The sequence below is a fragment of the Thamnophis sirtalis genome, unplaced genomic scaffold (assembly GCF_051295495.1).
Source record: "Thamnophis sirtalis isolate CommonGarterSnake01/CBP01778 unplaced genomic scaffold, rThaSir2_p1.2 scaffold_12, whole genome shotgun sequence".
Taxonomy (NCBI): domain Eukaryota; kingdom Metazoa; phylum Chordata; class Lepidosauria; order Squamata; family Natricidae; genus Thamnophis; species Thamnophis sirtalis.
The window spans coordinates 48668609-48808882 of record NW_028261392.1 but is presented as its reverse complement, the minus strand read 5'-3'; the positions used below and the strand labels follow the sequence as shown (position 1 = coordinate 48808882).

Sequence of the window (140274 nt, the reverse complement as noted above, 5' to 3'; positions counted from 1 at the left end):
AATGGCTTAAGGATTCTGCAGATCGATGGGATTGTTCATGCAACTGGAACTGCAAAGATTGCCATTGCTAAGTGATGTAGCACTTTATAATTGCATTGCTTAGCGATGGAAATTTTGGTCACAATTGCAGTTGTCTGTCAAGGACAACCTGTAATATATTAATGGGATATAAACTGACAGTGATTGATCAGGAAAGGGATCTTGGAGTCACAGTAGATGGCTCAATGAAGATGTCAATCCTATGTTGACTATAAAATTGCTAGTGCTATATAATAATTTTGTTATACACATCTTGAGACTATACCACAGTATTTTTATGTGGTCGCACATCTTAAAAGATAATATCAAGTTGAAAGAGACCAAATTATTTTCACTATAAGGCAGCATACATTATAGTTAAATTGTTATAAATAGAAAAGGATAGATCATCAGTGGTTCCTAACCTTTTTTGGGCCCACCTAAGCATTTCTAAAACCCTGATGCCCCCTCCCACACTGCTGATATAGCTGTTTGAATCTATTTCTTCTGTGATTGAAAAAAAGGAAGCCAGTTTCCAAATGAAATTGAAGAACAATGATCATTATCTCCATCTGTGATTAAGTTAAAATCCTTCAGCTTCAGGAGATAAGACATGCACACTTGATGTTCTGTTTGAAATCAGTAATGGGCTAACATCCATAACTCAGTTGTATATCAGCTCAGTAATGATATCGCGGAGGTATCGCAGGAGGTAAAGACTCATGCGCGTGCTGCGTGCATGCATTGCACACGTTCATGTGGTGGACGCCGGGCCCCGTTGCAACTGTATCGGTTGCAACAGGATCCAGAACCCACCACTATCGGCAAGACACTTCCACTGAAGTCCCACTGATGATGTTACCTAGTCGGATAACAAAACATTTGACAAGCTCAGTGAGCAAACCACTGCCAAAAATTAAACAAGCATTTTAGGGAATAAAAATGACTATAAATATATCAATAAATATATACAACTGTGTGAACACAAATGTATTCTAGTATGTATGACTACAAAATATAGATTTGCATCCAATTACAATTCCTTTATCAAGAAGGCAAAACACACACACACACACACACACCCAATTAGGAACAATTATCCTGATCAGGTCCAATTTCTACTGTTGTTTAGTCTTTCTTAATCCAAACATGTTGCTTGTTACCAAAGCATCAGGTAGAAACAGACTTCTAATAAATGCATTGTAGTAAATGTTTCTAGGTTTCTTCAGGTTCCCTATTGTAGTTCCTTATATGAAAGAGAAAGAAGGGGAGTGTGTGTATCTATCAGAGATGTAAGACACTAAAGGCAGACATTATTTGTAGCATACGGTTGTGGAACCATAATGAACAAGATACTGAGTTTATGTAGGCTGACCTCGGGAACCCTGAAAGATAATCCCTCAAATCACAAAAAAACCAGAAATGAGATTATTTTATAGAGAATACAATAAAGAAGCAATGGAGGCCCAATCCTCACTGCCTCCTCAAACATGCAAAAAGTCAGTGTTGCTGTGTTGGATGTATGCAAAGGGATGGTGTTTTGCCTGGTCTTGCTTTGCAAAGCCTGGTATGTGTTTTTACAGGATTGCAAGGCAGTCTGTATCTGCCTTTTGAACTTGATGCTATGTTCCATCAAGGAGTCAAGTTCAAACTCTGTCCACCAAGGTGTTCCTCAGTACAGGCTGTCAGAGAACTCTTCTTGCTTAGGGTCACTACTGCGGAAACCACTACACACTTGTTCACGGTGTAGAAGAAATTACATGCAGGAAAAAGATGCTCATACAAGGTCAGTTTAGTGGGAATTGCAAGAGTGGAGGCTAGATGTGTATTTGTACACATGCACAAAATGACGAATCAGAATGATACACTAGAAACTCCTGTGTGCAAAAAAATGTGTATCAACTGCATATTTTTGAAATTGCAGACAAGATCTACTACAGCGTATACTAGAGAAAGCAACAAATTCTATGTTCTACTTGATTTATCACTTTTCTTTAGCTAAACACATTAGACCACAGCACAGCCACAAGAATGTGTTTTTGGCAGTATTCTTCCCTGAAGCATAAGGCAAAAGAGTAGTAAAAACAGGTTTTTACAGCATAATGCCTTTAGCTGCTTTAAATACTGAGATACTTAAATACTGAGATACTCAGTATTTTGCATGGTATCTTATTAGTTATCTAATCAATCTCAAATAGTGTTTTGGATTTTAATTTTGCATACTGAGAATAGCACACACATACATAAAACCCGAAAAATAATATGAAATCATTTTAATCAAATAACTCTATTTAGGCACCTTATTTAGCATGGGTGTGAAAGATACAGTGTTTTAAGGAAAATAGTTATTGTGTCTTGTAAAATTATTCTTTAATGCATGAAATCTATGGAAGCATTATCTGAATTAAAACAGCAGGACTTTGCATAGAACATTTCTAAACTATTCATTATTCATTCTTGTTGTGAGTGAATTTCATATGCATATAAGGATTTCAGTTCCTTAACATAAAAGGGAAAAAAGTGCTGCTTTTATATTCTGTGGTACAGAGTACCTAACTTACAAAGAATATAGCGTTCAATTAAAAGTGAATATTGTTAAAGGTAATAATAATAATAATAATACAGTAGTCTTTGACTTATGGCCATTCATGTGACTTATGACGATGCTGAAAAAAGTGACTTCTAACCAATCCTTATACTTATGATCATTACAGCATTGCCATGGTGATGTGAACATGTTGCATATGTTATGTCTTTATGTGGACACACAAATGTCTAGTCATTTTAAAATTGTTTTACTATCCTTCTTGTGTTAATTTTTTGGTTGTAGAAACTTTTCATAAGTGATTCAATAAAAAAAAGTATTTTAGTTCTCTATTGTTTTAAAATGGTAAATCTGGCCACTAACAATATGAATTCAGTTAATTTTTTCTTATCATAATCCCAAGGCATGATTGGTAGCAAATAAATTTAACAAATAAATAAAATAAATAAATGCCTTAGGGAATAAGAACATTAAAACCCAAAGCAGGATTCATTGTGAAATATTATTGGGTGACTTTTTTCCATTTTTTTTCAGAACCTTCAACCTAAAGAATGGACAGATAAGGCATTTTGGGGGCAATGATAAATAATTATGTCTTGCTCTTTATAATACCAAACTTTTGTAACATATAAATTGAAGATTTACCTTCACAGTGAACATTTATAATTTTACTTTGTTGTGAAAACAACAATTTTTTATTATGTTGACTAAAAAGATCAATCAAAATTTCAATCTGTAGCTAAATAGAAATGAAAATATTTAATTATAGAACTAGAGAGGCTCCTAACCAAAGTTAAAAATAATGACATGGTGAAACAAAATAAGGTACCAAGAAAGTAGTGAAATTGAATTTCAATTTAAAAAATTTAAATTTGATGCTGTTTGCGATAAAGCCTAATGAAAAGTGGATGGCTTATTCTTTGCCCATTCTACTCCATTCTACTCTACCCTCTACTTGGAGGAAATTTGATATCAATATTTGCTAATTTTCTCAAATTTACGGAACATACAAGTCACTACAATTTTCATGAGTTTTTAATGTTGGAATTCTTAACCTAATTTTTTTTCTAAAAATTTATAATTATGCATCATTTTAAAATCATGGTTTAGATTATATTGACCTTTATTTGTTTCATTTAAGTCTTATTTATAAAATGTACCAGGTTAGCTACAATTAAGTTCCATTAAAATAGGCAAACTTATTTTATATTGTAAAATAGCAAGAAACATTTGGCTATAAAAACAGACTTTTAGCTTGACAAAATTCAGAACTTAGGTTTACACTATTTTTCTTTAACTTGACTGTAGTATTTACAAGCTAGCTTGTGTTACACTGACATCTGCTGAATGAAAAGAGGAGATGTAGCTCTAATGACATGCTATTTATCTTTTCATTAAAATATGTCATTAAAATATGTCCACTTTTGTGACTTAAGAATTACATTTGCAATTTTATACAAAGAAATTGTTACATAATAAAACTATAATAAATATTTGATAGCATTGTTTTAACCTATATTTCAGCTTCTGCATGTCCTGCTGACTTTCTTAAAAAGTTTTTAGCCACATTGGTATTATTTACACTAGTTAATAATTTTATTAAAAATATGTTTAGTGTAAATAGTGTAAATTTAAATAATTTAGATTATAGCTCCATATATGTTTTCCAAGGTAAGTATCATTGATCTTAACGCGATTGCTGGCCTGAGCTGTCAGCCCAGCAACAAACATTTAAGCAATTTCGCTCAGTTTTATTATTTTATTATATAATTCACTTTTTAGTGCTTTTACTGGACATTTTTACTTAACTAGCTGTCAGGCCTGCAGCGGTTCCTTTAAGAATCTTTGGCTTGCCACACTCTTATTAAGGGGGGGATTTAGCAAAGGGTAGAATGTGTTGTTTTCAAAATAAAAAATTCCTTCCTAGAAGCTCAAGGTCATCTTTTGTCTCCCAAATCTTTACACCTGACTGGAAGCAGTTAGGTGTAGACGCCAGTGTGGAAGAAGAAGATTGGACCATGTGATGGACTGTGGGTGTGGGGGCAAGATCATGAACTTTTAACTGGGTGGGATTCTGATGTAACTTCCAGAGTTGGAATCCCCATAGGATGATGCCAACATTCCTGCCTTATTAAATTGGAACTTTAAGCATAGTTTTGCCTTCGACTCTGATTTAATTCTGCATGGCATTTGGAACGCTAACATCATTCCAACTCTCCACTAAGATAAGTTATCAGCATCCCAAGCTGGGAAGCTTTCGGGATACTGAATCCCAGTTCTTACCCAACCCTGGGCAGTACGAAAATTCAGTGAAGATGGAGGAGAAAAAACATGCTGCAGAGAAAGCTAATTTTGATGGCTCAATTAATTTGGCCAAGACTCAAGAGGTGCCTCTTAAGGAATTAATAGAAGCTGCAGAGATTAGAGAATTGGGGGCCCGGCGAAAGAAATTCCATGAGGAGACATCAAGATTTATGACATCTAAGGAATGCCTGCTAGAAGAAGACGGGGTTGCCAGGAAAACTTTGACAGATGACTGGATGATTACCAGAAGATCTGATGAATGGAGAACTCAGCCACCCCCACGCAGCCCTTCTCTAATGGGCCTCCCAGAACCATTTCCTATGGCTAAACGTGACTGAAATAAAAACCCACCCCTCTTCAGAGACCCCTCAGTGAAACGTGGTACCCCCCACATTCTCCTTTCCTTGCAGGGAAATTTCTGCCAAGTGGAGTGGAGACGTGGGCTCCTTCCATACAGTAACTAATGAATCAACCCACACCCTTGTGGCTGGATTGATGCCTAGAGCAGTCACATCAGCACCCCTCCCTCCTACAGGAGTGCAACCAGACCCCCCTCTAAATTAGGGGAGGTCAATCCAGCTGGCAGGAAGAGGCCTGCATGCACCTCCCCACAGTTGCAAAGGGGTGACTCCGAACCCATGAATCAAGAAAACCAAGGGTGGGCATTCATCGCGGGTCATGGATGGGCTCAATGTCAATGTACGCCTACCCTCTTCCAGCAGATGGCCCCTTCCCAGATAACTGCTCCTGGGCAAACCCAGAGAATGGGACCGCCACCAGGTCCACCCCCCCAGCAATGCCTCCCCAGGCTTTTGCCCAACTGATGGGTCTGGGTCAGCGGAGGGGCTTACCACCCCCAGTAGCAAACCAACAAGCTGCCCCTGTTCAACCACCATCGCCCCCTCCTCCCACACCTCCACGGTTCCATGCAACATTTGATGGGTCCCCAGATAAGCTGGCTTATTTCCTGAATCGAGTATGGGCGTACGTTGATCAAGTGGGCCCTCAATATCCATCTGATCAAGAGTTGATCCAAGAGTTAGCAGAGGGGATGAATGAAAAGGAGGCGGAGCAATGGATAGCAGAGCTCCACGAGGAAGTGGCTCCTGAGCTAGATGATATAAATGGGTTCATCCAACTGATGCGTGCCAGGTTTAGCGATGTGGTCCAAAATGTGGATGCTGAAGACCAAATCCACAAATTGCGACAGGCTGATCATCCCGTGAAGGAATTAATTTGGGAGTTCCGGAGAATAGCTGGGAGATTACGCTATTGGCCAGAAAAACTCTTGGTCTACACATTCAAAAAAGCCTTATATCTCAAACTGAAAGAAGCTTGTGCCATAAGGGGGATCCCGGAACGTCTCCAAGATTGGTATACCACTGCAATCATACTAGACCACGAGATTAACACCTATTGAAAGCCTGATACCGGAATCCCTGCCAAAAAGTCTTTGGGCCAACGTACGCAGAGGCAGCGAGCTGAGAGGCCTCTACCAACCCCCCATGGGGCCTTCATAAAGTGCTACCGATGCGGTCAGATGGGGTACAGAGCAACAGAATGCCTGGCTCCAGCTCCTCTTCCACAACAGCGCCAACCACCTGCCAGCGCAATGAAGAAAAAAGCCACCCGAAAAGAGCCGTTTACTACAGCAGCCAATGGAGGTAGAGAACCCGGCTATTCAAGTCCCTGGGGCCTTGGAGGAGGAGGATGAAAATGCCAAAGATGACCCAATGGTGAGTGCATCTATTCCCTCCTTTACCATAAAATCCCAACTCCAAGTGCCCAGAACGGGGGTAGAAGGGGAAGTTGGGGCGATCATAGACACCGGCTGCACCAGATGTTTAATCAGCATGTCAATAGTGGAACAGTTAGGTATACGCACACGACCCCTAACCCACCCTATTCAGTTTGGGCAAGTAGATGGAACCCTAATTGGGGGCGCCTCGGCCACAAAGATCACTGAATTAGTAAAGTTGAAGATAGGTTGACACTATGAGTTTATCAGATTCATTGTAGCCCCCAAAATGCAGGAGTCAATTATCTTGGGACTTGCATGGTTGGACAAGTGGGCACCTACTATGAAGTGGGAGGACGGTGTTAGAAAATTGATCATTGATTTTGGGCCGTTACCAACCGTGGAGCCTAAAGGCCACCCAGGAGCAATTAGAACCAACAGCCCAAACAATCCAGAACCTGCAACCCCCGCAGCAGACACCAAACCTCTGGGGATCCAACGAGTGCCAAAGGTCTAGTGGGACTTGGCGGGAGTGTTCAGTGAGGAAGACAGAGACCACCTTCCACCTTACCGCCCCACAGACTGTGCGATAGACTTCAAACCGGGGTAGCCTTACCAAAACCAAAAATATACTCTATGACTCCTAAGGAGATGAGTGAATTGAGGAAGTACATCGACACCAATTTAAAAGGGGTTTTATTGAACCAGCCAAGTCAAAGGTAGCGACCCCAGTGCTCTTCAGAGAAAAGAAAGATGGCGGAGTTCGCCTCTGTGTAGATCTGCGAGTTTTGAATGCAGTATGCAAAAAGAACACCTATCCACTCGCGCCCATATGAAGGATATGTTGAACCACTTGGCCAAAGGCAAAATCTTCACCAAGCTGGACTTGAGAGAGGCATATTACCCACATACGAATCCGAAAGGAGGATGAGTGGAAAACTGCATTTAACACTCCCCTGGGAAGCTTCCAGTACAAAGTCATGCCTTTTGGACTACAAGGAGCACCCACAGTCTTTATGCAGTACATAAATGAGGTGTTACATGACCACCTGTACCGTGGAGTACTCATTTATTTGGATGACATCTTGATTTTCTCTGAGACCTTAGAAAAACATGTAAAACTGGTGCGTGAAAAAAACTGAAAAAACTTCTAGATGCCAAACTGTATGCCAAGTTGTCAAAGTGTGAGTTCCACACAGTGGGGTATCGTATGTCCAACAAAGGAGTAGAAATGGATCCAGGAAAAGTAAAAGCAGTGTTGGATTGGAAACCTCCCAGTACTCGCAAACAACTACAAAGCTTTCTTGGATTTGCGAATTTTTATAGGCAGTTCATCCCAACTTTCGCTGAAATTGCCCTACCATTAACTGAGCTACTAAAGATGGGTCCTTCCCCAACAAAGCCAAAAGCTAACCATCCACTAAGGTGGACGATGGACTGTCAAAAAGCCTTTGAGAAATTAAAATGGCTCTTTGCCCAAGAGCACATCTTGCAGCATCCCGACCCAGAACGACCATTTATAATCCAGACGGATGCCAGTGATCTAGCGATAGCTGCAGTACTACTACAAAAAAGTAAAGAAGGCCACCTCTTGCCTTGCACTTATATCTCCAAAAAACTCACCCCTACTGAAAGAAGGTGGCCCATTTGGGAGAAAGAGGCATTCGCAATCAGGTGGAGCATGCTCACCTGGAGATATCTCCTAGAAGGGGGGGGGGACATACGATTCGAGGTCTGGACTGATCATAAAAACCTCAAAGCACTTTTAGCTCCTCGCAAGTTCGCTGGGCACAATACTTCCTAAGGTTCAAATTTGAAATTAAACACATCCCAGCAGGAAAGAACTTGTTAGCAGATGCTCTTTCAAGAAAACCGTAATATGACAGTAAAAAGGAAGACGTCGCCCACCCCATCATATCTCCCTCTCACCAAAAAGCAGCTCAAGTCACCACTCGGAGCCAAGATAAGTTGACGACCGAGCTGAAGGCAGCTCTCCGGACGGACCCATGGTTCAACAACAACAAGGACATCCTAACAGTGAGTGATGGATTAGCCTGGAAAGGGTCCCCCTGGGGGAGGAAGGGGTGGATGTATGTATGTGTGTGTGTGTGTGTGTGTATTATATGTATGTATGTATGTGCAGTTCCTTTAAGAATCTTTGGCCTGTGACACTCTTATTAAGGGGGGGGATTTAGCAAAGGTTAGAATGTGTTGTTTTCAAAATAAAAAATTCCTTCCTAGAAGCTCAAGGTCATTTTTTGTCTCTCAAATCTTTACACCTGACCGGGAGCAGTTAGGCATAGATGCCAGCGTGGAAGAAGATTGGACCATGTGATGGACTGTGGGTGTGGGGGCAAGATCATGAACTTTTAACTGGGTGAGATTCTGATGTAACTTCCAGAGTTGGAATCCCCACAGCTTGATGCCAACATTCCTGCCTTATTAAATTGGAACTTCATAGTTTTGCCTTCGACTCTGATTTAATTCTGCATGACATTTGGAATGCTAACACTAGCTTTGTTTGGATGAGATGATAGTGAAGTCAAATACACAAATAATGGATTTTGCCTGGAGCTGGTAGTTATGGAGAAAAGAAAGAAACACCATAGTGTTTCTCCCTCCTTTAAACACTTCACACAAAAGAGAAGTGTAAGTAAAACAAATTCTCTGCCTCACCTCTAATAAATTTGAAGCACTAGAACGGAACCTCCAAACAGAGCTGGCAAAACAACAATCAAACGTTTCCTCATTTCTTGGGAAGAGCAAAATGATAGCCAGTCACCATTACAAGTAACCAACCCGGGTATCTGTTGCATGAGAGTCCAAAGGAATCCCAAAAATAATAAAGATCAGAACATGGACTACCATGGGAAAAATTCAACTGAGTTTATGGCAAAACAGTGCCTCCTCACAGCACAAACTGTTATGTCAATAGTTGAGTAGCTTAATGTTAGATATCCCCCCCCCCCGCTGACAGGCTGCAAAAGGTTTCCACCAAGGTCCTCTGTTCCAACAGGAACAGAGATTGAATATCATTGGCTAAGAGGTCTGACAGATGCCTTTAAAAGGGTATGCCGCCCGACCATTCCTCAGCCGTATGTTTACTTGACTTGCAATAAAGAGCTGTTGTTTACTGAAGCCTTTTGTGCCTCCTTTACCCGATCTAACACTGGCGACGAGGGTGGGATTGGAAGGCAACTAGGCAAACAGAGAGCAAAGCTTTGCAAACAAAGAGAGCAAAGCTTTGCAAGTACATCCAGCCTGCAGCATCCCATGAGGCATCAAGCTAGCCATCGCTGAATACCCAGAGAGAACCAGCATGGCTATGCATGCTGCACCAACTCCATATAGTCCAGCTACAGAACAGTGGGAATCGTACATGCTACAATTTGAGTGTTTCCTGGAAGCGAACGATCTCAAGGGCATTCCAGAGCCCCGGAAAAAGAACTTGTTCTTAGGATACTGCGGCCGGGAAGTATTTGAGATGGCAAAAAACCTTTCAGAGCCGACCCCTCTACAAGCAGTATCCTGGTCTGCACTACAACAAATGCTGAAGACCCACTATGCGCCAAAGCTATCTAAATACGTTCGCCGGTACCAGTTCAATATACGGAACCAGAAGGAGGGCGAATCGATCAACGAATGTGTGGCAGTTCTCCGAAAAGCCACAGCCCATTGTGCGTTCCGTGAACTGGACGACTTAATTCTAGATCGCATAATTTTGGTGGTGCAAGATCTCAGTCTGCGGAGAAGGCTCCTGGCAAGATCCAACCTCTCTCTGCAGATTGCATTAGATGAAGCGAGAACATCTGAGCCGGCAACTCAATCAGTGGAGACCCTCCAGTGCCATTGCACACCTCCAGACACGCAGAAAAGTACCCACGTCCACCACGAGACCATAGAGCCCGAGAGTTCTGAGAGCGAGGACGAAAACAGCTACCACATGCGCAGTAGCCGAAGAAAGCCGGTGCGGAGATTCAATTCCTAAAATTCGCCATGCGCCAGCTGTGGAGGAGACCATGTCCATTCATCCACCGTTTCCGCAACGCCATTTGCCAGCGATGCAAGTGGGAAGGACACATCGCCAAGGTGTGCCGCAGTCATTATCCTGCAACCACAGGATAACTCAAAGGGGGCCAACCCCGCAAACAGCGACTCAAGTCAGGGGCTTGGCAAAAGTACCCACGGGGTTCAGAGGGAGACAATAGAATTACCAACCTCACTTCTGCCAATACAAAGCTGCCCTCCGTTCACAAAAAGGCTGAATGTCACTGTTCCAGTCAGACATATCTGGACCATTCGCCCAAAAAAGCTGAAAGTCACTGTCCTCATCAAGGACTCTTCATGCGAAATGGAGATCGACACTGGATCGTCACTGACCATAATCTCATGGTCAATCCTGAAGCAAATGATCCCCAAGATACAAAAGAGACATCTGAGATGCCCCGACGTCCGCCTATGCGACTACCAGGGGAACCAGGTCCCCATCGTGGGCCAAGGCACCTTCCGGGTAAGCCACAAGAAATTCTGCAAAAAACTCCATGTGACCGTGGTCAGAGATGACCTTTAGAGCCTGCTGGGGCTTGATTGGTTCCAAGCTCTGGGAATGGAAGTGACCGGGGTCAACTCCGTGGGGGAGGATGATGTGAAGCTGCTGCTGAAGCCATTTTTAAGGAGTTCAAGGACGTCTTTGGCACTGGTCTGGGTGAGTATAAAGGAACCCCCATGCACGCTGGGAGACGCCAATTGTGACACCTGTCAAAACTGATGGGTCTGTATGCATCTGCATAGACTATAAATGCACAATTAATAAAGCGCTACAACAAAGTGCTTATCCTGTACTTGTTGTACAACACCTATTCCATTTCCTCGGTCTGGGAAAAAATCTTTGCAAAATTAGATATGGTACAGGCATACCAACAATTGTAAATAGATGGTGCTACCACAGAGGCCAAAACCATTGTGACACACAGGGGTGCATTCAACTGCCTGCAATTCGGTGTTAGTATCGCCCCCCCCCCCCGGACTGTTCCAAAGCATAATGGAACGACATTTGCAGGGGATTCCAGGAGTCGTCCCCTGAAACATTGGTCCTCCTCATTGACTGCCTGGAAACTGGAGCCGTTTCTTCCAGTGATGTTGCATGCCACTCCACAAAGGACCCCATAATAAAGCAAATTTTGAACTGGGTGTGGAGGGGGTGGCCCAAGGGGTCTGTTGGGGTTGAATTCAAAATGTATTTTTCCAAGTGGGATGAATTGTCGGTTATTAACAGTTGTTTGTTGTGGGGGGACAGGGTAGTCATTCCCAAAAAATTGCACATAGCAGTCCTAGAAGCACTGCACATAGGGCACCCGGGGATTGTTAAAATAAAGTCTCTAGCAAGGAGTTATGTTTGGTGGCCAAACATGGACAGGGACATACAAGAATGAGTAGCCACATGCACACCTTGTCAGGAGTCGCAGACCAGCTCCCCTGGAAGCACCCGCCAAGGAATGGGAGCGCCCGCAAGCACCATGGTCCAGAATACACATTGATTTCGCTGGACCAGTCCATGGCCAAACCTTTTTCATAGTTCTGGATGCATTTTCTAAATGGTTAGAAGTAGTCCTGATGAGTTCCACTACAGCAGAAGCGGTCATCAAGGTACTACGGAAACTATTCACCATGCATGGTTTCCCTGATGTATTAGCCTCCAACAACGGGCCCCAATTCATGGCCATGACATTCGAAACATTCTTAGCAGCTCAGGGAATCAGACATGCTCTGGTCACGCCATTCCATCCAGCCTCCAATGGCCAGGCCGAACGGATGGTAAGATCTGCGAAGGAAGCCCTCAATAGGATGGGCCCAGGCGATTGGCAGACACGAATTGATCATTACTTACTCATACAACACATCACACTCAGTGCTACCACAGGGAGAAGCCCAGCTGAATTCCTCATGGACCACTGCCTTAGGTCTCACCTAGACCAGCTACACCGAAATTATTCCATCTCAACACCCCCTGACTCCACTAGCAAAGCCAGGTCCTTCAACATAGGAGATTTGGTATATGCACACAATTACACCAGGGGAACGTTATGGATTCCCGTAACTATAATTGGCATTACTGGTCCTCGATCATACACAGTAAAACTCAAGGACCGTAGAAACTGGAGAAGGCATATTGACCAACTCCGTAGCCGCCTGTCTAACTCAACGCTTAGACAGCCAAACATAACTCCTGCACAAACTGAAAGAAGCTACACACAAAATAACAGTCCTGAGGAAAACCCGAGAATGTTGGATGAGTTATCTGACTTCGATGCAGGCCCGCAGCGAGCTCTTAGTGATTCAACACCAGAAGCTCCAGCCGTGGCCTGTGAAAAGTTCCAGGAGGTTCCACCAGGTGGATCTGCAGGAACAACAGGTCTGTCCGACTTGCGCAAAGGAAACACCAGGACTGAACTGGGCAGGTCAGGTAGAACTACGCAAAAGTCCACCTACCTGCATGACTATGTCACTAATTAGTTTGTTCCATCCTAGAGGGGAGGGGTGTTAGATACCCCCCCCCCCCCCGCTGACAGGCTTCAAGAGGTTTCCACCAAGGTTCTCTATTCCGGCGGGAACAGAGATTGAATCTCATTGGCTAAGAGGTCTGACAGACCCCTTTAAAAGGGGATGCCGCCCGACCATTCCTCAGCCGGATGTTTACTTGACTTGCTATAAAGAGCTGTTGTTTACTGAAGCCTTTTGGGTCTCCTTTACCTGATCTAACACTTACAGCCATAAAACATGAATAGGAGACATTGAAAAGAGATATAGCTGTTTTTCTTCAAAAGCAGGGACCCTCTACTCCCACTAAAGTTTCTGTAATAGACACAATCATATCTCCCACTCTGGGCGAAAGATTTATACGATCTGAAGAGAAACCAGAGTATTGAGGAGCTCTTTGTTGGCAAAAGATTTGTAAGTAAAACTAATCCCCCCCCCCCATCTCCAACAATCGAGAGAATAGAACAGGACCGGAAAAAGATATGGCAAATCAGCATTTACTAGATTTTTCCGATCTGTTGTGGAGGGGGGGGGGGACAAAATGAAAGCCAGCTCTCCTCACAAACAATTAGTCCAATAACTTCCTTTATGGAGTCTAAGTTAAAGACTAAAAAGGCAAAGAGCAACCAGATAATTCAGAGTACGGAGAATTTACCCAGGGAAAATTCAACCGAGCTTATGGCAAAGCAATGCCTTCTCACAGCGCAAATGGTGGTTTCAATATTTGAACAATTAATTGCCATCCAACATGATGTAGAGTCATTGAAAAAAGATTTAGCTGTTTTTCTTCAAATACAATATCGGGCCCCAAGTACTCCCACTAAAGTTTTGGCAGAAGATTTGATTAACTCCCATTCGCAGGATAAGGAAAAGGAAATAGAGCAAAGAGCCAGAGAAACAGTTAAAGAGATGGATAAAAGGTGGCAGTCCTCTCAGAAAAACATTCCCCCCCCCCCAGGCAAGGCAACGAGAGGAAAAGGTATCAATAAAGAAGAAATCAGGAAAGCATCAAAGCCTCAATTACAACAATCACATCGCTCACTACAAACACAAAGGATAGCTTTTAGAATCCATTTGAACGGACTTAATTAAGGACGTTGGAATTCCAGAAGTGCAATATTAAATTCCCTAAGCCAGCTTCTTCACTGTCACAGGGGCATGATTGATCTCCGTGCTGTGGAGCTTCCAAATTGGAAGCGGATCCTTCTCTTTCAAACAGCCCACCATACCACAGATGTTATTCAAGATGAAGGCATATTTAGCCTCCTTACAAATCTTTCCTATCAGAGTCTTTGGTGAGGAAAGGGTTACTTTGTTAATAGCTAACATGCGAGCCTCCAAGGTGACTGACAGCACCTCATTTTCAACCTTGGAAAAGAAAGAGAATGATAGTGGGAGTCAACCAGTCTTGCCCAGAGAAGAGATACTTAACAGCACAGAAGCTGGCCTCATTAACGCTTTTGGTGCTCTCCCAAGGAAAGAACAAGACAATATATTATACAAGTTAGAAAATTTAAAGAAATACTTATTGGTCACAATAGACACAGCAGAGCCACTTATAGACCTGGTTTCTCCAATAATTAAGTGCCCCCCCCCCACCGAGGACAAGGGATTACATGAATACAAGATCATAGAAAATAGAAGCCAAGACCCAAAGGGGGTATTAGAGACCCCGGTAGAGATGGAGATGTTTTCATCGCTGTGTGAAAATCCCATGACACCTTCAGCACCGCCAGCTCCAAACCAAGATACCGAGAGTCGATCCACATCAGAGCCACCATTGCAAAGAATGAAAGATGACCTAATAATGCCTTGTCCTACAACCAGAGAAGAGGCTTCAGAATGGCAAGCTCTGTTAGCTGGTGCTAAAACCTCTTACCCTGAACAAGTTTCTCAAGAGCCTACACATGACCTAGACGGGTCCTCCCTATTTTTAAAGAAGGCCAATTTGGTGTGCGATGACACCTCAATCCATGGTAACAACCAGACAACTTCCCTTTGTATAAATCAAGTTTCCTGATGAGCTCCAAAAGTTGACCCACTCTCCCTTATAACCTGGAATATAGCAGGTTGGTCCGTCCCATCAAAAGACCAACTCTTTTTTGACTATATATCACAATTTGACATCCTCTTCTTGCAGGAAACCTGGGCCTCCACAGAGATTCAGTTAGATGGCTATTGGGTCAACTCAATTCCGGCTGTCCCAAGCAAGGTGGAGGGGAGAGCTAAAGGGGGTATTGTGACATTAATTAATACATTCTTGCATTTTAAATGTGTATCACTGCCACCTTTCCAGCCATGGGTTGTAACTACATTACTCTTATTTAAACAGGTGGAGATTTTGCTTTTTAATATCTATATTCCTCCACTTAATAAGAATAATGTGATTAACAAGATTTGGGACAGCATAAAGATTTTATTCTTGGCTGTTCAGCCAAATTTCCCAAAGCTACAATAATTATTAGGGGGGGAGACTTAAACGCTAGGATGAGTCCAAATGATCAAGCATTATATAAGCAGTTTAAGATTCACTATGATGAAAATGTAACAGATGAATATTTGCATGCCAGACAATTTAAAGACCCTAAAGCTAATTGGGCAGGCTCATGTGTAAGACAAATGACTGAACGTTTGGATCTTTGTATCCTTAACGGGTCCCCATGGGGCGACTTCCCAGCAGAATATACTTATCGGGGAGCAGGAAGAAAATCCACAGTTGATTACTGGATAATATATGACCTCCTGAAGTTCTTACAGAAGATGGAGGTAGACTCGCGATTGGAAAATAATCATGATACAATACTCCTTACTCTCACATTGCACCAGAATTCTCTAAGGGCAGGCACAGCCTACCTACCCAGGTTAGAGACTCAAAATACCCAGGTAAAAATTAAATTAATTAAGTAACCAAGGAGAGCCAAGCTAGTTTGGACCAAACTCCTTACTGGCCCCCTGTTACACCAGAAGAGATATCCCGGTTGATTGGAGCCCTAAAGGTTAATAAGACACCCGGAGTTGATAATGTCCTGCCAGAAATAATTAAAAAGAACCCCAGTTGGTGGGCTCCACTTTTAGCATCACTGTTTACATTTATAGACAAAACAGGCCATATGCCTAGAGATTGGGGAGTAGTAATTATCATACCAATTTATAAAAAAGGGAATAGAAATGACCCAGGCAATTATAGGCCCATTAGTCTTCTAAGCGTTATTAGTAAACTGTATGCCAAACACTTAAATTATAAACTTCAAGATTGGCTAATTTCAGGGGGGATAATCAAAGACGAACAAGCCGGTTTTAGAGAATGAAGATCGACGGTGGATCATATCTTGGTACTCCACCATTTAGTACAAAAATACACATATTAAAAAAAATCCTCTCTCTTTGTGGCCTTCCTGTATTTTAAACAGGCCTTTGATTCAATATCCAGGATCACCCTCTGGGAGAAGTTAAAATGCACCACTATCGATAAACGCCTCCTCTTCCTCATACAAAAATTGTATGCCAATTCCACCCTGAAAGTGAGGTGCAACCCCCAAGGGAGTTTAACCGGCTCCGTAAGGGTACAAAAAGGGATACGGCAGGGTTGCATCCTGTCCCCCTCCCTCTTCAACTTCAATATTAATCCCCTGATTGACCTTTTACAGAATCCTGATTCCATCCTCCTAATCTAGCACAACGTAAAGTGCCAATTCTCTTATATGCTGATGATGCCGCTATCATTTCACAAACCCCCATAGGACTGAAGAGAGCAATTAGGGCAACATTTGGCTATTGCAGGCAAAACAAGCTGGTCCTTAACTTCGATAAATCAAAAATTTTAGTTTTTGCTAAAAGACCAAGCCAATACTCATGGAAATTAGAAGGATATAGTTTGGAACAGGTTAGAGCATTTAGATACCTTGGTTTTTCACTCGCTAGGGACATGGAAGGCACACCTGGATCACACATTGCATGTAACCGTTAGGTCCTCAAATGAAATCAAACATTTCTTTTATACAGGTGGAGGTCCAATGCTGCCGAGTGCCAGGCAGCAACCAGAGTTTCCACCGGACTGTGGGCGAGAACAGTCCCTCTGGAAAGAAATGCATTTTAAGCCAATAAATGATCATCATCTTCCAGGCTCTACTTGAATTTGAGGCATGCCTGTCCTTTAAGCAGTCTAATTTTTTCCTTCTGAGAATCTCTTGTCTAATTTCAGGCCCTGTGGCAAGGTCTTGTGGCTCCTCACTTGGTACTAGCCCTGTGAGGTCCCTGCATTGGATCACCCTTCCAGATGAAGGGCTGCTGCTGCTGCTGCAGATCCAGCCTCCCTGTTGCCTGCTGTGGTAGGTACAGCTGCCCCATCAGTCACTGAGGCTGGACATGGATGATTGTCTGGCTGAGAGGTTCAGATGAGGGCTTCACGTGCCTTGAGATTTTTGAAAACCCCCTGCATAAACTTGATGTCTTGCTGCATCATCCAGTTGGCCTGGCCATGTTCTCTGCCCATCTCCTCCTCCTCCTCCTCCACCACCACCACCACCTCCTCCTCCTCCTCCTCCTCCTCCTCCTCCTCCTCCTCCTCCTCCTGTTCTTCCATCTTCTGCTCTTGGTGGCAGCTTCCACTGCTTCCACAAGTAAATTTCACCTCTGCAGTTTTCTCTTCCCAGTCCTTCCTTCTGATGCCCAGGAACCATCTGGGTCTTGGCAGGTCACTGTGTCTCTTGTCCATTCGGAGAGATCAAGCTCAGGACAAAGGCTCCCACCAGCATTCAACCTCCCGATTGCTCCCTTGAGCCAACATTGCATGTATGGTTCCAGTGGTAGAGGTGATGTCCTCTCCAGGTTGATCACGATTGCAGATTCCCCTTAATGTCAGACAGGCCCCTGTATGATCTCTTAGGGAAGCAGGACTCTCCATTTGGTTGAAGTAAAAAGGGACTTTTAGTAAGAGATGTTCTATTGCAGTAGAGTCAAGTGGAATCTAAAATTCCCATGCACTAATACAGAATTAAACCTCTGGGTCGCCCTAGCCCCCTCCCCTCCCCAATGATCTGTCTATGTGTAGCCAATCTGGCACTGCCAAGATGTTACGGGAAACATTGAGGTGTTTGGGCTGGTGAAATTCCACTCTCAGGGCAAACGGCCTTGAAGATGCCAATACCCAACAGATTCCAATCCATTCTGTTTTTCCTCAAATGTCACTTCCCCCTCCCAATTTCCCAACATAAAAGTATACAGATTTATTGTCCATTTGTCCCCCCCTCCCTTTCCCAATTGATGACAGAACACCAGCAAGGCACTAAGCCAAAGCTGATGGATCTGACTCTGAATGTAAATCAGCTTCCAGTACTGTTGTAGCTTTGGTGGTTAAACAAATGGTTGTAAGTCAAGTTACGACGTCATACTATGGTAAATATAAGAGATATATGGAATTTGTTGCCCTCCAATTGTTGTTATATCTTTTTTTTCCAGGCCAGGGATTATGTCAGAGAGTGTATTTTCCTGAAATATATGGAAGTTATGGATTCCTATTGCTAAAATATACAGATTTGAAATTTACAAGAATTGTATAAAGTATAAAAACAAATTTGGCTTTCTGCTCTCATGAATTTTACTTCAGAATCCTTTAGTGATATATTTGAAATGATATGTCTACCATTTCTGTTATTTATAGTGCTATATGTATGTAGTGACTTTCAAAAGTAATTTTTTTTACAGCTGGCAGCCAATAAAATACATAAAAGTTAGTCATAATAGTCAGAAGTATTTTATATATTTTATTTAGAAATAGTTTCTTTTGAGTCACACAGGTCCCTTTTCTCTTTTCTGCATTACAAAATTATTAATAGAGAAAAATGACTACCACAAGAAAAGTGGCTACCAGAAGAAGGAAGGATCATTTACAGAAATTCAGCAAATGGCAGAAAAAGGGATTATTCAAAACACTTTACAAAAAATGCTTAAGGAATTAGGGACTAGTGTTATTCCATCAATTAAAGTGGTTGAAGAAAAGTGGACCACTTTAGAAAAAAGGTTGAAAGAGAAGTAACTATGAAAGATAATATTGGAGAATTCTGTAGAAAAAATAACAAGAACCTAAACAGTATAAACAAAAAATAGTAATTTTGGAAACTAAAGCAGAAATAACCAATAAGGAGATGGAAAGGACTTTAGAGCCAGTGGTCCCCAACCTTTTTATCGCCGCGGACCAGTCAGCCTTTGATAATTTTACCGTGGCCCGCTGAGCGCGTGCAGGGGTGGGGGGGGCGTTGTTCGCGACGACACATTGATTGTTTATATATCAGATTGTTTTGATTAAACAACTTTTATTTTATTGTATTTAAACATGCCTTACAAAATAAAATACAATTACATAAATATAAAGTGCTTTAACATTTTAACAGTTAAACTTTACCTGCGCGGGGCTCTCTTCCCTGGAGCCTTTGCGCACGGCCCAGGAGCTTTTGCGCACAGCCCAGGAGCCTTTGCGCTGCAGCGATCATGTCCCCCGGCCGCTGCAGCGATCATGTCCCCCGGCCGCTGCAGCGATCATGTCCCCCGGCCGCTGCAGCGATCATGTCCCCCGGCCGCTGCAGCGATCATGTCCCCCGGCCGCTGCAGCGATCATGTCCCCCGGCCGCTGCAGCGATCATGTCCCCCGGCCGCTGCGCGGCCCGGTGCCAGGTACTCCACGGCCCAGCACCGGTCCGCGGACTGGGGGTTGGGGACCACTGTTTAGACCATTCAGATAGTCCTCGCTTAACCATTTTTTCAGCAACCATTCAAACTTTCTGAAGGCTTTCCAAAACATCACAAAAACGGCACATGCTGTTTAGAGAACGGTGTCAGAAAGAAGGCCTGGTGTGGTTAGCAGCTGCTTGCATAGAGTTAGTTCAGCTGCACCTCATCAATAGTAGTAGAAAAACAGTGAAACAGCTGGTCATGGCAGGGCTGTAGAACGTAGTATGGTAGTGTAGCTAGGACTTTGCACAGTGATGCTGGGGTGGCTACATTATTACATTCACAATGATGGAAGAACAATGATATCCCCACAGTGGAGAGATTTCCAGAAGTTGTAGTGGTCTTTGACTTACAACAGGTCATTTGAAGCCATGGAAATGATAACTTATGACCAATTTTCACACTTATGACTGCTGCAGCATCCACATGGTCAGTCATGATCAGCTTTTGCCACATTTGACACGCAAAGTAAATGGGGAAGCCACTCATTTAACAACTGCTACTAACTTAATTGCAGTGATTAACAACAACTATGGTAAGAAATGTCTAATATGGGGCAAATTCACTTAACTGTCTTTCTTAGCAAGAGACATTTTGGGCTCAATTGTGGTTATAAGTTGAGGACTACTTATACTGAAAATGACTCTGAGAAAGTGAAGCTACCTACTGTGACTAAGACCAAGGAACTAATGAACCTTGGTAGCGCAGTGATGAAAGTGCAGTATTGCAGACCAATTCTGCCCACAGACTGGAGATGAATCCCATCAGGGCTCACTATTGACTCAGCTTTCCATCCTTCCAAGGTTAGTAGGAGGAGGACCCAGATTGTGGGGGACAATATGCTGACACTGTAAACCATGCTGAGTGCTGTAAAGCACAATGGGGTAGTATATCTAAGTACAGTTCCTATTGCCAATGACTAGACTGATTCCTTGGAACATCTCTGGATAAGGAGAAGAAGGGAGATCACCCACATGTGCTCCAGACATATGTTCCTCATGAGACTACAGGAAAGTAGTTTTCCGTGAGTTTGAGAATCAGGAGATGACAGGATTAGCAGTCTTCCTCATAACTATAGCAGATACTTTAAAAAGACATTAGATTTGCAAATATCACTTTCTAATCACTTTGGAAATAGATGGTTAACTACTTCTAAACAAAGATCTTCACACCAACTAGTCTGAAAATGTTGGGCAAATCTGCCTTCAATTATGAATGAAAATAATAATAATCAGGAGCTTAAGAATTCAAAGTATCTAAAATAAACAGCAAAATATTAAATACAATTTTAATTTTAGAAAGCTATAAATGGACTAAGGGAATTGAAATATTGAAAGTTTTACAGTGATTCTGAATTTCAAAAAGTGAACAGCTTCTCACGGGAAATAGATTCTATTTTGGGTTTTGCTGGATAAAACAAAGTAATTTGATGATTTTTTTAAAAAAAAACTACACTAGGTGAGACAAAGATTTTAGGTAGAGGAAAGCTTTACAACTTTGCTAAATGTTGCAAATTGTTCTAACAATAAAAACACTGAGAAATTTTTGAAGCATTGAATCAGAAAATTGTAGCCACAATATAAAAAATGTCAGTAATGATGTTTGAATAGAATAGAGTTGGAAAGGACTTGGAAGTCTTCTAGTCCAATCTCTCTATACCATTTCAGACAAGTGGCTGTCCAATCTCTTCTTTAAACTCTCCAGTGATGTCTGGTTCCAAGGACAGATTATGTACAAAAATGTTATTGAAGGTGTAGAACAAATTTTAGCTGACAACTTAGAATGGAAACCCTTTGGTGTAGTGGATCTCAAATCTGGTGAAAACAATAGTGAATGCCATTGTTCTGGAAGGCTCGGAACTCTGACATTCGCTAGCATTTTTTCCTCCGGAAGGATGAAAATGATGGTGTTCACTAAAATTCTAACAAACCCCCTCATTTTGAAAGGCTCAGAATATGGTGTTAACTAGAGTTTTCACCAGATTTGAGGTCTGTTCCTCCAGGTTGCAGGAGGATTCTCTCTCCTGCACAGAGAAGAGGGGAAATTCCCTTGGTGTGCTGGGGAAACATCTCAAACCCAACGTGTCTTCTGTTTACAACTTTATCTGCTAGTTTCCCCAGTGACATTTGGGAAAAACTGGCAGAGAAGATTGAAAAAATAGAGATCACATGATTGCAAGGCCTTTGACAACAAGTCGTAAATCTTTCTATTATTACAATTACATTTAACATTTTGTATATTCCCTGAACTTTCTTGATTCTTTTAATACAGTGAGAGCATATCAATATTAGTTACTATCAGTGACATGCAGTCAAGGGAGGCAGGGGAGGCAGAGCCTCACCACTGTCATCATGAAAAGAAAAAAAAATTAAAAGGAAAAAGGCTGAGGTAATTATTGCCAGAGTCACAGTGGATGACTCTGCTTAGTGCTTAACTGTTTAAAAAAGCCTCTAAAAAGTTCCCTCTACAGGAGGAGGCGGGAGAACCACGTGCCTCATTTAGTCTGACTTTATGATCACTCAAGCAGAGTTAAGCAAGGGTTAAAAGCCAGAAAATTCCTTATGTAGATGAGGCAAATAGTTCTCTTCCCTCCTCCTGTAGAGGGCATTTTAAGATGCTTTTTTAAACAGTTAAGCAGAGTCAACCATTGGGGACTCTGGCAGCAGCTAACCCAGCCTGACCTCAACAGCTCTTGCCTTTTTCCTTTTATATTTTTACATTTTCATCATGGCAGGCAAGAGCAGAGTCGAAATGCTCTGTGATTGTGAAATAGCTAGAAAAGGTATATGGGTCGGAGGGAGGGGGAAGAATTCAAAATTAATATCATTTGTAAGTAACTGTAAGTAATGTGTGTGTGTGTGTGCACGCGGGAAGAGGGAAGGCGTAGGAGAGGAAGGGAGGGCAGCCCGCCAGCTTTCTTTCTCTGTGTCGGGGAAGCCTGCCAGCAGAGGCAGGTCTTTTACCTGCCTCCACTGGCAGTCAGGCCCTGGCGCTATGTCGGACATAGCGGCAGGGCGGCTTTTGCCCGCTTTCAAGAAAGCTTTCTTGAAAGTGGCTTTTGCATCGGCGCTATGTTCGACATAGCTTTCAAGAAAACGAGCAAAAGCTGCTTTCAAGAAAGCTTTCTTGAAAGCGGGCAAAAGCCACCCTGCAGCTTGACATGACATGACATGACATAACAATATAACATAACATAACAATATAACATGACATAACATAACTATATAATATAACATGACATGACATAACAATATAACATAACATAACAATATAACAACATGACATGACAACATGACATGACATGACATAACATAACAATATAACATAACAATATAACATAACATAACATAACAATATAACATGACATGACATGATGTAACAATATAACATGACATGACATAACAATATAACATGACATGACATAACATAACCATATAACATAATATAACAATATAACATGACATGACATGGCATGACAATATAACATAACAATATAACATGACATGACAATATGACATGACATGACATAACAATATAACATGACATGACAATATAACATAACATAACAATATAACATGACATGACATAACAATATAACATGACATGACATGACAATATAACATAACAATATAACATGACATGACATGACATAATATAACATGACATAACATGACATAACATAACATAACAATATAACATAACATGACATAACATAACATGACAAGACATAACAATATAACATAACATAGCAATAGCAATAGCAGTTAGACTTATATACCGCTTCATAGGGCTTTCAGCCCTCTCTAAGCTGTTTACAGAGTCAGCATATTGCCCCCAACAACAATCCGGGTCCTCATTTTACCCACCTTGGAAGGATGGAAGGCTGAGTCAACCCTGAACCGGTGAAATTTGAATAGCCGAACTACAGAACAGCACTCAGCTGAAGTAGCCTGCAGTGCTGCATTTAACCACTGCACAACCTCAGCTCTTACATAATATAACATAACAATATAATATAACATTGCATGACATGACATGATGTAACAATATAACATGACATGACATGACATAACAATATGACATGACATGACACAATATAACATGACATGACATGACAATATAACATAACATAACAACAATATAACATGACATGACATGACATGACATAACAATATAACATGACATGACATAACAGTATGCCATGCCATGCCATGACAATAACATGACAATATAACATAACATAACAATATAAGATAACATAAAATGACATGAATAAAATAACATAACATAACAATATAAGATAACATAAAATGACATGAATGTCATGACATAACATAACAATATAACATGACATGACATACCATGACAAGACATGACATAACATAACAGTATAACATGCCATGACATGCCATGACGTGACGTGATATGACATAACATAACAATATAACATGGCATGACATGAAATGACATGACAAGACATGACAAGACATGACATATCATAACATAACAGTATAACATAAAATAACAATATAACATGACATGACATGAAATAACATAACATATAACATAACATAATGTAACATGACAATATAACATGACATAACATGACATAACAATATAACATGACATGACATAACATAACAATATGACATGACATGACACGACATAACAATATAACATAACATGACATGACATAACAATATAACAACATGACATGACATGACAATATAACATGATGTGACATGAAATGACATGACATGATATGATATAGCAATAAAACATAACATAACAATTTAATATGACATGACATGACATAATATAACATAACAATATAACATGGCATGATATGACATGACATAACATAATAATATAACATAACATGGCATGACATGACATGATATAACAACATGACACGACATGACATAACAATATGACATGACATGACAATATAACAACATGACATGACAATATAACATAACAATATAACATAACATAACAATATAACATGTCATGACATAACAATATAACAACATGACATGACATGACAATATAACATAACATAACAATATAACATAACATGACATGACATGACATGACATGACATAACAATATAACATAACATGACATGGCGTGACATGACATGACATAACAATATAACAACATGGCATGACGTGGCAATATAACATAACATAACAATATAACATAACAATATAACATGACATGACATAACAATATAACATGGCATGACATGACATAACAATATAACATGACATGACATGACATGACATGATAAAACAATATAACAACATGACATGACATGATGTTATAACATAGCATAACAATATAACATAACATGACATGACATGACATAACAATATAACATAACATGACATAATATAACATAACATAATAATATAACGTGACATGACATGACATGACAATATGACATGACATGACATAACAATATGACATGACATGACACAATATAACATGACATGACATGACAATATAACATAACATAACAATATAACATGACATGACATGACATAACAATATAACATGACATGACATAACAGTATGCCATGCCATGCCATGACAATAACATGACAATATAACATAACATAACAATATAAGATAACATAAAATGACATGAATAAAATAACATAACATAACAATATAAGATAACATAAAATGACATGAATGTCATGACATAACATAACAATATAACATAACAATATAACATGACATGACATACCATGACAAGACATCACATAATGTAACAGTATAACATGCCATGACATGCCATGATGTGACGTGATATGACATAACATAACAATATAACATGGCATGACATGAAATGACATGACAAGACATGACATGACATAACATGACATATCATAACATAACAATATAACATAAAATAACAATATAACATGACATGACATGAAATAACATAACATATAACATAACATAATATAACATGACAATATAACATGACATAACATGACATAACAATATAACATAAAATAACAATATAACATGACATGACATGAAATAACATAACATATAACATAACATAATATAACATGACAATATAACATGACATAACATGACATAACAATATAACATGACATGACATAACATAACAATATGACATGACATGACACAACATAACAATATAACATAACATGACATGACATAACAATATAACAACATGACATGACATGACAATATAACATGATGTGACATGAAATGACATGACATGATATGATATAGCAATAAAACATAACATAACAATTTAATATGACATGACATAATATAACATAACAATATAACATGGCATGATATGACATGACATAACATAATAATATAACATAACATGGCATGACATGACATGATATAACAATATAACAACATGACATGACATGACATAACAATATGACATGACATGACAATATAACAACATGACATGACAATATAACATAACAATATAACATAACATAACAATATAACATGACATGACATAACAATATAACAACATGACATGACATGACAATATAACATAACATAACAACATAACATAACATAACATGACATGACATAACAATATAACAACATGACATGACATGGCAATATAACATAACATAACAATATAACATAACAATATAACATGACATGACATAACAATATAACATGGCATGTCATGACATGACATAACAATATAACATGACATGACATGACATGATAAAACAATATAACAACATGACATGACATGACGTTATAACATAGCATAACAATATAACATAACATGACATGACATGACATAACAATATAACGTAACATGACATGACATAATATAACATAACATAATAATATAACGTGACATGACATGACATGACAATATGACATGACACGACATGAGATGACATGACATGGCACGACAATGTAACATAACATAACATAGCATAACATAACATAAAAATATAACATAACATAACAATATAACATAACATAACAATATAACATGACATGACAATATAACATTACATAACATGACATTACATGAAATAACAATATAATATGATATGACATGACATAACAATATAACATGATATGACATTACATGACAATCTAACATGACTTAACATGACATGACATAACAATATAACATAACATAACAATATAACATGACATGACATGACATGATGTGACATAAGTATATACCATAATGTAACAATATAACATAACATAACATAACATGACATGACATGACCTGACAATATGGCATGACATGACATAACATATGACATGACATGACAATACAACATAACATAACAATATAACATGACATAACATAACAAAGCATAACATAACATAACAATATAACATAACATTACAATATAACATGACATGACAGTATAACAACATGACATGACATGACATGATGTAACAATATTACATGACATGACATGACAATATAACATAACATGACATGACATGACATAACAATATAACATGACATTACATGGCAATATAACACAATGTAACATGACATGATATACACATGACATGGCATCACATAGCAATATAACATAACATAACAATATAACATAACATAACAATATGACATGACAAAATAACATAACATAACAATATAACATAACAATATAAAAGAACATGACATGGCATGATATGACAATATTACATGACATGGCATGATATAACAATATAACATGACATGACATAACAATATAACAACCTGACATGAAATGACATGACAACAATATACCATAACATAACAATATAACATGGCATGACATGACATGACAATATAACATGACATAACATAACATGACATGACATAACATAACAATATAACATGACATCACATGACATGACATAACAATATAACATGACATGACAATATAACATAACATAACAATATAACATAACATAGCATAACATGACATGACATAATATAACATAACATGACAAGACATGACATAACAATATAACATAACAATATAACATGACATGACATAACAATATGACATGACATTACAATGTAACATATCATAACATAACATGACATAACATAACAATATAACATAACATAATATGACATGACATGACAATATGACATGACATGGCATCACAATATAACATAACAATGTAACATAACAAAACAATATAAAATAACATTACATGGCATGACATGACAATATGACATGACATGACATAACAATATAACATAACATAAAAATATAACATGACATAATATAACATGACATGACATGACGTAACAATATAATATGACATGACAATATAACATAACATAAAACTATAACATGACATGACATAACAATATAACATAACATGACATGACATGACAATATAACATAACCTGACATGACGTAACAATATTACATGACATGACAATATAACATAACAATATAATATAACATAACATAACATTATAACATGGCATGCCATGACATAACACATGACATGACATGACAATATGTTTTGTTTTTGCCTCACCAGCCATAAACCTCACCGCACGTCACTGGTTACTATTCATATACTAATAAAATTATCATGTTTGTTTGACACTTTGTAACATTCACTTGGATGACACATTGCATCATAGGGCAAAACTTTGTCAAGAAAGGTACCTCAAATGAGTTAACTTGTAGAATGACGGGTCCATTACTCCTGAGGGAATGAAATTTGCGGTGTTTTTTTCCTTTTGCTTCTTCAGCACCACCAGCACACTACTGCAGTCAGCCACAGTGATGTAATTCTCATTTTCAATTGACAGATTCCCATAAATTGATGGGGAACCCAGAAGGTCCTGATATGAATGCCAATGTACCAATGCTCTTTGCCGTCTTCTCCCTAGCAGTTCCTTGCTTGTGGGAAGTTTGCAGGGAGAACATGAATGAAGAAATGGTTCACTCCTTCTGTGCTCACACTCCATTTATTCTTGCCCACGGGGCAATAGCCACACCTGCATGCTGGGAAGAGGAGGAATGAGAAAAGGGAGGAAGGAACATGGAGGGAAGGAAGCAATAAACAGGGAGAAATGAGAAAGGGAGGAAAGAAGTTAGGAAGGACGGGGAGGAAGAAAGGAAGGAAAGAAGAGGAAAGAAGGAAGAAATGGAGAGAAAAGTAAGAGAATGGAAGCCACTGTCTTGCTTATTGGGAAGGGAAAGCAGGGGAGAGAGGAGGGCAGGAAGGAGGGAGAAAAGAATGAAGAAAGGAACAAAGGAGGGAAAGTGAGTAAGAATGAAGATGGATGGATGGAAAGAGATGGAGGGGAGGGAGGGAGGAATGGAGAAAAGGAAGCAAGGAACAGAGGAGGGAGGAATGGAAGGAAGAGGGAAGGCAGGAATGAGACAGAAAGAAGGAACAGGAAAAGGGAAGAGAAAGGGAGGGAAGAGAAAGGGGAGAGGAGGTGGGAAGGAAGGAAGGTCCTAATGCTCATTGCCAGCTTCCCACAAGGAAACAATGTAAAAGTCATCAGGAGTCACTCTCATTCCAAATGGTTCTTTTTGACTGCTTGTGGTCTGTTTCTCTGTTTGGTTAAGGAAATATCTCTGAAATGATGAGCCAATGGATCATGGGTTATCTTGTTACTTTATACATTTGAAAATGTTTATCAGGATTGCGAATCCCCCAGATTAATAATTCCTTTGATGAAGAAGATAGGCAAGCAAAAAATAAAAAAATAAAATTTGGTTGGAATTTCTTGGTTTTTATCCACCCTTCATCTTGTCCGAGAGAACCCTTTCCAATGTCAATGAAATATATTTCAATATCTAATACCATCTACTTTTTAGCACACATTTTAATACACAATTTTACTATGTAATTTTTTAACATAAAACATTAAAATGCAAACTAAAAGGAAAAAGCGAAGAACAACAAAAGTGACAAAATTATATACATATAACTATAACAATAATGTTCTTGAACTTCTCTTAACATAGATAATAATATAAAGACCTCTTTAAACAAATAACACCAATATTATAAAATATCTTAAAGTACTGTCAACATACTAAAATCCCCAATATATGTAAAATGTTTTTCTCTTAATTTCATCTAAAACATAGGAACATAGGAAATTAACAAGTGTAAATATTTTAAAAACAATATTTCTCCAGTCAAACCTAATACAACCTCCAAATCCCAAAGTCAAAGTAAAGATTCTTCTCTTTATCTTGTAAGAAATATAACAATAGTCTCCAGGCCACATGAAATTTAGACAAATTATCCTTGGTGTCAATTTTGCTATCTCAGCTCTTCACAATCCATTCTAACATGGTGGGTATATGTTCTCTTTTCCATCTGGGCAAATAACAACCTTGCTGCCATTATCATATATACAAATGAAGTCTCATATCTTTTTACCATTTATCTGCCTCCCTGAAAGAAAAACTTCAGTTTTCAATATTACGTTCATTTTCAAAAATTTCTGAACCTGTTTTCAAAATTTCTTAGCCTTACATGTCCACCAAAGGTGGAAAAAAGTACTGTTACATAATATTGTAATCAATATTTTAGCCCATTTGACAATACAAACTTTCACAAATTCATCTTCAAATTAAACTTCAATATTTTATATACTTTTGCAATAAGTTGGTCATTATTACATAATTGTTCTTCAAACTCCATTTTTAGTCTGCAATTTTTAAAATATCTTTCTTACAATTGCAAATATGTAAACTAATGACAATTATGTTCCCTTATCATTTTGTTTTCGAGTTTTAAATCTAAGATCCACAACACAAACCAACAAATCAGCATATATCATTCATAGTTGTTTAACAATCCTTTCCTTTAAAAAAAAAAGGCTTCTTGAGAGACACCTATAAAGGCAATTTATGAAATAATCTTACTTTATGTCTGTTCCAAACTCAATATGGCATCTTACAAAATGATTCTTAAATGCTACATTCAATTTTTAATTTCTCAAGCCATAAGCAACTGTTCCACGCAAATCTCAACTCAAGACCTTCCAGCTCCAGTAGCCTTTTATTTTTTTTAAGTTACCCAATCTTTTATCCAAACCAAACATCATGCCTCAAAATATAATTTCAGCTCACGCAAAGCCAACTCTCCTCTCTCTTTAGTATCCTAAATCAACTTATGTTTAATTTTTTATTTTTGCTTCCCACACAGTTAGAAATATCCTTTTGCCATTGTTTAAAAGATACGTCTGTTGTCATGATTGGTATTGATTGAAATAAGAAACATTCTCGGTAAAACATGTGCCTCATTTTACAATATTTTTGCCACAGTTGTTAAGTGAACCACTACAGTTTTAAGTGAATCTTGCAGATTCTTGGCTTCCCAGATTTGCTTAATGTCAGAATCTGACTGGGAAGGTTATAAATGGTGATCACATGACAGTGCAACTGTCAGAAACATACTACTGTATTTGCCAAGCATCCAAATTTTGATCATATGATCATGGGGATACTGCAAGGGTTATAAGTGTGAAAATTGATGTCGCTTTTTTCAGTGACTTTGTAAATTTGAAAAGTCACTAAACAAATGTTTGTAAGTCAAGGACTTTAGTGTTCACCACATCAGTTTGAAATTAGAATCCCTTTCTTAACTCCAGACCTCTTAGTTCTTATTTTTCTGTGTCTTTTTATTTTTAATCTTATTGCAGGTGTTGCAATACTGTTTATTCTGAAAGTTCTCTGATATTGTTTGTTGAACCTCTTCCTGGGAACTTTGTCTTTCTTGGCTTTGGTTTCTCTTCCTGGCAATTTCCAATTTATTCTGACACCCAGTTTGCTTTCTCCTGTTTCTTGATCTTTGACAATCTCTTTTCGCATGCTTAACAGCTTATTTATTTCAGACAGGTTAGAAACGTGATTCGCACATTGTTTCATTTTTGCACCGTTCATTTTTCTAACTTACAAAACATAATAGTACTTATACCCAATATTATCTGTCAATTCAAGATCAATTCTATTTAGAGAAAGTCTATATTTATATCGTTTCGGGATAACTACAGTGGGGTATCGGCAGCAGCCACTTAAAGCATATTACAGCGGTACAAGCAGCATGTGCACGACGAGTGGTGTAGCGTGGGCGAGGACAGCCCCAACTTGCTCTCGCGAGCCACTAGCACAGCGGCAACTGTTGCAGTAACGACTAAATTGTCACCCGTCCCCTCCGCCCCCTTGTCAGGGGGCCGTGAGGACAAGACACGAAGGCGCAGGAAGCCCCCAGGGCCACTGCCGGGCATGCGCGACGCCCCAGGAACATGGCGGAGGCGGCAGCAAGAGCGTGAATCTTGGTGGTGGTGGCGGCGGCACCGCGAGCCGAGCCCCCTGCGTGCTACGAGACCGGGGCTCCCTCGTGTTCGGTGAGTGCTCCGGTTCTAGAGTTCCGAGTGTTTTTGCCTTCAGAGGGAGAAAAACAGGCGGAGTTGGAGCCGCCTCTCCCCTTCGCCGTCGCTTTCTCCTCTCTCTGTTGCGGGATCTCTGGGTCCCGCATTCTAAAACGCGAGCTGAGAAGGGAAAGCATTGGTGTCAGATCAGGATTCATCCGCCACCTCCCGCTGAATATTTGGTGTTTGCAGGATACTCGTCCTCCACCTCCCCCAACCAGTCTTCTAGGCGACTGTCTCTTCTTCAGGTTTTCCCGAGCTGCCTCTTTCTTCTCGGCCTCTTGCACCCTCCCTTTGGGTCTTGGGGCACTCTGGGGCTTCCTTCCCCAGCCCTTGGTTGTTTACTTTAACGGGTCGGAGGGGATTTATAACTCCGCTCTCCCTTCCTCACCTAAATCTTTAGTTCTACCTTTCTGATGATCAAAAGGTGAAGAGAAAAAACATTGCAATCCCCTTTGCGGAGGGGAGCTCACCCCTGCATTTAGCCAGGGGGCATGGCAGTCTCATTCCCTCCCGCTTTCGCGGTCTCTCTGGAAAGCCCTGCTACGGGTAGGTGGAAGCCGGCCGCAGAGCCGGTTCTGGACGGGCAATTCTGCGCTTTGAATGCTGCGCGGTTTTATTTGAAAGGGGAGGGGAGAGGAGCGACTGACGCCTCCTGACCAGAGCTGAGCCAGCACAGCTGTCACATTTAACCCTAGCTAAATTTAGTAACGATGCTGGCTTTTCTGTTGGGCATACTGCTTAACAAGCATTTCACTATAAAATAGGGCGGGAATAACCGTGAGCACTGAAGAAGAGGAGAGGGCAAAGGCGAGTCCCCCTCCCCAATCTTTTCGGGCTAAATGCTCAAGGACTCAAGCTATTCGCGGCAGTTCTGCACTATTTTGACACACACCCCCGGCGCGCATTTTAAATTGGCGCTTATTTTTTGGGGTTGTTTGGATGTGCTTTGACATTAGCGTAGACGTGGACACACTTCTTCGAGGTGTAGCTTTCTTCTGGCTGAGACTCTCCTCCCTTTCCTCTTCTTTGGCCTAAAGTACAGTACTGTGTGAGAGTGAAGCCTAAAACTTACTTGTTGGCGGACCGGCTGTTGCTGCGGCAGCTACTTCATCTTGCTTGGTCGGCACCCAAAGAATAGATGCGCTTGTAGGAACAAGAAGTTTCAGGAAATTTATTACTTTGGGTTTGTGTGTATTGTTGGTCATAATAGACTTCTGATACCATTCATTTCTTCCAAGAAACAGTTTTCAACCTGTGTCTATTTTCTTTATGAATTTTGACCAAGGGTGTAATCTAGTGTCCTGAAAGCATACTCAATACAATTTAGGATAGCTTACAAAACATTACACTCTATAGTTTTAATACTGAAGATACCTATCGAAAAGCAAACTCCATTGAGCACAGGGAGAAATATTTGTAAGTAATAATACATAGAACTGCTTTTTGTGTCTGCAAATTACAGTAGCTAGTCTCCACTAAAATGTTTTTATTTTCCTTGCACAAAATCTTGAGCATGTTTCTGAATATGTAAGATTGTACAGATAATCACTTTAAATAAAAATCTAATATTCTAGTCTAAATCTAATAAAAAACAAAGGTTTTTTAATGTAAAGGTTCTATAAGGTTAATACAACATGTTTCAGCAAAATTAATGTAAATGAAAATCCATGTTATTTTGCCAGTAGATACACAATGGTTGAGTTAGATCAGTTGATCCTTATAATTTTTCTTGAGCTGCTAAAAAGAGTATAGGGAATGCTTAAAAACATTTGTAATCAAAGTACTGATACAGTTTTTCTAAATCTTAGTCCTATAAGAACATGGTCTTTCCAGGTTTAGATACCTTTTGAGTCTTATACCCATTAAAATATACATTAAAATGGTATTAATGTAAAAGCAATATGTTTGGGATAAAGGCATACAAATAGGTTTTTAAAAGTTTTTTTAAAGAATAGGAAATAATATGGCTATGGAACTTAACTAATTCACTGTTGATATTTAAATTTTCCGTCCAGCTCTATAATGGTTGAATTACATACTAGTAATTCTGCTATTGCAGCAATTTCTATGTTAAAGCATATTTCCCTTTATTCTTATCCATGCAGTTTGCTGCTATAATATCCCAGTAGTAATGTGTTTAGAAGAAAGCAAATCAATGCAAAGTAATGAACTCTTTGATCTATAGTTTAGCTGTGAAAAATGAGTAGAAATCACACAAGATGAGAAGATACCTGATTTTTGTAGACCTGCAAGTATGACTTGCCCAAGTTCATTCAGTTTTCTTATATGTTTGCATACAGTATACATGGCTGATTGAGGGGAAGATACCTTATATGGTGTTAATAACTGTATTTCCCCCTTTACTTGCTTATCCATTTGCAGGTGGTACAAAAGAGAAACTTCAGACAAAGTTTGAAAGTATATTTTAAATCTTTGTACTTAACATAGTGATCAAACTATGATGGAACAAAGCATGTCTATGTCATTGGGATAATGACTTATTGTTAAAATGTCTGCAATTTGAGTGCAAGAATTTTAAATATTTAGGGGTGAGTTAAGGCTAAATTTATTCCATTCTTGTAAGAGGTTTTAGTGTTACTCATCTGTTTAGGTACATCAACTGCAGTATCTGCTTGTAATAAAGTAAACCTGACTTTATTTTAGGTTTGTGAAAAACTTTTTAAAGAATAAACCAAGAGGAGGTGTATTACAAGATGAAACAATGTCCTAAAGATTTAGGATATACAAATTATAATTGGGCCTGCAATAATTGGTACGTTATTTTTTTTGTCTATTGTAGCTTGTCTTCAAAAATTGTTTCATTTTAACACATCTAGGAATGTTTAGTTTAGTAGTTATATTTTTCTCCAATAAAAATATTTTATACCCAGTTTATAAATATTTCTTTGCTTATATAAAATAAATATAAGAACAAATTAGTTTCAAAGAACTGCAGCTTTAATTCTAACTAAATTTATATGATTGGATTGATGGTGCTCTTTATATAGAAAATTGTTGTTTAAAAAGTTTTAAATGTATTTATATGAAACACTGTTATGAAAATGGTTAAATGAAAGATCTAGAGCTGTTTGAAAGCAACAGATGTAAATGTATATTGGGTTTGTCCTTCAGAAAAATAATCCTAGTCTCAGAGCAATATAAAAACTCCTGTGTCACTTCTAGTTTAAATAGAATGACAATTCAAACTATTACACAATTCAAGCTACTACGTAGCATGTGGGAAATAGTGACAACTGTGCTTTAGATCTAGAATTCTGGATGAATTTGTGGGCTGAATTTTATAGGCTATGAAATGTTTATTGCCAAACCTTGCCTTTGGATGGGGTTTCTCTGTTAGTTGACAATCTTGTCTCTGTCTAGATGCTCACTTGTCTGAAATGCTGGAATTCTTTTTATGTTTTTCCAGCAAGCACTTCAGTGGCTTAGAGAGATATAATCACTATTGAACTGGAATCTTTATTACAGGAGCAAGTGTAATCTGCTGCTGGCTAGAAAAGCAACAATAGAAAGATAAATAGTGGTTTAAAGTTGACTGCTCATAAAGAGGATGACTTGGATCACCTTTCAGTTGTAAGATAGCTTTGAAATCTGTTTGAGTTCAACAGCTTTTTGTAGCAGCTCCTATTTCCTTTTATTGAAATGGGTTTTCATTGGTTGAATTAATTTCTTAGAAATGTATGCTTTATTTATTACAAATATTCTCATATTAGCATTTTTGCACGTGAACTTTTGAAATTAAAAATACATACATACATTAATGTTTGCTCCTGTATTTGCTCAGACATAATCGTCCTGGGGAATTTCATTTTTTGAGGGAAAAATAATGATTTTTATTACAATCTGTATACAATGCACTTCAATTTTAAAGATTGTCAAAATGACATTTAAAATTTAGATTTTTTTCCCCTAAAACCCATAAGTGTGAAAGTTGAAAGTTAGTGCCATCATGAAGAGTAAATATTCTTTTTTTTTTACTATGCCAGTATGCATAATAACCAAATTAAACATTTCAAGTTTCATATTTTAACTATTCTAGCTGATTCTCAAATATTTTATGAGGATTGATTTGGTCAGATTTTAGTTTTCTAAATGTACTATGCAATTTTATAAGACTGGGAACAAGGATTTGTTACTATATTCATGTATATGAAATTCTTGAAAAGTTTTAAATCAATAGATAACTTATACCACAATTAAATGCTATAGAAAATTTGTATTTGTATCTGAATTTTTGAACTCTGTAAAACTTGTCAATTGTGAATGAATGAATGTTCCTTAGTGTTTCAGCAAGTTAGGTCAGTTTAGGATATATCCCTATTAACCTTGCGATATGTTATATATAATTTAGCAGCAATAATCTCTAAGTAACATATACAGAATTACTAAACATTATTAGTTCAAGATATAAAGACCACAAAAGATGTTGTGGATTATTGCATTCGTATTTCTATTTCAGCAAATTTCATACAGACAAATGGCAAGTGGTGTTTAATTTTGTTCCTTAGTCATTATCACTTTTTGACCTAATTGATTATTGATAAAAGGTATAAATATGTACCTTCAAGCATTTATCAAGATTGCACTTTTCAGGAAGGTTGGAGCAATAAATGGCATTATTTAAATGGAACACCAGAAATAAAAGATATCTAACTGATTTAAGACGAATTATGTCTAGTCAGTTACTTATACAGAAAATAAAATGATAGATTTACAGTTTTATTGCTGCAACTGTTTTATAATTAAATCAAACAACAATATTGTATATGTGTCTAAAGTAAAAAAAACAAAAGCAAATAATGTCAATTTCTATGTAAATGGTGCTAGCATTGAACTTATAATTACTATGATATCCTAATATAAATGCAATTCTACTTGTGTGTGTGTTTTTGTGTGCTTTTGTATGGTTAGAAATAATAGGATTCCTTCAAAAAATCAGTTGCAAATAGTGAATAGTGCAAATAAAGAACCTAAAATTGAAAAAAAATTGCATGAGTTTTTGTAGGGATGAATAGAAAGAGTTAAAATGTTTTTTATTCTTAATTCCATTCCTCATTAATTTACTGATTTTATACTGTTAGTGTCTGTGTCTCTCTCTCTCTCTCTCTGTGTGTGTGTGTGTGTGTGTGTGTGCTTTCTTCCTAATCTATTTTATTACTGCTTTACAGGAAACAATTCTACTGAAACAGAAGAGTGAACTTTTCAGGCAACATTTGTATTTTTATTGTGACAGGGAGGACCAGACTTTTAACCATGGGGAAAACAGGTAAAGTTGAAACAATAAGATAGTAAAAGGGAACATTAACACCAGAAGTCACAATTTCCAGACATTTAAATTGTGACTTTATTTTCAGAAGTTTAATATATTCTAAGGGTACTCCTAATTCCTAAATTGGGATGTTTTTGGACAATTAGTAATATAATTTCATGAAAAAGAGATGTAGATGTTTGTAGAATAGCTACAATATTGATATAAACAACTTTTTTTCTGAACTCAAATTTTGATTTCTTTTCTAGATTATGGGAAGAACTAAAACTAGTTGGGTAAATATTTAATGGCATCTGCTAGATCCAATTAGTTTGTGAAAGAAAATAATACATTTTCATAAAATTGCAAGTGTAATGTGCAAAAGTCTTTAAATATGCTGTTTTATTAAATTAATTTGCAATCAAATAAATAGTAGGCAACCTGTATTTGAAACTAGAAAGTTTATTTGTAATATTTTGTTTAACAGCTATTGCCAGCTACTTAAAAATTTGTATCTTTTCCTGGGATTGTATAATTATTGCTGATAACTGAAAAAGAAGCTATAAAATTTTTGGAATGATTTCATTTAACAGCTTTTGGCAGCTGCTTAAACAAGTTGTACCTTTGTACAAAATTTGTATCTTTTCCTGGGATTATACAGCTATTGCTGATAAGTGAAAAATCATTTGGTTTAAGGAAATATCAACATGAGCTACTGGACATGCTTTAAATAGTCTTTTCTGAATCTAAGTTCTGCACTGGTTTAATAACTTGGCAGAATTTCTCCCCATAAAGTAGGCATTTAAAAATATCTGATAAACATTCTAAGTTGTTTTTGATATTAATTTTATGTCATATTCAAGTGTATTAATAAAAACTCATAAAGCTCACAAAAGTACCATATGCATATAATTCTGTTCAAATATTTCTTTAATTATTTAACAAAATCAAGATATTCAAATAAAATGTACTACGAACTCACATTCTGGGAATGTGATATATATATAGTTAGCACTGATGTCTGTATCGTAGATGGCAGAGTGCCAATTATAGTAATAGGATAATTCAGCCTTTACATATATTAAAATACTGTTTATGTTATGATTAAAGCATTGGTTGTAAGAGATCCAAAATCTGTTGTCTTCTGCCTCTTATGATGTCTGAATTGACTACTTACTCTGTTAACATTATTTCCATACTGTAAAAACATGGTACTGGAAGATGTAATCATCCTTGTTTCTTCTGCAGTACATATAGATGTCAAAAAACTTTTTCTCATTTATTCCTGGGTTGAAATAAAAAATGCTCAGTAATATCAAGTGAAGAAATGTGCTAGATGAAATTTCCAGGAGGGAAATAGCTACCCTTTTTCATCCTGCCAATGCGCCAAAATATCTATCCATGCTAAAGGTATCATCTATTCAGCAACTGTGACTTTGAATAGAACTGACTATCTTACTGCCGTTGCTTCTTTTTTCCTCTAGCCATGTAGGTTTCATCCAATAATCCATTGTGCATTAAATGAATGGTCTACAATTAGTTGTTCAATAACTCTTTTAAGTATTTGTTCTATTTTGTGTTAGCTTCTTCTAATTTTCTTTGCCTGGTTAATAAGCCAAAGGTCATATTAGGTCATTTTGTTTGCATATTCTTTAGCAAGTGTCCCTGGTTTCTATATAACATTGGATAAAAAGGATTATGTAGAATAGTATTTAGTACTTTGTATAATATGCTTAAGCTGAAATCACTATTATAATTATAGAGAACACATTGCGATTATAATTTATTACATAATACTTACTGAAGTATTTGCCTTTGTTTTGTCAAAGTGCTTGCTGTTTTGCATTACCCTTTGAGTTTTTAAACGTCAATGCATTATGATTTACTGCCTGATTTAATTTTAGAAATAAACCTAACTGAACGTAGATTCAGTTGAGAATAAATTTAGATTTCAAATATTTTGAAATATTCTTTATGTTGCGAACTTAAGCCCAAATCCTGTATCTACCCAGAAATGATTCCTATTGAGAATAATAGAATTCTGTAATGATGTATTAATAGAATTCTATAAATGTATAGAATGATATTGGTAGAAGTATATGGCAACGTGTACAATTATGTTTATTTTAGATTTCAAGTCTATTAAAAAAGAAAGACATGGCAACAGCAATCTGTCAAGGAACCAATTATTGGATAACATTATGTGTTGTAAATGTTAAGAGAACAGATTTTGGTGTATGAAGACTTTTTAAAAGCAGACTTTCTCATTTCCTTCAGTGTTCTGCTGTCCCTGAAAAATCTCTCTAGAAGGTGCCTCTTCCCAGTTTTGAATTAATCATTTTCTTCCATTCCAGTTTTCTTGAAGAAACAGTCTCTGGTCTCAAAGAGAAGAGTGGAGGAGGGAAAAATATTCTTAGTCAAATTTCCACAGAGTTTCAAACCAACAGACTTAATTAAATTCGAAAATATTTCAGTTTTGGTTAATTATTATATAAGTTAACATTTACTCACAACTTATTTTGTTTATGGATTATAAGATAAATCTTTAACATTAGGTCTTTTATTTTAACATTGCTTTTATTTGAATACTACTTATGCCTATAAACCCTTTTCTCCAGTATATTTCATGCTAACGTTTAATGTAATGTAATGTAAAGTTTTTAACAGTATACTTTGAATCATTATGTAAGTACAGTCTGTCAGCTTCAAGCATTTCCTTATGTCAGGCCACAGGACCTTTATTGTAGTACTTTGTGTGGAGCTTCAGCAAAAATTACTAGAGCGCTTCTTATCAGAACTACATCTTGCCTCAATCTGTTCTTTCCTACTTAGCTGAAGTTGTCAGTTATTGCAATAGTGGGGAAGGCCTGCCTTATTGTAGAGGTGGCCTTCATGGAGTTAGGCAAGACTTATTACTAAAGAGTTGAGGTCATTATCACTGATAGTAAATGCTAAGCTGAGCTTAATATCAATTCAATAGATGTAGCGTCTTTACAAGGAAATTAATACAAAAAAATATTGGGATTCCCATACCTATTGTTCAAGACTATACCATTCAACAGTTTCAGACACTGTATTGGCAATTTTTATTAATATATACTGCTGAACTATCTCTTTGCCAGCTCAGTCTGTACATTTGTGTACACACAAATACATAATGATATAGGTCTTGTTCCAAGTGTGCTGTGACAAGAGGTTCTTAGGAAATATTTTCATTGATATAGGGATTAAGCCTTCTCTATAAATATGCCTTTGAGCTTTGTAGGATCAGCTATTGGTGGTCAAGGCAATCCTAGCTTATAATACACTTTCTTTGGAAAAATTCTATCTATCCAGAGATGCTCATCTGTACTACATAGCTCTCGTGGTTCTTCTTCACAGTTCTTCATAGAGGATGCCAAGAAGATTTAATATCAGTATGGAATTAATTTATGTATCCGTATTATTGTTCATAACAAATCTCAGAATGAATCCTATTAACAGTTCATTGCAACTGATCTTTTTGTTTCTTCTATTGAAAAAGCAATATAGATGATACTTTGATTTAAATTCATGTAGCAACTCCTATAATGGACATAATTAATTTAGTGTTCTCTTAGTCAATCACAAAATGTCAAGTGATTTTGAATATCTCTGCCAGTAAAGCTTCTGGTGCTTTCAGCTGTCTTCTCTATAATGGTGTGTTTGAACTTCTTTCTACCATGAATACTAAGTTTCTAACCTGCAAGAATTTTGCAGTTGATGCTTATCTATGGATTGGCAAATGGCATGCTACTGGTACTGTTTTCCCCAAAATACGATCTACTCCAAAAACAACCCCTAGCCTTATTTTTTGGTATGGGCCTAATATAAGCCCTACCCCAAATAAGGCCTAGTGGGTGTGGCCAGCACAGGAGGCAGCCCTTCCCTTCCCTTCCCTGGTCACCTCATTGAGGCTCAACCCCTTAATCGCATTCCTGCAGATCAGCTGAGCCAGCAAGGCCCAGGAGCTGCCTCTCATTGTTTTACTCTGGGCACTTGGAGGTGGAAGTCTGGAGGCTTTGGAGGGAGCAGTTTGGGGATGTGTGTCTGTGCAGGGCTCCTCAAGGAAAGGACAATCAGCAGGAAAAGTGGGGGGGGGGATTTCCTATTCCACTATATTGGAGGCAGAGGGACTGCAAAGAAAATCTTATTTTTTCATGTAACTATACCTCTTTGGGCATCTGCATTCACAAGATCCTCTTACTTTTTTCACTTTAGGCATTTGTTTTTAAATGTATAAGCCTTGTGGTTATACAAAGTATGGTCATATCTGTTTCTCAATGCTTTGATTATAATCCTGGTAGTAGTCTTCATTAAAGGTTGCTATTATAGAGAATAATACTATAGCATTTAGGCAGATAGAAATTGAACTTTCTTAATATGTATTTATTTTTGTGAAATAACTGCTTTAAAATATGAATGTTGATAAAATTTCAGGTAATAAAGCTTATTAGGGAAGATACTATTCTGTCAGATAAAATGGGAAATTTGTTCTAGGAATGTGTTTAGGTACTATATATAGCGGTTCATTTAGTGACTGTTCAAAGTTACAACGACACTGAAAAAAGTGACTTATTACTGTTTTTCACACTTACAACCCTTTTATTAAAACTGGTACTGTTAATATACAGATAATCCTTGAGTTATGACAGCAAATAGGACCAGACTTTCCATCATTAAGTGACACTGTCATAAATATAACTGCATCTCTTAGGAGAGCAATTCCTGCAATTCCTGGTGTGCCATCGTTAAGGGAAGCATGGCACAAGTACAACAAAGCTTGGTGTACGAGGGGGCTGCTTCCTGGTAGAAAAGGGTGCCTGGGTGGCCAAGAATGTATGAAAGGAGCATACTGAAGTTCAGGAACAGTGATGTGTGAGTGCAGCAGGACTTGGGGTGGCTGTTGCCAAATGGAAGAAGGTAAATGAGTGGCTGGAGAGGTGTGGCATAAGTGTTGTGTGGCTTGGAGTGGACATGATGGGGAAGGTGTGGCGTGAGTGCAGCAAGACTTGGGGAGAATGTGCAAGGGTGTGACTGCCATGTGGGTGAGAGAGTACAACTATCCAGGGAGATGCAGTGCTGAGTGCAGAGCGGCTTGGGAGGGTGTATGGGTGGCTGATGGAGTGTGAGTACAGAGGGACTAGGGGAGGGGCATAGGTTGGGGAGACTTATCAGAGCAATTTGTGACATTCCCTGCTGGTTCCTTAGTGACTTTATTAGTGGGAAGCTTGTGGGGAAGTAAAAAATTACAACCATGTGACCCCAGGACAGTGCAACAGTTATAAGTATGAGTTGATTGTCAAGTGTCTAGATTGCAATAATGTGACCACATGGGTGATGTGACTGCTGGAATTTCAAGGATCAGTCATAACTACTGAACTACTCGTTCAATGCCATCGTAACTTTGAATGGCTGGTTGTAACCCAAGGACTACGTGTATTGCATAATGATATTTGTTTCCTTTCCTGATTCTCAAAATATGAAATAATAAAACATAATGTTTGTTCTCACACAATTTGCTTACCCAGGAGTAAATCAATGAGGTGGATTTTCACAGTATACAGTTGTGTCATTTGTGGTTCATTGCATGCTAAGAAACAACACAAACGTTGGATACAAAAGTTGCAGTAAAGGCTTATAGAAGTCAATGCTCTATTGTTGAATAAACCTTAAATCACTCAGGAAGAACTTCAGCTTTTTGCTAAGAAACGTCTTAGTTGTTCTATGGTATCTAACTTTGGTATTATTGTCAAGAAAATTACCCCAGGAGTTACTGTCAGTTTGAAGGAGAAACACTAGGTGGCAGCATAGTATTATTATTATTAGTTTGTTTTGTTTTATGTATAGCAGTTAATGGAGTGAAACACATAGAAGTTGGCCATTTTGCACATCTACATGTTAGCTAATTATACATAGATTACTAGCATAAACAAGAATTTTATTACTGGGCAATATATAAAATACTTTGATTCGCATTCACAATGAATATTTATCTCAACATCTTTTCCTATTTGGCTGCCTTGTTACTGTTAGAAGAGTAGGTGCACAGGAATAAAGCAAGTCCCTGTAAGGATTAATTCATTGAGAGGTGTCTGTATCTTGAAAAAAAATGTAGCATTTTACTAACTCTTATGCTGTATCTTTTACTTAGAATATACGATTAATCAGATGAATGGTCTATACTGCCATCTGTATATATTGCTATTGTTTGCAGCAGGGAAAAAGAACAGTTTTATGGTTATCGCCAGTGCAGACTGCAGACATATGCAATAATTTAGCTCTAATGTGTTGGTTGAAGATTTAATGGCCAAGAATTTTAAGTGTGAATATATTTCAATTTCTATTGTTTGAGCAGCAAAGCTTTTTATGAACTATCTGCCCTTTTGGATTGTGGTTTCCATATTTGTTAAAATTTCCAGAAGCCATTTGTAGTGATATATGCATATCTACAGAGTAAAATGCCTTGTGCTTACTGAACTGAAAAAGCTGCCTTAAATCTCATGCAAATTATTGCCAGTTTTTGGTGGCTTTAGGGTAGCCTTTCTTGACTTGGTGTCCTCAAGGAGCATTAGAATTATTGTCTTCAAATATTCCAGTCAGCTTTCTACTTCAGTGACTCACCAAAATTCTAGATTGTTTTGCTCTAGTTCCACTTTCTCTGAAGGATCTGTCTCAGTTGAGTGATCTTAGCAAACAGTGGACGATTGGAGTGCAAATTTCTGATATCTTGGTTATTTTGAAAATATATGTATATTATTTTGATTCTGTGGAGTCTTCGGTGTTCTCTGAGCTTGGTTGCTTGCAGATGTTTTATTACCAGACTAGGTAATATCATAAGGGTGTTCCACAGATCAATCCTAAGCTACATATACTTTCATCTATGTTGATTTTGCCTCTATTTGTAGCATATCGTCAGGCGCTTATCAAATCCCTGTGATAGAGAATATGGACTAGCCTCTACTTGCTTTACAACTAAATGTTAAATGAGTTGAGATGCAAGATGTGTGAAGGAATTCCTTTAACATTTTATGTGGGTACTTTATTGTTATATTGTTTAAGCAGGTTTTAATAGCCTTAGCAACCTTGTTCTTGAATTAATATACCAGTAGATAGCAGAGGAATGTTACATACTATATGTTGCTTCCAATACTTCACTGAATTGTAAATTGGTTTCTGGGGTATAACTGCATTGAATAGATCTTCATCTAGATAAATTTTGTAAATTTGTCTTTTTCTGCAGAATGCTCTCACCCCACATTTTATTACTTTTATCTGAGCTGTTGCACTAGGTTAACTCATTGCTGTACAAACAGTGTTTCATATTATTTCTGTACAAATATTCCTTCAATACATGAAGTATCAAAACATATATTAAATAATGAGTGCTAAAAAGACAAATGTAAATTTAGACTAGATCTATTCATGTACAGGTAGTCCTCAACTTACAGCCATAATTAAGCCTGGAATTATGGTTATAAGTAATGCTGATTGTTAATTGGGTCACTATGTGACTATGCCTGATTTCACAACATTATTGTGGTCATAGTTAAGCGAATGTGGCAGTAGTTAAGAGAATACACTTATCTCCAATGGGCATTTTTTGCTGGAACCAGAAGTAAACACCGGTTTTACAATGACTGCAAACAGCAGCTTGACTATTGTTGATTGCCCAGAATGCAATCATGTGACGGGGGGGAGAAGAGTGGAGCCAACAGAACTTCAAATTTTGGTCATAAGTAGTCCTGAGGAGGTCCATTGTAACTTCAAACTGTTGCTAAGCAACTGGTCATAAAGTGAGGACTACCTGTACAATTTCCAAATAATCAGAAAGTACTAATTCTACTACATGCTGCTTTGGTCAGATCACATATTGATTACTGTATGTCCAATTCTAGGTATCTTCTTTTAAGAAGTGTTCAGAGAATGGCAGTGAGGAGGATCATTGAACTAAAACAAAATTAAATTTTGAGGACAGATTAAAGTGTTTTGAAAGGTTTAATGTTTAGAAGAGAAGACTGAGAATATACAAACACTCCTCAAATACTTGAATATACTGTACTTCAGGATAAAGAACAGCTTGCACTGCAGTTGAATATTTGGAAACCTTCCAAACATTAAGAGTAGTAGTAGTGGAACCAGTTACCAAGGCTATGGTGAGCTCACTTTTGCTGGATATATTAAGCGGAGAGTATTAAGAGGAGAGTCTTGGCAATCATCTGTCTTGCATGCTTTAATTTGAATTCCAACTTTTAGAACTTTCCTATATTTAAAAAGTTACATTCAGTGCATTGTTTCTTTGAGATGGAATCTTCTGGGAAAAAGCTGATTATAATAACATTCAAGTAATTTCAATTAATTAATTGGATAATTTATATGCCACAACATACCAACTAAATTCAGTGCAGTTTAAAAAGATAATTTAAAATTTTTCATTTTTTACAATTGTTATAATTATTTTTAATATGTTTGGGATACATATTTTTACAATTTTGTAAATTCCTTAAGATTTTATTTACATTCCTATAGCTTAAAGTATATTTATGTAGTATTTATATTGCTGTTTTAATGTTTAAACATTTCCATTTTTTCATAGAATATTTTAACTGGGACAACTACTTGAAAGAAACAGGGTCTGTAGCTGCCCCTTCACAGTGTTTCAGACAGGTGATAGTTTAAAATATTAAAAACCATTCCTAAAATTAATGTGTTTGTAAACTGTCAAACTGCCTTACTTACAAGTGTAGCATTCAATGTAGTATGCACTTAATGTGGTACATAGTATATTCATATTAGTAAGAATTACTAATATAAGAAGCATTACTGTTAGACTTACATTAGACTCTCTTTTCATGTGGTAGGAAATAATAATCACCTTGTTTGATGTATCAAAATACAAAGTAGTATTAAATGCTTGTTGCACAGAGAGATGAATATCATGAAATAAATTTAGATTGCATATGTTGATTTGTTATTGAAATGTAAAAAGATGCATTTATATAATTATTAAACCAGTGTGATGTCATCTAGCTCATTTTTAGATGTTCATTTAATGCTCATTCATTAAATTCCCCATACTGGTCCATCTATATATTTTACTATGTAGAAAACTAAACTACTATATTGTTAAACTATATTGTAAACCTTTTATTATCTTTCCTTTTGTAGTCTAAGATTCCCCCTAGCAATGATTTCAAAGTGGGTATGAAGTTGGAAGCTCATGACCCCCGGAATGTTACTTCTGTGTGTATAGCTACAGTTATTGGAATCTCAGGTACTAGATTAAGGCTGCGTCTTGATGGAAGTGACAATAAAAATGATTTCTGGAGGCTAGTGGATTCCTCTGATATACAGCAAATTGGAACGTGTGAAAAGAAAGGAGGAATGCTTCAACCTCCTTTGGGTAAGAAAACGTAATTCAACAGTGTGATTTAAAGAGATCATTTTTTGAAATAGCCAACAATGAAATAGTCATAAATCAAGAGAAAAATAATGGATATAATGTTATAGATTGTATTTGGAGTGCTTTGCACTGGTGAAGGATCAACCCTGTTTTGCTTCCACCCCATCTCCACTCTTCCTTATTTCTTAAATTATATCCATTATATATTTATTGTCAAATTAGGATTCCAGATGAATGCATCCTCTTGGCCAATGTTCCTCCTAAGAACCCTAAATGGAGCTGAAATGGCACCTGCTATATTGTTTAAGAAGGTAAGAAGCTTGGTTGCTGAGAAGCCCCTTGTGTTCTGTTGTCTACTGTAGTATAGAAAGCCCAAACTCTGATTGCAATAGACAGCAATATTTTGCCAACCACTGGCAAGTGCCATATAAACTCTAAAAGAAATTATACTTATGTTACATGTAACAAATTCAAGATAAAATTTCTCACTTGAGAAGCATTTTATAAATCAGAAGCATCTTACAAATCAGAACATACTAAATATATGGGAAATAATTTCTCTTTATGTTTTAACTAGGGAAATCTGAAAGTTTCTATATAAAGCCAACATAATAAATTAGAGTGAAAGTGGAAAAGCATTGCTTTGAGCATGTATATAATCAATAGGTACTTTAATTGCTCTTTGAAATATTAAATACATATTTATTGTACATATAGTTCTGTCTAGGAATATTTTTCTTACCATGTTTCCCTGAAAATAAGACAGGGTCTTATTTTCTTTTGACCCACAAAATATAGCTTGAACCTTATTATCAGGGGAGGGCTTATTGTTTTGTGTTACCGGGCGGCTGCTCTCTTGCGAGTGGGCTCCTGAAGAGCCGGGCACGCGGCTCCCAGGCTCACGATGCCCTTGCCTAGCTCTCCCTTCAGAGCCAGGACATCTCCGCTGCTGCTGCTGCCGCCGCCACATGGCTTTTTCTGTGGCTTCCAAAGCACGGAGGTAGGATACCGAGTCTTCCAGCAGGCGCTTCCGCAGCTTGGCGATACCCCTACATCAGTGAATGGCGGTGTGCCCGCTGGAAAGGGGGGCTGTCGGGCGGCTGCTCGTGATCGTGGTCACCTCATGGCTGCTGTGTTGCTGCTGCGACAGCGCAACACAGCCATTCGACCCTGAGGCTGTGCCCGGCTCTTTGAGAGCCCGCTCACAAGAGAGCAGCCGCTTGGCAACCCCCCTTTCCAGCTGGGCACAGAGCCGCTGACTGACCTAGCAGTATTCCAAAGGCGCCAAGCAATGTGAGCGCCTTTGCCCCCACCTCGTTCCTGCAACTTGATGCCTTCGGGATACCGCTAGGTTGGCGAGTGGTCTGCCTGGCTGGAGTGGGGGGATTGTCCAGGGGTCTCATTTTTGGGTGGGGCTTATATTTTTGCCCACTCAAAAAATGTGGCATGACCTTAGTTTCAGGACATGTCGTATTTTCGGGGAAACACGGTACATAGTACATTCACTATAAATGAATAAGAAATGATTTACAAACCATTTATTAATTGAAAAAAATATAATTTATTTATCACATAGTCAATTTGTATGTTGTTCCAAGGTCAAGGATAGTCTGTTATGTATTTTGTACTCTGAATAAAATATTGATTTATTCATTAGAATTTTTAAATCTTTTATATACAAGCAAAACAAACATTGTACAGTAGTGGCCAAAACTTGGAAACCTTTTGGGAAAAATGTACAGTATTTTTGAGATTTCATGGTTAATAATGCCACTTTTTTTTGGAGTAGTACCGTAAAATTATATATCAATGGAAAGATAATTTAATCAAAAATGTAATACAATAACTTTTATGAAGGATTTGCTATTAGAATAGCAGCTTTTTTGTGAAATTCTAGATTGTAGGCCAAATTCCTGCAGTCTGCGCCGAACAGTCCTTGCATTCAACTTCACATTGCATTGCACCATTTCATCTATACACCCAGGTGATTTTCTTCTGTCACGTAGGAACAGTTTCTTAATTCTTCTATCATCACTTGCAGTTGTGCACTTTTTCCAGCTTTTACCAGTGTAGTTTTGTAATGACTGAGTCACCTTATACCTCTTCAAAAACTTTGAAATGCCACCTTTGGTTAGGTTTCCACCAATTTTTCTTCTATTTTCTTTATAACTGTAGCCTTGTTCACTTAATAATACTACTTTACATCACTTTCTGGGCGGCTAGTCAACTTTTTGCACCATTAGTTTAATTTTATTATGTTTTACAAGTTCACTAAATGAAAGAATACAAAAAACCCCAACCAACTTGATAGCAATCACATAACACACTGACAAATGTCCTCCTCTCAACTTCAATACATGATATCAATAACTGAATTCTACTGTGATCTGATTAGCTCATTACCAAAACAAGATGTCATCTGATTGGCTCATTGACTACAATCACATGAAGGAAAGCTACCTAATATCAACCTAAGCAAGCTGTGCTTCCCTTTTTTGGTTATATGGCTATAGCTTTTCATAGAACACAAATAATTAAACAAACTTTGTTGCGTTATATTCTTGATTACATTATCTTTCCACTGATATATAATGTTATGGTACTACTGCAAAGAAAAAAGTGTTAATAGCCATCAAACCTTTTCCCAAAAGGTTTCCACAATTTTGGCCATTACTGTAAGTGGAAGGAGTGTTCTGGGCCAAGGAATGGCAAATGGAACAGTAGATTATGTAAGATTTCAGATTTCTGGGAATTAAGGTATTGGGAATGCTCAGTACTCTCACATTATCTAGAGAAAACAATGCACCAAAGTACTGAGTATAACTAGGATAGAGGGTAGTAGAGATAAAATGTAAAATGGGTAGTTAACAGAAAATAAATGAATTAAGGTACAAATTGGCACCATGCCCATATTATCAAATAATGCTTCAAAATATTCAATGGTAAAACTAATGATATCAAAATTGTTAATGTTATATATGTTACTTTCAATGTATGAAATTAGGCATCTTATAGAATGCCTAGGAAATCTATAGAATGCTAAAAATGAAATGTCAAAGTATGAAATGGTTTGTCAGGGTTCCAAGTAACATACCCGTAGCAAACAAAGCTCTGAGACAGGGAAATTCCTCAAAGAATAAGTTTATTGGATCTGTCATATTGACACAGGCTGGTGAAAACCAACTCTGACTATTCCCGTGGTTTTCACCTAATTAAAAGTAAACGTTTTTCACTTTCTCAAAACAATCAATCACATGGTCCAATCAGGATACTGTCCAGTTGCTAGGTGATTTCATTCCCTTCTTTCTGAACACCTGTAAGAATGTCCTTGGTTCCCAAGAGAAAATATTTTGTTTCGACTACAAACCCCAACTATCTCTATTCCCCTCTCCCGCTCCCTTTTCTTCAGTGTGTCAGTGCTGAAGTCTCAAAATGGCCTCAGTCAGGTCAGTTTCAGGGCTGACATGCTTAAAATTTCAACCTTTCTATGCAATGCCAAAAAGAAAACTGGCAAAGTATAAAATACTCTTGCTAAAATGCCATTCTTGAATTCCTTGTTGCAATAAGTCGTTTAATTTTTTTTTTAAAAAAAATAACCGGTCGAAAGTGTGTGTGTCGCAGCGTGAAGACGGACTTTCAGGCTTCTCCTGAATGTCCATCTAATCCGGATCATCTGGACGGTTCTTTTTGGACATAAGCTGTTCCGAAGAGACAGTGAAAGGTAGGGGGAGATCCAGTGGTCCCAGAGACACTAACAAAGTCTCTGGTGACCCGGGAAAAGCCCCCTTTGCCAGCAATTTTGAATCAGCCAAAGGCTGCTGAAGCTCCTGACAGCTCCTAAATACAAGCGCTGGAGAGAAGCATGTCGTGTTGGTGAGAGTTTTTAAACCCTTTTTTATATTGGAAAGAGAAAACCCTAAATTTGGAAACCTAATTTAAAATAAGGCTGACTAGAGAGAAAAGCAGCGGATATAAGTTTGCCAATTGAAGTTTTTTTTTCCTTTCCCTTTTTATTTCCAGAAGCCGGGCTGGACTTTTATTGTAATGTGGATTGGCCTTCTGTGTTTTTTTTTCTCTGATACTCTTAATTTTGGACCTGGTGGGGACATTGAATTTATTTAAACCTTAAATGCTTTGAAGATTTCTTCTTTTTTTAGCTCTTTCTTTGGTAATTTTTGTTATTTTTTAAAAAAAGTTTAAACGGAAGATTTAAGTATCGAGAGTTGATACAAGCTAACACTGCCATCTAGTGGACTTGAAACATTGTTACCAGAAGCGCCCCTTGTAAGCTATTTGGTTAAGGCTGAAAGAGCAGGCTTGTTTACTCAGCTGGAGACTTTCAGTATTTGGAAACCTACTTTAGACTAAATAAAAGCATCAAGGGAAGCTAAGAATGACCTTGGAAAGACTTTTATCTTAGGGGTAAAAAAAGACTGAATTTATTTGTTCTAGCTTGGTGGCAGTTTTTATACTACTCTTATATTATTTTGCTGGGGAGATACTAACTTTTTTTTTTGGCTTTTTGACTCCCCCCTCCCTTTTTTTAGTGACTTGAAGTATCCTTGTTTTTTGCTTTTTATTTCATCTTTTTTTTTTTTTGCACTCTTTCCTTTCGAAGATATTTGGACACCAATGGATGGCTTGTCTTAAAATTTGAGCAAATTGGACTGAAGAGGTTTTTTTCTTTTTTTTCTCCTTTCCCTCTTTCTTCTCTTTTTTACTTCTTTACTTTTCTTCTTAAGCGAGATTCTCCCTCTTTTCTCCTCCCTCTTTTTCATTCACCCTTCTCTCACTTTATTTATAACCTCTCATCTTCATAAATTGATGTCTAAACGTCTGTGATATTAACTGCACTAGAATATAAAAGGGGAAAAAAACTTAGAACATGAGTAGAAAAGTAACTCCTGTTGGTTCTACAATGACAACCCCTGCCTCCTCACCTGCGGAAGGTCAGAGGTCAATACAGTCAATGCTTCAGCAAGAAAAGGAGAAAGGAGTAAACTTGGAGGCAATCATGCAAGCGATACAGAAATTGCAAGCAGGAGTTGATAGCAAGGATGAAAAGTTAGAAACAATTGTAAAGAAGTCTGAGAGTATAGAAAAAAGAATGGAGACAATAGAACAACAAAATCAAAGCATAGTACAAAAAGTTGACAAAATGGAAGGAAAAATGGAAAATATGTACAACTGGATGATGAAATATGAAGACAGAATTCAAAAAATCGAAGAAAAAGTTCAATGAGAGAAGAAAGCTGAGAAGTTAGAAGGTAGACTGAGCGATGTGGAAAGGGAGAGCAGTGGAATATTAAGATGGGAGATGGATAGGTCTGAATTTTTCTTAAGATTTCAAAACATAGAAGAGAGAACTTAGCACAGGTAATATCCGAGATATTGACAAACGTATTAGAGCTATCCCAAGAGAAGATGATGGATGGCATAGATGAAGCGTTCCGAGTACATACAAGATATGCAATGAGAAATGCTCTTCCAAGGGAAGTCCATGTAATATTTACCAAGAAAACAATCAAACTACAAATTCTACAGAAAATGAGAGATAGAAAATTAGAATATAAAGGCAAGGAGATTGTAGTTCTCAAACAAATTCCGAGAGAAGTGAGAGGAGAAGAGAATATCAATTTTTGACTAAAGTTCTGGTTTAAAAAGGTGTTAATTACAGATGGCTCATACCGGAAAGTCTACTATTTACATGGCAAGGACAAAGATACAGGATAGATACAATTGATAAGGCAGAAGCTTTCTATGCAGAATATTTCAGAGAAACGGCTGAGAAAACTGGAAAAAATGAATTAGTGGCACAACTAGAGGCATCTACAATTGAGACTGAAAAAGTAGAAGGAGCTGTAGGTGGAATTGAGAAAGAAGAAGGTGCGGTGGGGGGTGTAAGTTACAGAGAACAACGAGAACCCAGATCTACTAGAATTATAAACCCTGTATATAAAGTATAAATATGGAGGAAAGAAAAATGATTACAATCAATATTAATGGACCTAACTCAGCAATTAAAAGAAAGAAAACGTTTCACAAATTAGAAAAATTAAAACTTGACATAATCTGCCTACAAGAAGTACATATTCAAAAGAGACATGAACACCTACTAACACAACCAAAGCTTGGGATAATGTTTACAACACTGGCGAATTGCAAGAAAAGAGGAGTGATCATCTATATTAAAGATAATATTCCAGTGAAATTAATTTATGCAGATGAAGAGGGAAGAATTTTGATGGTGGAAATTATGGATATCAAAAAACCACTTCTAATTGGAATCTATGCTCCTAATGAAAAACAAGATGAATTTTATAAAAAATTGCAAAAAAGAATTTTGGATTTGGACTATGTTGATATTTGTATGATGGGAGATTTCAATGGCATTGTGAACCAGAACATAGATTGCAAAACACACAAAACAACAAAGCTAAATAGAAAACTGCTTCCGAAATCCTTCTTCAGGATGATAGATGAAATAAATTTAAAAGATATATGGAGAGAAAGAAATGCTAAAAAAGAACAGTATACTTTCTATTCAAATAGACATTCATCATTCTCCAGAATTGATATGATATGGGCTTCAGCAGAATTGATTTGCAATGTACAAGAAATTGAGATTGGAGCAAGCCCTTGGGCGGACCACAATCCAATTACAATTAAATGGAAAGGCCAAAAGACAAGATCTAGATGGACATTAAATAATACTATATTGAAAGAAAAAGACTTTGTACAAAAAATGGAAAAAGAACTAGCCTTTTTCTTTAAAGAAAATAGGAAAGAAGATACTTCAATGCAGAATCTTTGGGATACACTGAAGGCTGTCACTAGAGGTCTGATAATAGACTATACAAGGAAGAGAAATTCAAAGAAAAGACAAATGCATTAGATAATGACTATAAAATACTTGAAAGAGAGTTACAGAGATCGCCACAAAAAAGAGATATTTTCCAACAGAAAAATGGATATAATTAAACATAAAATGGATCTACTGGAAAAGGAAGAACTGGCACAAAAAATTAGAGGCGCTAAGCAGAATTACTTTGAAAATGCAAATAAACCAGGCAGATGGCTGGCATATAAGCTGAAAAAAGAGAAAGAAGCAAAGAAAATATTCCAATTAAGAGATGAACAAGGACAAATTCAGTATGGAAACACTGAGAAAAAAAATTATACAAGATTACTATGCTAAGCACTACGAACAAGAGAAGGTGGAAGAGGGAAGAGTTAAAAAGTATTTACAGGATGCTAATCTTCCCCAGATATCAGATGAAACCAGAACAATGTTGGAAAGTAAAATAACAATGATGGAGCTAACGGAAGCACTTAAAAAACAAAATAATGGAAAAGCCCCAGGTACGGATGGACTACCTGTGGAATTCTATAAAATATTTGAAGAAACCTTGACTCTCCCACTCCTAGAAGTCATGAATGAAGTGATATCTGAGAGTAGAATACTGAAATCATGGTCAGAAGCATACATTGCATTGCTACCCAAGGAGGAGACCGATTTAACACAAACTAAGAATTATAGACCAATTTCTTTATTAAACTCAGATTATAAGATATTTGCATCTATACTAGCAGAGAGACTCAAAAAATATTTAAATATCTTTATCCACTCAGACCAAAATGGTTTTTTACCCGAGAGACAAATTAATTATCACCGTTACTCTTTGTCTTAACATTAGAAGTTTTAAATAGAAAGATTAGAGAAGAAGAAGAAATAAGAGGAATGAAAATTAAAAAATAAGAATATAAGCTACAAGCGTTTGCAGATGATTTGGTTTTTATTCTTGAAGATCCATTAGAAACAGTACCCAAATTGTTAGAAAGAATAGAGGAATATGGAAAAGTAGCAGGCTTGAAAATAAACAAAGACAAAACCAAGATTATGACAAAGAACATACCAGCAAGACAAAAGGAAGAGTTGTCAGAAGCTTTGCAGATTCAAATCACAAGCAAGGTTAAATATTTGGGGATATATTTATCACCTAGATGCAGTACTCTTAAGGAGGACAACTATACTACACTAAAATTGCGACTGACTTGATGAAATGGAAAATGGGAAAATCTACAACTATCAATGATGGGAAGAATCTCTACAATCAAAATGAATATCTTACCTAGAATTTTATACTTGTTCCAGACAATCCCAATCAGACTGGGTAAGGACTTTTTTCAAGATCTAAATAAAATAGTTTTGAAGTTTATCTGGCAAGGGAAAAAAGTAAGAATAAAACTCAAACTGTTACAAGATGCTAGAACTAGAGGAGGGCTTACCTGATTGGGAGTTATATTACCAAGCAACAAATTTGATGTGGATTAAGGAGTGGATAACACTAAAAAACTCTAGATTATTGAATGTAGAAGGTCATGATTTACTGTTGGGATGGCATGCTTTTTTATGGTATAAGGGAACTAAAGCACATGGTTATTTTAGAAGACATTATATAAGGGAGGCCTTGTTATTAAATTGGGAAAAGGTTAAAAGATTACACTACTTAAAAATTCCAGTCTGGATATCAACGATTGAAGCATTTTCATATCCAATAATATATAAAAAGGAACAAACAGTTAGATATGTTGAAATATTGAATGCAGAGGGTGAAAAATCTATCCAAGAGTTGAAACAAGAAGGGATAGAAATGAATTGGTACTCATATGTACAGATACAATCTAGATACAATGAAGATAGAAAATCAAAAGGTTTTTTACAACAAAATGACTGAGTTAGATAAAATCCTAACAGGTACTGATGAAAAAATAATTAAAAAACTATATGGATATTTATTGGAGGTTAAATTACAAGAGGAACAAGTTGAAGAAACTATGATAGCTTGGGGGGAAAACTTTAGGCATGGGATTGATTTAGAGAAATGGCAGAAATTGTGGTCTCAAAATTATAAAATGACAATGTCTACTGCATATAGAGAAAATTTGTATAAGATGTTTTACAGGTGGCATCTACCCCCAACGAGAATTGTAAGAATGTCCAAGAATAAATCAGAAAAGTGTTGGAAATGTCATCAGATACTCTGCTCATATTACCACATGTGGTGGATTTGCATTGAAGCTAAAAGATACTGGACTAAAATTCACATGTGGTTGGAGAAAATGATACACAAACATATGGATCTTAAACCAGAGGTCTTTTTATTGGGAATTATACCAGAAACCTATAACAAAGACTTAAAATATTTGATTGTAAACGTTCTAACAGCAGCCAGAATTGTATTTGCAAAAAACTGGAAAAATGAAACAATACCAAAACAGGAAGAAGTTATTCCAAAAATAATGGAGTGTGCTGAAATGAGTACATTGACATTTGAAATTAGAGAACAAGAAGACGAGCAATTTTATAAGATATGGGATTTGTTTTATCAGTGGCTGGGGGAAAAAACCTGGAAATGAAAAATGTTTTACTTATGTTTTAACTGAAGGAGCTAAGTGATAATACAATTATGCTGTGAAATAGATTATCAATGATAAAATGAAAGACTGATACATATATGAATTGAATACTTTAGAACTTTTTGGTTTTAAAATGGATAAGGATAACAATGAATTTATGTATACTTGATAGAGGATTGGTGTTATAATGTATAACCCTAAGAATATATTATAAAGATATCTTGTTGATAAATAATTTTAATAAGGAAGTAATTAAAAATTGGTATATATATGAAGTGACTATATAGAATATCTTGTTGAAAAATGAAGGAATAACATTTTTGTTTGAATGTATGATGTACAAGGACAATAATGAACATAAGCATACTCGATAGTTGATTGGTGGAATTATACATAATTGAAAACAGTGATATACAAATATAAATGGTTGGTAAATATCTTTCATATCGGGATCTGTGATTATATAAAGGTATATTGTTATTAAACAGACAATCAAGAATGTAAGGGAATTAGGTTTATTGAAAAAAATATTAATTGTAATTGAATATACATTGTACAATGAAAGTGAGGTATTTAGTTATATTAGATGAAAAATCTATGATTGTGAATGTAATTGAGAATATAAATGCAAAAGCACTTGTAACCAAACAACATGCTGTATGTAATGGATGAGATCATTTTTTTAATATTGTTTTTTTATGTTTAAAAATAAAAAAACATTGCAAAAATTTTTTGTCTTTTTTTCTTGTTTTTAATAACAAAGTCCAGTACTTTATTTTGCATTTCTTCTTTCATTTTCATTTACATTTTTTCAATAAAAAAGGCTTAGTCAAGAGTTTGTTAACTGTAACCATAATCTTTTTCATGACTCTTTTTTCATACTTTCCCCAAATAATTCTTGTCACTCTTTATATTGCCTAGGAAGCTATAGTGCATTCAGAAAGTATTCAGATCCCCTTTACTTTTATCAATTTTGTTATGTTGCAGCCTGTTTCTACTGTTGTTGAACTGTAGCATTTTTTTCTTGCTTATCTACACTCAGTACTTCATAATTACAAAGAGAAAACAGAATTTTAGAAATTTCTGTAAATTTATTAAAAAGAAAAAACTGAAATATCACATTGGCATAAGTATTCAGACCCTTTGCAAAAACATATGAAATTTAGCTCTAGTGTCTCTTGATCATTGCTGACATGTTTCTACACCTTGATTGGAGTTGACCTGTGGTAAATTAAATTGATTGGACATGATTTGGACCTCTCTATACAAGGCCTCACAGTTGACAATGCATACTGTAGCAGAGCAAAAGTCATGAGGTCAAAGGAACTGGCTGCAGAACTTAGGAACAGGATTATTTCAAGGCACAGATCTTGGGAAGGCTACAATAAAATTTCTGCTGCATTGAAGGTTCCTAAGAGCAAAGTGGCCACCATAATTCTCAAATGGAAGAAATTTGGTAGGAAAGCTGAATGGAGCAAAGTATAGGGATATCCTCAATGAAAACCTGAGTTCCATAGTACTCAGGATCTCAGACCTGACCAAAAGTTCACTTTCCAACGACAATGATCCTAAACACACAGCCAAGAGAACACAGAAGTGGCTTAGGGACAACTCTGTGAATGTTCTAGAGTGGCCCAACCAGAGCCCTGACTTGGACCCTACTGAACATCTCTGGAGAGACCTGAAAATGGCTGTCCACCGACAGCCACCATCCAACCTGACTGAGCTTGAGAGGATTTGCAAGGAAGATGGCAGAAAATCCCCCGATCAAGGTGTGCAAAGCTTGTTGTATCATATCCAAAAAGACTTGAGGCTGTAATTACTACCAAAGGTGTTTCAAAAAAGTACTGAGAGAAGGGTCTGAACATCCTTGTGATATTTCAGTTTTTTCTTTTTAATAAATTTAGAGATATTTCTAAAATTCTGTTTTCACTTTGTCATATGGGATACGGAGTGTAAATTAATGAAAAAATGCATTTCAACAACTGTAGAATCAGGCTGCAGCATAGCAAAATTGACAAAAGTGAAGAGGGGTCCGAATACTTTCTGAATGCCAGTATATAGCATATTAAAATAACAGACATTTCATACTTTGCCTAAAAACATCACACATTCTATAGATTTCCTAGGCATTCTATACAATGCCAGTTTTTCACACATTGCCAGTATCATATATACTTACCTTTATATAAAAAAGAAACTGTTGATTTAGTAATTAGGCTGATATAACTTAATAACTTCAGTTAATAGAAAATATTAGTTTCTGTTTGCTGAATTGGCAACAACCAAAAAGATTAAGAACGAACAAGACTCCTAGTAGTAATTTGTCACTTGAACAACTATTAAACTCACATTATTGAAATATCAATGGCTTTCTTACAGTCTCCTGCTAGTTTACAAACACACTATTTTGTATCATGTTAGAGATTGTAAATGACCTATTCATATTTCTGACATTGAAAGGCAGGTATGACATTTGAAACTTTTGCTTTTCTAATAACATTTTCATTAATAAACTAATAGAACCTTATATTATTTGACAGTTAGGTCTCTCTAATAATAGCTTTAATATAATTTTTATTGCATACTCAAACATGTAAAAATATACCTGGGTTTTTTTTATGTTCATATAAAAAACTTCAATGCATATACTTTTCTGTAATTTTGAGAAAAGAATACTTGAGAAATTGATATGGGTGGAAAAATTATAATACTTTGGAGCATGAATAAGAAATGTGTAACAATTTGGTTAAGTAAAAGCTTAAATTCATATATTTGCTTGTTTTCTCTTATTTTGATAGGAACCTCCAAAGCCTTCTCAAAATCTTTTAAAGATTGGAATGAAGCTAGAAGCAATAGACAGAAAAAATCCTTATTTAATATGTCCTGCAACTATTGGAGATGTAAGAGGAGATGAAGTTTTTATAACCTTTGATGGTTGGCGTGGAGCATTTGACTATTGGTGTAAATATGATTCTCGAGATATTTTTCCAGTTGGATGGTGTGATTTAACAGGGGATGCACTACAGCCACCAGGAAAAAGTGGTAAGAATCTTTATTGTGTGGTTTGTGTTTAACAAAATCGATTAAGCTTTTAAGGTTCCATCTTCATGGTGTATATTCTGAAATTCTAAATACCATAAAAGGCAACAAAAAGGTATTTCTCTGATTTGATTTTAAAAATCATTTAACCTTCACTTTTGGTGGGGCTTACTATATAAAATACAGCCTTATATTGTAAGAATTTCTATATTGGTTTAAGTATGCCAGAGATCCATATACATTAATAAACCATTTTTAAAGAAATGACAACCACTGACGTTACCTACTCTTTCCTCCTCTTTTATGTATGTATGGGTAAGGAGAAGATTTGTTTGTCAAATTTGTCAATTAACTATATTCAAATGAAATAAAGAAGTTCAACTGCTCTATCATTTATTTATTTGGAATATTTTTTCATGCTACTAAGGACATTATATAAGTACTTTTTAAAATAAGGGCAGTAAAATCAATTGAAGTCAGGCACACATTCTTAAACAAATATTGTAGACTGTTTAGCACCCTATATTACAGGTAGTCCTCGAATTACGAATGTGAGGCTCGTTAAGTGCACATGAGCTTTTTCAGTGTGGGGAAGGCCATGGGGGGGGGACTACTGATGGAACAGGCCATCTGCCTAAGACCACCCAAGGCATCCCCGACCCTCTGAAATATCTCATGTTCCCCACAATTGCTCCCCCCCAAACTGCTGTGCCAGGTCACTTACCTTGTGAAGATCTAGCAAGCACTCTCTTCTCCTACCTCTCAGCTGCATGTGCCCCTCTGCAGCTCTGTTTGGGCCTCTGCAGGCCTCACCTGGCAAGTTGCTGGCCAAAATGGAGTTGCTGAGGGGCGAATCCAACCCTCTGATGCTGCGTTCGGCCCTCCACGGGCCTCCCCTGGTCCCTGGAAGCTCCATTTTGGCCTGCAACAGGCCAGGGGAGGCCTCTGGATGCTTGAACAGAGCTTCTGAGGAGCGGATCCACCCCTCAGAAGCTCCATTTTGACTGGCAACGTGCAGGACAAATGCCTCTGTGGTTGTAAGGGCAAACAACTGCTGTGGTGCTGCAAGATTCGTAGTTTCGGGGCTTGTTCGCAAACACGTAACTTCAAATGTTCACTAAGGGAACGCTTGTAACCTGGGTATTGCCTGTATTAAAAGTTCAAGAAATGGATCAAATGGAGTTATTTGTAAGGCAGGCTCAATGGGGTCTCTTTTCTTTTCCTATGTTCTGTACCCAGATGGAATTTTAAATGACAATAGAAGTAGATAGCTTATGCTGGTTGTATTGAATGATGAATATGGATCTTAAAGTTGATACATAAAAATAATATTCTGTAGATTTTTTTAGGTGTGGACTCATATAAATAGCTTGTGATCATGTGAGATATGGGTATGATATTCTTCAAAATATAAAGCTAGCTAGTTGAATCAACAAAGAAAAGTCATATCAGAACATTAAAATACAGAACAACTAAAAGTCATTTAAAAGGCAATTTTGCAAATATAGCTTATCTCCTTAGTGGAAAGCCAAGGGATTGATACATCTTGCTTGATATTATACATTAATTTAAAAAAATATTATTGTGCTATTGAAAATATGCACTCATGTGTACCAGTTTGGTGTTTTCTGGAGGCTGCATTAATAACCTTAGTAATTTCAAGCAATTTCAATTTCAATTTTTTTTATTTAAGTTGTTCTTTAGGACTGTTGATAATACATGAACAGAGGCTGTTGCATATCTAGTGAGTGCACAAATAACCTGATTAAATGATGTCTTAATTGTTCAGTAGCACAGCAAGCAACTAACGTTTTGTTTGCATTGTGGAATTAAAAAGGCTGTTGTAATATAAAGAAATGCCCTGAAAAGAACAAAAATGTTTTCTATCCTTCCCCTTCTGCACACACTGTATTAATTTCAAAGAGACGTATCATTTTCTATTTGTAATGGCTTTTAAAACATACTCTTTTAAAGTAATCATGTTGTTTTAGGATTTTTAGTTCCTGTTCTTCCTTTGAGGAAAAATTGTCTGCAGATGAATACTGGTTGGTAGCTGCATTTTTTTGCATGTCTTTTCAATTCTTTCTAAATTTCTGACCCCTCTAACATTTGCTCTTCTCCTAGAGGCAGAGTGAAGGAAGTAGAAGTAGGGGACTCATGGTCACTGTTAATAGAGCCCATAGACCAGGGGTGTCAAACTTGATTTCATTGAGGGGTGCACCAGGATTGTTGACCTCGGGGGTGGGGGGGCGGGATGGACATGGTGTGGCCAGGACTATGTTGCTCATATCGGGGGACACCTGGGCAGGGCTGTAGGGATCCATTGTCTCCTGTGGAGGAAAGTGAGAGCATGACAAGCACCAAACCCTTGTACACCAGTGAAGCCTCGCCATCCCTTTCAGGGCAGAGGAAGTTAAATGCCCAGTCAGCCCTAGAGCTGACTGAGGGCACTAATGGCACACAGCACAGCACAGCACAGCACAGCCACGCTTCCCCAAGGGATCCATTGTCTTCTGTGGAGGAAAGTGAGAGCATGACAAGCACCAAACCCTTGTACACCAGTGAAGCCTCGCCGTCCCTTTCAGGGCAGAGGAGATTAAATGCCCAGTCAGCCATAGAGCTGACTGAGGGCACTAATGGCACACAGCCCAGCCCAGCCCAGTCCAGCCCAGCCACGCTTCCCCAAGGGGGCGCCTGGCTACACTTACCTCCTCCTCACTCTCCTTGGCCAGATTGCTCATGCTGTGTGTGGGAGGGCAAAGTATATGGCTCAGAGGGAAGGCCAGTCCCTCTCCTTGTGAGGAGACTCAGTTTTGTAACCAAAGCATCCTCAGTGATAGGATGGGAGACCACCAGGGGAGATCAGGAGGAGGGGACAAGGGGATGGCAAAAGGGCAGCAGGGCTGCTGGTGGCCGAGTGCTAAGGCAGAGACTCTCTCATTTTAATCTCCTGCCCGCCCGCCCTCTTTCCTTCCTTCCTTCCTTCCTTCCTTCCTTCCTTCCTTCCTTCCTTCCTTCCTTCCTTCCTTCCTTCCTTTTCCCCTTTTCTTTTTCCTTCCCTCTTCCTTCTCCTTTTTTTCTTCTTCCTTCCCCTTTCCTTCTTTTTTCCTCCTTGCTCTCTTCCCCTCTTTCCTTCTTTTTCTTGTCTTTCCTTTTTCCCTTTCTCCATTCCTTCTTGGATGTGCAAATGCAAAAGGGGAAACATTGCCTTGTGATCAAATTCCACTTTGCTAGTAGTTTATGGCTACTTAAAAGACTGAGAACAAGCCAGGCTCACTTTATCCCATGCTTGTATTTACTGGGGGCATCCACAGACAACATTACAGCAAAACTGTCAAAATGTTGGCTCTGATCAGAGCTCCTTTGTTTTTTATGTGCAACAGCTTTAGCATTTAGGAATGGAGGTAAGTTAGTTGCTTTTCTATTAATATATAATCCTTAAGAGGGCTCTCTTGTAGGAACCCTGCCATGGTCTAATTCAGACTGAAATATAGCAAAGGAAAATATTTTTCCCCACTCTTTGTCCTGTTCCTCTCCCCCCTCCCCCCATTGGAAGTGGCTGTTTGCAACACACAAGGAGAGGATACTTCCCCAGCTGCATATTCCAATTCCCACCCCAAATATATCTGTATATAGACATCCCTTCCACGAAAGATTTCCTTCCTCTTCCCCAATTTCAATTTCCTCCCCCACCCCCCAAATGAATGAACATGGGACAAAGGATGTCAAAAGTTGCCAGGAGGCCCAGAAGAAGCTATGGCAAATTTTTTAAAAAAGAAGAATCAGAAACAAAAATTCCCTGTTTGTTTGCTCGCCTCTCTCACCACAAATGAATGGGAGCTGCCCCATTCTCTTTGCCTATTTCCAGTCTCCCCCCCCTCCCCGACTGCCTTGAGAGGCCTGCATGACTTTCTTCCCTGACCATCCCAGAAAAAATAAAACCACATTCAGGCACTCCCCCCTTGTCGCCACCAAATTCCAGCAGCAATCAACCCACGCTTGTTGCCAGCAATGAATCTCTAGCGCCCACTATTCAAAGATTTGAGAATTAAAAACTTATATGCATGCACATGACAGAACTTGGAAAGAACTCGGAAGAGCAGCCATCCAGGCTGGCACATGGTCAGCCTTAGATCCAACCCATGTGGCTCCCTAGAGCCAGTGAGAGACTGCCTTGCTGCCTCTTCCCCGCCCCCTGGGCATGTGCACAGGAGGTGGTAAACACGCGGATCCTGGGTGAAAGGGAAGCACTCAAAACATGGTCAGCCTGTGTGGCAAGATGATTCCTGGCAATGCCAGGCCCCACACACACTTGCTGTCTCTGTACGTGCCCAGGAGGCAGGGTAGAGGCAGCCTCACAGATCTAAGGCCAACCATATGCTGGCCAAGATGACCACTACCAGGTTGTAGATCAGCGCTTGTTCGACTTGGACTGGGCCAAGGCACTGCAGGCCTGTCTGCTGTTTCTAGGGTGGCTTCGCACACCAGATATAACCACATTGTGGTCCGCAAGCCTTGAGTTTGACACCTCTGCTATAGACAATATGTAAATTGCTTTAACAGTTTCCATTCCACTTTGTTTCCCCTCTTAAGTCAACAAATGGAAATAATCTTGGAATCTGTTTAGTGGCATATATATGTATGTATATTTTTGGAGATTTAATTTATTATATTGGTACGTTAGGGAAAGATATACACAGTTATGCTGTACACAGCAACCCCTGAAGGGAAATCAAATGCAAATATGTATGTGTAAAAGTTTGAAACATCTCTTTCTATACTACCAAGTCCCCCTTAATCTGTGGAAGAAGACGAGCTAGAGCCTGAGCCGACAGAGATTGAGGAGGTGGCTTTGTCATCTTCAGAAGAAAATGAGGAAGGCTGGGGACTTTCAGGATTAGGACACAGATTGTAGGCAGGGAGAAACAGAGCAGTGGTGGGTTCCGGATCCTGTTCCAACCTGTACGGTTGGAACGGGCCCGTTGTCCACATGGATGCGTGCACATGTGCGCAGTGCGCACATGCGCCATACTGCCAGCGATGCCTCTGCAATGCTCCAGCTGTTTGGTGGAGTGTCGCGCAGGCTTTAAAGGCTTTAAAGGACAGGTAAGGAGCTTGGGCAGGCGGGTGGGCCCTCCGGAGCACCGTACCAGAATGGTACCCGGTGCTCTGGGCAGGCTCCGGTACGCCCATACCAGAGAGTACTGCCTGCAACCCACCACTGGAAGAGAGGCAGGATAAACATGAGAGACAGAGCTCAGGCAAGGGGCAAGGACTACCCTCTCCTGATCCAAGGTCGTGGAAAGTGGAGAGAATACGTGAACAGCACAGACTGAGCAGGCTACTGGGGAGAAGAGTGCCCGTCCACCTTCACAAGGCATACCTGAGGAATGAGACTTAAGGAGACGCTGTGGGGAGGGGCATTTGTTGGGAACAAATGCTGAGTTCCTGAAGTGTTGCAAGGTTTGAACTTTCCAAGAGTCCTTGCATTCCTTCTGGCATTCTGAACTAATTATCTGGATCTTTTGCTTCCTTTTTTTAATATCAACTTTTTTATTTTATATTGTTTATACATATCATTGCTTGAATGGTGTGATACCTGAGTATCATACATTTCAATACAGACAGACATAGTATTATTACTCATAGTTATTACATTTCATTTTCATTATTTCATATTATTTACCCATTATTTATCTTTTACTATCAGTTCAGTTCTACACCTTCGTCTTACTCTTTCATATATCTTAATATATTGATATACATATACTGTATTTCCCCTTTTATTTCTCTATTTTAATTTGCCCCATCACTATTATTTTCAAAGACGTGATAATGACATTTCTTTTCTTTTTCCCATCTTCTATCTGTTTTGTTATTCATATTTCCATTATTTAGCTCTTCACATCTGTTTATATTAAAGTTCCATCTTTTCTTTCTTTCATTATTCAATATCTAAATATACACTTCTGGTACCAATAAGAATCTTTTAAAGCATTTAAAATATATCTATTTCATGTTTTTTTTTCTAATCTCATCATTCAAACTTTAATTTTCAATTAAAACTTAATTCTTATTCATACATCTATTCATGATCTTTCCAATCCTCTAGTCCATATAATTCTACTATTAATACACATGTTTACATTAAAGTATATTCATTTATCTAATCATCTTTTAATTCTAACATTTCACTACTAATCATATATTTATATAATTCTAATATTATTACACATTATTAAAATACATTCATAAAATATTTTCACTTTACTTTACTTTCCTTTTCCTGTATATAACATCTCTTGCCCCATCCAACTTTTTAGACTTCTTTTTTGGGGGGGATTGCCTCCCAAATCTCTTCTTTTTAGGTTTTTTAAGCCTTTTATTTCATCTGCCTTTAAAATCTATATTTTGACTATACATTTTAGCTTTCTCTCCCCTCTCTACCCTTGCCCACTGTCTAGTTTTACAGCTATTTGTTCTAACCCCTGTCTCTTTTCCCAAGCTATCTTGCTGTTTCTCCAATTTCCTTTTCAAATCCTTTAAAATGTTTTCCTCTTGTTTTAATTCTCTATTCCCTATTAATTTTAATAATATCTCCTCGTTGTCTTCTTGTTGGTTTCTCGGTTCTGCTGTCTCCTCCGCTTCATCTGGTAGCTCCATTCTTTCCTCAGTATCCTGGTCTTTATTCTTTGTTCCTTCTATTATATTTTCCAATTTTTTGGTTTATATGATCAAATATTTGCATCATCTCCTTATGTTGTTCATTTATAAAATCCTTAATGCTTTGATACATCAGCTCCATTCCATTGTCTCCACTTAACTCCATTTTAGGTTACGTCTTTGCTTAACAAGTCTCCTTTTGAGTCAATTGTCCAGAAATTACCTCCCAAAGACCCATTAGATCGCACAGGGCCGGCCTCCTCCGGGTTCCATCCACCAGCCAATGCCATCTGACTACGACCCGGGGGAGGGCCTTCTCTGTTGCAGCTCCGGCCCTTTGGAACGAACTCCCCGCGGAGATTCGGACCCTCACCTCTCTCCCTGCTTTCCGAAAAGCCGTTAAAACCTGGCTGTGTCAGCAGGCCTGGGGTTGATGAGCTCCCCTCCCCTCTCGACAGGTGTGGTTGTTGGTCATTTTAATATGTTTATTTTGTACTTGTATGTTTCCCCTTCCCGTTTAAGTTGTTCGCCGCCCTGAGTCCCTTTTAGGGAATAGGGCGGCATATAAATAAAATAAAACTTAAACTTAAACTTAAATTATTAGAATCACAATTTTAAATCTCCAATCAACAAGCAGTCAATCCAATTAAAAAGAATATCAAGGGGTTATCTACATCTCTTCCAATCACATTTATTTGTTCAATAATATGCAGGGGTCTCCTGGCTAAAGTTCTTATTTGTATAAATCTCCAGTGTTTTTAAAATGAGTACTTGTAATCCAGCATATATAAATGATTGTTTCCAGAGTTGCACAGTTCTTCTTTTAGCAGCAGATGGTGTTGTAGCTTCAACTTGCTACAGTCTCTCTGTATTAATTTTGATAATTCCGATTTTAGTTATTTTAAATTATAAATCCGATAAATGGGCAGAGAAAAAAGAAAAGCTCAGGATCTAATTCCAGCATTAACAATGCCTTTTCGATACCACGTATTTAACTTTGAGAGTTCAATTTTGTTTTCCTTGGTTTTTTTAACAATTTTTTTTAAAAAATCTTAATTTCTCCAGTATTTTTTAACATTCTTGTAAGCCATTGGCAAATAGTTCTAAATATGCTTCCACCTTGCATTCCTTGGGGTCATTTTTCAATATTAAATAATCTCTCACCACCACTCACTTTCTCTGCTCCAGTGCAGTCTGTCCCCCGGCTTCATGGCAACCATGTTTGTTGCCACTGCTCCTTGTCTTCAGATGAGGGGGCTTTCCTAGTCAGGGAAGAGAGATGCAGCTCTCCTCAACCTGCCAGGTTGTTCCCCTTTACTTCACCACTCCTCCAGAGTGGCTATGGCTCAATTTGAGCCCTCTGATGAGAAGATATTGGCTCAGCGCCGTAGAGCTTGCGGTCCTCGCTTCTGAAGGCTCTGGAAGTACTGATCTTTTGCTTCTTGAACTCCATGATTTGCCAAATAAATTTTGATTTATTGCTGTTCAGCCATGGTGAAGACAGCGCTGGTCTGAACTAATTGCAGCCAGAGGCTACCTGACGCATTGTGAGGGTTTGTTATCACTCTGCTCTGGGACTTGCCAGAAACATGGGATCGTTTGTGGAAATTTGGAGCAATAAAGGCCAGTTTGAACTGCCTGCTTTTTGTGTTATCTCTGTGCCCTGCCCTGGGTCATCACATATACTTTTGACACTGAAAATTGTTTCCTTTGTGTTTTGAAATTTATTGGCCTAACAGCTTTTGACATTTTAGAATAGTCTGGCTAGTAATAATTTGACAGTAACCCACACATCTTCATACTATATAACTTTTAACAATTGGCATTTATTTACCAGGTATGTTGTTTAAACAGATTTATTGCTTTGTTCTTGAGATGTATTTGTGTGCATTTGCCTAATGTAATAATTTCTTGTATATTTGCTGTATTGATATTTCTTGTACAATAACCACTTTTAAAATGGATAACACTATTAAGGGTTATGTTTATTCATTTTGCTTGTTCTGTACTTCTTGTCCCAAGATATTTTGTGTACTTATCTGTACTTATTTTATAAATATTGCAGACTATCAAGCAAAGTGGGCTATTATCATTTATTGTTAATCATCTTTTAATTTGTCAAAACTAATGTCAAAGTACACAAGGTGATTATTTAGGGTTTAGTTCTGCTTGAATAAACTTTATAGATCCCATCTAAATCCTACATACCAATATGAAATATTTCTTTTGTCTTATTTTTAAATAAAAAGACAAAACATATCAAACAGCAACTTAAATGTAAAATGCATGTTAGTAATTAATTAGTAATGTGGGAATAAAAGAAATGTATTTAGAAATGCATAATTTTAACATTGTTTATTATTTATATGTATTTAATTCTTAAAGTACCTGCTGACCTCATTACATTGCTTTTTGACAAAATTAATTGCTAATGTGAGGCTTTTTTCTACATAGGAAATGTTATGGATATAGAAAAGCTAAAACTGTCCTCCTTCCTCCACAGTGTCTCTTGATCCAGTCAGGATCATTTCACTTAATTTAAGTAAAAAAAATCTTAACCACTAGTTACATTTTTAAAGTAATGTGTAGTTTGGCCTTAAATTCTATAATATCCCAGCTGGAGTTCCCAAGGCTGGGAGGTGGGAAAAGAGCCAGGACTGTAGTTGTGCCTCCAGAAAGTTTTATGTACAGAAATAAGATTTTATTAGCATACAAACAAAGGTACACTGGCAAATTTCTGGATAAGAAAGCAGGCTTTCCTTATCTTGCAGAAAAGTTAGTCCAGTGGTAGTCAACCTGGTCCCTACCGCCCACTAGTGGGCATTTCAGCTTTCATGGTGGGCGGTAGGGGTTTGCTGTAACTCTGCTTTATAAATTTTATAAAGTAAAGTTACTTCCCTACTTTATAAATCACTATTTACTGTGGAACCAGTGGGCGATTAGAAATTTTTACTACTAACAGAGATACAAAAGTGGGCGGTAGGTATAAAAAGGTTGACTACTCCTGTTAGTCTATCTTATTTTTCACTTATCTTTTTATTTAACTTAACTTTATTTAATCTCGCAGAAAAGTTAGTAAAAAATTAATTCATCATTGATTGTAAACCTCTTTTAAAGTATTACTGAATTAAAAAAAATATTTGAGGATCCTGTTGGTTGGATATTACTTTAACAATCCATAAAGATGGTCCATGTGTCTTTCCACAGTTTCTAGCACAAAGAATAATATCAAAGCACAGACCTCTCCTTCCAAAGGAACTCGGAGCTCAATGCAGTCTCCCCCGAAATCAGCTTCACCTGTTCCAACTGCCAAAGGCAGGAAACTCACTCCGGCAAAACCACTGACTCCATCCACCGTCCTTAGGAAAGTCCAGTCTCCTAAAAATATTCCAGTAGTCAAAAACATTTCTCACAAAGAAAACCTCAAAAAAAGGAAAAATGACTTAAAACCAGGAAGAAAAGTTAGTATAATTTTTTATCATAGGTGGGATAGTCTGTTTTGTTGATTAATAACTTGCATTCTCCTGCCCCATGTGTGAAAGTTTCTTTACCGAATCTACTTTTCCTAGATTTATTATTTTTTGAAAGTTGTTTCCAAAGTGTTCTATTGCTGTCCAAATGCAGAATATGATTTGTAAATTACATATTTTATTATTTTAATGTGTTAACCGCATTGGCATATTTACTTGGTCTTAAATTGTCAGGGTTTAAAATCTTTCGAGCTACTAATTTTTCTTAATCCGAAAGTGTCTGCTCCCCCACCCCAACTCTTCATATATTTTTGTCTCGTTTCTACAATGCAGGTAAGCTAAACTTGATCAATTTTATATTACAATTTTATACGAGAACACACACACACACACACACACACACACACACACACATACACTCTTTTAACTTAGTGGAACTTCCTTTCAGTGGGAGGTATTTAAAGAAAATGGGAATAGAATAGTTGTCCCATAGATCAGCATGTTTCTATAAGTGGTCAAAATGACATTTACTATATTTATATAATCTAGTTTTAAAAAATTGCTGAGGCAGATATTTAGAACAGTTGATTAAATCTGCCAAAGATGTTTCTTTCAATATAGGGCTGGTTGTCGTTTTATTTGATGGCCTGGCTTCTGAAAGCTCTCATCTGGTTGCTAGTTCTAGCTGAGATCATGTTTTGCCTCTTCTGGAGAATCTCAGATCAGGAATAAACTCTAAATCTACAGCAACATATTTTGTGTTTGTTTGACATAATTAACTGTATCAGAATCTTGTGTCAACTGATATTGACCTAAATATGATTTGACTATTTGCAAAAATATTTTAATGTAATAAAATATATTATTTTTCAACAGAAAAAAACCATAGCAATGCAACCTCTTGTCTTTTCTCCTATTTCTGCAAAAGTCGACAATAGCAGCCTCCCGATATACAGAGAGGCACCTGCTATCACTGGAACATCAGCTGTTATTTCAACAGGTAAATTTGCCTATTTAAAAAAAATCTCATGGGGTCAAATTCTGATGATTCTCGATTTACTCTAAGGTACTACAGTGTTTTAGAGGCACAAAAACAAGTCTGAAAGTAGCTATGAGGCTTTACACTGGATACGCATTCCCATTTTACATCAATTTGAAAAATATAGAATATGTGTTATCAATTTCTAAAACAATACTTTATGCAAGTGCCGGTGTGTATTAAACATTATAATGTATATGGTGTTAAACGGAACTCGGGTTGTGCATCTTTGGAAATCTGCTAATTTCTTTTGTGGCATTATTTTCTGTTTCACTAAGGATCAGCAGATAGTACTTTAGATGAATAATGCTATTTCTCCCCCAAACTTTCTTTAGTATACCTGTGTATTTTCTGATCTCCTAATAATAATTTATTTTTTCACAGCTATTTTCTTGTTTTCTAAATTTCTGTGCAACTACTACGTGACTTTTCTACATTTTTTTACTCTCTTACTTGTTTAAATGTTCTTTCCAACTTCTATAGTCTTGCTTTCAAAGTTCCCTTTTCTTTTTCTTTTTTATCCCTATTGATTGTGTTTCCTGGCTATGTGTACCTTTATTATCCTTGTCCCTGTATCATTTTTTTCTAAACAACCTTTTTATCTTTCTATTTTAGTATACCCAGAGCAGAAAGAAATAATTTCTTTCCTACTGCTAATCATTGTTTGGCATCTTTGGTTCTTTTTTAGTCCAGCTGTTTAGTTGTTTTGCTTTAAATTGTAGACAACTTCTTTGAAGATTCCGTGCTGTGAATGCATTCAAAGTAATTTTGACAAATATTTGCATATTCCCTATAAGGTTTTGGAAGTCAAATCTCTGGGGAGGGATGAGGGGAGCAGATGTTTGATAAAGGAGAACAAAATGAAGACTGATAATTTAGATTGAAGGGATTCTATTTTCTCTTTAATTCTTAGAAGTGCAATAAATGTGAACATGTACTCAAGGTGGACATTATGGTTCATCTGAATGTATCCTGTAAATGACATTTTGGGATTCCAGTTCCTTTTGGTGTTAAAAAGGAAAGCAAGAATTTCTTGGGTAAGAAAAATTGGTAGAGAATGACCGTTGGCTTACCTGAATGGTCATTCTCTGGGCACTGCAGGAGAGTCCAATCATGGGTTAAATACAGTCTATCTGCCCTAGGACTGAGTAGATTTTTTTTAACCACACCACCTTTGCCTCATTGAGGCCAGTTTAAAAACAAAGGTCTTATCCGCTGCAGGACGCCCTTCAGGATCCTAATCGTGACAAAAAGTCTTGGACACCTAGCTAAACCCTGGGCGGGGTTGGACTCTCCTGCAGCGCCCAGAGAAAGACCATTCAGATAAGCCAACGGTCATTCTCCTGTGCGCTGCTTGGAGAGTCCAAGCATGGGACATACCCAAGCTATTGTGTCCCAGGGTGGGAAAAATTTGTGTCCAGATTGTCCAGAGCTGAGGCAACTTTCTGCAAAACACGTCTTCCAAAGGAGGCTGAGGCTGAGGCAAAGGTGTCAATTTTGTACTTTCTAATAAATGCAGTGGGGGACACACACGTAGCTGCTGTGAAAATGTCAATGATGGATGCTTGGGTCGCCCACACTGCTGTAGTGGCAGGACCCCTTGTGGAGTGTGCCATCACCCGACCTGGCACAGCTCTGCTCTGATGTTCATAGGCCATCTTGATGCAGGCCTGTAGCCAACATCCAATGGTTGAGGATGAGGCCTTGCAGCCCAGCGACTCAGGCTGAAATGACACAAAAAATGACTTGGAGTGTCTAAATTCCTTAGTCCTCCCAACATATATGTGAACAGCTTGCTTAAGGTCTAACTTATGCCAAGTACGCTCCCTGGGATGCGTAGGTCTGGGACAAAAGTTAGGGAGAATCACTTCCTGGGCTCTGTGGAAGTGAGTGTTCACCTTGGGGATAAAGGTGGAGTCGAGTCTCAAGATGACCCGATCAGTATGTATTATACACAGTTCCTCCCTGACTGAGAGAGCCGCAAGCTCTGAGACCCTTCTAGCAGACATAATTGCAACTAGAAAGGCAGTCTTAAGAGTCAAATGGCGAAGACTGGCAGTCTGAATTGGCTTGAACGGCATGCTTGCCAGGGCTCACAGAAGAAATGGCAGATTCCAAGAAGAATATCTGTGTATAGTTTGAGGACGGATATTGGCCACGCCCTTCAGGAAACTCTTGACCTGAGGGTGTTAGCTCAGGGATCGGGATGAACCTCTAGCGAGGATGTGACCTCAAGACAGTGACCTGGCGGCAAAGGATGTTGGGCGCAGTCCTTTTTCCAAACCATCCTGAAGGAAGTCTAGCAGTTGTGGTATGGAAGCTGTAATGTCTCTGATACCATGCTCTTTGCACCAGGTTAAAAAGGCAACCCATGTCGCGTCGTATATTCGTGTAGTGGATGGCCTTCTGGACTCTTGAATAGTCTTGATGACCTTGTCAATAAGATTCTGCTTCCTCAGGAGCTCCCCCTCAAGCTCCAGATGGCTAATTAGAGTCACTGGGGGTCCGGATGGCAGATGGCCTTCTGGCTGAGGGAGATCTGCTCCTGAGAAATCCTCCACGGTCTCTGGATGGAGACGCTGACAAGGTCCATGTACCAGGACCTCCTGGGCCAATATGGGGCCACAAGGAGGATCTCCGCTAGGAGTTTGGCTACTACCTGTGGAATAAGTGGGAGTGGAGGAAATGTGTAGAGGAGTCCTGAGGGCCACTTGCACCTCAACGCATCCGTCCCCACCTGGGACAAGTGGTAACGGGAAAGAACCATGGCAGGTGTGTGTTGGCGTGAGTAGCAAATAAGTCTACTTGCTGTTGGCCGAATCTCCGAACTATCTGTTGGAACAGATCTGGATTCAGACGCCACTCAGAGTTGTTGATTATCTGCTGGCTCAGCCAGTCTGCCTTCACATTGTTTGTCCCAGATATATGATCTGCTATGATGGATGCTAGGTGGCGTTCCGCCCACCTGCCCAGAGACTCCGCTTCTGTCATGAGTCTCCTGGAGTGGGTGCTGCCCTGCTGGTTTATGTGGGCCTTTGTTGCTGTGTTGTCTGTTAATAACAGTACATGGCAGTCCACAATCTGTGCTGAAAAACAGCATAGGGCGAGCCGGGCAGCTCTCAGCTCCAGCCAATTTATGTTTTGAGCTGCCTCCCTTTGCATCCATCTGCCCTGCATCAGCTGTCCTTGACAATGTGCCTCCCATCTGTAGAGGCTGGCATCTGAGGTTACCATGACTCTTTTCGGCTCCTTGAACTGGCACCCCTTCTCTACTGCTGTCGACTGCCACCATCTGAGGGAGTGGATCACCTTCTGTGGCGGACGAACTTGTCTTGGAGAGTTGCTGTCCTTTGACCTCTGCATTGGCAGAAGGAATCACTGTAGTTCCCTGGCATGAAGACCCTGGCACCCAGGGAACTACCTTTAGGCAGGATATCATGATGCCAAGAGGTTGTGAGAGTTTGATGATCGGCACTGACCTGAGCTGCTGGCATTGACGAACTCTGCTCCTGAGATTGTGCAGACGGTCTGGAGATAGAAACACCTGACAAGAAACCAAATCTATGATGGTGCCTAAGTGCTGAATTCGTGTGCTCAGCTGAAGATGGCTCTTCTTCTGGTTCACTGAAAAGCTGTGCTGTTGCAGGGTGTTCGTATGGTCACTTGAATGTCCCGCAGAGCTTAGTCGTGGTTCGAGGACTGAATGATGATGTTGTCCAGATAGCATTCCAGTTGAATTGGACGGGACTGGAGGTGAGCTGCCACTGCAGCCAGACGTTTTGTGAAGGTCCTGGGTGCGGATGAGAGGCCGAAGGGCAGAGCCCTATACTGGCAATTCCTCCTGTCGTAGTGGAACTGCAGGAACCTCCTGTGCGACGCATGAATGGGAACGTGCAGGTAAGCTTCTTTTAAGTCTATGGAGGTGAGTAGGTCCCCCTGCCTTATGCAGTCCAGGATGGACTGGAGGGACTGCATCTTGAAGTGCTTGTAGGCCAGATGCTGATTTAGGCGCTTCAAGTCCAAGATAGCCCTTCACCCCCCGGGGCATCCACCTCGGGCAACTTCAAAATATCCTCCATCCTAGTCGCTACAGAATACAGATTTTTATCCCCACCGCTGGGATTGGTTAGAGTACCGGGCTGTCATCCATGAATAAGTCTGGAACCGGAATCAGTTCCTGAGTTGGGGCATTCTCCTTGAAAAGACCCTCTTTGGGGTCCTTAGAGGAGGATGGTATGGTCGTACCCTTAGGAGTAGACCCTATCTCGGTGGAGGCTTTGGCCTTATGTAAAATGGCCTTAAATAAGGATGGTTTAAATAATCCGGTGAAGGCAGGCTTATCGGGAGGAAGGTCTTCATCCTCTGATAATTCGAATTCCTCGGCCTCCTCCTTCTCCCAGACCGATTCCTCTGTGGCAACTGAGGTGCCAGGAGAGGCTGGGGCCTGGTCCCTGACCTGAACTGGGGGCGGTCATGATTTAGATGTTCCTGCAGCGCAGGCATCCTTCTGCCGAATCCCCTGGGAGATGGCTTGGGCAATCACTTCCTTCATCTCTGCAGACAGGGCTGGGCCTTTATCCTCCACAGGTCGAGCCCTAGATGGAGCGAGCTGGCCCCTGTTCCTAACCAAACCAGCTCCCTCCTTCGCTGGGAGGATGCCCTGAAAGGGTTCCAGTTCCTCCCTGAATGATGAACTGGGCGATTCAGGATAGCCCCAGGAGGCATCGGGAGTGGAATCCCACGACTCCTCCTCAATGAATGTGGGAGAGCTGTTCCCCTGAGACGAACCAGGTTCCCTCTCCTCTATCTGGCCAGAGGGTGAGCATGGCAATGAGTCCATCTGTTCAGGGGATTTGCTCTGCCTCTGGGCCTGCTAACTCTGTGTTCCACAGCCTTATGCTTCTGGGTTCCCTCCCTGAGTTTGCCTTTGTTCCCTGAGAGTCCCGGGGAGGCCTTCCTTGTGGTGCCCTTTCCTCCCTTCCCCCCTTTGGGTGGAGGATCTGGCCTATTGCGTTTTGAAGAGGGCCCTGCCAGCACCTTCTGCGCCTCCAAACCTCCATCTGCCATGGTGATCTACAGATGCCTTGAAGTTGTTTCTTGATGCAGAGATGGGATTGCAGGCACCAGGCGCGAGCCAGCTGGCTACGGATCACCTGCAGATCAATATCTGAGGAGGAAGGCCCATTGGCCAAAAACCTCCTCAGGCTGCCCTCAAAGTCCTTGAGTGTTCGTTGCAGAGAGGCAGACCTTGCCAGTGCCCCGGACAAGGCCAAACGCTCCCCGGCGGCGATCTGTGGCTGAGGGGCTTGAGTGCAAACTCATGGGTCTTCAAACAGCTCCAAACGATGATCTGATCAAAAAAGTCACTCTAAAATGGTCGCCGCCACACGCCGCCACTCTCCGAGTTCAAGGTGACAGTTAGCAGCCAACAAAAAGCATGTAAAACACTTTAAAATGGCCGCTGCGCTTGCCGGGTTGAGGAGAAATAGCTGACACCGCCTGAGCCTTCAAAGCGCTCCAGGTGGCTCTATTAACAGCAGCGGCTGGGGAAACGGACTGGAAGCCTCCCGGCACACCTTGCTCACCGGCAGCCGCCAGACAAGCAACTCCACCGTTCCTCACGCTGTGTGCGACCAGCAGCTCTCTGGAAACCCAGTAGCCTCCTCAGCAAATTCAAAAGTAACTTTTTTTCCTTTTAAACCTTTGCCTATCTATAACTACATAAACAAGGAATCTATACAAAAATAAAAAAGGAGATAATTTTCTGCACAATTTGGAGAGTCCAATCTATCTGACTTATAACTGAGGAGCTCCCCAAAATTAGTCCTAACGGGCAGACTTGAGTTTTTAAACTGGTCTCAATGAGGCAAAGGAGGCGTGGTTAAAAGAAAAATCTACTCAGTCCTAGGGCAGATACTGTATTTAACCCATGCTTGGACTCTCCAAGCAGCGCACAGGAGAAAGATGAGTTTTATTTGTTCATTTGTCAGAACTTAAATTTTATGTCACTGGGATGCTTTTAAGAAGGTAGATAAAGATGAATACTACATTGTGTTTTGTTCTGTTTTTTAGTTTGTGTCTATGTTAACAAGCACGGAAATTCTGGGCCTCATCTTGATAAAAAGAAAATTCAGCAGCTTCCTGATCACTTTGGACCAGGTCCTGTGAATGTAGTACTTCAGCAGGCTGTCCAAGCTTGTGTAGATTGTGCCTATCAATCAAAAATTGTCTTTGGATTCCTCAGGGTCGGGCATCATGCTGGAGAGATCATTACTGGTACATAATTTTATCTCATTTATTTTTAGACTTCAACGGTGCATAGATTGCATTTCTGAACAACAAATCAGCAACTCTGGCTTACCTTCTGCTAAGAATGTCTATGGAGATTCTCACTCATCCAGGTCATGGTTGTCCCAAAGGTGTTTTTTAAAGGCAACTTTTTTTTGTTTTTCCTTGAAGATGTTTCGTTTCTCATCCAAGAAGCTTCTTAGATGAAAACTGAAGAAGCTTCTTGGATGAGAAATGAAACGTCTTCAAGGAAAAACAAAGTCTAGTTGCCTTTTGAAAAAACAACTTTGGGATTCTGTTAAGAATGATTTTTTTCATTTCAATGTTCCCTTTAAGTTTGTGAGGTTTAGGTTTAGGTTTCTGTTTAGGTTTCGTTTTATTTATATGCCGCCCTATTCCCAGAGGGACTCAGGGCGGCGAACAAACCCAAGGGGGAAAGGGAAACACAAAAAGTACAAATACAAGCATTTAAAAATAGCCAATAGCCACACAGATCGAGAGGGGAAGGGAACTCATCAACCCCAGGCCTGCCGACACAGCCAGGTTTTAACGGCTTTTCGGAAGGCCTGGAGAGAGGTGAGGGTCCGAATCTCTGCAGGGAGTTCGTTCCAAAGGGCCGGAGCTGCCACAGAGAAGGCCCTCCCCCGGGTGGTAGCCAGATGGCATTGGCTGGTAGACGGAACCCGGAGGAGGCCAGCCCTGTGTGATCTAATGGGTCTTTGGGAGGTAATTGGCAGCAGGCGGTCTCTCAAATACCCAGGTCCAATACCATGAAGGGCTTTATAAGTGACGACTAGCACCTTGAAGCGTATCTGGAGACCGATCGGTAACCAGTGCAGCTCGCGGAGGATAGGTGTAACGTGGGTGTACCGAGGTGCACCCACGATCGCTCGCGCGGCTGCATTCTGGATGAGTTGAAGTCTCCGAATGCTCTTCAAGGGCTGGCCCATGTAGAGTGCATTGCAGCAGTCCAGTCTTGAGGTCACGAGGGCATGAGTGACTGTTGCGAGTGCCTCCCGGTTCAGGTAGGGATGCAATTGGTGCACCAGGCGAACCTGGGCAAATGCCCCCCTGGTCACAGCCGACAAATGATGTTCTAAGGTCAGCTGTGGGTCCAGGAGGACTCCCAAATTGCGAGCCCTGTCTGAGGGGCGTAAAATTTCACCCCCCAGCCTGAGTGATGGAATAGTGAGTGAGTCTTGATTATTTGGCTAATTAGACCCAATTTAATATTATATGGAGCTTTTTATTTCCGGTTGGCTTTATCCTTTTATACAAAGAGGCGAGGGAGGGGGGGAACCTCATTTGTAATGTTGACATGCAGAATAAGCCAGACTTCTGGCCTATTGTTAACTATATATGCAATACAATTAGTCAGTGATTCTTGTAAATCACAGTAAATCAGTATTTAAAAAGAAACCCAGCAGACTGCAGAATCAATATTTTGAAAGCCAATAAAAACTCTGTATGCTTGGTAATGATAAAACCTCTAACTTTCTTTATTCTTAAATAAGTTATATTTAAATTGACTTACATTTGTCATATCTCCCAAAATAATAACCAGAAAAATGTTCTATTATAATTTAAAAGCAAACACATATCCATTCCTTTTGCTTTATATGAAAATATTTGATCCAAAATTGTGAAGGTGTTCTGTTTCCTACAATGAGCTTTTATTTTAGCTGAATGCTGTTTTGAAAAAGTGAGAATTCTACATAGGTATAATTGCTGTCTGCTCTATAGTGTCAATATTTCTCTAGTTCTAAATTAGAATTGCTCCTTGTTCCTAGCAAAAGCAATCCTCAGGATATATATTTGGATGCCTGTTTATAATTCTGAGATTAAAAAGAAGACTGCCTTACTTTATTACATTATATAAATGCCAGATGAGACAGTTTTCTATGGTTCATTAAGCTGTCACACCTTATTTCTAGCATTATTAAATTGAATCTTTTAGAAGACACATTGATTTCAAATTAATGTTTAATATCATGACAGTGGAACAAGAATTCTCTGTCTTGGTCATTGTGCATTTCCAGGCTGGGAACCAATTGCCCTTCCATTCCCAAATATAAAACAAATAGTTTCAGATTTGCAGTACTGGCCCTACGGCAGTAGAAATGGCCTGATGCTCCTAATCATTCCCAATAGCCCAAAGGAATGTATATTTTCAGAGAGATAGGGAGGAGCCCTATGAACTCTTTGCATTTGAGTAGTATTACATTCTTGAAAGTTAATAGCTTTTAAAAATGTGCTTTTTAAATTTGGCAAAACAAATGCACATTGATTAGCATAGAGATACTGCAAATGGTCCAAAACCTCTTGTAGAGAAAAAGTAAAAAAACTGTTGCCTTTTTATTCTTAGGATTCATTAAAAGGGAGATAGCTTCTGTTCGGCACTGGTGGTATTTCATTGTGTGTAATAATATTGATATTTTTTTTCCTACTGACAGCCTCTTTTGATGAGGAGAAACATGCCATCAATCTTCCTTCTGTGAATAGTGCATCTTTTGTTCTTCGCTTCTTGGAGAAACTCTGCCACAGCCTACAGTGTGATAATCTTTTCAGTAGCCAGCCCTTTAGTCCTTACATGGGAAATGCACATAGTCCCATCGAACACGATAGAAACAAGTCAGGTAATGTTCTGATTACTTTGGTTCCTTTCCTTGTCATAGCTCTTGTGTATTTTAGCATTGATGGTTTATATTTAGAAACAAAACAAGTAAGAAACAAAACAACAGAATAATCATTTTGAATTATAGTGCACAGTGATTTAGTAAGAATTTTAAAAAGTAGGCAGTTTTGCTTTTCTCCACATATGTGTAATTACAAGTTCTAAAATTTTAAAGCATATTTTGACTTACAGGACCCTACTTACCTTCTGAGCCCAAAAAGGTCAGCCATTATTGCCATTCACTGTAGAATTAAAATAAAGTATACTGAAAACCACTGTATTAGGACTAAAAATCCAATCCATATTCAAGGAGGAAAGTGGGATTCAGAATATGCATGTTATAGCTATTGGCACATTCTATTGGCACAAATCAAATAGGCTTTCCTAGGAATCTTAGAAAAATGCAGCTTCCTTAAAAAGTTGCTGACAGTTGTAGTGTGAGTTTTACATACAGAAATACTTTTTCTACATTTAGCCCAGATTGCTGGATAGCATTAATATGTGTATACAACTGCTATGGTAAGAAAATAGTATGATAAATTCTTTAGTTTACAATTGCCTGTTGAAATCTGTAAATCTGAAATAAGTACCTATATATCTTTATGTGTAAGTGCTCAGTTTACATAGTCCTGATTTCACATTGCTTGCTTGCTTATAGTCAGTCGGGTCAGGTGCAGTGCTGGTTTCTAGCTTTATTGTATATGCTATAATGACCAAACAGCCATTAGCATTATGGCCATCAACCAAGGATTTAGTCTTATTTCAATGGAGATAGTCAAAATTAGGATACTTAAAGACTTACCACCTGCTTCGTAGTGAAATCTAACAGCTTGGAAGCTGACTTGTCTTGTCCAATGGAAAGAAACGTATTTCATTTGTTTTCAAAATTAATGATGAATTTAAAAAACCTAGAGCTTTATATGAAGTGGGGGAAAAACCCTAAAGGTGGTTTTAGCATGAAATAACATTTTCTAGGAATTTTAGTGGAAGAGATTAGTGCATCTATTTCCAAGTTATGCTTTAGAAATTTTGATTATTATGGTCTATAATCTTTTTATTCTTCACCAAAATGGAACAAAACATATAGGTAAGATAAACTATTTTAATGGGATGATATACTGCACAGAAATCAGTGCAGAGTTTCTATGTTTTTTTAACGTAGCACATGCTTCTTCACAGCTTTTCCACCACATTCCCAGCAATCTTTTGCCAGTTCAATTTGACTGAGATGCCAATTTTGTGTGAGAATAGGAGAAATTCAGAAAGAAATTTGTTCACAGTAATGGGTCATTGAGCATATCACAGTCCTTCGCATAAAAAAGGACTGTTATATCTCTATTATTATTTTTTTCAAAATACTTTTTTTTATTTTCCATTTTCATAACATATAATCACATGTATATTATTACATAGCCAATATCATATTGTATTAAGTAATAATTACATCAGTTCCTCTTCCCATCAACTCCCAGAAAGATAAAAACCAATTATTAGCTCATCTGCAAACACCACTTTCTTCTGCCTCTCTCTTCCCCCTCCTTACCTCCTTTCTTCCCTCCATCATCCTTTTCTACTCTACTTCCTCTTCCTTTCTCCTTCTCCTCTCTCCTCATTCCACTCCTCCTTATTCTCCTCATCTTCCCCCCTTACCCTCTCTCCTATCCCTCTCTTCCTATCTTTCTTCTCTCCTCTGCTTCCCACTCTTCCTCTCATTCACTTGGTGTATTTCAGCTTCTGAGCAAACTCCATTCTATGTTGATGGTATTTATGCTTCCATATCAATATACTTAACATAGCCTAGTTTTAAAGAAAAAATAAGAGAAGACAGTATACATGTGCAGTCATATTACTTTAAAATCTAACACCCCTCGTCAAGCCTAATATACTTTCCTCCCTCCCCCCCTCCCTCCAACCCCCCCAACCTTCCCTCCCCTGACTTCCCAGAACCCATACACGGTATAAATCTTGAACAAAAACAGTCTAAAATATATTTGAAAAGAGAATAGAAAATTGATAACATCTTTAAATTGAATTTAGCTCCTCCTTGCTAGGCTAACTTTAAACAATTTATATCATTCCTGATCTTAATCATAAGCTATCTGGAATTTCTTAGTCCCATATTTATTTTGAGTATAATCGATCCATTTTTTCCAGTCTCGTTTTTATCCCTCGTTTGAGTAGTCCTTAAGATATGCAGATATTTTAGCCATCTCAGCTAAATTTGTGACTTTCAATGCCCATTCTTGAATTGTAGGCAAATCTTTCTTCTTCCAGTATTGCGCCACCAACAATCTAGCTGCAGTTATTAAGTGCAGAATCAAATTAATCTCTACAGCTGTACAATCAGTAATTATACCTAACAAAAATAACTGAGGGGTAAACTTTATCCTTTTTTAAGAACATTTTGCATAATCCACCATATTTTTTATCCAAAATAGCAATAGCAATAGCAGTTAGACTTATATACCGCTTCATAGGGCTTTCAGCCCTCTCTAAGCGGTTTACAGAGTCAGCATATCGCCCCCACAGTCTGGGTCCTCATTTCACCCACCTCGGAAGGATGGAAGGCTGAGTCAACCTTGAGCCGGTGAGATTAGAACCACTGAACTGCAGATAACAGTCAGCTGAAGTGGCCTGCAGTACTGCACCCTAACCACTGCGCCACCTTGGCTCCAGTCATGCCTTAACCTTTTTGCAAGTCCACCATATATGAAAATATGTAGCGTCGAGAGAATCACATCTCCAGCATTTGGGTTGTAAGTTCGGATACATAGAAGCCAACTTTTTAGGATCTAAATGCCATCTATAAAACATCTTGTAAAAGTTTTCTCTCAAGTTTTGGGCTTGTGTAAATTTTACATTTCTTACCCAAAACCTTTCCCATGTATCCAACATTATTGATTCTTCGATATTTTGAGCCCACTTTATCATACAGTCTTTAACTAATTCTGTTTCGGAGTCCATCTGTATTAATACATTATATAGTCTCCTTATATGCATTAAGCTTTGATCTCTTATTTGTTTAAATAAGTTATCCTCGACTTGCATAAAACCAATTTTTTGATCTGTTTTCCACCTGGCCTGTAGCTGTCCATACTGGAACCATGTTTGGATTACCTTTTCCTCTTTTAATTCATCCAAGGATTTTAGTTGTAATACACCCCTTTCTAGGGTAAGAAGCTGTCTGTAAATAATTATATCCTGTTTTTGTACTATGTTCATATTTTCTATTGCATGTCTAGGAATTGCCCACATGGGTATCTTATCATTTAATTTGTATTGATATTTTTTCCAGACCCGTAGTAGAGCATTCCTTAAAATATGACTTTTAAAATTCTTGTCCACTTTTTTGTTATATAGCAGGTAAGCATGCCAACCATATACCAGATCATGCCCCTCGATATTAAGCATTATAATCTGTTAAATTAATCCAATCACTAATTACAGATAAAACTACTGCGTCATAGTATAGTTTTAAATTGGGTAATTTCAAACCTCCCCTCTCACGCGCATCTTGCATTATTTTTAGTTTTACTCTCGGCTTCTTCCCTGCCCATACAAATTTATTAATAGCCTTCTGCCATTCTAACAGGTTCACATCTTTTTTAAGTATAGGTAGCATTTGGAAAAGAAATAAAAATTTAGGTAAAATATTCATTTTCACTGCTGCTATTCTTCCCAGCAAAGATAACTGTAACTTCTCCCATTTTTTCATCTCTGTCTGTATACTATGCCAAAGTGGTTCATAATTATACTTATATAACTTCCCATTTGAGGTTGAAATATAAACTCCTAAATATTTGACCTTTTTAACTATTTCACATCCTATCATTCCTATCATTCCATTTAGTTCTTCCTTCTGTTTAGTATTCATATTTGTAGCTAATATTTTTGTTTTCCCTAGATTTATTTTAAATCCTGACACTTCACCATATTGATTAATCATATTCATTAAGATCTTACTAGATTCCTGCGGTTGGGTTAATAATATAACCAGATCATCCGCAAAAGCACGTACTCTATATTCTTGCTGCCTAATATTAATTCCCTTTAAGCCCTCCAAGCCCCGTATTTTATTCAACAATATTTCCAAATTTATAATAAACAATAATGGGGACAAGGGACAACCCTGTCTTTACCTTTTTCAATTTGAAAAGAATCTGTTAAGCTTCCATTAACTATAATTTGAGCTGTTTGCTGTTGATATATTGCTTTGATTGATTATAAGAAATGTTATCCTATTTGCATTTTTTGCAGTGTTTTCAACAGGAATTGCCAGTTAACTCAATCAAAGGCTTTCTCAGTGTCCAGAAATATGAGCGCAGCAGGAATTTGGTTATTCTTTCCCAAATATTCTAGTGCATTAACAATTAATTTTACATTACTTCTCATTTGTCTCCCTTGAATAAAACCTGTTTGATCATTATGAATCAATTGTTGAATAACCAACATTAACCTATTTGCTAGTATTTTAGTAAAGATTTTATAATCTACATTAAGTAGTGATATAGGTCTGTAATTTTTTGGTTGAGTAATACCTTGGTCTTCTTTGGGTATCAGGAATATAAAAGCTGTCTTCCAAGATGGGGGTACCTTACCTTCCGTTTGAATCTTATTAAATAATTCCTTGAGAGGTTCTACCATTTCTAATTGTAAATTTTTATAGTAAGCCGCTGTCAAGCCATCTGTACCTGGTGCCTTCCCTGCCTTTAACTGCTTAATTACCTGTAGAATTTCCCCCGAGGTTATTGGTTGATTCAATCTTTCCCTCTGCTCTTCTTTAACTATGGATATTTTTGCTTTATCCAAGTATCTCTCTATATCTAGACCTTTTGCCACCCTTGTACAATGCTGTAAAGAATTCACGGAAGACCTTTTGAATCTCATCCTGTTGATACACTTCTTTCCCTCTGTAATGCAATTTGGCTACGTTATGAGATTTTTGTTTTTTCCTAATTGATATGCTAACCATCTACCAGATTTATTTGCATTGCAGAAAGTGTTATGTTTTGCATATAACAGACTAGTGGCTACCTGGTCTGAGATCAGCATATTAAATTGGTCTTTTAATAAGGTAATTGCTTCTTTAATCTTTATATCTCCTGGTTTTAAAGTTAACTCTTGCTCTTTCTTCCTAATTTCATCTTCCAGTTCTGTTCACTTTTCCCCTTGTTTACGTCTATGTAATCTATTTAGATTTATCAAAGCTCCTCTCATATACGCTTTACTTGCATCCCATACAATTTCCATAGATGTACCCTTATTCAGGACTGTTATAGCTCTATTATTCATCACCACGCAAGTCATAACAATTAGGATGACGATTGCAAGGATCATTCATTGAGGACAGACCAGTTACTGTTTTCTAAGATATGAACAGGTGCCCAAAATGACTATTTTATACTTGAATTATCGTATTTTTTGGAGTATAAGACGCACCAAGGTTTTGAAGAGGCAAATTAAAAAAAAAAAAAAGTAGGTAGGTAGATAGAGGGATAGACAGAGAGAAATAGAGAGAAATACAGTAGGTAGGTAAGGGGAGAGAGAGAAGGTAGGTTGGTAGGTAGAGGGATAGCGAGAGAGAAATATGTATATATAGAGAGAAATACAGTAGGTAGGAGTTTCTGTTGGCAATGTAATTCTCATCAATCAGTTAAAGAGCTTTCCAAAAGGGGGAAAAAAGTTTTTGCACTCTGCAAACCTCCCAAAAATGACCTGTTTTTCCCAAAAAAGGCATGAATACCTACGAGGGGCTTGCAGAGTGCTCCTGGAAGGGGGGGGGGGCAAAAATGAGCAAAAACTGGCCTGTTTTTCACAAAAACGGGCCCGTTTTTTGACAAACAAATTGTATGCATAGCCTTATGGAGGCTTATATAGTGCTGCTGAGGGCTGGGAGGGGGGCAAAAAACAGCCCATTTTTTGCTCATTTCTGCCCTCCCCAGCCCCCAGGAGCTCTCTGAAAGCCTCCATAAGGGTATGCACAGCCATTTTGGTGAAGGGGGCGGGGCTTTGGGAGGCAAAAATGCTGTATTCAGTGTATAAGACGCACCCAGATTTTCAGCCTCTTTTTTGAGGAAAAAAGGTGCATCTTATACTCCGAAAAATGCGGAATATATGAGATTCTAAAAGTCAGATCTCATAGACACTTGATTGTATAAACTATGATAACATTCTAAATATATTCTTACTTGTTTCATGCATGACTTTTAAACATTCCTAAGCACAGTAATATTCTCTGAAAAAATACCATTAATATTGTGATTGGCCTATGGGTGTCCCCGAATATTAGAATTTTGATTTAGAAGCTGGATGAATTATTTATGTCCGATTTCAGGTGAATTAAAAACCACCTAATGTATTGTGTTCGGATCAGAATTCATACTGAGCTGAATTACAGCCTTAAGTATGTTGTTAAATGCTTGGCTCTCAGATAAACTACAGTTATGTGAACTTTAAATATATTAGGATATCTATTAGAATTGGATGAAACACGATTAATACATCTTAATTCCACATACCAGTACTCTATACAAAAAACAGAAAAGACATTCTGTCAAATATTTGGGATCTTTACCTTTTGGCCAATGAAATACTATCTTTGAGATTGATTGAATGCTGTCATGAACTGGTGGCTTTAATTATAACTGTAATTTGCCTTTAAATTATGGAGAGGAATTTTCATTACAATCATCAAATAACCTTATTTTATATGTAGTTTATTTTACCTAGATTTTCTATTAAAAAAGGAATTTGAAAGTGCATATGCTTTTCTCAGAAACAATCTCATTAAAATGTAATCACAGTTTGACAACTACTGTTATTTATTTATTTAAAAGATTTATATGGGCATCCATTTTGCCCAACTCTGGGAAACTCACAACACCAAAACTAATAACCATAAAACAATAAAACAGTAAAATGATTGAATAAAAACCTAGTGCCTTAATCATCTCCTTAGGATACCCACAGCAACCTACAATTACCCCCATTCCATTCTTCCCATCCTATCCTGTCCCCTCCCCTCCCCTCCCACCCCATCCCATCATCTCAATAAAAAGTCAGTTCTTGATGTCCTTCTGAAAAGCTACAAGGGTTGGGACTTGCCGAATTGCTGGAGGGGAGGGTGCTCTATAAGGTAGGGAAAGCCACAGAAAAGGCATATTTCCAAGGTCTCATGAGATGACAGGATTTCAAGAATAGGGTCTGATCTAATGGGACAGGCAGTCACTTATACAACCAATGCCATATGGCGCTATAAAGGTGATTACCAGCACCTTGAATTGCATCTAGAAGGCAACTGGAAGCCAGTAAAGCTCAGACAATGGAAAGGTAACATGGGTGAACTATGAATATCCAATTCTATATATGCTGCTACATCCTGGATCAATTGTAACTTGAGAGTGATCTTAAAGAGCAGACACATGTAAAGTACATTGCAGTAATCCAAACAGGAAGCGACTAAGGCATGAATGACTGTATAGAAGACCTCTCAATACAGGAAAAGGTACAATTGGTGTACGACATTGATCAGTACAAAGCCCCCCCCCCACACCCTCCAGTCACAGTTGTTATCTGCAGGAGCCATGAGTCCAGGAAGATCACCAAATTGGGTACCAGCTCAATTGTGAAGAATGCAAGCCTGCCCAGTCAAAGATGACATGTCATCAGATCTGAAGGCCCAAAACCCAAAGCGACTCCATCTTCCCAGGATTGAGTTGTTCACCCCCATCACGACAGTTGCAACCTCCAGCCACTTGGACAACACTGCAACAGCACCATCTCTTGGCCAGGAGTAGAAATGTATGGTTGGGTATCATCAGCGAAGTGATAATACCATAACTCTTGCTGTTGGATAACCTACCCAGTGGTTTTGTATACATGTTAAAGAGGATAGGGGAGAAACCAGAACCTTGAGGCACCCTCCACACAAACACTTCAGGGGCTTAGAGCTTGATCTCTCCTTGTGCAGCAACACTGACTGGAACTAACCACAGAGAAAAAAGGAGAAACACCACAAAAAGGTACCAGTGCAGAAGGATGCCATGGTCTAGTATCAAATCTGTTGAGAGATCCAGGAAAGCAGGTCAACTGCACCACCCCAATTCCAATCTCTCCAAAGGTAATCAGCAAGCATAACAATGCTGACACTGCTGTATCTAATCTTAACCCAGACTGAAAAAGAGCCCAGATCGTTTTGTTCAGTGCTCTCTGAAGATGAATCCCAATCACCCTTTCAACAACTTTTTACAGAAGTAGTGAAGGCTTAACATTGCTGGATCTAAGCATGGCCTCTTGAGAAGAGGGTACATCACTGCCTCCTTCGGTGCAGATAGAAACACCCCTCCTATAAAAGGGCATTAGCTACTTTGGAGCCAGCCACATGCTACCTCCTTGGCTACCTTAACTAATCAGGAGAGGCATGGGTCCAGATGCCTAAGCTTACAACTACGAGGACCCTGTCCACTTCCTCAGAATCAACCAGCTCAAACTCTTCCCAGATAACAGGACTCAGACATGTCTCTCATTGAATGTTAATGTTATGATGTATTGTGTACATTGTATAACTATAATTTACAGCTATACTTTCCTATTTGTATTTTTTACACCAATGTTACCTATAGAATAATAGAATGGACAAAACTTTTCTCCTTCAATGGAAGGGATGCAAAAGCTTGTTCACTTTGAGGATTACAACTGATGTTTGAGTAGGATTGAAGCTATTAGTCATGCCACTTATTTTATAATCATTGAAAACTATAATTGAATGGTATCATGTAGAGAGTTAGGGGATTTACCAAAGATTTTCACAGATTTATATTGTACTGTATTTATGCTTTGCTATTTAATATACAAATAATGGGCTTGGCAAAATTGTAGCTTGGCAAAAAAGTTGGGGAATAAAGAAATAAAGAAAAAGTAAATATGCCCAGAATTATTTGTCTCTTTCCCCATTCTTGCAAGTTGACATATGCTTGACATCATCATGAAAATCATGTTCATGAAAAAGAAGCAATGTGGTTAAGTATGGAATGGATGTTTTATCCTTGCCTATTTTGTCATTGACCAATGACAAAATCTTGTATATTAAATATATAAAATAGGCAATAATCAAAGCATCCTTATTTAACCACCTTTCCCCCCTTATACAGACTAAGGTAAAAACATTAATTTCAGTTCATTAATTTATTGTGTGCTTCTGATTTAATTCTCATTTATGGAAAAAAATGCCCCCTTTTTGTATAAGTGATATATTTATTTCTCATCTCAAGGTATCTATGATTTATCACTTGTATAGTATGATTAATGATTGTAACTATGAGCTATGATAGTGCTATGAGATATGACCTATCATATCACTGAGATCTTATGCATTGGAGACAAATTTCTTGTGTGTCCAATCACATGGCCAATAAAGAATTATGATTTCCAATTTTCTAATTTCATAATTAAATTAGTCATTGGGAATCTTTGCAGTAAATGCTATAGAAAAATACTACATGGCAGAAGGATTTGCATCACAATTAAAAGTCCACATGCATTTTCTATGGAAATATTAATGAGACAGGTACTATTAACTAAGGTGGCCCTTTACCCATCCATCTTGTATTCCAAATCTGTCTCTAGAGAAGCTTTCCTGAACCTGTTGTGATTGCTACACTGGCAAATATTTCTAAATTTGCTACCATAGAAATTTGAAATCTTTGTAAAGTGGAGCTTTAAGTGTATGTACATTTGAATTATTGCATACATTTATAACTCCTTAATCCCTTTTGATTATATAGCAAAAGAACAAATATCAGACAGTAGAAGTGCAAAGCGGTATTCTCAGGATTCATCCCCCTATCCTGTCCCCATGTCTCCTAAGCTTCTAAGAACTGAAGCTCACCCATCTGAAGGTAACTGAATTTTAATTATCTTACTTACAGTAAGGATAAACAACCTTTTTCATTCTAGGGCCTGGGTGTTCTGCATCTTTCTTAAGTAGGGAATGTTTATATTAAAGCAAACTTCAATAAAATCTTTATAGTAGATATCACTTTACTAATAATCTGGTTGTGTTAAATTCTGTATAGCAGAAACCCTGCCAAAGGAAGAAACATCTAAAGAGCACAGCTTTGCTGAGAATTCAATGGATTCTGCGCTTAATTCAGTCACCCTGTCAAGTTCTAACAATCAGAATTCCAGTGAATATTGTACCTCAGGGAACACAGCCTATTTTAGGCATTCTCTTCCTTCAGTATCTGCTGCCTCAAACACAGCACCAAATCAACAGAAATTATCAAGTGTTACTGGGAACAAAAGTTATTGTGAAGTTGCCAGAAAGAGATTGCAACAGAGGATTGAAGGTATTCTCGAGCTTTTATAAAAGTTCATGCTTTGTTTGTGTGCACATCGATATGTATATTCATAAAACTGGCTCTAAAAGCACTTTCTTATTCTAAGTTTATAAAAGGAGCTAGAAAATTTAGCAGACATACTCAAACTAGAATCTTCACTTTGCTCTACTGACATCCTTATTTGGCAAATGCTGTGGGTAATTAGCATTTATGGAAGGAAGGAAGGAAGGAAGGAAGGAAGGAAGGAAGGAAGGAAGGAAGGAAGGAAGGAAGGAAATCACACAGATTATACTTTGTTTTATATCTGTTTTCTGCTTCTGGATTTCTCTTTGAGGTAATCCCTATGTCTTAATTAAATCACAACATAAATCAAACCATAATCTATTATTTTTGCCAAAATGAACAATTTTGCTTTGTTTTATAAATGCTATAATACATATTGTTCCTTGAAGGAAAATCCAATACAGAGGAGTTTTAAAAATAAACATGTATGATTAATTACTAACAGAAACAAGTTACTATCATGGCCTTTCTAACTAAGTATTCTCCAGATGTGCTAAAATAATTTACAGAATGTTCAACTGATATTCTTGGAAGTCGTCATAAATAGGAATTTGGGGAGCCAACATTTGGGAGCCACCAGATTGGAAAAGATGCCTTCCCATATTTATTTGTGTGTGTGGTTGTAAAATGTATAGGTCACCACTGCATTAACAGTAGCAAGATATTTTCAGATTAACCCCATAAAATGGGGAAATAATGGGGTGGGGGGTGTTCTATTCACCAATGACTATAAAAGCTATTTGAATATGTGCAGGTATCCTCAAAATGCCTTGGTTATTTCTCCAGCTTCTTCAGTTTCATTCTTTTGTGTGTTTAAGCTGCAAGTTCTAAAACAGGACCTGAACTCAGTGCACTAAAACAGGAATCTTCACATCTCTTCAGCAAAGACCCTTCAACATGGTCAGTTGATGAAGTAATGCGATTTGTAAAAGAAGCAGATCCCCAGGCATTAGCACCCCATGCCGAACTCTTCAGGAGACATGTAAGTAAAATACAATTTATTTTTAATAGTGCCTAGAATCACATGAAATTAAAAAATTGAAAAAAAATCCAGTGTATGTCTGAAATCTAATAGGCTTTTTTCCTCCAAGAGTATTAAAAGCAGAAAACCACAACTGTAGTTTGCACTAGAAAAGAGTTTTGTGTCAATGTAAGTTCTACTTGATACAGAATTATCCTTAAACATAAACTTAGTCCTGATGTCCCATGAATTCTTGCCGTGTTTGGGGGAAACTATTATTAATTACACAAAAATATACACAGAAAAAAAATTAGAACAGGAAAACATAATTTGATATGTGTGAAATGTTCTTCCTACTCTGTTGAAGAATTTGGTAGAATTAAAATGGATTCCAATTACCGTATTTTCACGACCATAAGGCGCACTGGATTATAAGCCGCAGTATCAGTTAACGTTAATTTTTAAAACTTTTTTCATATATAAAGCGCACCGGGTTATAAGCCGCACGTTTTTTTTTGCAACATTTCCCCCCCCCCCCCTGCCTGCATTCCGTTTCCTAGCCTGCCTGGCCACTCGTTCATTTCGTTTCCCCCCCTGCCTGCATTCCGTTTCCTAGCCTGCCTGGCCACTCGTTCATTTCGTTCCCCCCCCTGCCTGCATTCCGTTTCCTAGCCTGCCTGGCCACTCGTTCATTCCATTTCCCCCCCTGCCTGCATTCCGTTTCCTAGCCTGCCTGGCCACTCGTTCATTCCGTTTCCCCCCCTGCCTGCATTCCGTTTCCTAGCCTGCCTGGCCACTCGTTCATTCCGTTTCCCCCCCTGCCTGCATTCCGTTTCCTAGCCTGCCTGGCCACTCGTTCATTTCGTTTCCCCCCTCTGCCTGCATTCCGTTTCCTAGCCTGCCTGGCCGCTCGTTCATTTCGTTTCCCCCCCTGCCTGCATTCCGTTTCCTAGCCTGCCTGGCCACTCGTTCATTTCGTTTCCCCCCCTGCCTGCATTCCGTTTCCTAGCCTGCCTGGCCACTCGTTCATTCCGTTTCCTAGCCTGCCTGCCTATAAGATAATAAATGACAGTAAAAATATAAAGCATAATTATTCTTTTTCTTTGCCATTCTTATATTATTATTATTCCATTTGGAAGGTTATAAGGTATAGTTTAAAATGCTTTGAAATCCCCATTCCCTCCCCACTCCAGGGGAAGGATACTATGAAATCCACATTTCCTCCCCACTCCAGGGGAAGGATACTATGAAATCCCCATTCCCTCCCCACTCCAGGGGAAGGATACTATTAAATCCACATTTCCTCCCCACTCCAGGGATATGATACTGCAAAATCCCCAATTCCTCCCCATTCCAGGGGAAGGATACTATGAAATCCCCAAATCCTCCCCACTCCAGGGGAAGGATACTATGAAATCCACATTTCCTCCCCACTCCAGGGGAAGGATACTATGAAATGCCCATTCCCTCCCCACTCCAGGGGAAGGATACTATGAAATCCCCATTCCCTCCCCACTCCAGGGGAAGGATACTATGAAATCCACATTTCCTCCCCACTCCAGGGGTAGGATACTGCAAAATCCCCAATTCCTCCCCATTCCAGGGGAAGGATACTATGAAATCCCCAAATCCTCCCCACTCCAGGGGAAGGATACTATGAAATCCACATTTCCTCCCCACTCCAGGGGAAGGATACAATAAAATCCCCATTCCCTCCCCACTCCAGGGGAAGGATACTATGAAATCCCCATTCCCTCCCCACTCCAGGGGAAGGATACTATGAAATCCACATTTCCTCCCCACTCCAGGGGTAGGATACTGCAAAATCCCCAATTCCTCCCCATTCCAGGGGAAGGATACTATGAAATCCCCAAATCCTCCCCACTCCAGGGGAAGGATACTATGAAATCCCCATTCCCTCCCCACTCCAGGGGAAGGATACTATGAAATCCACATTTCCTCCCCACTCCAGGGGTAGGATACTGCATACGACGTGTGCGTGCTTCAAGTTTGAGCGTAAGTAAAATCGGGAGGGAGAGACCCAAGGGACGTGTGCGTGCTTCAAGTTTGAGCGTAAGTAAAATCGGGAGGGAGAGACCCAAGGGACGTGTGCGTGCTTCAAGTTTGAGCGTAAGTAAAATCGGGAGGGAGAGACCCAAGGGACGTGTGCGTGCCTGCTTGCGGTCATTCACTTGCAAGCTTCAAGTTTGAGCGTAAAATCGGGAGGGAGAGATTTTCGATCTTTTTCCATATATAAAGCGCACTGGGTTATAAGCCGCACTGCCGGTTTTTTTATCAAATTTTAGGATTTTCAGTGCGGCTTATAGTCGTGAAAATATGGTAGTTTACCTATTTGTTAGTTTCTGTTTTCTAAACTGACATCATGTGTGAGTAAGGTCATTGGGATAATGTTTTGGAGATAAATAATTTATTAGAACTTCTCTTGATCAGAGGCAGGATTGAAAAAAAGAAAACCAGATTGTCAAATTCCCCCATCAGAATCAGAAATCAGGTGTTCTTCATATTAGAAAGGTCAAAGAGGGATATGATGGATGTGGATTGGGAAGACCTGAGGGTCTGTAGATGTTTCATGCCACTAATATCTTGATCTTGAAAAAAGTGTTGAATGTTTATCTATCACCAACAAGGAGATGGATTCAGTGCTGTTCTGACAGCTAGTAAAATAAATTGTTTAAACAAAAATGAGAACTGAAAGAGCACAGATTCAAGCTTCTGCTGTCTCAAAGCAGGCAAATTTGCTTTTCATCTGGTATGTAACCTTTGCTGTTCCTACTTAAAAGTGTTGCAGCATTTATTTATTTAACTTGTATATCACCTGATTCTCAATGGACCTGGGCAACTGAACAACTCAAATAAAGAAATTTTAATTATATAGTTAAAAGATAAAAGGTGGTAACCTGAGAAACCAAATGGAATGACATGAGGGGTCTCACTCTCTCTCCCCAAAGCTTGGGTAAACTTTTTCTTTAGGTTACAAGATCTGGACAAAGTGCTAAAGCTCCATATTCTGCGTTAAGGAAATGGATGGTGTAATCATACCAGATCCAAAGCTGCTTTGCCTAGTTTGAGTCATAATACTGCAGCTCTCTTTATGTATAACTGAATCTGTAAATAAATTAGAAATTGAAATATACATATTATATAATTATTATTTGTAATTTTTATAATATAGAGTCTGAAGATTTGTCAGTGAAAATTTCCAAGATGTTCAGATTTGAATTTCTGTTTTTCTCTTGGAAAGGTGATAATGTAGGAGAGAGAGTTGTATTGTGTCAATCTAGAGTAATATTCTTGTTCTGAAACTAGTCATTAATTATTGTCATCTTGTTTCCTCACAGGAAATTGATGGGAAGGCTCTTCTGTTACTGAGGAGTGATATGATAATGAAGTATATGGGTCTGAAACTGGGCCCAGCATTAAAACTATGCTATCATATAGAAAGACTTAAGCAAGGAAAGTTCTAGGCAGCGAATGCACAGTGATAGTGTTGCATTTTAAATAGACAACCAGTCAGGTTCCAAAAGAAAACAATAGGGCTGAAACTTTGCCTGATCGAATGGATCAAAAAAATCTCACTCAGCTCACAAAGAAATTTCCATCATATTGTTTCTACTAGTCTAATCAGAAAGAAATATCGTAAATCAACATTGTTTTACAGATACTTCTTAAATATGGGAGTTAATGTTAAAAAATTTGCATTGTATTTAATAACTTTTTAAAATATGCAGGGAGGAAGTAGTGCTAAGAGTATTTATGTGAGAAGCTGCAAAATACATATTCACCTCTTCAGCTTCAGCTGATGTATTTTCATTCAGAACCAAAACAGCTGAATTCCAAAGGATTTTTATGTTGTTGTTTTTTTTAAAAAATCAAATGTGGAGGGGGCTTTTTGTTGAAAAAATGGCTGAATTTCTATGCTGGAGTAAGGGAAGTATTATTTTTAATTGATTATTTCTTTAATTAATATCACATACATATCGTGTGAAGTAAATTTCCCTTAAAAATAGCCATATACTTGTATTATAAGTTTATATTGTGTGCAAAAAACAAATAGCCTCTTTATTTTTAAGAATTTACATTATGAAAATGCATTTTTACAACATGTTGACAATTTAAGCAGAAAATTTCTTTTTTAAGAAGGAACTTCTTAAGGCTGATTTGAACAGACAACTCCCAAGTGAGCAAATAACTTTCAGTTTGCTTACAAAGATATAACAAACATTGTATTGAAACATTCCATCTAGCATAAACATATGTTCATGCACTTGTATATTTATGTGTGTGGGTTCATGCGTGTGTGTGTGCGTGTGTATAAATATATATTTTGTACATAGTGTTCAAGTTTTTTTAAAGTCTGTTTTAAAGGTATTTTTGCACTGTGGCAGATGATAAACTTCAGTTAGTGGTTCATTTTAAATCATAAACAAAATATGCATTATACATTTTATCCCTAGTTTATGGGTGTCGATATATCATCAAGTTGTGTCCTAAGACCAATCACATTTGTTCCAGTAGAACATAGGGTTGAGATTCCCTGGTGGGGACCTGATGAAGTATGGATGATAATTGCCTAAACAGATTTCCTTTTGCATTCTAAAATATGATTTTATGCCACCAGGAAGGAACACAATGAAACCCACCATCTTGTGTAGGATCCAGAAGGATTTCAGCATGTCTAGAGTTTCTAATTAAATGCAAAACGTTACCTTTTGTCACCTTTCACTGCATGTGAATGGTGTTTGCTGGATGTATGTGTCCTCATTCTTTTCTTTAATGCCTGTCTGGTTTGTTTCTTATTTCATGGAGGGAGATGGAGAGAAGGGGAAGGGAGAAGAAGACATAATTGATGGACAGATTCATACAGGGCAACTTGGGGCACTATGCAATATTCCTGAATTCTCATCTTGCGCTGAGCCATTTGATTCTGGGAAAATATCTGGAAAAGAATGGGATGATGGGGGAGAGGTGATGTTGAATGTCTTTTTTTACTTTGCCTCTCTAACGTCTTTCAGATATAAAAAAGTCAATGACTTCTTTTAACAAAGAAATTAAATTACAATTGGATGTATAATTCATCCAGATCTTGGTGTTGTATCTGTAATTTACAAAAAGTGCTGATAATAAAATACTTTGCCATCACTGCCAATATAATATCAGGGACAATTTATGTACTTTTGTTGAATAGAGGATCAGGCGTTTTTGTCCAAGTGTTGCTGGAAAAGATATAGTCCTGAAAGGAATGTAGTTTTTATATTTCTTACTGCCTTTTTATATAGAAAAAACTTCTAGTTAAAATACACATTTGTTGTTTAAAAATACTTTGTTTATTGTGTATTAGTGTATTTATTAATAATACACTAATTATTCAGGTTTAGCTAAAATGGCAAAATTGCAAATCGTTTTTGAAGCAATATATTCCTTTAAATGACTGAAGCTGAATTTAAATGAAATCACTTTGGTGATGTCCTATTTTCTGATGAACTTCTGGCATTCATATTATATCAGCAAACTTTGCTTGTCATAAGAGAGTATAACAGCTCCAATATATAACTTTCTTTAACCGTTTCAGTTATATATGCTCAGGTATTTAAAAATAAGCTGCAATGGCTGTGATATCTTTTATTATCTTTTGATGCCTATTTCTTTCAGATGAAGTTACATAAATACACCTATTTATCTTATTGTGAAACATGATTGCTTGTATTTGGCATATAATTGTGTTTGTGATTTTTAAGGGTAAGATATATTATGCTAATGAACGTTCCACTGGTACCATGGGATTTTATTTTCGTTCTTCATCTTGCATCTATATGCTTCATAAATTTGTTCTAGAACAGGGGTGTCAAACTCATGTCGTCACGGCATCGACACATGACATATTGTGACTTTTTCCCCCTTTGCTAAACCGGGCATAGACATGGCCAGCACATGAAGCATCCGGCCCATGGGCCGCAAGTTTGACAGCCCTGTTCTAGAGAGTTGATACTAAATAAGATATTTAGTATAAGTTATTTCAGACACTGTTAAAAGGTATTTTAAAATTGTATTAAAATACTAATCTTGCAAGAATCTAGTTGTTTTCTGTACTGGATTGCAGACAAAATGTCACAAATGTCATTCAAGGAATTTAAATGTTAAAAGTGGATATAAAACAAACACAATGTTTTATCCCATGAGGTTTCTCTTATTTATTTTACTAATATGTCTTTGAATAGTACAAAAAATGTATACTACATGTATACAAACCTTTATATGAAACAAAAATGCCATTGAAATTTTAACTTTGCATATGACATGATATAAATTAAGTTAGGTATATTTTTCATTATTTTCAACTGGATGTTCTTATCTAAAGAGAAAATAAAAGTTGCTTGATGTTTATTTGTCAATTATTTTTATTATGTAATGTCTTAAATCTGTAACTGACTAACCTCAATACCATGTTTGGTAGTTGCTAATACGCCAATTAAAATATACTTTGATTAATATAATATACATGGTTTGAAAGGATCTAATATTTACAGAAATAATCTGAGTAAAATTCTAAACACTGATGTTAATATACTGTAGATTATCACTTTTCTTCAAAAATAGAATCATCTAGGCTGGATGTGGATTCTTGAAATAGAAAGATTTTACTGATGGTGGTAATGGTTATCAAATTAAATAACTCAAGTGCTTAAAAAAATTCTGAATGCTCTTCCGCTCTTTTTGCGGAATCCACAGAATTTAGAAGAATCCACAGAAGAGGCAAGAAAAACACCTAGAGGACAGTCTATTTGTCAATTGCTTATTCCAGAATTAAAAATAAAGATCTTCTAAAGACCCCACACAAGTTTAGTATGGTGATATACTTTTCATGAAGTATCTGAATTTTTAACATGCGTATAGGGTTCAGATGATGCAGTGTGATGGTGAAGGTATTGATTGGGACCAGGGAGGTTTAGTCACTGTTTAATCAGGATTATTGTGACAAACATTAGAGGAGAGAATGCTGTTCATACTGCTTAGAGACCTGAAAGGAAGGCAAAATATAAATTAAATAAATCGGAACATTCTAACTGTCATTTTAGCACACATGAAATGACAGATAGAGAAGGTAGGTCAAGTGCAAATTATTTGCATACAGAAAGTCCTAAATTCAGACATAATGCTTTCAGGAGTTTCTTCCAAGCACTATAAATAGCACTAAACCTGTAAGTCAACAGTTTGTCGTCTGCCCACAGAATGCTTGTCCCAAAACAAAGGCATTTGATCCCCCAGAATTTGCTATATTTTGCATGCCCTACAGTACAGAATGGAATGCCAAACAGCTATCTCAATAAATCAGTGCACAAAACAATGCAATGTTTTTGCTGAAGCAGTCTTAATGATCTTTACTACTCTTAAGCCTAAAACTAGATTGCCTTCTGAGAATAAGAACAATTACAGCAATCGGAAATGATGTTAAAACAGTAAGACTTAGGCCCCTTGCAAATGTGGATAGTGCTTTTCAGTGGATAGCAGTAGTTTTTCTAAATTCCCCTGTTGTGCTGATGAACCATGTAATTAGCAAATATGTAATCAGTTGGTAAAAAAATAATAATATCTAAATAGTATATGCTGCCTCATTGTAGGAACATACTGCATTAGATGTAATGAAGACAATAGTTCAGCTAGCAGAATTCTTTTGCAAATGAAGGCAAATATACGTGTCCCAGGATAATTTTGTAGGATGCAAAACCTCTGGTCCCATTGATCAACTCAGATTGGATTCTGCAGAATTCTTTAGCCACAAACCAATGAAAAGATAAAAGAAAAACAGCTTATTGGACTATTGGTATAATACTAGGGGCAATAAGTGGGTACAGTGATGGGGATTTGGGAAAATGATTTGAACAATTAGAATGTTCAAGGATTTTGGATTGCTAGGCACAGAATGAAGATGTTCTTTAGGTGTCTCATTAGATGTCAATACTAGATAAACTGCTGTATGTTCCAAATGTTAGAAACAATGAGTGTTATAATTAAAACCATTACTAATTTTTCAGATTATAACATCATAAAAAAATGCTCAATTGGTTTTTGAAAGGTTCTTTATAAGAGAGATTCTATTGCCCAGATGTAAAATGTCCATATAGTTCTGTGCAATTTTTATCTTCCTCAGTTATGTTTACATCTTAGATTTATCATAGGAATTCTAGTTACTGAGCCATTTATCCCATACCAAATTATGAACAGGTGGTACATAGGGGAAAAAATCCTATGTGTACTGTGACATTATTTCAAATAAAATAAATCACACAGTAGCTTTTATAGTATGGAAAAGCAAATAGATCAGTGGTGAAATTCAATTTTTTTTACTACCGGTTCTGTGGACGTGGCTTGGTGGGCATGGTGTGGCTTGGTGGGCTTGGCAAGGGAAGGATAATGCAAAAATCTCCATTCCTGCCCCATTCTAGAGGAATGATACTGCAAAATCTCCATTTCAACCCCACTCAGGGACCAGCCAGAGGTAGCATTTGCTGGTTCTCTGAACTACTCAAAATTTCTGCTACCGATTCTCCGAATTACTCAAAATTTCCACTACCGGCTCTCCAGAACCTATCAACCTGCTGGATTTCATCCCTAAAATAGATGTCTGCATTCAAAATCTGTAGCTCAATCTCACAGCAGTATTAGGGAAATTACAGTATCAGTTTTTGCTAAAAACATGCACATGTACATATAGCAAATATGTATGTGCAAGTTGGTCCTAAGCAAATTTAAGTCCCTATTACTTGATTCGTCCATTTCCTGCCCAATAAATAAGTAAATTCTGTATTTCATATTGAGAAGGAATCTAAGATTTCTCAGTTCAATGAGTGCAATAAAAAAGTAATAGCTACTTTTAATGTGAAACAAGATTGGAGTGGCACCATCCCAACAAAAAAATGTAAATTGATAAATCCTGATTACATTTTATGATACGAGTATCTTAATGAATGCAGTCATCTAGGAGCACTCTGTAATTTGATGTGATTTATAGTTTCATTATTTTGGCAGTTGAATAGTTTAGCCTGCACTTACTGTGACAGATAAAAGAAACAACATAACTTTTATTATCATTTATGATAAAAGTTTCTTGCACATGGTTTTGCTTCTTCAACACATTAAAAGGAGCTAAAATTAATTTTATTTGACTGCAAGATTTTGGTTAGTGCATACAAAATAATAAAATCAAAACCCAAGAAGCCAAAGTTAAAATAAATATTTCACAGAAAGAAGCATTGCGCTATTTAAAAAAAAGATTTCCACCAGAATTTCAAACAATAGTTCATCAATGTTATTTCACCAATGTTTCAAATCTTACATCATCTTCAAATTAAGATAAGGAAAATGTACAGAACTGCATGTTACCTGCATAGTACTGAAAATTTACTTAACCTCTTGGATGAAATTTCCAATTATGTCATGTTGCTCTTTAAATGCACAACGAACTCAATCTTCCAGTGTCAGAAGTTAATATACCATGAGTTATGTTCATAATCTCCCAAGTTCCTATCCCACCAAGAAGACCTAAAAAGATAGCATAATCAATAGTACTATAAATCATACAGACGTCCAACAGAAATATAGTATAAGACCCTATCTTTTTTCTATGTGGATTTAGATAGAAAATCAATTGTGGCTTCTATTTTCATGTTCAAACCAAGGCAAAAGCCAACCATAGTGAGCCAGCCATAGTTTATCCACTGATTAGTTTTATTTACAATCACATGCACTAATACTTTACAAAGTAGATTTTTTAAAAATATTATTGATTTTCTAATTATAGTTTAAGGAAGACTTCAAGTCAAAGTGAATGATACCCCTTTTTAAGACTCCTATAATAAAGATTTGGCTCTTACCATTCATTTTCCAGTTAACTTGCTTAAATCAAGGGAAAAATGTGCTAATATTTTTATTGATCTGGGACCAAAGTGATACCGTCAAAGCCATAATCATAGAATGAACAATTGGAGAAAGTTCGTCAATAAGTTTCCTGAATGTAGAGCCGTTGAAAGAGGGATTTGTAAGCAAGAGGGGTTTGTATCTACAAAGCATTGTTGGGCTGTTGCAAGTCTAACATTATTCATAATGCTTCATAGATGCGAGATTTAAATAGATACAATATTTCTTCCAACTTTCCTGTTACTCCAGATATAAAAGAATTATTCTAAAAAGCTCCATTGATTAACTCCTTCCAAATACAAAAAAAATAATACAAGAAGTAATTTTTGTCTTCCCATTCTAGAATAGTTTCAAAAATGGATCAGAATCTTCATAAGTAGGATCAATCAGAAGTCATTAACCATTGACTCAGTCGTTTACCCACCCATTTCATTACCAACATTCAAGGTGCTACTTTCAGTCTAATTACTAAATTACTAGGAGTTCATAAGTATTTGTAAGCCTTAGGATGCCATACTTGTATGAGTTAGAGATAAGTGGTTAAACCCAGTGTCTGAGTTAGAGATAAGTGGTTAAACCCAGTGTCAGAGTTACATTTCAAGTATTACATATTTTGTTATCTTCCAAAAATATCAAAACTATTATCAAAATAGTGGCTCGGGATGCAGTGTACAGTAGAATAAAGCAGGGATCCCCAACCCCCAAGTCTGTGGACCGATACCAGTCCATGGCATGCCAAAAACCGGGCTGCACAAACAAACGAAGACCTATTCATGGGATGCAGGCAGCACACAAAACTACGCACCCTCCGATCCATGGAAAAAACTCCACGGAACTGGTCTCTGGAGCCCAAAAGATTGGGGGCCGCTGGAATAAAGCATAGCATTTTTCATTGTAGTGACATTTGCACAAAAGACAGCATTATTGAACAATGACTCTAAATTTAATTTTAAATAATAGGAATCAATACAAGGAATGTTAGAATTTTTCAGCAAGGCACAAATTTAGCAAAGCAAGAAGAGATACCAAAATATTCTACAGTCTAGCGTCTTTAAGTCCTAGCTGGGCTCCACAGGCATTCAGACAGACAGCCAATGCTTGCAAAGACCCAGCCTCCTCCATTCTGTTGCACTAGTTTTTACCGTACTTTTGGAGACGATTTTCCTTCTTTTCCAGTTCAAAGGAAAAAGTTGAGGTAATATTTTATTTTTGTTTCTGTTCCTCTACTCTTCAGACTGGAGTCAAGGTAAGATTTTTAAAAGGGATAGCGATTGGAAAGCAGAGGTGTAGAGTTTAGTTTTAGCACCTAATTGAGGTGGCAGAAAGAATCAAAAGTCTGTTCCACTTTTTTTTTTGTTTCCTTTACTGAAGAAATGTGGCTTTCTGGGTTGGGAGGGAGGGAGGGAGGGGATTAAACAAGGAAAAGGTTTTGGGAAGCTCTTCCTGAAGCTACCACCTTTTATGGTAGGGCCAGCTTTTCAAAGCCTAGCCAGAGGCAGGAGAGCTTTGCAGCTTCTGATGGCCAGCTGATCAGCACAGGAAGGTGTAAAAGCAACCACAATTTCCTCAAGGATTTGTTGGGGCCCTGAAAATGGTGGCTGCTTTCAGAGGGCATAGGGAGGATGGACAGAGAGTCATGTATGTGTGTGCTGCCGCATCCCTGTGGTCTGTCATAAAGGTGAATGATTGTGGGGCCACTGTAGCTGTCATAACTTTGAAACAGTTGTATGTAATTTTGTAGTGTCAGTCATAATTTTGAACCATCATTAAGTGCCCCATCATTTCTCCAGGTCTACCTCTGCATATTTTAAGCATTTCTTCTAGACTGACCCATTTTTGCTGTAGAAATCATTACTATAAAATTAATATAGTCCTTGACTTACAACAGTTCATTTAGTGACCATTCAAAGTTACAATGGCACTGAAAAAAGTGACTTATGACCATTTTTCACATTTATGACTGTTACCGCACACCCATGGTCACATGATTTACATTTGGATCTTTGACAACTGGTTCATATTTATGGTGGCTGCAGTGTCCCAAGGTCATATGGTTATCTTTTGCAACCATCTGATAAGCAAAGTCAATTGGTAAAGCCAGATTCACTTAATAACCATGTTGCTAACTTAATAATTGCACTGATTCACTTAACAAATATGGCAAGAAAAGTCGTAAAATGGGGCAAAACTCACTTAACAAATTTCTCACTTAGCAACATAAATTTTGGGCTCAATTGGGATCATAAGTCAAGGACTGCTTGTACTGGTAATAGGATTTTTTCTCAATAAAGATTGTTTAAAGTATATCATTACTATACATGGGGGAAGAGCACCAATGATTTAAAATGGGTAAATAACCCAACAGTCTGAAAAATGATACAAATAAATATGAATACACTACTTACAATACAGTTTCAGGTTATGCATTTTATAAAAATATGAAATGCAACAACCATGCTAACAAACATTTATTCTGAAAGTTCCATTCTACTTACTGTTCAGAATTACATCATCAAAGCACTTTATGGCAGTGAAAATAGCTCTTACTCCTCTGACTTGCTCATTCATTATATTCCATTAAAACTGAAAATGTGTGATCCACTTCAAAAATATGCTGCTTTTTATTTACTTTAATGAAAACTTGGAACAAAACATGCTGATGATGGAAGCATTGCATTGGAAAGATATATCAAGATATATTCTTCTTTCTGTCTTCCCCACCCCACCCACTCTTTAATCCTCCATCTTGAAATAAATTAAATATAGTTTAAAGTTTGAATGTAATTTAAAATGAAATGCAGTCTCTTTACAGTACTTATAATAATTATACCTTTAAACATTCTAAAATTTCATAAATTATTTTCTTGGAAAAAAGGCTGCAAGTCGCTGCTTTTTAATAGGAAGAATATGTATTTCTTGTGAGTTCATTTTTTTTAACTTGACACTCCTGTTTTTTATAGGTTTTCTAAGAGCTTCTGCATTATCCTGGACTTCAGGCTGATTCTTCACATCATAACATTGCAGCCCTGAGTCCTGAGGCATGTCCCTTTTGAAGGAAAAGTTTTTAGTGGAAACCCCTGAGAGGCCTTTAATCTTACCACAGAAAATAGTTGGCACTGCATCTTTGACAGAAACTATGACTTTGGCTGTCTGTGAAGTACTCACAATTTCTATATTATTGCCAGTTGTGGGTTCACAAGTTGCAATACTATTCTGATCTACCAGCCATTTGGACTGTTGTCTTAGGAATTCAGACGAGCTGGAACTGATCACTCTGTTTTCAGCCTTGGTTGAGATTTCATGAGGGTTATCTGCCACTGAATGAGATGTTCCATGCATCATGGACCCAGAACAATTCAAATTTGTTCTCTCAATACTGTTCACCTTCCGAAAAGAAGTAATTGATAAGTCCAAAGCACTATCATTGGGGGCATTCTGGCAACTAACATAGTTTTCCTTAAGGAAAGGAGTTGTTTTCATAGAAAGATCAAGGACTTCATTTTCATTACTCATCTTAATGACAGTGTGCCGATTCAACTGAGAAATTCCTCTGGGGTGGATAAAATCACAGAGTTTAATTTCTTCCTTCTCCAAAGGAGTCTGGGTACCTTTGCATGAATGCAAAACAAAGGAAGTGGCTGGTTTGGAGTAATCTAAGTTAACCTTAGATTCAACGCCATGAGGAACTGGAATGGGAATGGGAATGGGAATAGGGACTGGGACTGGGACTGGCAAAGGCACAATCACAGGATATGGCACCAATAAGGTGGCTGGAGGAACCAATGGAGACAAAGGAGAACTGAGGGGCTGAGATGGGAGAGGACATTCTGGAGATGGCTGATAAGGTAAAGAGCTCAAAGTTCCTTGAGTAGGAAAGAGGTCTTGTAACACAGCAGCAAATCCTGGTGTCTGAAATACAGAGGGCAGGACAGAATCTTGAGTTGGATTGGAAGGTTTTTGATCCAACAGTTGGGGTTGTCCAATAGGAGTAGCAGAACTTTGGAACAGATTGCTATGAATGGAACTGGGAACACATGGTGAATTCTGAGGTAATACTAATGGAGAATTTAAATGCTGAAATACATGCTGCTCTAAAAGAACAGGCAATGGGACTGGGCCTTGCGTGGTCATAACATATGGAGTATTACTATTAGGAGCAATCTGAGGAGTGGTGCTTCCTGCTACTTGCAAATGTATTGGAAGAACCACAGGACTGTCTCCTAAACAAATTGGTTGAAGCACTGTGGCAGCTACTTTGAGAGCAACCCCACTTTGGGATTCTGCTGGTGGTGTTAATATTGATGGAGCAGGTACAGTTACAAGTGGTGAAAGTGCTTTCTTCATCAGATCAGACGAATTGATATTCCAGGCTTCGGCTGTTATCAGCTGGGCTACACCACTTTCTAATTTGTTGTTAGCAATAGCAGAGGGTGAAGTGGTAACATCCATGGGTAGGTTTTGTGCGTCCTTATATAGTTCCTCCATTATATAGGATTTCTGAAGTTTTGCAGAATTGTAGCTTACATAGCTGACATCCACTTTATCTCCACGCTGCCCAAAGTATCCACATCAACACTATCTGGTCTGCAAAACAGAGACATGTTTTAAGCAATGCATAAATCCTTTGCTTAAAATAACATTTGCAACTTTTTAAAAGGGTGTCTATCACCAAAATAGAACACTGTTTTATTAGCTTTGGGGGGCAGAGCTTTTAATCACACAATGTCCTAGGCATGTGTACAGTATATATGCTTACACAGAGAACATACATCTCTGGAGTGTTACATGAAGAGTCCTGGGGAACTTAAACTAAGCCGTAAACAAAGATAATTTAAAGACTGAAGCAACTACACAAAATGCAGAGCAAGAATTCAGGCTGTTATTTTATACTTTTAAACAAAGCTTCATATAATGGTATCATGTGACTTATGAAAGCAGCTGCACTACTCAACGACAGCCTGAAATTGAGGTCCCCTAAAATAACTCATGATAAAATTATTCATTCTGTTTGGAAACTTTATTTAGAGTAAAAGAATTGCATCCTGCTTCCCTGCCAATATCCTTAAACCTATTTTGGAATATGCTCAGATAGCATTAAGTGATAGCCCCCATAGTAGACAAAACACTCAACAATTTACAAATGCTGATGTTTCACTGCACAGCATCCCTTCCATTTAGAGCTATTCAACTGCATACAAATACAAAGTCTTAACTTATAAAATCTTAAAAACTTAATATCAAAGCAGCTATGTACTCTGATGTAACTTAACTACACATTGTCAGAAATAAACCTTTCCTATTGTAAATTCTGAACATGTTTCACATCTCATAGCAGTCTGTTCACGCTTAAAAGTCCTCTGCACATATTATTTTCGTCATAAACTATATCATGGTAATACTGCTACTAGTATTATCTTATGTCTTTTTTTAAAAAAAAAGTAATGTTATCTTCTTGATTTCAGTAAAGGTACAAATATCTGAAGCATTTAAATCCTGCTTTAGCCCAAAAAGTCACTGTATTGTTAGGATTTTATGTATAACCAAAGAGGCCTTTTATCCTTCTGGCCAACCAATTTTAAAAATAGAGGATTTATAGAGAACAGAAATTTATGAGCAAAATGTATCAGATATACTATGACATTGCAGTACTCTGTAACAAACACAATAACTCAGTAATTTCATAAAACTTCTAGGGCCATTCAGCCCAGCTATTAATTCCCTTAATCTTCTGGACATTCTATGTTGCTGCTCATTTAATAAGGTAATATCTAAGTTGATCTGCTACATGTTCCTGTGACAATACATTGGATCAGTGCTTACTTTATAATTACATTCCATATAGTTGTATATAATATACCCTCTGATTTCATGATACTGTGCATGTTGAAAAATTATCATCATGATATTGTGATATTAGAGGGAACCACTTCTTTTGCTCTTAAGTTTTTTAAATATACTCCAAACCTGTGGAGAGATTGGGGAAATAACAACAGCTGTGTGAAAAAGTCCTACATGCTTTACAGTTTACATCATTTTTTGGATAGGCCATTGATTTTATGATATTTTATGCTAACTGCTATGCAAATATTATTATATTTAAATAAATACTGGTAGTTTTTAAGTGAAAAGCATAAGCTTTTTTGCAATTTAGTGCTGTTTGGATGGGGATTGTGAATTTTCTTGCATGCTTACAATGCATGCTTACAACGACTATGAAAACAGATTAACTGATGCATACCCAGTGGCATATGTGTTGCAATTACTAAGGCCGATGCTAGTGTTTTGTTAACATTTTTATTGTTTGTGGCCCTGAAAAGGACTGTTTAGGTAACCAAACATGGTTACTAATATGAAATTGGCCAGCCTTTATTGCTTATCACCAGGCATAGATTGTAAAAGTCTTTGCACGTGATCTTTGGTGACAATGTGGTGCCAGGCTGCAATAATGGATTCAATCAGCTCCTGTTTGGTCTTTGGATGCTTCTTGCTTATTTCGTAACCAATCTTGGCCCACAAGTTCTCAATTGGGTTCAAATCCGGGCTCTGAGCTGGCCAATCCAGGAGTTGAACACCATGCTTCTTCATCCACTGCTGGACGGACTTGGCTCGATGACAAGGAGCGTTGTCATCCTGGAAGTAAAAGTCCTTCCCTACAAGTTGCTGAGTTGAAGGAAGCATGGTCTTTTCCAGGACTTCAACATACTGCTACATATTGGAATTCATGATTCCCTGCACGATTTGTATCCGACCAATACCAGAAGCAGTGATACAGCCCCAGATCATCATGTGCAATGGATGCTTCACAGTTAGATTCAGGCAGTACGGCCTAAGTTCTTCAGCTGGAAATCTTCTGACATACTTATTGCACTGATTCTCAGTCAAGTAGAAATTGTTCTCATCACTGAAGATACCTTGGCCCACTGTTCGTTGGTCCATTTGGCATACTTCTTGGCCCACGCATGTCGATGAGAGCGGTGAGCATCTGTGAGCAAAGGTTTACTTTGAGCCCTGCAGCCTTTCAGCCCTCTGGCAAGCAGTCTGCGATGCACTGTGCTTGTGCACACTTTTACATCACATGTTTCACCCCAAATTCTTGTAATCTGAGGAGAGGTGAGCTTCCTGTCCTCCATCAAAATGCGTTGCAGAGCCCGGTCTTGCTGTTTTGTCGACTTTCTTGGTCTTCCAGAGCAGAGCCTGTCATCAACTGAACCAGTTATTCGGTATTTTTCAACCATTCTGCTCACTGTGGTGTGATGATATTTCATACTCTTGGCTATTTCTGTACAGGAGTAACCTTCTTCATAAAGCACATTGATGTGATGCCGCTGCTCAGTACTGGTGAAAGCAAAGGCCTTCATCCTTGCCCACAGCCAGAGCTAAATTAAATTTCTCGATTCTTTTTATGCCTATTTATAGTCAGAGAGTTTGACGACATTGATTGGCTCATAGATTTAGCCTCTGTGCATTTTGATTGGTCAGCCAAAGTTCACTGCTGATTGGCTACTTTCGATCCTAACATTTTCGAAAATTCAAGTTGTGTTTGTTTTAGCACATAAAGTCACTCAAAGCCTTAAAAGACTTTGGTTATATTAATAAAAATTATGCATCTCAATCCAACTACATAAATTTTCATCAAAGTACTAATTTTGTGTGGTTTCTATGAGTGAAAAGTTGATTAAACATGTAAATACAGCTTAAAGCTGAAAGCATGCAGGACTTTTTCACACAGCTGTAGGTTGGGGGTTACAGGAAGCTTTTAAAAAGACATTTGGATATTTGATCATATCTATTGTACTGGATTTGTTGAGAGGATAGCTTATTTAATTTTCTTTATCACATTTTACTACAGAATTACATCTTATCAAATTGTTGAAAAAAGTATAGGTGGAAGGGTACCTATCATAACAATGATAAACCCTTTGTGTAATAGATAACTTTAGCTTATAAAATTTACTGTAAAATATAGTTATACAATGCTTTGGATATAATTTTAAAGAAGTGCTCAATCTGGTATATTACACAGTTATTATAGTGAAGATGCCAATGATTCTCAGAAGAAAAGCAGAACATAAATATAACATAAAACAACAAGCGAAAAATTATGTCCACATTCTTGCTAAACATTGAACAAGCAATCATGCCATAACTGTTCATGATTACGTACCTATACCAGTGAAAATGAATGTGGGAACAATGCTACACTTTCTGTATGTCTATCATAGGATTTTTCTATGATGAATATATTGTAATTTCACAAGAAACCTAACAAATATCATAACTACCTGTCACAGATATGCTTTTATTAATTTATATGCTCACAGACACTTTAAATGACTCATTTATTTTCATTGCTATTCCTATAAGTATACTTTCATTTTAAAAATATTATTTGCTTACATTCCTGTATATGCATCAACCACAACTTAAGGGTCTTTTATGATCTTAGAAATAAAAAGTGCACATTTTCATACAATCCTGAAAGTATTATGGTTGCAACTGGAGCACATTATAAGCTTAAAAATATATATTAATGTAGCAATATAAAAGTATAACTTGATTGATTTAGGGTATAATGAAAGAAAGCATTCATTTAACAAAAACTTAAATTTCTAATAAGTTGATTGGACATCTCTGAAGAACTGCATGAACACAGCTTAACAAATTGGACCTGACTATAAGTGAAATATTTCAATACATCATTTAATGGATTTCATGAAAAAAGATAGTTCTTGAGATCTAACTTCTAGTTATGCTTTGCAGTTGTTCCAGTTTTATAAATGTATGGTTTGTAGCATAATATTGTTATTTTATATCATCATTTTGCAGAAGATATCTAATGAAAATACCAATAGTTAATGTACATCACTATGAAGGAATTAAGACAAAAAGAGAAACTGGGTAATTTAAGACTATTTTTTTATAGATGAAGCTGATGCATAAATATAACTCATATTTGGAAAAAACAATTTATCATTTTTGAGAAAATAATTATGGAGCATTGCATACAATCATATATTGTATTGCCCTGAAAAACATTTTTTCTCTCAGTCTTTCTGAACACTGAAAAAAAACAAACCTGATTAATTTATGATTTTAAAAAAAAATGCTTATAATTTATTTTGAGCAATTACTGCCTACCATATAAAAATAAATATCTAATAACACCAGTCAATGACTTAGGAATACAAAGTATGCACTATACATTAAGCACAGAAAAATGATACAATAGAAAAATCGGAACATAGTCTACTGCCCCCTTTCCTTCAATGAGGTTTACAATCAGAAAACACAAGTTATAAGTAAACTGAACAGAAAAAAACAGAGTACTAAATTTTAAGGTTGTAGCAACGCATCTAAATGACCATTTCAGAAAACAATGTTCCTTAAGATATTAACGGAAAGTAAAACTGCAAACCAAACTGCCAAAAAAGGGTATTTTCTACTATGAAGTTTGTTCCTTCAAGTTTCTCCATCAATAATTATGACCTGCTAAGAAGAAAAAGTAGGCCAAATCAAATACTTTGCCACTGTTTTCAAGGAACCCTAGAATGTTTTAAATAAGGCAATATTTTAAAAAGTAGATGATTAATATCAAATAAAAAGTGCATTTTAAACACTTTAATACACTAAGTTTCAAGTTAAACTGAAATGTTCCTCTGTGCTCAGTATCATAGGAAATTAGCAGTGTTTAAACTTTGAATTAAAGCATAACTTATTGTTATTAATTTATAACTATACTATTCTTAAAAAAACCATTTTGTGTTTATTTCAGAATCCGGGTGCAATTAGGCATTTAGATTTATATATCTTTCCCATTTATAATCATCAACTAAAACAGTGGTTGTTATGATGGTGGTACTGATGATAATTTGACTTTAATATAGTCTTACTTAAAAAAGACAAAACCGATTATGCAGTGACATAATTTCTCCAACCAATCTGAAATGAAAGAAGAAAATGAAACTAAACCACAATACATATTAATAGTCTTGCTTGTGTAATAGGAGAAAACTTTCTTTTTTATCACTAATGTAATTATTGGCTTTTATGCAACTCACCCTATTAATAATATTTATGCAACTCACCCTATTAATACATTTTATTTAGTTCTCAAGGTACAAGTACTGGAAGAGTTGTTGATGTTTAATGGAGTCCTGAGAATAAATATATGACTATAATCAAGGAAAATGTTGTGGTATTGGGCTAAAAAACCTGTGAATTCTGTTAGAATGTCTATGAAAAAAAAAAAACTAGTGAGCTGTTTTTGCCCAAGGAAGGTGAGAAAAGCCAGATTTGTGTCCATACTAATAGCAGCATGTGAGAATCTACTTTTGCCAGCAAGTGTAGGCTGCATATATTCTATCAAGATGTTCTATTCCTCTTTTCTTAGCAGGAGAAAAGAAATAGCAGTGATTTTCTATTAGCAAACTACAATTACTTCAGAACTCTGGATTTTTGAGAAGAGGGGCATAAATTCAGCTCTTCAAGGGTTGGAGTCATCCTGCTGCAATTGAAAGTTAACAATTGCCCTGCAATTATTTAGGATGGTCCTGTCACAAGAATAGTAGGCTGCAGAACTCACATTATTGTGATCTGAAGTTAATTACTTCTTCACATTAACAAACAGCTGAATATAGTAAATGAGAAAGGAATTAAAGCCAAGCAGTTTTTTCAAGACTGACTTGAAGACTTGCGCTCATGTGCACATACATGTGCACACACATATGCGCACACACATGCACACATGCTATTTTAAGCCAGCAAGCTAAGTTCACAAGACTGTGATAAAAGTTACTGTCCGTGTATATATATATATACTAAATCAGACCTTTCATTTTGGATTTTTTTTTTAAAGAAGACATTGACTTTTTAAAAGGCATGGACAATCACATGAAATGAATCCTGTTCATCTATTCTTTTTCTTCTCTATTAATATTGTACTTTTTATGCAAGATAATTACTTTGGAAAGCCTTGCTATAACAGGTCTATTATTAGCGTACAGCAGGCATTGAGGCTTTGTGTATATAGTGTATAGCAGGTTATTACTGCATATCCTGCAAAATGTCAAGTTATGTAGCTTAATTTGACCTGCATAGCAACCTCTTGCAGGCAACAAGATACCTATTGAATTTATGCCACATTGAAACAAGTAAAAAAAATGAGACTCATTCTCATTTAAAGTACTTTCCATATCAAAAATCCATGCAGAATATTATGCAAGCATTTGAACTGGATGTCATATAAATATTAATGTCAGTGAAAATGTTGGGACACAAAATAATTATTTTATTCTATGATAAAGCAAAAATTTCTCAATATCCTACACTTTAGTCAACAATTTGAGCAGCTGAAGTTATCTGACATTACACATTAATTTATTGAAGATGTTCAATATCTCCGAAATCTCTATCTATACGTAGAATTCTAAGCATATGATACAACTGTAAATTGTAAACTTGTTTCAGTAATAGCTGATGGCCTATTTAAACATACTTAAACTCCAAATGAATGCCCACAATCTGTTTTCATCTGGCTTTTTAGTATGACATTTAATCAAATACTTCAAAGCCTTGGGACAAAATTGCGAGGCAGTATAATAAAGGTTGTTTATTATACCCAAGTTCAAATATATGCCATGAAAGCTCACTAGGTGTCTTTGAGCCAGACACTGAAGAATTTGTTATATCTTACATCAAAATCAAAATGTCTGTTGTACAGTATAGATCAGAGTTCCCCTGCCTTTTTTTTTTGGCTTTGCAGCCCAATGGGATGAGGGGAGAGGGGTGATTCTGGGCCCACAGAAGAGTGGGGAGGCTCACTTCCAGACTGTGTGAGTGGGGATCCCCTCTTTCCTCCCCCCACCAGGCCACAAAATTGAAAAGGTTGGGTAACTCTGGTATAGACTATATAATAACAGATGGTAGATGCCATTTATTTTTTGTTAGTTTCAACTTATTTCACAGCAAATTGGGATTGCATCTTCAAGTTGCATCTTCAATGGTTAGGAATGAATGATTTAAAAAACCACTAACACATATACACACATTATTTTCCGTAGCTGAATACTGATAAATATATTACAATGATATGAATTTCCTACCCCTTAAAAAACAGGTCCCCAACATTTTAAAACTATTAATTCTATTTACAGATATTAACCCATCATCTCTCTACTATATTAATGATAAAATAATTAACAGGTAGAACAATAATAAAAAAGCAAGATTAAAATTTCAAAACCTATGTTATCAAATTATTATTGCAATTAACTCATAGAAACCTTACCACAAGTTTCTTATCTATCTCAAATCTTCCCAACAGTTAACACTGATCTGTCCTAGATCAAATATCTATGTATGTTTTGTAATACCATCTCCTATATCAATTTCTCTCTGGTTAAATATAAGAAGGTCATTCTTCAAAGTCGATCTATCTTCCCCAAATAATCCCGCCACATGGGTAGGCTGGGCTGTAGTGATCCAGGTGGGTCCACACCTGGTTGAGGAAGAACACCAATTTCTCTGGGTCTCCGTCAAATGTGGCCTTCATTGGTGGAGAGACTGCCAGTGGTAAGGGAGGAGGGGGTGCCCACGAACTGGGGAACCAATTGGGCCCCAGATAGTAAGGCCACAGTGGGTTCCCATGCCATCCAGGTTGCCCCACTGGACCTGCTGCTGGCTGCTGCCTTGGGGGGGGGGGCGCTCTGCCTTTGGCTTGGACTTGCTCTCCTGGCTAGTTGGGGAGGGGGGACTGGCTATTTGTGCATCGGGGTTGGGTTGACACCAGAGGGTCAGCAGCAACTGAGCTGGCAAATCTGCTGTCACCATGGGTGGTCTGACTTGGTACATCAGCTCCACTCCTTGGATCTCCATGTAGTCGAACATCTCCCTCAGCTGCTCTACCAATGGGCTATGAAGGGCGGTCAGGTACTTCCATTCCATGTGTTCATCCCACTCAGTGGTTTTCTTCACTTTCCATCTTGGGATGAGAGCTGCTGAAGACCAAGGGGATCTGAAAGGAAATTCCACTTCAATGGCTCCCACCTCCATTTGGTAAAAGTCCTCGATGGCTAGGGCTTCCTCCTGCGTCGTTGGCTTCTTGGTGCTTTCCACAAAACCTTCGGTCTGGTTGCCAATGGAAAGGCCGCCTCACCAGAGCAACTTTCCTGTGGTGTTGCCCTGGCTGGGGCAGCGCTAAGTTTAGAGGTTGCTTCCCCCATCTTCTTATTTCCGATCTTCCCTGCCTTTTCTATCCCTCCAATATTGTCATTGTTGGGGCTCAATAGGTTTATTAGATTTGGCTTAATGTCAAGGCGCCAACTAATGAACCCAAGCAAATCAGAATTCTGAGACTTGGCTCTTTCTCAAAGGTCTTCTTTAATGAGTACATTATCTCGGCATAGTTTCAATGGAAAACCAAAATCATAAATCTTTCCTATGGTTTCAGTATAATTAAACTAGGAAATAACCCCATCTCCAAGTGTTACAGTTCATGTTGGCCAATTGGGTTAATTGGTGGGCTCTTTAGGCACTCCTTTCCCAAACCTATCTGTCGCCAGTAGAGACTATCTTGATTCTCAGGAAAAAGTTATTTGTTGTGTCTAGTAATGCATTCCAACCTGCTTCCCCCCTTCCCACCCTGTGTGGCAACTTCGAACAGAAAGATGGCTGTAGCCAGGTTCAGTTTGAAGTTGACAGATAAACCACAACCTACTTCTTGATAAGCTAGAAAAAAATGGGATAGAAAGCATCACCATCAGATGGATTTGTAAGTGGCTAACAAACTGTACTCAACAAGTAGTCCTTAATGGTACATGGAGGGAAGTAAACAAGGTTCCATCCTAGGCTCGGTACTTGGCAATATCTTCATAAATGATTTAGATGAGGAAATAGAAGGGAAACATCAAATTTACAGATGATACTAAGCTGGCAGGAATAGCCAACATTCCACCCTAGATGTTAAGCTCAAAATTCAGATGGATCTTGACACTGGGCTGTAACTAACAAAATGAAATCCAGTGTAGAAAAAAGTAAAGTCTTACACTTAGGCAAGAAAAATCAAAATTACGGATATAATTTGGGAGAAACCATGCTTAATAGCAGTAACTGTGAGAGGGATCTTGGACTCTTAATGGACAACCAATTAAATATGATTTAATAATGTGTAGCGGCAGCCAAAGCCAATGCAATCCTAAATTGTATTAACAGAGAGATTCAATCAAGATCACATGAGTACTATCATCACTCTTTATAACGCCTTAGTAAGACCACACCTAGAATACTGCATCCAATTTTGGTCACTACACTATAAAAAAGATGTTGAGATTTTAGAAGGAGTGCAAAGAAGAGCAACAAAGATTATTAGGGGACTGGAGGTTAAAATATTTGAAGAACCAGCGGAGACATGATAGCAGCGTTTCAATATTTGAGGGGCTGTCACAGAAAGGAAGGAGTCAACCTATTTTATAAAGCACCTGAAGGCCAGACAAGGAATAATGGATGGAAACGTTCCATTTTGCTGGCATAGTGCAGAGCGGAGGAAATAGGCAGGACGAATGTTGCAGAGCCTCTGCGGTTGTAAGGGTGAACAACTGCCATGGTGCTACACCATTCATAGTTTTGGGACTTGTTCGTAAACACTAAGGGGTGCTTATCGCATAACTTCGAACATTCACTAAGGGAACACTCATAATTCAGGGATTACTTGTATAGTGTTAACTCTTCCAATCACTTTAAAGTCCAAGCCCATCAGGGTACATTAAAACCAAATCTTATAGGAGGAAAACACTTTCCAATCATAACATTAAAATGTTAGAGTACAAAGAAAGAAATTCTGAATAATAGTAGCAACAACATACTATAAAAATCTATGTCACTTGGATGTGACCCTTGAAGACTGCATTACTTTGGTATTTTGAGAGTTGTTACCATTCAGATTCAGGCAATGGCTAAAGAATATTAAATGTAATCTCCATTTGCATACAATATTTTAATTCCTTTTCTCCCCCCCAAACCCACCCAAAAATAGAAAACAAAACCCCACAGAAATAACTCAATACATTATGAATTCTGATACCCTGTGCTTTGTGCTATAAAATATCACTACATGCTGAATTAGAGATTATTGAGTTAAAGATAATCAATGCTTTTTAGCAGAGATATTTTCATAATTCAAAGATTTTAGATACCATCCCATCCTTAAATAAATGACACAGAGTTTTTCATTACATAGCAGTAAAATTGCATCTGGGAGAAAAAGGGGAAAATGACATAGGTATAGAAATTAATCTTGACTGGTAATATTTGGAATCCAGGTAAAAGTTGGTGATTTGGAATCACAAAAGTTCTTGTTCCTCTTGTATCCTGCAAATAGAAACAGATTCTGCAGAATCCAGTCCGTAACTTTTTAATTTAGACATTGCCACTCCTGCCAAAATGTACCCTCGTTAAATTTTCTATAGGATAAAAATCATCACCATTCTTGTTACAGACATAGAGACAAACCTCCATATTGAACATCTATATTGAGAATGGACAGACATTGGAGTGGGCATCCAAAGTGGCCATCTATAATCTTCCTCATTGTTTTTCTCTTTTGTTTTAAACAGCATCACTTCTGCTTTAATTTGGAGTCTGCCTCACCAAAAGAATCTTTCTATACTTATGCTGTAATGTACAAAGGGATTTTGGGACTCTAGCTGCTAAACATTTAAGATATTTGTATCAGAGAACAGAAGACCAGGAAGGAGTAAATAGCAAAATGGAACTTCAGACCACAATAGCTCAGTAATTAAAAAGATATAAAGAAATGCATATATGAGCAGAAACCTGGGAAAAGACCTATTGTTACAAATAATTTTCATGCATAAAAACAGAAAACAGAATTTCTGCATTAAAATGCTTTAATTATTATTAAAAAGTGAATGTGGGAGAAATTTAATAGAGTGCATGATCTGATCTGCTGAAGTCATATGGCATGGAACTCAAGAATTCATATGAAATTGATAAAGGAGAATAGTTGTAGCTCATCGTTGAAATGAGGAGACTCTTGGTGTTCTCTAGGCTTGGTTGTTTTCTTGCAAACATTTCATTATCCAACATATTGATGTTACCTAGTTTAGGTAATGAAACATCTGCAAGAAAACAACCAAGCTCAGAGAGCACCAAGGACCACTTGTATGAAACCATCAGTCATCAGGGTCAAGTCCCTACATAGCAAACATCTCAAAGATTGCACATATGACTTAGGTACAATAATTACTGTAGCATACTGTATATTTTTGCTGCACAGAATTCCTCAAATCTATTTATAGTTTTGCAAGTAGAAACATCTTAAATAAATGTGTATCAATAAAGTCTAGCTTGTTTTTAATTGAGCTTAGGCCTAATTGGGGTCAGTTTAATTTATTTAAAGAAATAATCTGTCACTATCCTTATGTTATTATTTTCAAAATCCAATTGTTCACTATAAACTTCATTAGAGTTGGGTGACAAATACATTCAAACAAAGAATTAATAACATATCACCAACTCCCATAGACTGGGCATTTTTGGTATTAAAGAACACAGATAAGCTGGATTTCTGCATTTTGATACTGAATGCTTGATTACATTAATTACATTCCTTATATTAATTACATTCCTCATAAACTTTGACTCAAAGTTTTAATGTTGTCAGCTTCTTCTTCTGAAAAGTAGTAGTTTCAGCTCATAAAAAGTTAGTAATATTAGGAACACAATGTTTTAATTGTTCATCTCTTATCTCAATGCATTACGAAGATAATTGATACCTTCTAATTATAACCTAATAGGGACTTCCCAAATTAGTATTTTATAACGTGTAACTGATTCAGAGCAGCCACAATGCTAATAAACAGACATACAAACCTTAGATTGGCTGATCCAGAGCTATGAAGTGGAAAATCTGAAAAGTTATCACCTTTGTAACAATCTATATGGTGGCAGGACACCATAATAATAGCAGTAGCCTTTTTTGCATTGACTAAGCTGTTTTCTGCATAATGATCAAGTTAACAATCAAGCAGTTGCTCATAATTCAGGGCATGCCTCTTGTTTTCTTTATTCCAATATTTCTTGGGCATAGCCTTGATTTATAGAGAAACTTGAAAGTCATTTTCCAAAACTGTATGGCTATCCTTGAAACCAGATAATAATTGGCCAGTTCCAAGAATATTCTTTATTGTGGTAATTCTTATCTAGTCTTGGGTACTTGTTGCCTGCTTAGAAGTGGAAGGACTTTGATTTCACTCAAGACAAACCAAACTCCTGGCCATCCTCATCTTTATTCTTTATTAAAGTATTCAATACTTTATTCTTGAGCTGCCCTATTCTTTATTAGCATTGTAAGATTTTTAACATAATTATTTTCTTCACTGATAATAGAATATGCTATTGCGTGTAAGCTGCAACTATTTTCAAGATTCACTTGTAAGTGAAATCCTTTGCATTTCTCATTCTCTGGAAGAGACAATGATATGTATTCTTATTTTATTTCTATTGGCCTCTCTATTCCTCAATTGGCAATTTTTTTGCAATGGAAATACCCCATATTTTTTGACACATTTTCATTGTTATTAAGTGTTGAAGGCCACAACTTCATCTTCTGATTCTCTTATATTTACATTTTTTAATTGGCCTTAAGGAGCCAATTCAGTGAGGTCATTGAATGTAGCTCTCTAGTAGAGATATTAAAGACTAAGTTTGTGGTTTCCTCCAGACTATCACAAGTCTGATAAAACATATTTTTATTATGTAAACATTTTCCATGCTTTATTGGATTCAGTAGATCTTCCGGGGCTCATCTCCAATATTCCATTTCACAGACAAAGAACTCTTATCACTATACCTGGATATATAATATGGAAAACTAAACAAACAAAATATACTTTTGTGAACAAAAATAGCAGGCAAGATGTGTTAAAAATGGGAACAAATGGGTCCTATTATGTTCTCTTTTTGAAAGATTTTAAAATAAGCCTATTTAGTGCTAAGTACTATTCTTATTTTACATTTTTTTCAAAAAGAAAATATAATACAGTAGGAAAAAGTAGAAGTTTAGTACAAGATATTGCTAAAATATTTTTTCTTAAAAGCAATTAATTTTAAAAAAGCAAATGCATACCATTAGAAATAAAAGAACATAATACAGTTCAAAAAAAGACTTTAACGAAAATGTAATAAATGCAATGTTTATTTTTCTGCAATGTTTATTATGCAAATTAGCATATTATTAAAAATATTTTCGTGTGGTTACATATGCTTCAGAAATCAAAATAAATAACATTAAATCCATGTATAAAAGAAAACAAAAATGTACAATTTGTCCAAAACAAATAAATGAACCAGAGGTGAAATTAATGTAATGTTTATTCTGAAAAACTATGAATGCAAATTCAAATGAAATGTTACTAGTAAAATGTTAGATGTTAAAAACACATTTCTGTGGTATTCTACTATCTTTTCAAATGATTATTTTACAAAATTTAGCAGAAGGAGATCTATGGACCCATAAATCTACACTTGACATTGTTTACAAACCATGTCACTCCCTATCCAAAACCCACTCCTGGGACCTCAGTAATTGAAACACAAAGCAGCAGCTGTTTAGTAACGTTTCTAACTCTAAACAGCAAATACAATCAGATTTCATTTCACTAAATATCCAGGCCTCTTTCAGTGCAGACAGAGAAACAATAGCCATTATTTTATTAGAATTCATTGGTTGGTGGGGGGGGGGGGGAGAGGGCAAACAGAAGTAGATCCAAATTCACTGGTTCAACTTTTTACTATAAAAGCATAACCATGGAAACATACAATAAAATTATGTATCATAAAGTAGTTTATTATAGATACATTGTTTCAGTAAAAGCTATGTGATTGTCCTATTTTAAAGTTACCTCTTAGATTTCTTTTCTTTCCTCATTCTATGCAGTTTGTCATCATAGAAGAGCCATTCTTGAAAAAAATGTATGTAGATACTTCAGATCAAATTTGGTACTACTACATCAAAGTCAGATGCTGTGGAAAACAAACTAGATTTGCCACCCTTTCCTTATGCAAATAATTTGGCAAAAATACAACTTCACATCAATGTCTGCCAAAGGAAGAATCTTCAGAGAACAGGCAGTTGGAGGTTTCCAAAGCATCCTTCTGAAAATTAAGCTTGCCCTCATTCAGGGCACCCAGACCCATCATATGCAAAATGGATGCTTCACAACAACCTTAGCCTCCTCCTCCCAGACCAATCAGATGAAGATGAGTCTGAATTACAGTGGGTAAGGCCTTCCTCCACCTGGTTTCATCCAACCCCACAAATGTACAACAGTTTTGCCTTCTCATCTCCCGGGTCTCAAGTGAGCATCCTCTGAAGAGGAGACGGGCATATCTGGCCCGCAGCTGGAATGTTCATTCTGCCCTGAGCTTCAGCAACCTGTCACCCAGGGGCAGCCCGCTGCTCCGCCCTGCAGGATCTGCCCAGTTCAGCACCAAATCACTCCCTGGCCTCGCAGCAGGCAAACTAGCGTCTGCTCCGGCTGACTTAACCTTCAGTCCTCCTCCCTTCCCCGCACACAGTGTCGGCAGGGCGAGGCGTTGGGAAGGGAAGGAAAACAGCGGCGGCAGAGGCGGCGACATATCTCCCAGTTCTCCTTTCTAGCTTCAGAGTTTGTCCCCCATTTGTTTCCCATCTCAAAGCTCCTTACCTCCGTTTCTTCGCCTGGGGTTTTAGCTGTTTCAGTGGACCGGACAGCCTCGCTAGCAGAGTAACTAGCAGAGCAGCAGCAGCAGCAGAAGCAGCAGCAGCTGCTGCTGCCTTTTCTCCCCTCTTGCAGCTGGAGCAGATGACGGACCCCCTCCCTTCCGTCCGTGTCCTTGCAGCGTACGTATCTGTCAGGCTCTGCCAGCGGCTACGGGTTGGCAAGGAGGAACCAATATACATCCACTACCAGGCGTCCTTCCCTGTCCTGCTTTGGCCAGCCCTGCCGTCTTCCTCTTCTTCTCCTCCTCCTCCTCCTCCTCCTCCTCCTCCTCCTCCTCCTCCTCCTCCTCCTGTTGTCACCGCCGCTGCGGTCTGACGTCTCAGCAGCCCTGATTTCCGTCAGTCTTTCTCTCACTCCTCTGGGGCGGGAAGAGAGGCGGGGCAGGGTACTAAGAACCCCAGCGCCTGTGTCCGCCTCCAAATTGGTGGTTGGTGGCTAGGGCGCATGCCTGCCATCGGCGGGAGAGGCTAACGGTAGAGCGGGAGCTGGCACGCGCCAGCGACCTCTGCGCGGCGCCCTTTCCCCTCCTCTCCCAGGCAAATACATCTCCGAGAGGCAGTTGGACGGCGAAGAGTGGCATTGGTCCATGGAGGAAGAGGAAGGAGGGATTGTGTGTTTTTGCTGGTGTTCTGAGAAGGGACCGAGAGGACGGAGAGAAAAAGAAGCCGGAAAAAATGGGGAACGACCGCGGGGCGGAATAGAGAGAAATTGCTATAAAATTGGAGATGGTCACCCTAGGGGTCCCCAGAGATTGTATATTTTATTTGGAATAGCCCAGCCCGTATATGTGTGCGAAGGATTTGCTGCCTTAAAAATCACTAGGATAATTTTCCAGGGCTATCTAATTTCATCAATCTCTAATCGTTCCATAATGTGTTGTAGTATCATAACAATGGCAAGCCATCTCAGCGGGGGGATGTTTGCTACTTTCCTTAATGTCTTGAAAATATAACCCACGATAGTTTATAAACTAAAATTAGTGTAAATTCTGTTTTAGTAGGATGAATCATTGTAGTTACTGACTTATTTTTACAACTCTAGACCAGTGGTTCTTAACCTTGTTGGAGGTACTGACCCCCACCAGTTTCATATGCGCATTCACTGAACCCTTCTTAATTGGAAAAATAAAATATGATTTTTTCAAATTCAAAACATAGGTATATATTTAGGTATATATTTATAAATAGGTATATTTTTATACATAGGTGCACCATTAAAGAACAAAACCATTAAGAACAAAGAACAAAACCATTAAATATTAAAACATGATTTTCACACAAAAACATAATAATGAATATTTACTGCAAATCAGTGTGACTTCTGCTGTTGCCTTTCAGAAACCAGTTCAGAAATGCGCGGCTTTACCTTGGCAAGTTCCACTCTCATGTCATTTTCGCAACAAAGTCTGTTCCTTTTCTTCGTTTTTATGTCCAGCATCCTCGAAAAGGATTGCTCGCAAAGATATGTTGTAACAAACGGTATGAAAATCTCCAGAGCTTTCTTAGCAATAACAGGGTACGTTACCATTTGTTGACACCAAAACGTTGAGAGCGTTGTTGTTCTGAAGAGTTGCTGTTGAACCTGGCTCTGCTGAATTTCAATGATTTCATCGAGGTATTCATCATTGACATCTTTTTTTTTGTCCACAAATTTTTTTTATTTTCATTTTCATACACTCACATGTATACTGTACATAGCCAACACCATACAGCATTAAACAATAATTGCATCAATTCCTCTTGTCAACAATGCCCCAGAAAATAGAAACCCAATATAACTCTTCCGCTCTCCATACACCTCTTTCTTCCACCACCCTCCAACTTTCTATCTTCCCTCCATCATCCCCCTCTACCCTACTTCCCCTCCCCCTCTACCACTCCTCTCTCCACATCCACTCCCCCCCTTCCTTCTCACCTTTCCCTCCCATCCTCTCTCCCATCCCTCTCTGCCCATCTTTCCTCTTTCCCACTCCTCCTCTCCTTGGTGTATTTCCGCTACATGTCAATATACTTAGCCTATCCTATTTTTAAAGAGAAATTAAAAAAGAACAGTATACATGTGAAGTCACATTACATTGAGATCTAACACATCTTATCTAACCTAATATATATCCCTCCCTCCCCCCACCCGACCCCCCGACCCCCAAAATCCCCCCCCCGACTTCCCAGAACCCGTACACGGTATAGATTTTTAACAAACACAGTCTAAAATATATTGAGAAGAAAAGAATAAGAAATTAATAACATCTCTATGTTGAGCTTAGCTCCTTCTTGCTAAGCTAACTTTAAACAATTTAAATCATTCCTGATCTTAAGCATAGGCTATCTGGAATTTCTTAGTCCCATATTTATTTTGTATATAATCAATCCATTTTTTCCAGTCTCGTTTATATCTCTCATTTGAGTGGTCTTTAAGATATGCAGATATTTTAGCCATCTCGGCTAAATTTGTAACTTTCAATGTCCATTCTTGAATTGTAGGCAAGTCTTCCTTCTTCCAGTATTGCGCCACCAACAGTCTTGCTGCCGTTATTAAGTGCAAAATCAAGTTAATCTCTACCACTGTAAAGTCAGTACTTATACCTAACAAAAATAACTGAGGAGTAAACTTTATCCTTCTTTTAAAAATATTTTGCATAATCCACCATATTTTTATCCAAAATGCCTTAACCTTTTGACAAGTCCACCATATATGGAAATATGTAGCATCGAGAGAGCCACATCTCCAACATTTGGGTTGTAAATTCGGATACATAGAAGCCAACTTTTTAGGATCTAAATGCCATCTATAGAACATCTTGTAAAAAAAATTTCTCAGGTTTTGAGCTTGTGTAAATTTCACATTTCTTACCCAAATTCTTTCCCATGTATCCAACATTATTGGTTCTTCAATATTTTGAGCCCACTTTACCATACAATCTTTAACTAATTCTGTTTCCGAATCCATCTGTATTAATACATTATATATCCTCTTTACATGCATTAAACTTTGGTCTCTTATTTGTTTAAATAGATTATCCTCAACTTGGATAAAACCAATTTTTTGATCTATTTTCCACCTGGCCTGTAATTGCCCGTACTGGAACCATGTTTGAACTGCCTTCTCCTCTTTTAATACCTCTAAGGATTTTAGTTGTAGTGCCCCCCTTTCCATAATGAGAAGCTGTCTATAAGTAGTTCTATCCTGTTTTTGTGCTATATTTCATTTCATTTTCATTTATTTCATTTGTATGCCGCCCTTTTCCCCGAGGGGGACTCAGGGCGGCTCACAACTTGAGCAAGGGAAAGGGGATACAGACAGTTAAACACCAACACAAAACAATACATAATTTAAAAAGCGCAACAATCATACCATTCGAGATAGGGGCAACGGTTCTTTAGCCCCAGGCCTGTTGGAACAGCCAGGTTTTAAGGGCTTTGCGGAAGGCCTGGAGGGTGCTGAGGGTGAGAATCTCCACGGGGAGTTCGTTCCAGAGGGTCGGAGCAGCCACAGAGAAGGCCCTCCTCCGGGTAGTCGCCAGTCGACACTGGCCGGCGGATGGAATTCGGAGGAGGCCTACTCTGTGGGATCTAATCGGTCTGGTGGAGGTAATTGGCAGCAGGCGGTCTCTCAAGTACCCAGGTCCAATACCATGAAGGGCTTTATAAGTGACGACTAGCACCTTGAAGCATATCCGGAGACCAATAGGCAGCCAGTGCAGCTCGCGGAGGATAGGTGTTACGTGGGTGAACCGAGGTGCACCCACGATCGCTCGCGCGGCTGCATTCTGGACAAGCTGAAGTCACCGAATGCTCTTCAAGGGCTGCCCCATGTAGAGCACGTTGCAGTAGTCCAGTCTAGAGGTCACAAGGGCGCGAGTGACTGTTGTGAGGGCCTCCCAGTTCAGGTAGGGACGCAACTGGTGCACCAGGCGAACCTGGGCAAATGCCCCCCTGGTCACAGCTGACAAGTGGTGTTCAAAAGTCAGCTGTGGGTCCAGGAGGACTCCCAAATTGCGGACCCTGTCTGAGTGGCATACTGTTTGACCCTCCCAGCCTGAGAGATGGAACACTTGGCCAATTAGTAGGAGGGAAACACACCAGCCACTCGGTCTTATCTGGATTGAGTACAAGCTTGTTAGCCCCCATCCAGTCCCTAACAGCCTCGAGGCCCTGGCACATCACGTCAACCGCTTCATTGAGTTGGCACGGGGCGGACAGATACAGCTGCGTATCGTCCGCATACTGGTGGTATTTTATCCCGTGCCGTCGAATGATCTCACCCAGCGGTTTCATGTAGATATTAAACAGGAGGGGGGACAGGATCGAACCCTGCGGTACCCCATACGTCAGGGACCTAGGGGTCGATCTCTGCCCTCCGACCAACACCGACTGCGACCTGTCCGAGAGGTAAGAGGAGAACCACTGTAGAACAGTGCCTCCCACCCCCACCTCCCGCAGTCGTCGCAGAAGGATACCATGGTCGATGGTATCGAAAGCCGCTGAGAGGTCAAGGAGCACTAGGACGGAGGCATAACCTCCATCCCTGGCTCTCCAGAGATCATCGATCAATGCAACCAAAGCGGTTTCCGTGCTGTAGCCAGGCCTAAATCCCGACTGGAAGGGATCTAGATAATCGGTTTCCTCCAAGGACCGCCAGAGCTGAAAGGCTACCACCTTCTCAACAATCTTCCCCACAAAGGGGAGGTTGGAGACTGGACGATAGTTGTTTAAGACGGCTGGATCCAAAGATGGCTTCTTCAGAAGGGGTCTCACCACCGCCGCCTTTAGAGCAGGGGGAAAGAACCGCTCCCGAAGGGAGGCGGTAACAACCGCCTGGATCCAGCCCCGTGTCACCTCCCTGCTGTTAGCAACCAGCCAGGAGGGGCACGGGTCCAGTACACATGTGGAGGTACTTACAGCTCCCATGGCCTTGTCCACGTCCTCAGGGGTAACAGCTTGAAAATCAATCCAGTGATGTCCTGCCAGGTTCTCCCCTGGTGCCTCAGCTGGTTCTGCGCAATTGGAGTCCAGGTCCACCCGAAGCCGAGCAACTTTATCCGTGAGGAATTGGACGTAATCCTCAGCTCTGCCTTGCAAAGGATCGCTCGTATCCCTCCTATTTAGGAGGGAACGGGTTATCCTGAACAAGGCGGCTGGGCGCGACTCAGCGGAAGCAATCAGAGAGGCAATGTGTGTTCTCCTAGTCGTCCTAACTCCTCAGTGAAAACTCAGATCACCGAATGGAGTGGTTTTTTTGGGTTTTCCAACAGTAAACCACCAATTTGGGAATTATGATACATTTTGGTCTAACTCCTAGGTGAAAACTCAGATCACCGAATGGAGTGGTTTTTTGGGTTTTCCAAGAGTAAACCACCAATATGTGTTTCTTGTTGGAAACTGAGCTCCAGGTCAAAAATGACGATTTCTGGCTCATTCCAGTTCTTTTGCCAATTCTGATCCATTTTGGTCTAACTCCTCAGTGAAAACTCAGATCACCTAATGGAATGGTTTTTTGAGTTTTCCAACAGTAAACCACCAATTTGTGTTTCTTCGTGGAAACTGAGCTCCAGGTCAAAAATGACAATTTCTGGCTGATTCCACTTCTTTTGCCAATTCTGATACATTTTGGTCTAACTCCTCAGTGAAAACTCAGATCACCGAATAGAGTGGTTTTTTGGGATTTCCAACAATAACCACCGATTTGTGTTTCTTGTTGGAAACTGAGCTCCGGGTCAAAAATGACGATTTCTGGCTCATTCCAGTTCTTTTGCCAATTCTGATACATTTTGGTCTAACTCCTCAGTGAAAACTCAGATCACCAAATAGAGTGGTTTTTGGGGATTTCCAACAGTAACCACCAATTTGTGTTTCTTTTTGGAAACTGAGCTCCGGGTGAAAAATGATGATTTTTTGCTCATTCTAGATATTTTGGGAATTCTGATCCATTTTGCTCTAACTCCTCAGTGAAAACTCAGATCACTGAATAGAGTGGTTTTTTGGGATTTCCAACAGTAACCACCAATTTGTGTTTCTTGTTGGAAACTGAGCTCTGGGTCAAAAATGATGATTTTTTGCTCATTCCAGTTCTTTTGGGAATTCTGATATATTTTGGTCTAACTCCTCAGTGAAAACTCAGATCACCTAATGGAGTGTTTTTTTTGGGTTTTCGAACAGTAAATCACAAATTGTGTTTCTTGTTGGAAACTGAACTCCAGGTCAAAAATGACAATTTCTGGCTCATTACAGTTCTTTTGCCAATTCTGATACATTTTGGTCTAACTCCTCAGTGAAAACTCAGATCACCGAATGGAGTGGTTTTTTGGGTTTTCCAACATTAAAGCAACAATTTGTGTTTGTTGTTAGAAACTGAGTACCGAGTCAAAAATGATGATTTCTGGCTCATTCCAGTTATTTTGGGAATTCTGATCCGTTTTGGTCTAACTCCTCAGTGAAAATTCAAATCACCGAATGAAGTGGATTTTTGGGTTTTCCAACAGTAAACCACCAATTTGTGTTTCTTTTTGGAAACTGAGCTCCAATTCAAAAATGACGATTTCTGGCTCATTCCAGTTATTTTGGGAATTCTGATCCTTTTTTGTCTAACTCCTCAGTGAAAACTCAGATCACCGAATAGAGTGGTTTTTTGGGATTTCCAACAATAACCACCAATTTGTGTTTCTTGTTGGAAACTGAGCTCCGGGTCAAAAATGATGATTTTTTGCTCATTCCAGTTCTTTTGGGAATTCTGATCCATTTTGGTCTAACTCCTCATTGAAAACCCAGACCACCAAATGGAGTGGGTTTTTTGGTTTTCCAACAGTAAACCACCAAGTTGTGTTTCTTTTTGGAAACTGAGCTCCAATTCAAAAATGACAATTTCTGTCTCATTCCAGTTCTTTTGCCAATTCTGATCCATTTTGGTCTAACTCCTCAGTGAAAACTGAGATCAACGAATGGAGTTGGTTTCTTGGGGTTTTCCAACAGTAAACCACCAATTTGTGTTTCTTGTTGGAAACTGAGCTCAGGGCCAAAAATGACAATTTCTGCCTCATTCCAGTTCTTTTGCCAATTCTGATCCATTTTGGTCTAATTCCTCAGTGAAAACTCAGACTACCAAATGGAGTGGTTTTTTGGGTTTTTCCAACAGTAAACCATCAATTTGTGTTTCTTGTGGGAAACTGAGCTCTGGGTCAAAAATGACGATTTCTGGCTCCTTCCAGTTCTTTTGGGAATTCTAATACATTTTGGTCTAACTCCTCAGTGAAACCCCAGACCACCAAATGGAGCGGGGTTTTTGGTTTTTCCAACAGTAAACCACCAATTTGTGTTTCTTGTTGGAAACTGAGCTCCGGGTCAAAAATGACAATTTCTGGCTCATTCCAGTTATTTTGCCAATTCTGATCATTTTTTGTCTAACTCCACAGTGAAAACTCAGATCAACGAATGGAGTGGTTTTTTTTTTGGGGGGGGGGGGGTTTCCAACAGTGAACCACCAATTTGTGTTTCTTCTTGGAAACTGAGCTCCGGGTCAAAAATGAAGATTTCTGGCTCATTCCAGTTCTTTTGCCAATTCTGATCCATTTTGGTCTAACTCCTCAGTGAAAACTCAGATCACCGAATGCAGTGGTTTTTTGGGTTTTCCAACAGTAAACCACCAATTTGTGTTTCCAGTTGGAAACTGAGCTCCAGGTCAAAAATGACAATTTCTGGCTCATTCCAGTTCTTTTGCCAATTCTGATCCATTTTGGTCTAACTCCTCAGTGAAAACTCAGATCACCGAATGCAGTGGTTTTTTGGGTGTTCCAACAGTAAACCACCAATTTGTGTTTCTTGTTGGAATCTGAGCTCCGGTTCAAAAATGATGATTTCTGGCTCATCCAGTTATTTTGGGAATTCTGATCCTTTTTTGTCTAACTCCTCAGTGAAAACTCAGATCACCGAATGGACTGGTTTTTTGGGTTTTCCAACAGTAAACCACCAATTTGTGTTTCTTGTTGGAAACTGAGCTCCAGGTCCAAAATGACAATTTCTGGCTCATTCCAGTCCTTTTGGGAATTCTAATACATTTTGGTCTAACTCCTCAGTGAAAACCCAGACCACCAAATGGAGTGGGTTTTTTGGTTTTCCAACAGTAAACCACCAATTTGTGTTTCTTGTTGGAAACTGAGCTCTGGGTCAAAAATGACGATTTCTGGCTCATTCCAGTTCTTTTGCCAATTCTGATCCATTTTGGTCTAACTCCTCAGTGAAAACTCAGATCACCGAATGCAGTGGTTTTTTGGGTGTTCCAACAGTAAACCACCAAAATGTACCCATTTTTCTGCTCTTATTGCTTCCGCAGAATCTCGCCCGGCCACCCTGTTTAGGATAACCCGCTCCCTCCTGAGTGAGGGATGCGGGCGAACCCTTACAGGGAAGAGCCGAGGAATTTTTTCAGTTTCTGTCGGATAAAGTCCCTCAGATTCGGACGGACCTGGACTCCATTTGGGCAGTACCTGCAGAGATGCCGAGAGTGGGCCTTGATCGGATGTCTTGGAGCCAGTTCCAGCTTGTCACTCCTGAGGAAGTGGACAAGGCCATGGGAGCTGTGAGTGCCTTCACCTGCTTACTGGACCCGTGTCCCTCCTGGCAGGTTTCGATCAGCAGGGAGGTTACATGAGGCTGGCTCCAGAGGATTGTTAATACCTCCTTTCGGGAGGGATCTTTCCCGCTGCCATTAAAGGACGCGGTGGTAAGACCCCACCTTAAGAAGCCTTCTCTGGATCCAGCTATCCTTAAAAACTACCGTCCAGTCTCCAACCTCCCTTTTGTAGGGAAGGTTGTCAAGAAGGTGGTGGCCTTTCAGCTCCAATGGACCTTGGATGAAGCAGATTATCTAGATCCCTTTCAGTCGGGTTTCAGGCCTGGTTACTCCACCAAAACTGCTTTGGTCGCGCTGACCGATGATCTCTGGTGGGCTAGGGATAGAGGACATTCTTCTATCCTGGTGCTTCTTGACCTCTCAGTGGCCTTCAATACCATCGACCATGGTATCCTTCTGAGACAACTGGGAGAGGTGGGAGTGGGAAGCACTGTTCTATGGTGATTCTCCTCTTACCTCTTGGATAGGTCGCAGTCAGTGTTGGTTGGAGGACAGAGGTCGACCCCTAGGCCCCTAAAGTATGGGGTGCCTCAGGGCTCGGTCCTGTCCCCCCTCCTATTTAACAGCTACAAGAAGCCACTGGGTGAGATCATTCGCTGGCGCGGGATCAAATACCACCAATACGCGGACGATACCCAGTTGTATCTGTCTGCCCTGTGCCAACTCAGCGAAGCGGTAGAAGTGATGTGCCAGTGCCTGGAGGCTGTCAGGGTCTGGATGGGAGGACATAAGCTGGCACTCAATCCAGACAAGACCGAGTGGCTATTGATGTTGCCCCCCAGGGACGGACCAGATATTCCATCTTTCAGCCTGGGGGGTGAAACCCTTCAGCCCTCAGAGAGGGTCCGCAACTTGGGTGTCCTCCTGGATTCGCAGCTGACATTAGAATACCACCTGTCGGCTGTGACCAGGGGGACTTTCGCCCAGGTTCGCCTGGTGCACCAGTTGTGGCCCTACCTGGACCGGGAGGCACTTCAAATGCTCTCGTCACCTCTAGGCTTGATTACTGCAATGCGCTTTACATGGGGCTGCCCCTGAAGAGTGTTCGGAGACTACAATTGGTCCAGAATGCAGCCACGCGAGCGATATCGGGTGTACCTAGATACACCCATGTTACACCTATCCTCCGTGAGCTGCACTGGCTTCCCATCGGTCTCCGAACGCATTTCAAGGTGCTGGTTATTACCTTTAAAGCCCTACATGGCTTGGGACCTGGATATCTGCGGGACCGCCTCCTGCCACATACCTCCCAACAACCCATAAGATCTCACAGACTGGGCCTCCTTCGGGTACCGTCGACTGGGCAATGACGTTTGGCGACCACTCGGGGGAGGGCTTTCTCCGTAACTGCCCCGGCCTTGTGGAACGATCTACCCATAGAGATCCGGACCCTTCCCACTCTCTCGGCCTTCCGGAAAGCCACTAAAACCTGGCTGTTCCGGCAGGCCTGGGGCTGTTGACCCAAAATACGGTCCAGCCCCATCTAGAATGGAGTGCCTGGTGTGTTGTTTTTAAATCTATCTTTTCTTTCCTGTATTTTATTTTTTGATTTTGTTTTTGTATTATAAGCCGCCTGGAGTCCTACGGGATTGGGCGGCATATAAATGTTATTAAACTCGAAACTCGAACTCTAAAATCAATGCATAACTTCATTGTCTCATCTTTTTTCTCCTTGAATAGTACAAGAGCTGCCACATAAGATTTTGCAGGTTGGATGAAGCCTCTGGCTATGTTTTTGTCAATGTACTCCCTCAGCTCCTTCATTTCCTTCATGGAGTAAATACTTGGTTTGGGGAGTTTCATGCCTGGCAGGATCTTATATATTAGCTTTTTTTTTTTTTTTGCTGTTAAAATGTTTTATTTTCCATTTTTCATTTTCATACAGTCACATATATACTGTGCATAACCGGGGCCATACAGCATTAAACAATAATCACAGCAATTCCTCTTGTCAACAATACCCCCAGAAATATAAATAAAATGAAACTCAAACTCAAACTCAAATAGAAACCCAATATACCTCTTCTGCTCTCCATACACCTCTTTCTTCCGCCCCCCTCCAACTTACTATCTTCCCTCCATCATTCCCCTCTACCCTACTTCCCCTCCCCTCTACCACTCCTCTCTCCCAGTCCACTCCCTCCCTTCCTTCTCACCCTCCCTCCCATCCTCTCTCCCGCCCTCTCTACCCCTCTTTCTTCTATCCCACTCCTCCTACCCTTGGTGTATTTCTACTATATGTCAATGTATTCATCTTGTCCTATTTTTACAGAGAAATTAAAGAGAAACAGTATAGATGTGAAATCGCATTACATTGAAATCTAACACATAGTATATATCCCCCTCCCCCACCCTCCCCCCTAACACCTCACCTCCCTCCCTCCCCGACTTCCCAGAGCCCGTACACGGTATAGATTTTTAACAAACACGGTCTAAAATATATTGAGACAAAAGAAATAAAAAAAAAGAGGTTAATAACATCTCTACATTGATATTAGCTTCTTCCTGTTACACTAACTTTGAACAGTTTAACTCATTCCTCATCTTAAGCATAGGCTATCTGGAATTTCTTAGTCCCGTATTTGTTTTGTATATAGTCAATCCATTTTTTCCAGTCTCGTTTATATCTCTCATTTGAATGATCTTTAAGATATGCCGATATTTTAGCCATCTCAGCTAAGTTTGTAACTTTCAATGTCCATTCTTGAATTGTAGGCAAGTCTTCCTTCTTCCAGTATTGCGCCACCAACAATCTTGCCTCCGTTATTAGGTGCAGAACCAAGTTAGTCTCTACCACTGTAAAGTCAGTACATATACCTAGTAAAAATAACTGAGGAGTAAACTTTATCCTTCTTTTAAAGATATTTTGCATAATCCACCATATTTTTATCCAAAATGCCTTAACCTTTTGACAGGTCCACCATATATGAAAATATGTAGCATCGAGAGAACCACACCTCCAACATTTAGGCTGTACATTCGGATACATAGAAGCCAGCTTTTTAGGATCTAAATGCCATCTATAGAACATCTTATAAAAATTTTCTCGCAGGTTTTGAGCTTGTGTAAATTTCACATTTCTTACCCATATTCTTTCCCATGTATCCAACATTATTGGTTCTTCAATATTTTGAGCCCACTTTATCATACAATCTTTAACTAATTCTGTTTCCGAATCCATCTGTATTAGTACATTACATATCCTCTTTATATGCATTAAACTTTGATCTCTTATTTGTTTAAACAAATTATCCTCAACTTGGATAAAACCAATTTTTTGATCTATTTTCCACCTGGCCTGTAATTGCCCATACTGGAACCATGTTTGAACTACCTTCTCCTCTTTTAATACCTCTAAAGATTTTAGTTGTAGAACCGCCCTTTCCAAAATGAGAAGCTGTCTGTAGGTAGTTCTATCCTGTTTTTGTGCTATATTCATATTTTCAATTGCATGTCTAGGAATTGCCCACATGGGTATCTTGTCATTTAATTTATATTGGTATTTTTTCCAGACCCGCAGTAAAGCATTTCTTAAAATATGACTTTTAAAATTCTTATCCAATTTTTTGTTGAATAACAGATAAGCATGCCAACCATATACCAGATCGTGTCCCTTGATATTCAGTATTCTATCATTAGTTAAATGAGTCCAATCACTGATTACAGATAGCGCCACTGCATCATAATATAGTTTTAGATTAGGTAATTTCAAGCCTCCCCTCTCGCGTACATCTTGCATTATTTTCATCTTTACCCTTGGCTTCTTTCCTGCCCATACAAATTTGTTGATACCCTTCTGCCATTCTAAAAGATTCGCATCTTTTTTAAGTATAGGTAACATTTGGAAGAGAAATAAAAATTTTGGTAACATGTTCATTTTCACTGCTGCTATCCTACTCAGCAAAGATAAGTGCAATTTCTCCCATTTTTTCATCTCTATCTGTATACTATGCCAAAGTGGTTCATAATTATGCTTATATAATTTCCCCTTTGAGGTTAAAATATTAACCCCGATATTTGACTTTTTTGACTACCTCACATCCTAGCACCCCTCCTAGGTCTTCCTTTTGTTTAGTATTCATATTTATAGCTAATATTTTTGTTTTTCCTAAATTTATTTTAAAACCAGACACTTGACCATATTGATTAATCGTATTCATTAAAACCATACTGGATTCCTGCGGTTGTTCCAATATTATGACCAAATCATCCGCAAAAGCGCGGACTCTGTATTCTTGCTGCCTAATCTTGATCCCTTTTAGACCATCCAAGCCCCGTATTTTATTCAACAATACTTCCAAGGTTATAATAAACAATAGTGGGGACAAAGGACAGCCCTGTCTTGTACCTTTTCCAATTTGAAAAGGGTCTGTCAAGCTTCCATTGACTATGATTTGTGCTGTTTGCTGTTGGTATATTGCTTTAATTGACTGTAAGAAGCTATCTCCTATCTGCATTTTTTGCAATATCTTCAACAGAAATTGCCAGTTAACTCGATCAAAGGCCTTCTCAGCATCCAAAAATATGAACGCAGCAGGAATTTGGTTGTTCTTTCCCAAATATTCTAATGCATTAATAATTAATCTAACATTACTTTTCATCTGTCTCCCCTGTATAAAACCTGTTTGGTCGGTATGTATCAATTGTTGAATAACCAGCATTAACCTATTTGCTAGTATTTTAGTAAAAATTTTATAATCTACATTAAGTAATGAGATAGGTCTATAATTTTTTGGTTGGGTAGTATCTTGATCTTCTTTGGGTATCAAAGATATAAACGCTATCTTCCAAGATGGAGGCACCTTACCTTCCGTTTGAATCTTATTAAATAATTCTCTAAGAGGTTCTACCATTTCTAACTGTAAATTTTTATAGTAAACTGCTGTCAAACCATCTGTACCTGGTGCTTTCCCTAACTTTAGTTGCTTAATTACCTGCAAAATTTCCCCCGAGGTTATTGGTTGGTTCAATGTTTGCCTGTGCTCTTCTCTAACTGAGGGTATTTTCTCGTTATCTAAGTATTTGTCTATATCTAAACCATTAATTTTATCCCCTTTATACAATTCTGTAAAAAATTCCCGAAATGCCTTTTGAATCTCCTCCTGTTGAAACACCTCCTTCCCTCTATAAATCAGTTTAGTTATATTTCGAGTTCTCCTTTTTTTCCTAATCTGATACGCTAACCATCTGCCAGGTTTGTTTGCGTTACAGAAAGTATTGTGTTTTGCATATAATAAACTAGTGGCTACCTGGTCAGAGATCAGCATGTCAAATTGAGATTTTAATATGGTAATTGCTTCCTTAACCTTTGTATCGCCTGGATTCATTGTTAACTCCAACTCTTTCCTCTTAATTTCCTCTTCCAATTCTGTTCGTTTTAGCCCTTGTTTATGTCTATGTATTTTATTTATATTCATCAGCACTCCTCTCATATACGCTTTGCTTGCATCCCATATGAATTCCATAGGTGTACCCTTAGTCATATTCAAAACAAAGTATTCAGATAACAATTTTTTACAATCATTAATGTACTTTTCATATCTGAATAAGTTTTCATTCAATCTCCAAGACCTTCTTGCCTGAACTGCCCTTCCCAATTCCATCCAAACTGGGTTATGATCCGAAAGGACCCTAGCTGCAATCTTTGTCCTCTTCACCCTAGAAAGCAAATCATTAGTGATTAGTATAAAATCAATCCTTGAAAGGGATTGATGTCTATCAGAAAAGAAGGTTATATTCCTCTGCGTTTCTTTCTCGCCAAATATCTCTCAATTCAAAGTCATCCATCATGTCAAAAAAAGGTTTGGGTAGCTTAGCTCGCATTTTAGTATTTGGGCAAGATGTCTTCTTATCTCTTTTAGTGTCTATCACACCGTTCCAATCACCCAGTAGTATACAAGACCTGTAGTCCCACTGTACTAATTTAGCATGAAGATTTCTATAGAATCCATCTTGCTGTTGATTAGGAGCATAAATTCCCAAAAGTAATGTCTTTTTCCCTTCTAAGATTAGATCTAGCATGATATATCTTCCAAAGGGATCTGCTTCAATTAGTTCAGCTTTGATGTCTTTTCTTAAGTATACGACTATACCATTTTTCTTTTCCATAGCAGAAGCTACAAAATGTTGACCAAATTTTGAGTTAATCAAATATTTTTGATCAGTTGATTTGATATGAGTTTCTTGCAAACAAATTATATCATTCTTAAACTGTTTAAGATAGTGAAATATTTTCTTTCTCTTCTGTGGAGAATTCAGTCCATTGATGTTCCATGTTAAAATCTTAGTTGTCATCTTTGGTTACCTGAAGCTTTTTTGGAGCCTCCTGCATGGTCTGTTTAACCTTTGGCCTAGCTCCTCCCACGGCTTCTGAGCTTGTTGCTGTAACTCCTTGATCGATGACCGGTGATTGTTGAGGTTGTTGCCTTTTAGCTTGTTTTTCCATTCGTCTGGTAGTCATATGGCTGGGTCTTTGTTCCATAACACCTTGCCCTTCTAGAGAGGGGAGATGGTACATCTTGTCTGGTAGTTGTGTGGTTTGCTGTCTGTCTTGTCCTTCTTGTGGTCTTTCTCCAGATCCAGATGGTGCAGGGTGTCCCGCCTTCAAAATATTGTGGTAAAAATCTCGAGCTTTCCATACGGAGTTGAGATGATATCTTTGCCTGTCAAATGTAAGTATAATACCAAATGGTGCATCCCATCTGTACTGTATCTGACGGTTTCTGAGTTCTTCCACTAAAAAAGCATAGTCTCTCCTGGCTCTTAGCATTTGAGGTGGTATTTCTTTCAAAACAGTCAAATCCTGGCCCCCAATTTGGAGCCTAGTGTTATAAGACTCTTGTAATATCATGTTTCTGAGCTCTCTTGTAGTGAAATATATAACTATATCTCGGGGGAGTTGCTTCTGTTTTGCCACCCAAGAATTAACGTGATAAATTTTATCAATCTGCCAGTCAAAGTTAGACCCCGGTCTTCCCACCAGACAATCAAAAGCTTCTGAAAAAATCTGTTTCAAGTTCTCCTGTTTATCCTCACGCAACCCCCTTACTCTTAATGCCAGCTCCATCTGCCTGTACTGTATCATAATAATTTCTTTTTCAGCATTTTCAACTTTTTGTTGCACCACCTCAGTTTTGGATGTCAAATTGGTATTAGCTTCGTTAAGATCCTCTAGACTATCTTCAATTCCAGAAACATGTTCTGTCAGTACAGTTACCAGTCCCAGCATATCATCTTTCATTTTAGCAACCCTGGTATCAATTTTTTCATACAGGTCAGCCTTAAGTTCTTTTATCTCCTCTTTTATCTCCCCTTTTATCTCCTCTTTGAACTCTTTCAGTTTGTTTTCCACTTTGTTTGTCAGTTTGTTTGTCAGCATGTTATGAACTTCACTCAGTTCTCTCAGGAAGAGTTCTGTCATTAGTAACTCTCCAGTAGGGGGCATAGAGGGCAGTGGCTGTGATGTTGTACCAAGTATTGGCGATGTACTTCTGGGGGCTGAAGAAGAGGGCAGTTTCAGATTAGGATTTGGTTTTGATGCCATTCCAAATTTTATCTTCAAGCAATTAGGAAAACTCTACTGGCCCGCTATACAGTTGTGGAATGAGGTACTTTTTTTTTTTTATAAACTTCGTAGGACTTTGCAGAAGGTTTCAAAAAATAAGCATTGTAATGAAACTGTTCAACATCCTCAACAGCCTGGCACACCAAGCTTGATTTCTCCCAGGCCTTCCACAGCAGCTTTTTTGGCTTGGACAATGTGGTTGGAGTTGCTCTCGGCTGGGGTGCAGGTGTCAGACATTCAGTGGCTTGATCGCCCTGGTGGCCACATCTAAAGCACTTGAAGGGGAGAGGACCAGTGGATGAGGAAGGTCCAGTGGGTGGAATGGTGATGCATAATCGACCGAACTGGTGTCCTTCTTGGTTTTGCTTAGTTTTCGGTTCAGGCGTGCTGCACTTCTACTCCTTTAGTTTGTGGTCCAGCATTATGGCCATCTGGTACCATTCATAGATTTGCTCAGGGACTCCCCTGTAGATGCAGGCCTGTAGTAGTTCATGGTCCAGACCTTCTTTAAAGTGTTAAACCAGCAGCTGGTCTGGCCATACTCCTTTGCTGACTGGCCTGTTTGCTTCAGGTCTCGGATTTCTGCTTCAGCATGAAGGGCTTGAGACTCATCCTCAAATCTGGCTCTCAGCTCCTCCAGGAAAGCATCAATGTTCCCAAACTTTGTCTTTGTTGTGGAGTCTCATCACCCACTCTGCGGCTTCCCCCTCTAAGTTGGTAGCTAAGCCATTCACTATCACCATGTCTGACAGGTAGGCTAGGATGTAGCGGTGCAGGTGATCCCACACCTGGTTGAGGAAGAATTAGGGAAGGGGATTGTCTTCAGAGAGAAGAGCAGACTTTGTAAAGTTATACTCTTAGAGAAAAAGTGTCCCAGGAGTTTCTTTTGCTGTTTAATGCAGTGGGACAGTTGACAGTTTACCCTTTTGGCCTTCTAAAAGGCTGTTAAAACCTGGTTTTCACTCAAATGCTAGGGCCAGGATTTTAAGGAAGCCCAATATTTTTAGATATTTGTTTAGATTTTTTATCCTATCTGTATTATTTTTATAAGTAACTTTAAGGCTGTGAATGTACCCAATTCTCCTACATTCTCCTATTTTCCCAACAACAACAACCCCGTGAGATGAGTTTCATTGTTATGTGACTTAGGGAATTGTTATGTAGTATTCTGGTTCTTACCTATTTTTGCTTTGAAGATATTATTTTAATGAGTGATGGGTTTTTATGTTTGTATGTGTTGTTCACTGCTCAGGTTATGTACTGTATTTTTTAAGGTGACCAGATTTTCAGATTGGTAAAGAGGGACACCATTGACCGGGGGGGGGGGGGGGTTGATTAAAAATTTTATATTTTGTCAAACATGACCCCAGGACACTGAAACCATCATAAATACGAATCTGTTGCCAAACATCAAAATTTTGATCACGTGACCATGAGAATGGTCATCAGACACTTTTTTCAATGCCATTGTAACTTTGGTCACTAAATGAACTGTTTGAGGCTTGCATTATAATGCCTTATGCCAGCTTACATTTTCAAGAGAGAGAAGCTAAACTCCTTGTTAGAATTGAAATAGAAATGAATAGAGTAGAGTAAAATAGAATAGAATAGTTTATTAGCCAAGTGTGATTGGACACACAAGGAATTTGTCTTTGGTGAATATGCTCTCAGTGTACATAAAGAAAAATAAAATAGTAAGATAGTGGGATCCTTGCTGCACCAAGCCTTCACTAATCCTCTCACTTTCATCAAAAACAGTAAAAATCAATCATGCTTTTTTATTTCTATTTATTATTTTGCTATGGGAGTTGCGGGGAGGGACGATCTTCTTCCACTCTCACAGGTTGCCCGGTTCCCCCCCCCCCAGTTCCTCTCATGAGTAGCTCGCAAGGGAAGGCCTTCCCTTCCCTTGCTAAAGGCTGCTGCTGCCGCCCACCTGAAGCGGCAAAGCCTCCCGATTCCCACTGGCACCGCCGGAGTTACTCACCAGGGCAGTGCAGGAAAAGCAAACAGCGAAGGCGAAATGAAATGGAGACTCGTGAGAGTCGCGACTCGCGCGGTGTGCTTAAGCAGACTCCGGCCAATCAGTGAGCTGGCTGGGATGGAAAATTTTAAGCACGCCTCGTGCTTAGATTTTTAGTGTAGATAGAATAGATGGGGGAATGGAACGAGCGAGCTAGCGGCAGCTGATGATGGGCGGGGGAGCCAGCGAGCGCCAAAATAAAGCGAGGTTTTTTGAGAAGTGGGCGGGACGCGGAAAAATGATGAAAAATTGTGCCTGTCCCACCAGATGCGGGACGTCTGGTCACCCAAGTATTTTTCAGAGTATAAGACGCATCTTTTTCCCTCAAAAAAGGGTTGAAAACCTGGGTGCATCTTATACACCGAATAAAGCATTTTTTGCCTCCCAAAGCCTTGTCCCTTCACCAAAATGACTGTGCTTACCCTAATGGAGACTTTCAGAGAGCTCCTGCAGGCTGGAGAGGGCAGAAATGAGCAAAAAATAGGCCTTGTTTGCCCCCCAGTCTCCAGCAGCACTCTATAAGCCTCTGTAAGGCTATACATGCAATTTTTTTTGACAAAAAACAGGCCCGTTTTGTGAAAAATGGGCTGCTTTTTGCTCTTTTTTGCCCTCCCCGGAGCATTCTGCAAGTGCCCCCACAAGGCTATTCATGTCTTTTATTTGAAATTTCGTGAAAAATGGGCCATTTTTTGCAGAGTACAAACCTTTTTTCCTCTTTGGAAAAGCTCTTTAGTTAGAATGATTGATGAGAATTAGATTGATCAAGTGCTGTGCCAGCAGAAACAAGTCTTAGGTGCTGCAGGTTGTCAGATTTCCTTCTCTAGCACATGGATAAATACACCTGGAAACATCTACCTACCTACTTACCTACCTACCTACCTTCCCTCTCTCTCTCTCTCTCCCTCTATCTATCTATCTATCTATCTATCTATCTATCTATCTATCTATCTATCTATCTATCTATCTACCTACCTACCTACCTACCTACCTACCTACCTACCTACCTACCTACCTATGTACCTACCTACCTACCAACCTACACTCTTTCTCTCCCTCCCTCCCTCCTGTATTTCTCTCTCCCTCTCCCTCAATCTACCTACCTACCTACTCTCTCTCTCCCTACCTACTGTATTTTTCTCTCTCTATTCCTCTCTCTCTCTACCTACATACCTACTCTCTCTCTCTCTCTCCCTACTTACCTACTGTATTTCTCCCTCTCTCCCCCTCTCCAAAGGAAGTTTCCATCCTGCTTTGGGTTGTTTTTTCACAACTGAGATAGGCTGCAGCAACCTGATTAACAATAGCATATGTGTCTCTCACAACCGATCCCTGCAAACAACCTCCCTGAGGCTTGTACAATGGGGGTGAGGGTAATTTCTCTGCCAGAGACTTTACTAAAACTTTTCTGAAGGTTTTTCTCAACATGT

The 140274-nt window shown here is 38.4% G+C and overlaps 2 protein-coding genes across 6 annotated transcripts; one reads left to right on the top strand and one right to left on the bottom strand.

Moving 5' to 3' along the window:
- The first annotated feature begins 32163 nt into the window (after positions 1-32163).
- SCML2 (Scm polycomb group protein like 2) lies at positions 32164-97644 on the top strand. Of its 3 annotated transcripts, none has more exons than XM_087726343.1 (14): positions 32164-32256; positions 37470-37567; positions 46164-46234; positions 46736-46970; positions 47193-47281; positions 59192-59435; positions 69303-69556; positions 70442-70565; positions 76677-76880; positions 79346-79528; positions 89349-89462; positions 89640-89912; positions 90785-90948; positions 94287-97644. In XM_087726343.1, exons 2-14 carry the CDS (start codon positions 37555-37557, stop codon positions 94410-94412), a joined length of 2094 nt encoding a protein of 697 aa, XP_087582469.1. In that variant the 5' UTR covers positions 32164-32256; positions 37470-37554; the 3' UTR covers positions 94413-97644. The 3 variants fall into 3 exon arrangements, with proteins under 3 accessions (XP_087582469.1, XP_087582470.1, XP_087582468.1); XM_087726344.1 differs by lacking the exon at positions 32164-32256 and adding an exon at positions 34697-34832; XM_087726342.1 differs by lacking the exon at positions 32164-32256 and adding an exon at positions 34944-35056.
- A 2435-nt stretch (positions 97645-100079) lies between these two features.
- RAI2 (retinoic acid induced 2) lies at positions 100080-120888 on the bottom strand. 3 transcript variants are annotated; one of them, XM_014054330.2, is made up of 3 exons: positions 120582-120888; positions 119778-119898; positions 103315-105444 (listed from the first exon to the last, which is right to left on the bottom strand). In XM_014054330.2, the coding sequence occupies exon 3, from the start codon at positions 105343-105345 to the stop codon at positions 103717-103719; it is 1629 nt and encodes a 542-aa protein (XP_013909805.2). In that variant the 5' UTR covers positions 105346-105444; positions 119778-119898; positions 120582-120888; the 3' UTR covers positions 103315-103716. The 3 variants fall into 3 exon arrangements, with proteins under 3 accessions (XP_013909804.2, XP_013909805.2, XP_087582467.1); XM_087726341.1 differs by having other exon boundaries at positions 119778-119835; XM_014054329.2 differs by lacking the exon at positions 119778-119898 and having other exon boundaries at positions 100080-105444.
- Between the last annotated feature and the right edge of the window lie 19386 nt (positions 120889-140274).

Excerpts from the sequence above, each read along its gene's own strand:
- RAI2 (XM_014054329.2), bottom strand. The coding sequence starts at position 105,345 with ATGGAGGAACTATATAAGGACGCACAAAACCTACCCATGGATGTTACC.
- SCML2 (XM_087726343.1), top strand. Across the intron at positions 59,436-69,302 it reads ACAGCCACCAGGAAAAAGTG|TTTCTAGCACAAAGAATAAT; the intron begins GTAAGAATCTTT and ends GTCTTTCCACAG. Across the intron at positions 79,529-89,348 it reads ACACGATAGAAACAAGTCAG|CAAAAGAACAAATATCAGAC; the intron begins GTAATGTTCTGA and ends TTGATTATATAG.